The 144,179-nt window shown below is 36.5% G+C and overlaps 2 protein-coding genes and 1 pseudogene across 2 annotated transcripts; 1 reads left to right on the forward strand and 2 right to left on the reverse strand.

Moving 5' to 3' along the window:
• The first annotated feature begins 23,947 nt into the window (after window positions 1-23,947).
• LOC131073488 (uncharacterized) lies at window positions 23,948-85,539 on the forward strand (annotated as a pseudogene).
• On the reverse strand, window positions 60,833-63,492 carry LOC131073530 (wall-associated receptor kinase-like 8). The gene is made up of 3 exons (XM_058009979.2): window positions 62,506-63,492; window positions 62,367-62,420; window positions 60,833-62,266 (listed from the first exon to the last, which is right to left on the reverse strand). The coding sequence occupies exons 1-3, from the start codon at window positions 63,431-63,433 to the stop codon at window positions 61,044-61,046; spliced, it is 2,205 nt and encodes a 734-aa protein (XP_057865962.2). The 5' UTR covers window positions 63,434-63,492; the 3' UTR covers window positions 60,833-61,043.
• A 27,976-nt stretch (window positions 85,540-113,515) lies between the features above and the next one.
• LOC131073531 (putative wall-associated receptor kinase-like 16) lies at window positions 113,516-116,089 on the reverse strand. The gene is given in 4 exon segments (XM_058009980.2): window positions 113,516-114,253; window positions 114,256-114,917; window positions 115,018-115,071; window positions 115,157-116,089. Coding segments are annotated over 4 exon segments (1,851 nt in total). The 5' UTR covers window positions 115,734-116,089; the 3' UTR covers window positions 113,516-113,695.
• Window positions 116,090-144,179: the final 28,090 nt, after the last annotated feature.

Consider the following 144,179-nt stretch of genomic DNA (forward strand, 5'->3'; position numbering starts at 1 on the left):
CCTCCCCCAAATGGGTGGATCAAAATCAATGTTGATGAGGCGGCTAAAGGTAATCCTGGGCCGAGTGACTGTGGGGGAGTTACTCGCGACCACAATGGTAGACTTGTTTTGGTGGTGGTACTCCCACTAGGCACCCAAAAAAACCACTTCGTCGAGGCAAAAGATGCTCACATTGGGTTACACATGGCTATTAGAGAAGGGTTCCAAAAAGTGTGGCTTGAGAGTGATTCACTAAACATCATCAAATGTGTGAGTAAACATACTGAGTCGAGTTGGACTATAAAGAATTTCATTCAAGAGTGCCACATCATGATTAGAAAATTGGACGAATTTAAAATTTCCCATGTTTATCGGGAAGGTAACACGCCAGCAGATCACCTAACGAACATGGGTGTGGATTATGTGGATATACAGTGGTGGATGGGAAGGAAACTTTCTCGATATAATTGTGTGAACTAACAAGAAAGGACGTCGATTGTATTGGTCATTCATTTCACAATAATGATGACAAATTACAATATGAGTAATGATCTTTTGTGGGATTTGAGTTCAAATTTCAAAACCAGGGTTTCTAGAGCTTTCTTTTGTGTTTGGTTTTCCATCTCATGGTTCAGGTTTGGTGCTTACATCAAATTTTATAGAGGTAGACTGCTTGTGGTAGGTGATAAAAACATAATGGATCCTACTTCCTAGAGAAATGGGAAAAGAACAAGGAGTTATGGACGAAGATTCCTGATGGGGGTCTTGTGCTGTATCTCAAGAGGCTTCATGGCAATGACCCAAAAACGACAGAGGATTTTGTGAATAGTTGGAAGAAAGGTATCCTCACGACTTTTGGAGTAGAGTTTAGAATTGATGAAGCCTTTATTGCGGAGATAACTAGCTTGCAGATGGATGGAAAAAAGTTTTATAGAGAGAGGAGGGTGGCGGAAGAAGCCATCTCAGTCTTCTTTGACAAAAAAATGAGGGAGACAGGGTGTGAAAGATGGCTGATGACGGTTATAACAGGAAGGACCTACAATCACTTTGGGCAGATGTGGGTGAAGTGATTATGAGATACATTACACTTAACAACCGTCATACCAGTATCTTCTCTTACCACTTTATGATATTGAATCATTTTAGGCATAACGAAAGAATTTCTTTGTCTTTCTACCTGCTATCTTCTCTTGAACATGGCGTGGCAAATCATGCCAAAAATAGTGACAACCCTATCTTGCATGGAGGGTTAATCATGCTCATTATGGAATATGCCAAAGATCATGGGGTTAAATCCTCCCTTGTTGTTAAAACCCCCAATTCTTCGACCAACCCTGATGTACAAATTGTGTCTGACACGGAGATGGAGGAAGAGGGGTCTGGTATGGCTATGGACTAGCGGGATCTCAACGTGTCGGAAGATCTACACTACTGTCTCTCTTAGGAGGAGGGTCCCCCACAAAATATTACACTTGGCACTAGTAGAAGCAGAAGAAACAAACACTCCAGATGGGCTGCCAATTACTATAAAATCCCTAACCCCAATCTACAAGGTTCTGGCCTACAAAATACGAAAAAAGTCTAAATTAGGAAAAATAGGGGAAGCCAAGGGAAAGGAGGAGGAAATAAAGCTTGACATCCCCATTAACGTTGACCAGGGGGAACATGGGGATACTAAAAAAGACTCTGATTTTGATATTCTCCTTAAAAATTCTATTAAAAGCCATGAAAATTGCTTTCTTTGGGTTACCAAGGAGATCAACATGTTGAAGGAAGGAATTAAGGGCATCATTGGCACTTTTACTAAGACACCCATGCAAAGAAAAACTAATAATCTTATCTGAATGACACAATAACTTACAAAAGATGTTAAGATCATGAATCAAGGATTGATCCGCTGGAAATAAGCTTGGAAGAGTTTAAGGGCAACCTCAGGAATCTGGTTGATATTTACAGGGAAGCCATCAATAGCAACGCTGAGGGTTTTAAAAAGGTCAATGCGATGATTGTGGACCAAAGAGACCAACCCATCACCAATATCCCACCCTCAAACATCAAATAGAAGAAGAAAATCCAGGAGCCAAACGTGCAAAGTGCGAGATCACAAGTCACTATTGCCCCCTATATGAGGACGAGGAACAAGAACCAGGTGAAGAGTACCTCCATGTTCATCATGGAAGAGATTGAGGAAATCAACAAGAGTATGATCCAAAAGAATTCAGAGCTGATGCAATCTTTAGTTTAGTGGTTTTTAGTTTTTTCTATTAGTGGTTTTTGTGGTTTTGTTTTGTGGGCGTGGCCCTTATTTCTGTGACTGTTATGTCGTTGTTGTTAGCGACTGTTTAATTTTTTGTATCTCTCTCTGACTTTGGGTTTTGGGTCCCTGTAAAACCCATTTATCTTAATAAAAAACAAAAGCTGCCAATAAAATTTAATAAGATTTCAATTTTTTCTAATTGGGTGAAGCAAATTTTTAAAATAGTTTACAATAATTTACAAAACTACTAAATGCAATTTAACAAGATTTCAATTTGGGTAAGTGTTTTATGATTCGACGAGTCTAGAAATGATGTGAATTTTATTTAATATGAGATACAATTTTCTCCCTGTAAGAACGAAATCGTCTCAATCGTCTTGCATTCCGTTTAGAGTAAGTTCCACCATTGATGCAATAAATTAGCTTGTCCATTCTTAGATAGGAGACACCTTCAGCGTAATAAATAAATCTATTTCATAAATAAAGGTTATATTTTTTATTATTATTACACAGTGAAAAGCTTATCTAAGAAGTTTCCACGTAATTTTTTGTTTATTTAAACAATAATCACTAGATTATTGTTTATTCTTTACTTATCTTCAAAACCATAATCAATCACGAGCATTTATGAAGGGAAGAAATCGGATTTTTTTTCTTTTACAGTACAAACTTCACCTACCATATCTGGACAGGCGTCAGTTATGAAGGCATTCCGAGACAAATAAAAGAATACAGACACAGATAAATTCTTCAAAACTCATCCTCTGATATTCTTAGGATATTTTACAGCAAATTCTTACTACTTAATCCCTTCAAAATCACATAATAACAGATTACTGGGCTTTACTCTTTGTATTTAGGTGCCTTTTCAATGCCCGATGGGGTTTTCCCCTTTGTTGTGGACTCGGACTAGTTGTCTATATTTAATATTTTGTAGTTTTCAGCTGCTTAAACAAATCAAATGCCAGAGCAGACGGCTTACCAAATGGAGAAATGCCGTCTTTGCTGGCTTCCTCTGCATCATCTCCCATGGCTTTAATGCTCAAATTGCTGTGAAAAAGATATTTCTATGCGACGATATGCAACGGATATTAAACTAGCAATTGCACCTTGGTGTGCAATGGGTACGCCGAATAAGCATAAAAGGACAATTGGAGTAAATTTTGAATTTTTTTTGCCTACATTTGTGTAGTAGATAAGTGTTAGTTATAAATGAGCAAAGAAATTAATACAAAACAACAGAAAGCTAATAACATAAACACAAAACACAAGTTTAACGTGGTTCACCACTAAGTGGCTACGTCCACCAGAAACGCAGGGAGTTCTTCTATTAATGAATAATACAAATACAACTCTCTACAATACATGACTGTACACGTCTATATATACATTCACATTCAGGTTTGGAATGAAGAGTCTGGAGAAGACAAAAGGTCGTGACCATTGGGCTTCACATCCCAACAATCTCCCACTTGAAGCTCAATTGGCACAGCCATGCCTCAACATTCCCTGCATTTCCAATTCTTCACCTCGCAATCAGACGCATCAAAGACTTCAATTTCGCCAGATTTTGCTCACAGACTGTACGAATCAGTCTTCTCCAAACCAAATCGCAGTCAAAAACATCAATGCCTATTACTCTTACAGGCACAAAAGTGTGCATTAATTCATGATGAAGAGAAACATTTGTTGATCCTAAAACAAAAAACTCAACCCCTTCATATGGCCTTTGATCCCGCAAAAGCTTCTCGCCGTGAAAAACTATAGCAACTTCATGAGAGTTGGCCTTTGCAAACAAATTCCTACCCCACTCATATTTTGGATGCCTAATGTAGGAAGCATTGCAGGCATTTAATAACAGCTTCACTCACTCGAGCCAGGTGGCAAGAATGCCCAGAACACAATATCTGCTCCAGAATATTACCTAGCCACCACCGTCCTCGATACACGGCAGTTCATTTGCTCGATCCGGCTCATCATCCGTGCATGGCGCCATGAAGGATGAGCGTTCACCATCCTTGTTGGTTGGAAAGAATGCCTCATCATCCATGCAAAGAAATCCTGATGAAAAGGAATTATGCCACGACATGTGGTCGAAACCAGGGGTGTCGGTGCTCTGAAGCTCCTCTGCAGGAACGTTATGAAAGAAAAAAAAGTATTGTTCCTTACACTCTGCAATTTTGGCCCTCCACGCCCGTTATGACAGTAATTACCGCTGACAGACGAACTAGAGCCCCAAACGTCGTTCCAAATACCACCAATGCATATAGCGCCAACCATCCTATGCGCTTTGTTAGCATAGAGGATTGTCGATGTAGGATTGCACATAGTGGCTGCTGTAAAATTGTTTATAGCCTCTTCAAATTCACCATCTGACATTGTCTCCATTTCTTTACCCTTGGCTATTTGGCCAGCATCTCGTTTCTCTTCATGATGTCGAGCGAGCCCTGTAAAATGCCTTAGTCCACCCAAAAATGGCGTAGGAAGCTCAGGACCGTACTCATCTTCACTCTCATTTTTATTCATCTGCCAATCCATTCGATTAACAGATGATAAATTGAGCGATTCTTGGGCAATACGTGCCGCTTCATCTTCTCGGTCTGGCTTATCACCAAAACATTTTTCTTGGCGATTACTCAGGCTTTTTCTCTCTTCACGCATTTTCTCTTGTCCACTGGCAGTAGAGCTCACATCACGAGAAGTGTTTAGAGAACCAGAAACACAAACGTAAGAGGATCGATTCTCCCCCATATTCACAATCGTTTGTGATTCCTTCTCACCAAGACACTCGCCATCCACAGAAGCGTCTGGCATTGCAGCCTCATCAAAACTTAAATCTGTCTGTGATGGATTTATTTCTACTGGCACATCCACAGGACCTTTGTCTAAAGTGGTAAAAAAATGTTTTGAGGGCAGCCAATTCCTTTTTCAGCTCTTCATTTCTTTTTTCTACAGAAAACTCCCACTCTTTCATAAATTTCTTTTTCAATTCTGCCATTTCATCTTCCATACGACATATTCGCTCTGTGAGAATTAAATTTTCCTCCCGCAGTTTCTCAATTTGTTCATATAGGTAATCTTTCGAGCTGTACGCCTCACCTTTTTCAGGGTCATCTTCATTCGCCAGTTTCGAGACTGCATCCTCCTCTCCCTCGGAGGCATCTTCCTTATCTTGGAAGGCAAACAAACCAGTCTCTTCTTCTTCAAACAGCGAATACAACAAGCCCTCTTCTTCTTCAGACGAAGTGTCCTCCTTTTCCCAGCCATCCCACCAATGTCGTTTGGTTTCAACCTCCACTTGGACATCACTCTCTTCCGAGTCTAGACTGCCAAGAAATTTTTCGATGACTGATTCGACTTCATCATCTGAATCGGCTTCATCCTCTGAATCTTCAGCCTTTTTGTCGATAACATAAAAGCACCCAGCTTCGGGATCAAACACAAAGTAGGGGCACCCAGATCCGGGATCAACTATCCAATCGGATCCCATCTCTGCTCAACATTTCACCATAGCTCTGATACCAATTGTTAGTTATAAATGAGCAAAGAAATTAATACAAAACAACAGAAAGCTAATAACATAAACACAAAACACAAGTTTAACGTGGTTCACCACTAAGTGGCTACGTCCACCAGAAACGCAGGGAGTTCTTCTATTAATGAATAATACAAATACAACTCTCTACAATACATGACTGTACACGTCTATATATACATTCACATTCAGGTTTGGAATGAAGAGTCTGGAGAAGACAAAAGGTCGTGACCATTGGGCTTCACATCCCAACAATAAGGTCATTTGGTTGACCATTTAGCAAGTAATGTTGTTTGTCTAGCATAGGTATGAATGGAGAAGTGTTAGCTACAAATCAATTATGCATCCACTTACAAGGATCTAAACATGATTGAAATAATGTTTGAATTAGGAACATAATCAGGTTCAATTACCAACAAGGTCATGTTATGCTTGCAACAAGGAGAGAGGAGGAATGAGGGAGAGATAGAGGTGTAAAGAGGGATATAAAGAAAATGAGAGGGAGAGATAAAGAAAGAGATAAGACAAAGAGACATAGATCTAGAAGAGATAAGTATAATGAGAGGGAGAGAGAGGGAGAGATGGAAAGAGATGGATCATGATAGGAAGTTATATAAGGAGAGGAATAGAGAGAGGAATAATATATGGCTAGAGTGATATGGAGAGATAGAGATAGAGAGGCAAAAACATGTAGGTATAGAGGTCTAGGAAGAGGGAGAGAGGGAGACATATCTAGAAATAGAGGGGCGGAGAGAGAGATAGAGGGAGAGGTAAGGTAGATTGATGTAAGGAGATAAATAGGGAGAGATAGAGAGATAAAGAGATATAGAGGGAGAGGAAGAGGGAGAGATGGATATAGATATAGATATCTAAATGATGAGATAGAGTGATAGAGAGTAAAAGATATGAGGAAATACAATAAGATATAGAGAGAGGGGGGGGAGAGGGAAATAGAGACAGGGAGATAGATAGAGAGACATAGAAATAGAAAGTAGAGATATATAGATAGAGATGGAGAGACAGAGTATAGAGAAGGAGAGAGAAAGAGGTAGAGATGCATAAATATGGGAGGGAGAGAAGGGGTAGGGATGGAGGGAGAGAGAGATGAGAGGGGAGATAGAAGAGGCTCAGCGAGGGGGAGAGAAATAAGTAGAGGAAGGAGAGAGAATAGGGGTGAGAGAGGGGGAGAGATAGCTGGAGAGAGAGGAGAAGAAGAAGAGGAGGGTGGACATAGATAGATAGATAAATATACATGGATCTAGAGAGAGGGACCTCCATGAATAAAGAAGAAAAGAGGGGGTGATATATAAAGGGATATATAGAGAGATATAAAAGATCTCAATGGATAATTAATAGGGTTAAATCAAATATGCAACTATTTATAAGGATTTAAACAAGACTAAAATAAAATCTCTGAATGAAGGAGACAATCAGGGTCCATTACTAATAACCTGATGTTATGTTTGCAATAGGGGGAGAGAGAGGATGAGAGGGAGAGAGAGAGAGACAAGTAAGGAGACAGATATAGAGGAAGATATAAATAGAGAGGGAGAGGGAGAGGGAGAGGGAGAGGGAGAGGGATATGGAGAGGAGAGGGAGAGATCAAGAGAGATGGATAGATACAATTGGAAGAGATAAATATATAGAGAGGGAGAGATAGGGAGAGAATGTGAGAGTGAGGGATAGAAATATATATAGAGGTAGAGAGGGTGAGATATATAGAGGTAGAAAGATATGGAGAGATAATGAGGTAGAGATAGAGGGAGAGATGGAGGAAGCAATATGTTGAAATAGAGAGGTAAATAGATGTAGATATAGAGGTCTAGGAAGAGAGATGAATAGATGGGGAGATGGAGACATGTTTAGAGATAGAGGAGGAGACAAGAAAGAAGAGATATACATTATGAGTTCAATTCCTCTTAAGGCCCATACAACCTCGTACTCTTCTAATGAATTTTATGTGTTGATAATAACATTTTAAAATAAATTAACATTAGCTTTGATTTTCTATTCAATAATCATATTAAATTTAATTTAATCTAATTTATTTTATTATATCTCTATATTATACAAATTTAATTATTAACTAAGAAACTCTTATTTTTATATTTATAACATCATAATAAATTTATAAATAAATATAAATTAATATTAAATTAATTTACTATTTACTCTATAGTATTAAATTTAATAACAAATTTATTTCTATAATCGATTCAATAATCATATTAAATTTAATTTAATCTAATTTATTTTATTATATCTCTATAGTATACAAATTAAATTATTAATTGAAATAACTAATACTATTATATTTATAACATATAATTAAATTTATAAATAAATAATTACAAAATAATATTAAATTAATTTATTATTTGTTATATAATATTAAATTTAAGAACTTAAATTTATTTTTACAATTATAAAAAAAAATGTTAATAATCTATAAATTATAATATAATATTAGATAGAATGTAAATAATATTTATTATTAATTTGTATTTTAAATCTAATACTCTAATTTAATCATCACTAATTATTTAAATAAATATCTGTAAATAGGAAAGGTCAAAGTGATGTTTAGACATTTAAATGAGTGAAAGACGAAAAATAGACCTATAATTGTAGTAGTGAAAATGAAATCTAACTGAATTGATATTTATCTTGATCTCATTTAATTAATTTGTTTTAATTACGAATAATGTTGTAAAGTAGATTCTAAATTAAAAAATGAATAAAAAATCTTACCCTAATGAATAAAATAAAATGATATATTAAAAAATTCAAAACAAACATATATAGATCACTTACGGTAATATAACGGCTTTCCTTTTCAGACATTTTACTCATAAAAAGATAACCATTAATCATAAGTAAATATAAAAAAGGTACGTATTTCTTTGAGCTTTGCTCTGTATTTATCATACAGATCGTGGTAATAATTATGATATCTCAATCTCAAGCAAATCTAAAATAGTGGTCCCACAACTCTGCAATACGGATTTTAAAAAGGTTCAAGAACTACAAGGAGTACACACTAGACATTGTCCTTCATTCATTCACGCGGCATCGTACGCAGATGGCAAAATAGGGTGAAGAGTGATCAACAGCTGAAACATTTCCAATCGTCTTGCACACCTCTAGTGAAATGTACACCGCCGATTTAATTTTTGAGGTCGTCCATTTCATAGAAGGAGATGCCTTCGGCGTAACAATAGTAATAAGATATGTTCTGGGGAGTTTTCAATGCGTACACTATCTGCCATCACGTCATACCAAAAGGAGTTTTCTGTATGCAAAGAAAGAGACAACCAATCTATAAACAATTCAAATTAGTGTATCCTCTTTGGATGTACTAGTCATCTTCATATCATATCAATTGCACTTAGAGTAATTATTAGAGAAATCACACATTCATATTAGTGTATCACTCAGCTTGAATTGTTCTATACAAACACTTGTCTTCATTTAGAAAATGTGTAGAAAGTTAGTACCCAATGTGAGAGCGTAGAAAATTACTACCAAATGCGCTTATTTATTTGAGGAAATTTTTGAATGACAAGCCTAAATAATAAACATGGATTTTTGGATGACTTTGTTGGATTGATCTACTCAATCTAATTGTATTAATCACTATAACTAGTTGGTCTATTTAAGAATTAATAAGATAATTTCATTCGATTAATATACAAGTGTAGTTGGTCTTTGGACATGTAGTGTCGCTGTTAAAACACTTCATTGGTGAAGTGGCCACCAAGGTTCAATCCCCTGCTAGGCCATTGTGCTCGCAGGCCTTGTGTCTTTGCTGGGTCCTTGTGCTCACGGGTTTGAACAAGTGAAGTGTGGGGATGAGGTCCCCCAATTGTGGCCTCACCGGTTCATAGCTCTGGGTCAAAAGTGTTTCACGTGGAGCTGGAGGGCGTGTCATGCCAGCGTCGACGGTCATGTTAAAAAGTTTACCAGGCTGGGCCATTGTGCTCGTAGGCCTTGTGTCTTCACTGGGTCCTTGTGCTCATGTGTTTGAGCAAGTGAAGTGTGGGGATGAGGTCCCCCAATTGTGGCCTCACCGGTTCATAGCTCCAGGTCAAAAGCGTTTCATGTGGAGCCGGAGGGCGTGTCATGCCAGCGTCGACGGTCACATTAAAAAGTTTACTAGGCATTATTTAAAAATAAAATAAAAATATACGAGTGTAGTTGCAAATTACCTTTCTCAAAGTAGTGAACTAATTAAATCCTAAATCAAAACTCTAAGGTAGTGTTAGAAAGGACGAGTTCAATTTTTTTTTAAAGACAAATAAAATCTTCCTAACATCAATCTAGGTTAATCTCTAAAGAAATTTTAAAAATCTATTTCTTAAATCAACCCATATTAATAAACAACAATTGTAGGGAGTGGATAATTTTAAATTTAAGGACAAGCTACAAAATTAGATGTAATGAATAGCAAAAATTAGTTCTATAAATGATGTTGAATATGCTTCTAACGTAGATGTTAAAATTTGATATTTTGAAATAAAACAGGGAACATGGATCTTCTATTTATATTAGGTCTTGCATATGGAACTATATCCTTTTCTAGGTCAAATCTATGACTTTGGATTCCTTAGAATGACACAATTCCAATCTATGGTCTATAAATTTGATTATGTTGGTTAAGAAGTTTTGCTTCTTAATTTAATAGAATTCCTACTTCTTATTGATTGTCAAGGGCTAGTGGTATATCTCAAGGAGCTTTTTAAGTTGGTAGGGTACATGTTCTACTAGTTGGACCATCAAGAGAGACCAAAAATAAAATCATGCCAAAAGTTAGTTAGTCGCAATCAAGTGTGTAAATATCCCAAACAATTATTATGAAGTAACATTATTCCTTTTAACATATCAATTGAATTTTTCTTCCAATAAATTCTCCTTGAATGCTTTAGGATGTGAGTTAATGTCTCAATGAATGTCTTTAAATACTACTACATAGATTGGAATGATAATGTAGAAGATGAACAAATTCGACACATAGTAGGAATAGAATGGGTGAGAGTTATACAATTGAATTTGAATTTTAAAAATTTAAGAATAAAATGTACAAATATGATATCAATCTCATAATAGCAAGATTGAAGTAGGATAATAGAACAAGAAGATCAATGTAGAGGATGAATAGATAAATAATAACCTAAAAACTAAGTGTATAAGAGTGTGAGGAAAACCAAGTATAGCATAAAAACTAGTTCCTACACATGTGAAAAGTGTGAATGATAATAAGTAGTTATATAAATTAATATGTATTAATTACTATGATTATTTATTTATTCTAAAATTAGCAATAGAAAATTAAAAAAAATACAACAAATAACAATCCACATAACTCACTATGGTATGAAATAACTACACATAATAATAGAAAGTGAAAATTTTACTCGTGGACAAAATTTAATTCAATGGATTTTGCTCTACTTTTCTACTCATCTTTTATCACTCAAAGCAGATAATTGCTTTCGCCCGAATCCTCAAGCATGTCGAAATCTAACACTGCCTTACACCATGTGCTTTGCCTGGTTTTGAAATCACTTGCAAAGGAAAATCGAGTTCTACATCAGAAGCGGCAGATTTTGTGAGCGGATTGTCCGGCCACTGCAAATTTTGTGAGCGGATTGTCTATATAAGGAAGAAGCTTAAATTTTTTTGAAAGATCATAGTCTTTTATCTAAATTTCATAGATGATGATTTTGAAGTAATATTGTTTCAATTGAAACATTCTTCTAATAATGAATTATTCTAAGAGATCATTTATGTCTAAATAAATACTAAATAATTTGAAAAAATTATGTAGAATGTTTATAAGATTGTCTAGATCAATCTCATATCAAAAAGATTTAATTAAAACAAAAGAATAGTGAGTTCAAGATAAAGGATGAATGTCTAGAGAATGTGATAAATAATAATTATATAAATTTATGTGTAAAAATAAATGTTGCATAGCAATTAGTCCTTACATCTATAAAAATGTAGATGATAATAAGAAGTTAAATGAAATAAAAAAATGGTAATTACTTTTGCTACATATTTCTTTTGATACTTGCAATAAAAACTAAAAAATAATTTAACTTACAATAATCCACATAACTTAGTTGCAATAGAAACTCAAAAATAATTTAACTTATAATAATCCACATAGTTTATTATGACAAATGAATTGAAAGAATAAAAAGTTTGATATTAAACTAAAATAAATTGAAACAAGTAAATTGAATTAAAATAAACAAATAATCAAATCAAATTATAACATTGACCTAAAAAAACCAACTCACCTAATCAATTTGATAGTAAACTTAAATAATCAAATCAAATTATAACATTGACAAAAAAAAACTAACTCACCTAATCAATTTGACATTAAACTTAAATAAATTGAAAGAAATAAATTGAATTAAATAAAATTTTGACAGTAACCCAAAAAAATTCAAATAATTTAAGACTATCTTTCCAAATAATTTCAATATGTATATACCATCATATAATTCAAATTAAAACTTCTTACCAATACATACAAATATCTTACATGTTCTCATTAAAATCTTGGTCCCATGCATGAAAATAAATTTTTACGTGATTTGGTGGGACACATAATATATTAATATGGTGTTTGAAAGCAATATATCGAATAAAAAATGAAAAGAGGTCCTATTGTTGGAGAAAAATGAATTAATTTCAATTAATATATTCATTACCCGAGGATGCAACTTGCACGTAATGTCGAAGAACAAAACACACATATTACATTTTAGGTGTGTGCCTGATTCACTGAATCAAATCTTCATGTTGATCTTTATAACTAGCATATATACCTTAAATTTTAGTTTAATCTATATAAAGTATGCCGAGAGATGTCCTTCTAAAGGCACCTATTTTTATCAATAAAAATAGGCCCGTCGAGAAGGATATCTCTTGGCGCACTTTATATAGATTAAATTAAAATTTAAGGTATATATGCTAGTGGCAGTCGCGTGACACGACATGAAAAACATAAAATAAATGCAATATATAATTATATAGTCTTTTTATTAAAACAAATTAAATTATAATATTATTATATTATTACACAAAGATATATGGTTATGGTTAGCATTTGGGTTAAGGTTAGTTTTATGGTCAATGGTAAGGTTTACATCATGATTTGGGTTAGGGTTTATATCATGGTTATCATTATGGTTTAATATTAGAGTTAATTTATTGTTAGGGTTAGGGTTTAGTGTCAGGGTTAAAATTACGTTTAGGATTTACATCAAAGGTAGGGTTAGGGTAAGCATAATTACAGTTAGGGTTAGGGTTAGAATTATAACTGGGGGTATGGTTAGGATAAGGATTTGGTTTATGGTTATGTTTTGGATTAGAGTTAAGGTTAGCATTATGGTTAGGGTAATGGTTTACATCATGGTTAGGGTTATGATTGGGGTTAGGGTTTAAGGTTAGGGTTATGATAATGGTTAAGGTGTATATCATGGTTAGGGTTGGCATCAAGGTTAGGGTTATGGTTTACATCATGGTTGGAGTTGAAGTTAAGGTTAGGCTTAGGGTTACATTTATGGTTAGGATAATTGCTAGGGCTAAGGTTTACATCATCATTAGCGTAAAGGTTAAGGGTCAGTGTTAGGTTTAATGTTAGTGTTTATATCATGGTTATTGTTAGGGTTAGGATTTACATCATGGTTAGGGTTAGGTTTATTGCTTGGGTTAGGGTTTAGGGTTTGGGTTATAGTTAGGTTAAGGTTTATATCATGGTTAAGACTAGGGTTACAGTTATGGTTTAATATTAGGGTTAAATTTATGGTCAAGGTTAGGATTTAGTGTTGGGGTTACAAATATGTTTAGGGTTTACATCAAAGGTAGGGTTAGTGTAAGCATAATTATAGTTAGGGTTATGGTTAGAATTATAATTATAATTGGGGGTATGGTTAGGATTAGGATTTGGTTTATGGTTATGTTTTGGATCAAAGTTGATGTTAGCATTATAGTCAGGGTTAAGGTTTACATCATGGTTAGGGTTATGATTAGGGTTAGGGTTTAAGGTTAGGGTTATGATAATGGTTAGGGTGTATATCATGGTTAGGATTAACATCAAGGTTAGGGTTTGGCTTTGGTTTAGGATTATGGTTAGGGTTAGGGTTTACGATTATGGTTAGGATTAGGGTTAGGGTTAGGGTTTAGTGTTAAGGTTAATTTTATGGTTAGGGTATAATGCCAAGGTTACAATTATGTTTAGGGTTTACATCAAAGTTAGTGTTAGAATTAGGGTTATGCTTCAATTACATTAATATTATAGTTAAATTAGTATTAAGGTTCAATTCGGGTTATGGTTCAATTACGGTTAGGAATAAATTAGGATTAAGGTTCAATTCGAGTTAGGGTTAAGTTTAGGGTAGGATTATTGTTAGGGTTGGGGTTTAGGATTATGGTTAGGTTAGTGTTATGGTCAAGGTTAGGGTAAGGATTATGATTAGGGTTATGGTTTGGGGTTATGGTTAGGTTTATTGTTTACATCATGGTTGGGGTTAGTGTCATAGTTAGGATTATGGTTAGCGTCATAGTTAGGATTATGGATAGGATTTACTCTTAGGATTAGGGATCGGTTTTGCATTATGGTTATGGTTAGGATTAGGTTTAGGGTTAGGGCTAAGGATTATTTTTATGGTTAGGGTTTATGGTTATGGTTAAATTATGGTTAAGGTTTAGAGTTATGGTAAGGATTATGGTTAAGTTATGGTTTACATCATGGTTGGGGTTGGAGTTAGGGTTAGGTTAATGGTTAAGCTTAGGTTTATATTTATGGTTAGGATTATGGCTAGGCTTAACATTTACTTCATGGTTAGGGTTAGGCTTAAGGGTTGTTGTTAGGATTAATGTTATTGTTTATGGAAACAACTATACAACTCTTAGGATTCACTAAGATATTAATACCCTTCTATATTATCAATACATTCTAATAGATGATTGGTGCATCCTAAGAGTTGTAGAGCCATTCCCTATTTGTAGAGTTAGGGTTTAGGGTTGTGATTAGTTTAGGTTAGGGTTAGGGTTAGGGTAAGGGTTAGGGTTAGTGTTAGGGTTATGATTAAGATAATGGTTTAGAGTTGTGGTTAGGACTATGGTAAAGTTTATGGTTTACACAATGGCTTGGGTTAGGGATAGGGTTAATATTAGTATTATAGCTATATGGTTATGGTTTACATCATGATTATGGTTAGGGTGAACATTTAGTGTTAGGATTAGTGTTATTTTTTACATCATAGTTAGGGTTAAGATTAGGGTTAATGTACACCATGATTAGAGTTATTGTTAGGATTATGGATAGGGTTAGGGCCTAAGATTATGGTTAGGTTTAGGGTTTGAATCATGTTTAGGGTTAGGGTAACGGTTTGGGATAGGTTTTAGGATTAGGATTGGGATTAGGATGATAGTTAGGGTTTACATCATTATTAGGATTACCTAGGTTAGTTTAGGGTTAGGGTTCAATTGGGTCTAGATTAAGAATATTGTCAAGGTTCGAGTTTGATTATGATAAGTGGTTGATCATAGTTATGATTAGTATTATATTTGAATTAGGGTTATAATTATGATTATGATTCAATTACTTTATGCTTAGGGTTAAATTAGGGTAATATTAATTTTAGGGCTAAGATTAATCTACAATTAGGGTTAATATTGTAAGATTATGCATTCATAAAACTTATTATCTATTTTGTATGAAATACTTATAAAAATATTCATTATTATGTATAGCTTTTCAATACTTCTATAAAATGAATAACTTTGAACTTTTTTTTAATAAAATTAAGACATTTTAAAATAGCTTAAAGCTTTTTTTTTTAATTAAAATTATTTTCTTTTAACCTTTTAAATTTTTGATAATTGACATAAAAATTATTTTTGAGATTTCTAAATTAATCATCATATGTGATTTTTGAAATATTTTTATAACTCAAATAAAATAGAAAAATATCATCTATATGATAAATTGGAAACTTTAAATAATAAATATTTTTGTATCTAAAATATTATATAGTATTTCTAAAATATTTATGCACGTACATAAATTTGATTTTTTCAATTTAGAAAAAATATAATTTTATGCTTGAAATTTAGAAACATATAAATTCTTTTTGATCTTCTTAAATTGAAAATTAAGATTTTTTTCATTTTTTTTTGTAAAAATATTGCTTCTATTTTAGGTATTCTAATCTTTTTTAACCTTTCTAAATTGGATATTAGATTCTTTCCTTTCTTTTTATTCTTTCTATAACAACATTCTATGTAGGCATCATAAACTTAAGAAATTAAAATATAAATAGAATCTTTTCTTATTTTTCTGTAGATATATAAATAATATTTCTATTATATTTATGCTTTTTCCATGAAAATCATTTCATGTTGTCAAGTTAAACTAAATTCTTTTTTTTTTTTTAAATTTTTAAATGAATCACCAATCAATTCTAGAATAAATTAATTTTACAATTGATTTTTTTAAATTTAGAAATAATATTTAAAAAAATGAAAATAAATAAATGGATCAAAGGTTACATTCATTCATTTTTATGATTTGTAATCTATTTGATTTTACTGATTTTACCATCTTACTTTTTGGTTGAAATAATGGATCAATAGCCATTGTATTTCACTTCTATTTATTTGTTGAGTTATATTAGTATTGAAAAGAATGGATGTTGCCCTATGTCTGTCAAACATTTATATTCTCAAATAATACAGAATGCATAAAACATTTTTCTCATGTGAATAACATAACCTTATGAATCATAACTAACTTGAATAAAAAAATTTATACAAATTATTAGACTTGAAAAGAGGCACAACTAATCTTTATCTCCTCCAACATAACCCTGATTCTTGAGAAAATTGTGAGAATTTGAGCTTAAAGATTTAAAGCCACAATTAAATTCCATTTTCTTGGTATTTTGGGAAATATAACTTGGATCATACTAATGTAAATATTTAATCACTCACTAAAATTGTGAAGACATTAGCATGCACAATTTTTTAAGAAATACTATTGAAATGTACATCGAAAAACACAAGCCATGTACCAAATTTTGAACAAAGCACATAAACGCACATGAAGAGAATGGAAATACAATATTTTCAAAATTCCTGAGACATATAATGGAGGAAGGGGCTTTGAAATAACAAGGAGACGACGAAGATAAACTCATAAACTCATGAAAGATTAGGAATAATCTCATTTATCTCCAAAAAGTTCACAGTAGAACAAAGAAGTCTTTCACTTTCCCTAAATCGGTAAATAAGCTGTAGAAATAAAACTTCAAAACATCTGATTCAACAATTTACTCTTTCAATTTCCCCAATCTACAAGCAATCATGGAATTTGTAAAGAAAACATAATAGCAAACAAATAAATAGCTATGACATATACAAACATAATAACAAAACACATACATAGCTATGGCATATAAAAACATAATAGAAAAACACATACATAGCTATGACATATACAATGACTTTATTTAAAGGAACAGATAATGAAGATGAAACAATTGGTCTTTTACCACCGTTCAGTTATATATGAAACGACTGGCCTTTCAAATTCCATACTCTTAAAAATTTAATATGTCAATGCAATTGTAACTGCTAAATCTTTATTTTATTTTATCAATGTGTTGAGACTATATAGAAATGCCTCTCATCTTAATCATTAATCACAAAAGCGAATACTCCATGTTTCCAACACTATATGCTGTCAAAATAAAGGATGGAGATTTAATGTTTGCATATTCCAACAAATATACAAGAATAACGTTCATATGAAGTGAATCAAATCAAAACATGATTTTTATCTGCATAAAATCTAAAAAAGCTGTTGAAGGATTGTAAAAACTGCTACAAATAAGTTTTGCCAAAAAAACATCCCAACTTGTACATGGATGAAAAATGCATTTTTGAATAGAATAGGTACATTACCTACGTACCAAACAAACCCCAACACTAAGCTCTTCGATTGAAACTGCCACAGTTCCAAATGGATCATATAGATTGAAAAAACAACGATATAAATGATCTGAGCTCAAATAGAGGGATGCTTTTACCAATATAATTTTATTTCCTCACAAATGTCTGTTGATCCAAATCAGAATCCTCATGAAGAACATAGGCTAGCCTATGTAATTTACAGTAACGAATTGCAATATGGATACAAATATTAGCGCAAAGTCATTATTAGTATTATTGATCACTTGAATCCGACATGCGAATATTTCCTCCCACTGGATTTGGCAGAGATTGGTGAGGAGAGTAATGGAGCAGCTACAGTTTGTTAGCAGAGACAAAATTAATATTTTCAGTCATCTGAATAAACCATTGTTTTGAATAAATCCCCAACTTAAATAAATATGTCCAACCTCCATTGTAATGCTAGGGTGATCTACCTGCTTTTTGGTAGGTTTAGTGTGGCTCATTTTATCTGAAAACAAATAGAATTCTAAAAGTAAAAACATTGAGGCCAAAACGTAAAAACCCCAAAATACTTTAAAAAAACAAAACAGAGAAGAGGAATTGCTTGAAGACAATGCAACGAAAACCGCTCCAGAAATAAAAATGTAAAGGCATACTTTAACAGAGAAGGATAGTGACCCTTGGCCCAGTTATTTCCAGCTCTAGTCTAGCCTGGATTCGAGATCCATGAGCACTGCTCTAGGCACATATCAGCCTCCGCTTGCCTCATTGTAATACACATTGACTCTCTCTAGCTGCAGATCGAAGTCACCCTTGTACGACCCTGTCAGATCAATCCTGTGTTCATAGCATATCGCTTTCCAGAACTTTGCTCCATTTAGTTACCGCATTGCCTGCCCTGGATATGCAATATTTCTCTCATTTTCACCAAGATCGACTAACCCCTCAGAATATGGAAAGACTCTTTGAATTCTGCAAATATGGACGAAACCACTACCATTATCGACACAAAGCAATTCAATTATGGACTCTTCAAATTCCATATGCTGCGATTGTAACTGCCCTTTCTTTTTTGTTTCACGGATGTGTTGACATAGAATGCCTCTCGGCATAATTATATGTTTAATTCAATGGATTTTGCTCTTCTTTTCTGCTTATCTTTTTATTTCTTAAAGAAGATAATTGCTTTTTCTCAAATCCTCAAACATGTGGGAATCTAACGCTTCCTTATCCCTTCTGATTGGACCAAACCCTTGTGGTTTTCTTGGTTTTGAAACTACTTGCAAAGAAAAATCAAGTTCTAACCTTGGTATCCTCTATCTTGAAACTTGTAGGAATGAGGGGGAGAAGAAATATAGAAACTAAACATAGAAATTTATATTCATCAACAAAAACATTACAGGGTTTCATACATTTAGATAATTACATATTCATATTCTTAAATCATTACATACTAATATTTGTAGTTTTGAAAGCTAGACTCTGCTATGCTTAGAGAATGCATACAAAATACAAATTCAAACATTATATAGACCAATTATAGACTACAAAGGAGAGAGAGAGAGAGAGAGAGAGAGAGAGAGAGAGAGAGAGAGAGAGAGTACATAAAATAAATATTTTTGAACTTCCCATAAAACTACAAATGTGACAAATGGCAGATAGAGCAATCAGTTTCAATACATTCAAATTCTTATGAAGATCTATTTTTACTGTTTGTATTTAGTATTGAGATTGACTACAAATGAGGAGGATATGGAAGTGATAGGTTCAGTTTGAGTAGTTGGGATTATAATCTCCAAGACTCCCCTTTGATCACAATTACCAATTTCAACTTACTTTTTGATTTCTTTCATTGATTCTTCGGCATCTGACATCTAAATTCTTCAAATTTTAGAGATCAAACCTAGGAAATACCATGATGTTATTGGAATTCTCTAATCATGAGCACTAACCCATTTGCTAGCTAGTCCATCATCAGTTTGGATGTGAGATACTTGTTTTTTCAACACCTCCCATAGAGTCACACTACTAGTGCCCGGGGATCCTACTGAGCTCTATTGGCCTCAAATATTTCTTACATTTAAAAATAGAATGTTGTAGTATTAATAATATTACTCCTTAATCCATTGAAAACTTCATTTGTATTTTCACAACTTTAAACAACTTCTATCCTCATTCTATCCTCCTCTAATCTTGATCCCTTTTATCAACTCCTCTTTCTTTATTTTACAAACTTTAGATATAAAAAAACTTCTTTTCTGCACCATTTTTCATTCTCTCTTGACATATATAACCAATTACAAGACTGCCAAAAATAACAATCACAAAACATAGTTTGGTGCAGCCTTTGACTTTGTGGTGGCTTCAAGAGTGTGGGTGACTTATCTTTGTTAGTGCACATAAATTATAATTTCCTCCACATTTTATGTGATTATAATCGTGCATTTATGGTTTAATCCCATGACTTGGATAAAACTATTTTTTACTTAGTTGTTAAGCTAACTAAGGAATATACCTAGTTTTTTTTCCAATTTTATTCCTATTTTTCCTTCATTTTTTGCTTTGACAAAAGCTCTATATTTTATAATTCATTTGTAAATTAATCAATGAAATAGTTTTACTCTCATTCTTGCTCTCAAATTTTCTCTTTGTGTTGTTGTACTATCATAAAATTGTGACCCCTGCTATTTAAACCACATTTGGGGTCCTCACCTTGGCGATGACATCTCCTTTCCTAACCGATACCTATTTCTATATTTTCAACCCTTCTCTCTTCATCCTTCATGTCTCGTGTCTTCTTTAGACCCTATTCGGGCCCCAAAATAGGGTAGGACAGGGGCATGGCACCCCTGTCCCCACCCATTAGGGTGGTCCTATGTGTGGGTTGCTCGATCTCCTATGCACTTCTTGTCTTCAGGGTTTGTTATTCCTCTTTGTCAGCCTTCGGTGGTTGAAAGTTAATCCTTGAGGCATGTATAAAAGGGAACTCAATACCCTCATTCAGGGACGAATGACAAATGATAAGAGATAGAGAGCATAAGGAGAAGATACAAGATTTCAAGGTCATTATCAAGCATTCAAGAATTCGAGTCTTCTTCATTCATTTATTGGAGCAACATTACAATATTCATTTGCAAGCATGTGTGTGTGTTAGGGTTTTGTCAGTTTACATGCCATTTCATATAATATTTGTGGTTACATTCAAGAAGCAAAGAAATCATCATCAACAAGTTGCAGATCTACAAGGTATACATCTCCATTGTTTACATTCAAGCATTTGAAATTACTTTCTTTCTAGGTTGATTCCTCAACCGGGGTTTGACTAAGGCAAACCCCTATCCACAGCCCCCCTTTCTTCTCTTTTATGTGTGTAGGCTACAGGTGCACACCTATAATTGCAAGTTTGGGCTTCATTTGCAGAGACTGAAGAACCCTTTTCATTTCGCGGATTTTGTGGTGGACCATGTACATTCCCATCACGACGCCGATGACTTTTCTTCAAATTTGCAGGGCAAATCCACGTCAGTCTAATTAACAGATCTGAAATTACAACATGATCCCAAACTGGTAGCACCTCATTACACTCACTTTCTCTCTTTTTCACGTAGTCAACAAGTCAACTTTCTCATTTACAAAAGAGGGTAAATCACACTTCAACCACTTGCAATCCACTCAGAATTCACATCCTTGTGTCTCTTAGATTTGGATCTAGTGGATTCAACCCCTCTATTAAATGTAAAGTTTCTTCCCAAGTGAAAATCATCCTAGTGGCTTCTTTTCTCTCTCCTAGGTGGGGAGTCACTAGGATCCAATTTTCCACTTTACAGCTGCAAGTTTACTTCTTTTTTTCTAGCTAGATCCTACTGTGTTGTGTAGGTTTAGATAAAATTTTACATGGTATCAAAGTGTATGAGTGCTAGAAAGAAGAAGAATTAACAATCTTTTGTAGCTTCTGAAGATTAGAGCTATTTTAGAATGAAAATTTTCACTGTCTTGGGGGTTGCCTCTTAATTTCTTTTATTTATTCATGAACTGAAATAAAGTTCCAAAAGGGTGTAATCTAAGTCTTAAATGAGAATAAAACATCATATAGCTATCATCACTTTGGAAGAAGGAAACCATAAGTCCTGACATGATGGAATCCTAAAGCATTGTCAATGGATTCATCTATTGCCACATTTGTATGGGCTTATTCCTGAACCAAGTAATTGTTGGTATAAATTTGCACGGGAAATTAGAAATGATCATGTCTTAGGATTAATGGTTTAAGTGTTGGGGACTACACATCATGGGCTCTATCACACATTGAGTGCCCTTGCTCTCTTTGGCCCACTTTATAGGAAATGTATGGAGATCCCACTAAACCTCCATCCCAGATGATCCAACTATAGACATGCATATCTCCCTTGATAATGATGATAATCCTCTGTATGATGATGACACTAAAGAGGAAATTGCTTATTGGAAGAGCCTTGATTGTCTTGATTACATAGAGACATCTCCTCTTACTTCTCCTCTTTCTACACCTCTAGTATTGGTAGCTATTCAGTCACCTCCACCTATCAATTTGACAAAGATTTTGGTTTCTCTGAATGCTACCTTATATTCTCTTTAGTAGTTTCATTCTTGTCCTCTTGATGAGCGAGATATCATCCTATCAAACATTTATCATTTGTTTGTTCAATCTCTTCTTGATCATGATGACAATATTGAGGACACATGCCATATCTCCAATGTTAGCTCACATTGAGATGCATGTTCTTTTGGTTTGGATTGTCTTGTACTCTCTCAGCCAGTCCATGCTACTATCTTGACACATCCTGATTCACATTTGAAAAAATCTCACACTACAGCGGTCACTGTTCTTGAGTCTTGTATGGCAAAGTCACAGTTTAGCATTAGATTGGAGAAACGGCATTATTTTCGTGAACCTGTCATCTTGATTCCTTCATACATTTCACTTGAGTGGGAATTCATTAGTTTGATAGCTCGAGATTTCTATTTTTTGAAAGGAAGAGGCATCATTTGTTGCATAGGAACCTACTACAACATTCACCATGCTACATTCTATATTGACATTCTTTCTTTTCTTTGTTGAAGGCACAAAAGGGTCCTATCTTTTCATTTTTCACTTTCTATGAGGCCTTCTTCGGGTGAAGGATGTTACGGCATACAAGATGCCATGCAAAGTTAGTGTAAGTTTTGAGGGGGGGTTTTGTTTCCACTGGGTTTTCCCTCTTTCCTCTTTCCTTTTCTTAGGCTTTTGTCTCGTTAGTTAGACTTAAGGGGGGGGGGGGGGGGGCGGGGGGGTGTTAGTGCACGTAAATCAACTTTTCCTCTATGTTTTATGGGATTTTAATCGTGGATTTCTGTTTTAATCCCATGATTTGGATAAAACTATTTTTTACGTAGTTGTTAAGCTAACTAAGGAATATCTTTGCTTTTTCAGTTTAATTCCTACTTTCTTTAATTTTTTTCTTTGGGGAAGGCTCTATATTTTTTTAATTTACTTGTAAATTAATCAATGAAATAGTTTTACTCTCATTCTTGCTCTCAAATTTTCTCTCTGTGTTGCAAGTTTTCTTCTTTCTTTCTAGCTAGATCTTACTATGTTGTGCGGGTTTAGATAAAATTTTACACACTTTTCAAAAACATATAATGACATACTTTATAGATTTTCCACGTAGCTTACAGAAAACATTACTTTCCCTTTAACTATCATCGCTGACCTTTCATCCAAGTATTGTGGTAAATCTGAAATCCTTTTTGACGGATTCAATTTCCCTCTTAAAAACCTATCGAAATGTGTAGGTGTGACATAGAACAATCCACCTATAGCTAGGAACATCAATTGAGAACAACATTTTGATCATATCGTTCATTACTATTTTGATTCTAATTAGATGGTATATATATATATGAATACCATCTTAGAATATATAATATAAATTGACTTGTATCTTAGATTATAAGATATAAATACCGACCATCTTTTGGCATGAAAAGGTTAACTTCCTGTGGTTCACATGTAATAGATGGAAGTGAAAATTTTATCCGGGGAAGAAACTTACAAGTAATTTCAAAGAACGTGTATGGATGTAGTTTGATTAAGTGAGCTTGAATTTTTCAATGGAAACGCTTGTGTTTACTTTACTTATTCGAGGAAAGTTCTGAATGACAAGCCTAGATAATAAGTGTGGATGTTTGGATGGCTCTGTCGAATTGATCAGTTCAATTCATTTCAACTAGTCACTGTAATTAGCTGGTCAAGTCAAGAACTAACAAGAACAGTCCGTTCGAATGCAGTTGGAAATTACGATTCATCAATTGACATACATGTTGGAAGTTTGACGATATGGAGAGCCATTGACCAAGTTATATCAGGAGAAAGGTCGGCAGTAATAAGATCTGAAACATAAGTTACTGTTCAATATTTTACCTACCATTCCAAAGGATAATTGATAAGAAATATCTATTAACTGTACACGTAAATTTTATATTCTTAATGACTGTTAAATTATTTTCCAGGTTGTTTTAACTCAGCTGACAAGCTGTGCTGATACGATCAAATCCAAAACAAGGGAAAGAGGAATCCTGATATAACTAAAACACGTCTAGGGCGACTTTTCAAAAAGTATTGTGTCTTGAAACTGCCAACGATGCTTCCATCCACAATCTGAATATATGCAGAGCGGAGATCATAGCTTGATATATTACATTTTAGGCCTGCCTGATTCACTGAATTAGATCTCCATGTCTAAATTTACAATTATATGTTCAATTCAATGGATTTTGCTCTACTTTTCTGCTCAACTTTTATCACTCAAAGCAGATAATTGTTTTGGCTCAAATTCTCATACATGCGGAAATCTGGCAATTCCTTATCCCTTCCGATTGCTCGGAAGCACATGTGGTTTGCCTGGTTTTGAAATAGCTTGCAAAAATAAATCGAGTTCTCACCCTGGTACCCCTTATCTGCCAATCCTTTCGAGAGAACCTGTAAAAGTCCTAAATATGTCTTACGACCACATTCTGGTTGACGCCGCTGCCTCGTATTCTTTACCATGCAACAAACCGGCTAACGAGACAATCACCAGACCATTCAACCTTTCTGACGGAGGGCCTTTCAGGATTTCTGAGTTTAATAACTTCTTTGTTGTTGGTTGTAGCATATATGGCGAATATCGAATGTCTTTGGCCACTCGACCGGATGCATTCATGGGGTCTTGCTATTCTTCGTGTAATCAGACACGCTCTGTCAAACCATTGGCATGTAAAGATAATAATTGTTGTAAAATACCGGTTCCGGGAGGTTACACCAGGATGAGCGTCAGTGCAGAATTTCTCTCTTTTAATGAGACAAGAAATTGTAGCCATTCCGCCTCTGCTCTAGTTGACCGTGAGAGTTTCGGTTCGAATCCCGGATTAAAGTTCCAATTCGAAGATTGCCCTTATTCTATGCGGCTAGACTGGGCCATTCCTGGCGACACATGCCCCTCGGATAAAGCTAACAATTCATACCAGTGTTATCCAAACGCAGAGTGTGAAAATAAATCTTGGGGTTATGTATGCAAGTGTAAGACTGGCTATAGCGGGGATGGATACAAGAAAGGCATGGGATGCAGAGGTAAAAAATGTTCTTTTATGTTTCCATAACATTCGTTTGTTTTTCTTCTTTTCATTTGAGATTCTCCTCTAATGATTTTATCCTGCTCCAGAAATAGAAATATGCACAAGTTTCGGTTGCTTTCAAACTTCATCAGTAATCGCAGGTATCTATTCTGGGCATTCGACAGATGTATTTATTACCCTATCTGGTTTACATTTCCTGCGGTAACAGTTTTTCTGTTTGACGAATGTAGGGCTATTGGGGATACTAATAGCTGTACTACTCGGCGGTGGCACTCTCTTCTGGATTTTGAAGTTAAGACAATCCAAGCGCGTCAAAGAAAGGAACTTTCAGAAGAATGGAGGAGATCATTTGGAAAGATTGATTTCGTCTCGAGGAGTGGAGGGCATGAAGCTCTTCTCTTTGAACGAGATCGAGAAAGCCACCAATAAGTTCTCTCAAAATTTGATCCTGGGAACTGGTGGGTATGGCACCGTTTACAAAGGCACTCTCACCAATGGACTTGTTGTGGCTGTCAAGAAGTCTAGGGAAGTTGATTCAAAAGAAATCGACCAGTTTATTAATGAAGTTTCTATTTTGAGCCAAATTAATCACAGAAATGTGGTGAAAATACTCGGGTGCTGCCTGGAAACTGCGGTTCCTCTCTTGGTTTATGAATACATTTCAAATGGAACATTGTTCGACCATGTGCATGATAACAAGGAAGAGCATCAGCAAGTTCCATGGGAGCAGCGCCTGCGCATAGCCACTGAAACCGCAGAAGCTTTGTCATACTTGCACTCTGCAGCGTCAGTACCGATTGTCCACAGAGATGTCAAATCCTCCAACATTCTGCTGGACAATGATTATAATCCAAAAGTTGCAGACTTCGGAGTGTCTCGTTTGGTGCCAATGGGGCAAACGCACATCACTACAGTAGTGCAGGGAACAATGGGTTACTTGGATCCTGAATACTTCCAAACAGTTCAGCTTACAGATAAGTGACGTTTACAGCTTTGGGGTGGTTCTGGTCGAGCTTCTAACGGGGTTGAAGCCCGTTTCGTATGAAAGGATGAAGAACCAGAGCAACCTGGCCATATTTTTCCTCTCCACTGTGAATACAACAGGTTTCAGGGAAATCATAGATCCCCGTCTTGATGTGGATGAAGGTAAAAACATGGAGTCAATGAGAAGAGTGGCGGGGCTAGCGAAGGAATGCCTTAGCGTAGAAGGGGAGAAGAGACCTTCAATGAAAGAGGTGGTTCAGGAATTGCTTTGGAGTAAAGGAGGCGAAAGACCGCATGCGTGGGTGAATAATGATGTAGCAGACAACCCGGAAGAAATGGTTGGGCTGATAGTTGATGAGAAAGAAAAAAACGAGGGAATTAGGGCCGCTTATTCAATACCAGAGCAGTGCAGTTCCTCGTTTAGCATCGAAGGGCTCGGAGTGGACTTCAGAAGTGGCAGATGACTCCTCATGTCGATACTTTTAGTTCTTTCCAAGTCCCATTTCATGCTTAGTACGTATGTTTGTCCTTCTAGCCAATTAATATGTGTTTTAAATGGCTGAATAATCTTTTACTCTATACCCATACTATTTAGGGAATGAGTTTGTTTCTAGATATAATATGCATTCTAATTTGTAATGATGAAAATGTCATGTTCATGGCTTTTTATACCTGCATTGAAATATTATTGTAATGGGAACGGCAGATCTAGTAGTTAGTTTGTTGTGTTTTTTTTTTTTTTTTTTTCAATTATATATATATATATAAGTCCATGTTTATGTGAGACCAGAATTTGATTTTTATGTATGGATGTGTGGGTGTCTTTTTATCATCTTATGTTTCTTTGAATATTATACTATTTTTTTTTATTAAAGCAAAGTTTAATAAGATATATTGAAAATAATAATAATAAAATGTTGTCAAAGTATTATTTATTTTAGTTTGTTATTTTAAATTTAATGAGAATCAAAAAATTAATTTTGTTTTAATTGAACATCAACTTTATAAATAGTAATAAATTTTTTAATGGCCAATCTAACATGAAAACATTATGTAGAGTTTATTATGACAAATGGCTTACATAATGACATCTTAAGATCCACTTCCTAATTATATTGGACCACGCTCCACTTTTGAAATATTTTGAGATTTCAATTTTTAAATTTAAGAAGAAAAACAACAAAACTATAGATATGATATATTGACATTCATTTTCTTCAATTCATCCTAACTAAATCTCTCCATAATATAGTAATTTCATTTCATATTAAGATGCAATACAACATATTTGAAGGCCTAATTAATTATTGAAAAAATCTAGAAAATGTTCATCTTATGTAGGCTCACTTCATAACAATGTGCCTTTACTTACTTATTTTCTTTCATGCACTCTTATGATGGAAACCTTCATAGTTTCTTAGAAAATAGATTCAATAGTGTTCTAAAAATTTTCAACATGTTGTTTAACCTTTTGACAGTAGAAGCCACAATTCTCTTTATCACTAAGTAATTTAAAGGAACTCGGGTCTACATCAAATTTGACCTTCAGAGACTACCTTATTTGTCATTAGTAGGATTGTTGTGTTAGTGGGAGCACAAATTTAAGTTAATGCCAATAAAGAGTTTGTCGAGCTTATGATTTACAAATTTCTTTTGGTTGTCTTTTTAGTTCAAAAGTGGGTAAATATGATTATCACATCTTTACGCTGAGAAGGTTTATATAATTGTTCTTCCAATTTTTTGTATGGATTGATAATTTCCATTCATTATATTTATTGATGTTTAAATAAAACAACTCAATGTTCGTAATATATTAACATCCTAGTTCCTACAAAGATTGCATCTTATAAGCTTTTTTCTTTTCTTTTTTCGAAACAATATAGAAAAAAATATTAAAGAAAGAAAGAAAAAACCCATTTTGTAGCGCTTTCCTATTTTACCTTTATCCACTCTAAGCATCAGCCACAACAGTTTGAAGTCCATCATGTGGACAAAGAGGAAAATGTCGAATTCATTAAGAAATTTGAAGTCCACTAGCCACAAACATAATTGTCGCTTCAAAAAGGCCGACAACAAATTTTATGAGGGGATTGTTTTAGGAAAACGTTGCAAAATATTTTAGCATAGATCACAATTTTAGAGTCTGCCACCACCAACTGACATAAAGGATGATTGCAACATTTATCTGTCATCGCCGAAGAAAGAAGTTGCACTATTTTTGTTACCAAAAAGTAAGTTCAGGTAAGATATAGGTCAGAGGAAAAAGGTAAGTTGTAGCCTATCAAGTTTTGTCATAAGCCAAAAAAAATTCTCTAATTCAATAATAATATATGAGCTAATTTTTTAAAGGTTGCACCAGTAAATAGATTTAAGAGGCCATGGGATGTGTTTTGAAATAATCTATTAGGGAACAATAAGGTGAAAGTAGTTAAATTGGATTCACATAGGATAAATCTTGACAATTTGTAAAAATAATTTTTTTAATATAGTATGAATGTAGTTAATAAAATTAGATTGTATAGAAAATAAATAATTGATCAAAAGGTTGTAGAAAACATTCTTAGAAATTTAATTAGCACATATATCTTAAATATGTCTATCTAAAACATGTTGAAAGATATCAGTTTTGAGGTGCCAATATTGAAACTATTATTGAGAATCGATAAGCACCCTGACATTGATATCTCTAAACATTTTATAGATAGATGTATTTAAGATATCTATGCTAGTAGCATTGACAACATGGCATGCAAAGTATTAATTTATCTTTTTTTTTCTTTATTTGAATAAAGCATTATTATGCTTTCTCTCCCCATTCATGGTTCTATCCAATCACATCATCCATCTAAAAACAATGCTGGAAAAACCATATCAAGTAATCCTTTAGTGACCCGCTCATTCACAAGAGATGATCCAATTATTTGCCAATTAATTAGTGACCTAGGATCTACATTAGGGTTATTTGCCCTAATGTTGAGTTAGTTCTATCTCTCTTTGAGAATTTGATGATTTAGATATTATTGATGTAGTGCGATAAATAATGTTTCCTTCATCCATCTCTATTATTGGACTCACAAATACATATTCATTGCATCTAAATAAAACTCTATATGAACTTCATAATTGATAAATCTTTTATCTAATGTGGTCAAATTTTAGATATTATGCTTACTTCTCATGAAAAATTATGCTATGTCCTTTATGTTTATATTGACCTCCAGTTGCATGTGTAACTTGAAGAATTGGGTCGACATGCACAATCAACATTTCCTCTATAAATGTGTTAAATTTGTAAGTTCTAATGGATGTGGACCAAAATCCCTATTTAATACTAAAAATCAATGTCCATTCTTCTTTTGTTGACATCGATGGCAAATAGGGTCTTCATGTATCCTTACAACCTTCATTGCAGGATAACTTTCTTGACAAAAGTAGCACATTCTTGGTGAAGCAACTTTATCTAGTCTATCTCGAAATATAATTTGTAAAGTCTGAAAATCAATCTTAACATTTCTATTATTATCAACTATTCCTTGATCCCTTCTATTTTGTGTTCTTTGCAATTGCCTTCATCTTCTTACTCGAGATGTTTTCAATAGATAAAACTAGGAGATGCCCAAACTATTACAGAACCACCACGCAGGCACACAAAAGGGAGGAACTCACAAGTAGTGAGACCACAAAAACAACAAAACCAAAAAAGGACAAACCCTTTTTTGAAAAGACACTTTTGGTCGAAGAATCAAATTAGTCGGAAAAAGGATCTAGACACAAAAAATTACATAATCAAAACAGAGGGGTTCAGGAAGGAAACTTAAGCAATCTTCTTCATAAACCCCTAAGTAGCACTAGTCAACAAGCAACAAATTTTTAAAGGCTTTCCACAACCTTTTACTAGTAAGATTAACTTGAACTAAGGTCTCCTCAAGCGAGGAAGGAGACCACAAAAAGTGGAGGAACCCAAAAGCCTAGTGTACATAAAATCACCAATAAAGTAAAGTTAAGTAATTATAATAAAGTGTTAATTAAGGCTAAAGGTGTGATTAATATTTTTATAAAAAATGGTGAAAGAAAGAATATATGAAACATTTTCTTGTTTCATCAATTGAAACATAATCTCATTAGTGTTGGACAACTTATATAAAAGAGTTACAAATTATTATTTTAAGATAATATGTTCATATATACTAAGGATATTTCTAAGTGATAAGTAGATTGTAAAGGTTGAGATGAAAATCTAAACCAAATGTTCACACTCTAAATCAAAAGTAAAAAATCAAAATCTTAAGGAGAGCTCAAAGAAAATTTTAAAACATCTTATTTAGACTATACATGACTATGAAATGTAAGGTATGGATACCTTAATTTTTAAAGTTTCAAATTATTGCAAATGAAGCAAGTGGTTAAAATATTATGCCTAATTGAAGATCCAATCAATTCATATGAAAGTTATATTTTGTAGAAATAACACAAGTAATATTTTACAATGTGAATGCCTTTAGGAGAAAAGGAAACATTAAATCTTGTTCACAATGAATTATGTGAGCCAATGTAGACTCCATCATTAGGAGAAAGTATTTATTTTAAGATAATTTTATTGATGGTTTATGAAAAATAAATAAATTATGCTCTCAAAAATAAGTGTGAAGTCCTCAAAATGTTCAAATATTTCAAAGCAATAGTTGTAAATAAAGTGGTGAATGCATAAAGGTAATCAATTCTATTAGAGCTGGAGAAATGAGTTTTTATAATTTTTATAAATATCATGGAATCAAGAAGAAATGTGTTACAAGGTACACACTTTAGAAGAACGGTGTCACAATTTAGAATAATAGAACAATAATGAATATGAATAGGATATGTTGAAGGTAAAACACTTTTATAATGAATACTAAGTAGTAGTAGTGTGTGCAGTGTATTTTCTATATAGATGCCCTTCAAAGGGTATCAACAATATGTTTGTTGCAGTAAGTAATCAAAATCTTATAAGTTGTATAAATTACCCTATCAAAAAAAATCTAATATGAATGTACAAGACTACAAAATTCACAAGAGTGATTTTTTCTCAACAAAATTAATCCATAAACATCTTCAATAAGTCTTTTAAATATTCCTGTAGATATCTAAATTACAATGTAACAATATTCAAAACATCAAATATTATAAGTAATGAGAATATTATATTTTAATATAATAAAAATCAAATTTTAAGTCTAAAGATGTGCCTATGGAGGGGATAGGTCTTATCAGTTCCTCTACATTTAGAGGGATGTCTCCAAAACTTCTCCTTAAGATAGGAAAAATGATACTTAAAGGATTCCTTTAAGATCCATTTGTCTTGGGTTGCTAGGGTATAATTATGACCAATGTTTCTAGGGTATACTTATGAAATATGCTAATACATTCTCCTTAAGATAGGAAAAATGTATGATTGCCTAGATGATATTGTAGTGTTGTCAACTATCTTTATAAGGACATTGACACTTGACTCATAGGAACTCGAATATGGGAATGTTGAGGTAGCTTCATCCCTAGTAATTTTTATAGGAGAGATGCCTAGCACCAACTTAGTCATTGTGCCTCTTCAATATTGACCTCCTTCCACCAATGATCATATTAGGAGGAGACTGATGACTTGTTGGAGGTAATTTACTAGAGTAGTGCCTCTTCATGTCTTTAGATTACCGTTTGCCTATTTGTTGTGGTCTCTCATACTTTCTTGTATATGTTTGTTCTCTCTCTCGAAGGACCCATGATACCCTCATGGGTACTTGGATACATGGGAGAAAATTTGTTGTATACTTCCTCGAGACATTTGTATCATTATTATTCTTTTTATAATACTTTAATTTTTGAAATTTAGGGACAATAGAAAGTGTCAAGCCATTAGGCCTTTTCCATGTTGACTCAAATTTGTATTTTGTCTTCATATGATTCTTCTTCATGATTTGAAATATTTGGGGATATGATGATGATTGATATGCAGTCATATATTGATTCTACTAAAATGAATCCTACTGACCCTAAATACTAGGATCCCCTATCTCTTTTATGCACTTCCGTTTTGTGGATGTTATGGGTTTTACATGTTATCTATTACAAGGTAGCATTCCATCAGTACATCTTGTTAATTTTTAATGATACAACATCTCTTCTCCTTAGTATCAATCACTTGTGCTCCTTTACGTAGCATGAGTCATTTTCTAAGGGGGGCTAGAATACTTCTTAGCTCTCAATTCTATCATGCATTCTCAAAATATTTTTGCATTAAACTATCTTGTTGTTGTCTAGTGCGGGGACATCCCACTTGACTTTTCCTATATAAACATACATGTCTTTTTTTTAATGATTATCTTACAACACAATTTGTAGTAGTCATAGGTTTATTGGCTTGTCATATAGACCCTAACATAATATAGATTTCTAGCCAAATATATTGGTGTTGTCTTATTTCTAAGATTTTTGATATTTAAATTAACTTTTTCACCTAATGTGTTTTTCTACAACTAACACTTCTATGGTGATATAGTTTAATAGTTCTTATGCAAGGTTTGACCCAGGTCTCTTCCTTGGGGGTGTAGAGCCCACCAACAAACCCCAGGAAAACTTACTACAACTAGACCAAAAGAGGGATATTTTTTTTTGTTTACTAATAAGGTTTACATTTAACTTAACTAGGCATTATGATTAAGAATTGGTTCACTAGTTTTTATTTAATGTTAAGTGCATAACCATGGTTTCATACATCATGTTACTAACACAAGTGAAGTCATGTTTATAAGGTTTAATGGTTTACATGGTCTCATTGTTTTCCCTAGGGCATGGACGTACTACTTAGTCCTACGTCATTTATGTTTTATGATCAATACATTTAATTTACCATCATCATGATAATTCACATTTATGATCCTAATGATCTAACTTAATCATAGACACAACTACAAGTGCATGTATTCATATTAACCTATATCATGCACTTCACATGATATGCTACTATTGTTGTCCTCAAATAATCTTAATGCATGCTAACATCAACATTACCTGATTACCACTAATTAGGTACGATATACTTCCTTACAGCCACTAGCTCCACTTGGGAACCCAATTGGAACATTACCACAAACTTACATGACCATATGCATATTACAACCTACATATTAAGATCTTGCTAATGCACAATACCTATGAATACATATCCTTATCCTTAGCTTGAACACAATAAGAAGACACCATAACGACCAACCTTGCACTTAGCTTCATGCATTTACTTTTGTCCTTATACTTATACCTTAACATGACAACTACGATCTGCTGTGGCTAAATTGATTACTCCTATAATGTTGTCCACAACTTAATGCATCAACCAAAAGCATTCACATTAACCTGCTTATGCAACTACAAGCTCATGATACTATTTATGCAACAATAGTTTTATTGCAGCCTTAACACAATTATATGTAATCCTATTTAGTTCTTAATGGTATCTATTTATGGAGTTTCAATACAATTTTAAGCCTTGGTGTTATTCTAGGTTCCAAGAATCCATCCATGTCATCAATAATCTTGTGTTTCCATGGCTTAGAATAGATGGTCTAAGAGGTTTTTGTTTAATGTCATTGTTCCAATCATTTAATCTCATAACAAGATAGCATATTCTACTTAGTTACATCTTTTTTTACATGAAGGTATTGAATGTTCAAGTATTAGATCATTTTCATTGTCAAATATATAACATGAAGGAAGTAATAAATATCCATATTCTATTGCATTGAGATCACATCTGCACAATTACTATCCAACATATTAATACCACATAAATGATTGAATTGCGGATTTAACTAATAGTCTATAAGCACATTGCAATTGCAATTATCCAATCTACTTCACATATCATGTATGACAAATCCATTCATGTTCTATGTATCCAATTGAAGGGAATACATGGCTAACAAATGATAAGACAATACTAACAAGAGTATACCCTTTTCTTCTTTCTTTTTCCTTACATACTAGTAACTTGTAATATTTCCATTCGAAGGTTTAATATAAAGCTTAATCATGGATATAATGAAGGTTATTATTACATGATAGTAAAATTGTGAGAATTAACTCACTTCTTATACAACATTCCTAATCTAGTACATGATAAAAGTGTCTCAAGTCATGAAGTAATCAATACATAAATCTGTCCAAGGATACAAAATCAACATGAAAAAAACTTCAAGTCCACGCATGAAGAGAACATCCAAGAAGAGGGAAAACCCCCAATGGCAAAAAGCTCCAACCACCTAGCCAATGTGGAACCTACAAGGAACCACCCCTTGAGCTAGGAGATGTCACTAGGTCCCAACTGACACACTAAACCTAGGTTGACACTTTTACCAAAAGGACTAACACCAATCACAACCTCCATATACACAACCATACCTAGACAAACAAAAGGAACAAGAGATTCTAGAGGCCGATAAAACATCATAACATGAATGAAAAAGTAAGAAAAGGATTCACATGTATGAGGGAGTGTCATCATATGCCAAACCAAGAACAAGGCAATAGCCTATGGGCATGCGGAGCCATATCAACCTTGAAAGAGAGACCAAGGGAGATTAGCTTACCATCTCCACAGTCTTCTCATGCTCAGCCTAAAACATCCTCCCTAGGACTGAGTCATGAGGCACTAATAAGTTATTATCTCTTTAAACTGACTAACTACCCATACCCATTCATTAATTGGTTATCACTTGATTAAAATATGGTAAACTCCCTTACGCCCAAAAGGTCTAGACTTCACGCATCCTTACAAGGAACCTCATGAAAGTCCTTCTCTCATGACCCCCAAGTGTCGTAAAGGAGTCCACTCCCTTTACATGGATCCAAAATGAACAATGCAAGAGGCTCTTACACAAGGTAATAAATCTGACTCACACGTCAACAATGCCATACCACAAATATTCACATACCGAGAAGACCAAGAAAACACATATAAAAGGAAGAGCCCCTTGACCAAGGTAAAGCATAAGCTAAATCATAACACCGTTGCAAGCAAATCAATGAAATCCCTATGAGGTCTTCACACTTGCTGACATAAAATTAGAAGCATAATTAAATCATCCTCGTAGCCAAAATCATCAAGAGGGCATGTCTAATAAACAGAATACTCTTACAAATATCAATGGCATCCAATAAAATCTAAATTCAATTAAAAAACTCAACTTAAATGGACGACCTCTAGAACTAAAAAAAACATCAAAGACTTGACTCTTGACTATTACTAGGAAGAGCGATTAAACAAGTTGGGGAAGACTTGACTTATAAAACCAATCCATAATACAATTGTACACACACACACACACACACACATATATATATATCCAAAATCATTTAATATTACAAAATGACACAATAATAATAATATTAACAATATAATTGTATACAAAATCAAAATATATTATTAATATTATTATTGTTTTTAAATGTCATTTTGTTTATGGTTATTATATCATTTTTTTATTATTTTAAATATTTTTAATTTATTTAATATCCATTAAAACATATTATTGATTAATTATATATATATTATTATTAATATATATTTTTTAATTAAATATTTTATTATATATATATATAGTTTAAATAAAAAACATTTCTTTTTAACGATGTTGCATGCCCACCACGTATGTGGTGGTGGTGTCTTGGCACCCCATGGTTGGGTGGTGCGCACAACACACCCCACACCGTGGAGGGTGTTGTAGCACCCACCCCACACTGTGGGGAGTGCCACCCAGTACCACCATGGTATGGGTGGTGTCGTGGCACCACTCCATACTGTGGGTGGTGCTGACAGCACCACCCCCGTTTGGGGTTTAACCAATACACTGCCCCCTAGTTTTTTAATTTATTTAAAATACTTTTTTTTTAAAAGGAGAAAACAATAACACAACACCAGGGGGGAAAGAGTGGATATTTTAGCACGCAAATCAAAATTTAGAAATGCAACCCAATTCAAATTTTCTCAAGGGGCATAATGAAACAATCTGTCCCCAAATCACATTTTTTAACAAGAAATTGCTAGCAAGGTTTTAAACCAAAACAAGTTTTCTTGAAATCAGAATTTTATTTTGGTTTCTTTCCACACTCCAACCAAGGAAATCTATATCTCAGCTATGAAATTAAATAGAGGTTTTTCACCCAACAACTTGAAATAATAACATCTTTTTGGCAAATAAAAAACCTATTGAATGAAATTAGAATTTAAACTTATGAGAGGAAGAAAAACAAAGACTTTCTTTCCAATTTTCTTTTGGTTTTCAGATCATGAAAGAGAAAAAAAATAAAACAAGGAAAGGCAAAACCCTACCTCTTTCTGAAGGAAAATGGTGAAAGAAATTTGGGGCAACAATTAATCTTCTAGCAGCAAGTTCCCAAATCCAAATCTACAATCCTTCAAAAAATTCTCTAGCATCTTCCTCCCAAGAAAATCAAGAATGAAAAGCATCTGAAAAGCCCCAAAATGAAACCCTAGCTCTCTTTTAATAAAAAATGGGATAATAAAATTTCGAGATTTCCATATTCCCATTTTAAATTTTATGTAATTTAAAAATCTATTTTCTCATAAGACTTTAGAAACAATTTCAAAATAGAAATCGAATATTAAAATATAGTAAAATATAGTAAATGAAATATTATAACTTATTCTCTTTAAATCATTCAATTCACGCTTGTATATGTATGCATATACTTGATTTAACAATCCAATAGACCAATTCATTAAATAATCAAACTTCTCAATAATGACTAAATAGAAATTGAATTCGACATTAAATAAATAATATAATTAAAGCAATTAAGGTAAATAACTAATTAGAGATTAAAATCGTCAAATGAACAATAAAGTCAATAACACGAAATACAAGAATATTCAATGAGTTAAATTGGATTAAAACACAAATTACCAAATATGATCCCGAAATCTCAATATGAACACTAATCCAAGTTAAAACACGAAAATAGAAAATAATTAAAAATCGTCAAATCTTAAGAACTTTAAAATAACAATATCACTAATAGAGTCATAACTAGTATTAAGTAACTAATCAAACACAATCAATCAATTACCGCAATTTAAATAAATTAAATAATAAATCAATCACTTTACTCAAAGAACTTAAATAAAATAACTGAATAATCAAACTCACTATGCCACATACTCACAAGTCATGATGACGATGATGACATGGCGAACTTCGCCAAGATTGGTGATAAGGACTCGACATCAAACCTAGACCTAGAGTGCGGGTAGGGAACCAACGACATCTCTGAACCACATATTGTCATTGGGAAGAAGCACAATCGCACTTGTCAAGCTAGGGGAGCTCGCACTCGGTTGCCCGGGAGGAATGATTACGTTAGTATCTGTAATCCTACAACCACAAAACGATACATGTGCATATATATGTGCATACATAATAGACAAGTGGAGGAATGTCACAATGACACATCCTGCTCGCAATAAGTGATGTGACGTTGATTCACCTATGCATATAGTCAACAAAAGTCATACAATGAGCAATGCATCATACATAAATCAGAACTAGGGGTTAGTATATCCATTGCATAATAAAGCAAAAGTTAATGAAATTTATCCATCTATGCATCGACCATGACATAATACACATAGCAATGAAAACATCATCATGAAATCTAAATCACATAAGGTCGCAACGAAGCATGAGAAAAATCAATATTATCCAGAGTCACGAAGCATACAATATCTATCAATGATCATCAATGCAGCACATATAAAAGTCAAAATAAATCTACGCATCATGTGAATCCAAACAAGTCCATCATATCCATCGCACAAAAATGAATGTCTAATCGATTCTATCAAAATGTAATAAGATTTTTCTCATGTGTGGGCATTACAAGGGAAACTCTTCATTTATAAAAGACTCTACATCTCCTTCACATCCTAGGTAAAATGCTCTTGACTCTATTCACTTTACTATAGCATGCATCTTCTCTTGAACATATATGCTCACTAAAGTGGGGGAAAAATGTAATGTTGTAAATTTCTTGTAATACAATTTCACATCACTTACACCTTACCTTATTTATAATTAAGAAATTATATGTTCTTTATCCTTAATTTTAATCCAAAGCATTGCCTAATACGCCACATACCTAAATTCTAGATAGCTAGGTCTAGTTTTCACCCGAACGAATGCACATTGCATATACATCTATAGGTGGGTACCCTTTTGTCGTCTAGGTGCCACATGCCTCAGTAAGAGTTCAAGAACAATACCACCAAAAGCCACATTTTATGTATAATCTATCAATATAAATCTTGACTATTTATCATTGGGTCACAAATCTAATGGTGGATATTTTGTGTTCTATACTTGCTCTAGAAGGAAACCCTAGTTTATGAGGGTATTACATTATGGTTGTGTAAGTTGCGATGTATTTTGAGTGTATGCCAGCTATTGAGTTGCCTCTAGATCTTTGTTAGTGATACTCTTGTGAGAAGCTTACTATGTAAGTAAATTGCAATCTATTTTTTAATTTCTAAATAATATATTAGGTGACTTTTGTATTATGAGATTTTTCTCCCAAAGGTTTTCCCCCACATAAATCACTATATTGTGGTATACATGTTATTTGTGTTCATTTCTATTAAGTTTTTGCAACTATTGTAAACATCTATAAAGTTTTGCATAACCCTCCTCTCGAGATTAGTATAGGGAGTTGTTCCACAACCTTAACTTCCTTTCAGTTCCAACATGGAATACTTATTTGACAAGTTTACTTACTAATGTATGTCATTTCATGTTTCCTCTGTGTCTCTTTATTTTAGTAAATGATATAAACATGAATTTTGTGATAATTTACATGCTAGATAATTAATACAGGCTAATTTATCAGGTACAACTTCAGGAGATGTAATGGTCACCCTAATAGAAAACTATAAGCTATGTAAAATGTTAGACTATAAATTGAGGAATGGATTTTATGACATATTATTTTATTTATATAGAGTAGCATTTAAATTAATATTTATTAGATTTATAATCATGTTCTTGAATATATGCTTGTATTCATTTTTTATGAATAATTTGTAAAAGATTGAGATTAGTCTTTGATTCTCCCATATTATTAGTCCTTTTTGTGTATCTAATGATAGTTGTTCATCATGGATTTAGCACACAAAAACTTAGAAAAAATATAGATCAATTTTACCTCTTGAAAGGGATCTAATCTTAGAAAATGGAAAATGGCAATTTAAGGTCTTTATTGTCAAGTCTTGGCCTTATAAGATAACTTAGTTGTTCAATGTATTTGTTGTTTTAACAAAGGAATTTGATATTTTCAACCAAAAACCTAATGAGGGGTTTTCAAATTATTTATTTATAAAATAATGAAAACCCTAGACATTTCTTCGTATGGGTGAGTTCACAATAATGGTTTCCACTTTCACCAATGAAGGAAAAATGCGATGGTGGGAAAAAAAATCAGAGGGTGTTCGCTCAAACTAGGGGTGTTTGAATGAACTACCCTTTGGGGTTTGCTCGAACCCCCCACTTCGCTTGAAACCCCTCATTCGAGCAATCCCCCTTTAATGGTTCTTCTTTTCAATTTTTAATTATATTGGGGGGCTGATTCGAACTCCCCTTTGTTCAAAGGTGTTTATGGGGGTTCATTTGAACCCCCCTTCGTTCAAAGTCCCTTTTTTATACTTCTATGAAACTCTACAAATTTCTACAGATTTTTGGTTTTCAAACCATTGGTTGAAGGCTCAAATGGAACGATCTTGACAACCCAAAATGTAGTATGATAGTCCTCGAAGAAAGATGTCCAATGACTATTATTTTACTACATTGTGAGTTTATTATGATCTTGTTTTTTAAATTTTATGAAATATTGGTTTTTCAATGAGTATGAACTTCTATGTTTCAACGTATTGGGAAAATAGTAAACTAATTCAAATAATTTATGAAAAATATCTATGCCCTACATATTGATGTCTTCTTTCTAACAAAAAAATAAAAAAAATTAAATTTCGATATATATAGAACAAGTTATGTGCTCAAACATATGCCTATGTGCAAATTATAATTTGTCGGACTTCAAAACTTAATAAATGAAAAATATTAAATATATCACTATCAAACCAACTCCATACCCTGGATATTGATGTTACAAACCAAAATTCAAAAGAATTGAGTTTTTATCATTTTTAGAAAAAAAGTTATGTGTTTCGGGAGGCACATCACTCTTAAAAAATGTTGTTTGTTATAAACAACCACTTTTCGAGGGAGATGGAAAAATAAAAAACAATTTTTTTCAAAAGAATTTGAAAAAAATATATTTAGAATCTGCAGACAAGATGTTGCAAATCACCAATTTACATCATCTTCAAATTCTTAGTGGTTTAAAAGTTATAGGTGTCAGAAAGTGAAGATTATTTTAAAAATGTTCATCTCAGTGTCAAAGTTGGCAAAAAAGTGGGAACCATTATTGTGATTTCACCATATCTATGATCGAAAAAAGATATATCATTTGATTTAGTAGTAAAGTGGATTCTTTCCTAACTAATCATAATGTTTAAAAGAATGTATAAAAGATAGTGTGGATAAAGAAAGGGTTAAAAATTCCTAAGGCTAATCACAACGATGATTCAATGCTTCAAATAGATACATCCCACATGTAAACCAATTTTTAATTAATCAACAACGACATGAAAATGGTTCAATCTTCAAAGGAAATAAAGGTTTTAAAATCAGGAAAAGATTCACCAAGTACCTAGATCTGACAAAACTTAATTAAATCTTCACAGTTGAACTATATTCAAAATAAGCTCAACCTAACCATAAAGAAACTTACAATCAAAAAATAACAAGTGGTATGAAGTAGAGATCTGTGAAATATCCAAGGATTTTGTTATCGTTGTAATTTAATTGCATCTAATATTTTAGAAGGAACCATGCAATCTGTTTAAATAATCAACAGATAACATCAAAATCAATGCCTCTTCTTGTATTACTTTTAAAATAGTTGGGTTCAAGAATTCTTAATGTCTTCTAGACTCACTCAAGACTAAATTTATACTCTCTAGCTCCCTAAATTTACAAGAGAAAATGATTTCCTTTTATAGGGGCAAAAAGGAAACTTACTATACAATAGTCATGAGGATCATTCCAACACCAGTGGCTAAGATTTCATGATCATTTAATAATGGATGAAATAATTAATATATTGATCCCCTATCTCTAAATGACTTTAGTTGCACCATTTGTCCAAGAAAAGGAAAAACAAAACCTTTTAGGCTCCTTCAAAAGAGAACATTATATTAGTAGTTGGCACAACATATAGATCTAGCACAATTTTCAAATTATGGTACATCCATCACACAAGATTAAACATCCACTTGGTGCTAATCAATTGATCCAAATTAAAATAACAAATTTTCAAAAAAAAAAACTCCAAAAGTAAGCCCGCATTAGTTAATACGTCTTACAAACATTATAACCTGCATGCAAAAAACTTTAATAACTAATGCATAAAACACTTGTCATGTATAAAAATGACCTTGAACAAAATTAGCCCACAAAAATATCATTATTTAAAATTATTTTAAAAGATATTTATTTATTCCAATGTCACTTTTTTTATTAAGGAAAAAACAGGTTTTAGGGTGACCCAAAACCCCATACAATAGGTTTTGAAGGGACCCGAAACCCTCCAGATTTTACCAGGATCTGGAACCCAACAAACAATGCTATTTAAAGATACCAACCATGAGACACAACAACCAAAATTCAGTAAAACAAGCTAACACCAGGGTAAGTGTACAAAGATGGGGGGCCAAAAATATTGCAAAAACATTTTTGGCCCCCATCAAGCACATGCGCCATACAATGTTGTATATTGACAAGTGCATTTTCAGTTTGAAAAGCACAATTTGTCTTTCCCTTTCACTCTCTATCTCTGAATATATACTTAAATATAACATTTAAGTCTAAGTCATATTTCTATTTGTCTTTTTCCTTTGACAAATAGAAATGTGACTTATACTTTAGGTTATATTTTATGTATATATTGGCAGGATGTTTGAGAGTGGTTTTAGATCTCTAGGAGTTATGATGCAAATTCTAGTTTTTAGAGTATTCATACAAATTTCAGAATTAGTCAAATTTTAGTAATCAGCATGCTCGTATCAACATTCTCTCTCTGGTCTCTCCCTCTCCTTTCTTGTATTCCCCCTCTCTCTCTCTTCCTCAACCCCTACCTCTGTATCTCTCTCTTTCTCAAGTTTCTCCATCTCTTTCCCTCCCTCCCTCTCTTGCACTTGGCGTTTCTCTCCCTCTAGTTTCTCCCTCAACCCCCACCTTCCACCCTCTCTCTCTCTCTCTCTCTCTCTCTCTCTCTCTCTCTATGGTTGATGGAAGGAAAATAAAATAGCAGGGAGAGAGGTAGAAAGACTAGAGAGCAAGTGAGAGAGCTGGACGGAGGAAGGGAGTGGTTGATGGAAAGATAGGAAAATACCAAGGATAGAGAGATGTTAAGTGAGTGATAAATAGAGAGAGTTGAAGTGAAAGAGAGAGGGAGGGAGGAAGGAATGGGTTGAGGGAGAGACCAGAGAGAGAGAGAGATCAAGTGGGAGAGATGAAGGGAGGAAGGGAGAGGTTGATGGAAAGAGAGGGATATATCAAGGAGAGAGGGAGGAAGGGTTGGAAAGAGAGGGAGATATTAGAGAAAGAGAGATTAAGTGGGAGAGGGAGAGAGGTATGGGTTGATGAAAAGAGAGAGAGAGAGAGAGAGAGAGAGAGAGAGAGAGAGAGAGAGAGAGAGAGAGAGAGAGAGATGGAAGGAGGAAGGGGTTGATGGAAAGAGAGGAATATGTCAGGGAGAGAGGGATAGATCATAGGGGGAGAGAGAGAGAGAGAGAGAGAGAGAGAGAGAGAGAGAGAGAGAGAGAGAGAAGGGGGGCAGGGGTTAAGGCAAAGAGAGAGCCCAAGTGAAAGAGATGGATGGAGGGAGGTAGGGGCTGATGAAATGAGAGGGAGAGACCTAAGAGAGAGAAAGAGAGAGGAGAGGAAAGGGGGTCAAGATGAGAGAGAGAGCATGGGGGATTGGAAAGGAGAGAGAGATAGAGATGGAGGGAAAGAGGGTGAAGCGGATTGGGAAGGAGAGACGTAAAAGTGTTAGAGGAAAAGACAGAGAGACTTGAGAGAGAAAAAGAGTTAGAGGGAGAGAGAGAGAGACTTGAGAGTGTAAGATATTTAGAGGGAAAGATCTAGATAGACTTGAGAGAGAAAGAGAAAGGGAGGGGGAGGAAGAGAATAAACAAAATGGGACAAAGACACCTAAGAGAGAAGGGGAGAGAGAAAGAGAGAGAGAGAGAGAGAGAGAGAGAGAGAGAGAGAGAGATGGGGTGGGAGAGAATGAACAAAATGGGATAGACACACTTGAGAGATAGAGAGAGAGACTAGGAGGGAGAGAGGGAAAGAATGGGATAGAGACACTTGATGGGGAGAGTGAGAGAGGGGGAGTGGGGGAGACATAGAGACCCCTAAAAACACCATATGACCCCTTAGGACACCATATGACACCTAAGGACACCATATGACCCATTTTAACATCAAAGTACATGACATGACCCCCCATGATGCCATATGACCAATTAGGACAATATGATGTCCTAAGGGGTCATATGGTGTCCTAAGGGGTCATATGGTGTTCTAATACATGTGTGGGCCCTTAGGACCCCATATGACACATGACAACACCATATGACCCTTTAGAACAACATATGATCCCTTAGGACAATATGTTGTCCTTATGGTGTCCTTAGGGGTCATATGGTGTTCTAACACATGTGTGGCCCCCTAGGACCCCATATGACCCCTAACGACACCATGTGACCCCACGAGACACCATATGACCCCTTATGACACCATATGACCCCTTAGGACAATATGATGTCCTAGGGGGTCATATGGTTTCATAAGGGGTCATATGGTGTTTTAACACATGTGTGGGCCCTTATGACCCCATATGACCCCTTAGGACACCATATGACCCCTTAGGACCATATGATGTCCATATGGTGTCTTAAGGGGTCATATGGTGTTCTAACAAGCATGTGGCCCCTTAGAACCCCATATGACCAATAACGACACCATGTGACCCCTTAGGATACCATATGACACCACATGACCCCTTATGACACCAGATGACCCCTTAGGATAATATGATGTCCTAATAGGTCATATTGTGTCCTAAGGAGTTATATGGTGTTTGAACACGTGTGTGGGTTCTTACGACCCCATATGACCCCCAATAATACTATATGACCCCTTAGGACAACATATGACTTTTGAGGACACCATATGACCTCTTTTAACATCCTAGTACACGACATGGCCCCTTAGGACAATATAATGTCTTAATGGGTCATATGGTATCCTAAAGGGTCATATGGTGTCCTAAGGGGTCATACAGTGTTCTAACACATGTGTGGGCCCTTAGGACCCCATATGACCCTCTAATGACACCATATGACCCATTTGGACACCATATGATCCCTAAGAACACCATATGACCCTTTCTAACATCCTAGTATACGACATGACCCCTTATGACATCATATGACCCCTTAGGACAATATGATGTCCTAATGGGTCATGTGGTGTCCTAAGGGGTCATATGGTCTTCTAATACATGTTTGGCCCCTTAGGGCCCCATATGACCCCTTAGGATACCATATGACCCCTTTTAATATCCTAGTACATGACATGACCTCTTATGACACCAAATGACCCCTTTTAATATCCTAGTACACGACATGACCCCTTATGACACCATATGACCCCTTAGGACAATATGATGTCCTAATGGGTCATATGGTGTCCTAAGGTGTCATATGGTGTTCTAATACACGTGTGGGCCTTGAGGACCCCATATGACCTCTCAGGACACCATATGACCCCTTAGGACAACATATGAGCCCTTAGGACAATATGATGTCCTAATGGAGTCCTAAGGGGTCACATGGTGTTCTAACACATGCATGGACCCTCAGGACCCCTTATGACCCCTAACGACACCATGTGACCCTCATGACACCATATGACCTCTTAGGACAATATGATGTCCTAATGGGTCATATGGTGTCTTAAGGGGTCATATGGTGTCCTTAGGGGTCATATGGTCTTCTAACACATTGTTGGCCCCTTAGGACCCCATATGACCCCTCAGGACACCATATGACCCTTGAGGACACCATATGACCCCTTTTAACATCCTAGTACACAACATGACTTAGTATGACACCATATGATCCCTTAGGGAAATATGATGTCCCAATGGGTCATATGGTGTCCTAAGGTGTCATATGGCTCCCTTACATGTGTGGGTCCTTAGGACCCCATATGACCCCTGACGACACCATATGACCCCTTAGGAAACCATATGACACCTTAGGACACCATATGATGTCCATATGGTACCCTAAGGTGTCATATGGTGTTCTAACACATGTGTGGCCCCTTAGGTCGCCTTATGACCCCTATGAACACCATGTGACCCCTTATGACACCATGTGACCCCTCATGACACCATATGCCCCCTTAGGACAATATGATGTCCTAATGGGTCATATGGTGTCTTAAGGGGTTATATGGTGTCCTAAGGGGTCATATGGTGTTTTAACACATACTTGGCCCCTTAGGACCCCATATGACCCCTAACAACACCATATGACTCCTCAATATACCATATGACCCGTTAGGACAATATATGACCCCTTAGGACAATCTGATGTTGTAATGGGTTGTATGGTGGCCTAAGGGGTCATATGGTGTTCTAACACATGCATAGACCCTTAGGACACCATATTACCCTAGAGAGGGAGGGAGGGGGAAGAGAGAGGGAGAGATAATGAGAAAGTTTGAGAGGGAGGGGGAGGAGAGAGGGAGAGATTGGGAGAGACACACCTGAGAGAGGAGGAGAGTGATATAGAGAGATAGTGGTTGAGAGGGGTGTAAAGTGGAAAAATCGAACCCTAGTTGTTCTCCCCTCCCCAACTCCAAAGAGAGAGAAGGGAGGTCACTAGGGTTGATGGTTTTCACTTAGGAGAGACTTCACATTCAAAAGAGGGGTTGAAACCCACAAGATCCAATCCCACACAATGCAAGATTGGATTCTAAAAGAGTTTCAAGGGTTAAGACATCAAGGATACCCTCTTTTGTAAAGAATGTAGATAGAAAGATTGAACTAGGAATGCATGTAAAGTAGAAAAGATTCACTTATAAATAGAGATAGGGATACGGGATGAAGCTGCGGACCTGGAATTAGTAGTAAAATGTCGAGACGGTGTTGTTCTACAAATTTAAGCGAAAGTTGACGGGACGATGGCGCCCGGAGTGCACACGGTCCTCCGAAAAATCCGCGAAACGAAGGGGGATCTGTTCGTCTCTGCACAAGGATTACAGATCTTCAATTATAGCTGCATACCTGCAACCTACACACAGAAAAGAGAGGATGATTGGGGGGTTAGGGATTAGGGGTTTGCCTTTAGGTCAAACCCCGGTTTTGGAATTAACCAAGAAATGAGAATGCTGTAAATGTAAATGTTTGTAATGTAAACAAGTACTACTACCTTGTTGTAAGAATGTTTGTATTCTTACATGCGAAGGTGTAATGTATGTAGTATGTTGTATGTTCTATGTGATCTCCTCTTCAATGGTTGAATCCTTGTCTTGAATGCAACACTTAGCCTTGAATGGAGACTTAGAATGCTCAATTGCTTGAAGGAATGCTTGAATGCTTGAATGTTTGAATGTTTGAATATCGCTTCTGCATCTTGCTCTTGCTTTTTTTTTTCGTCCTCCCTTTCTAGGAGAGGAAAAGTAGTTTATATACTTGTCAATTAGGGTTGAGAGACTGATTTTTCCGACCTTAGGCCGACCTAGAAGCATTATTTTCCAATTTGCAAACTTCAAGACCCGATGCCCAAAAGGAGACCGGGCCCAAAATAGGGCCAGGGACCAGGGCGCTGGGTGCCATGGTCCTGGGCGACCAGGGCGCTGGGCGCCTTAGTCCTGAAGGACCAGGGCACTGGGCGCCATGGTCCCACCTCCCGGGACAGCAGGGTGCAAGGAGGGATCAGGCCAAGGTGCAGAAAATGCAGTTTTTGGTGTCGTAAACAGGTTTCAGGGTCTCCATTCAGGTTCAACGTTGCACCGCCATCATGAAGACCCAAATGCAGTCAAAATTCCAAGTGTCACAATTTTAGGATGCTACATTTAGCCCCCACTTTAGCGGGAGTATAAGCGTACGCTCATACTTCCGGTAAAGTACAAGGAAACAACATTGAAAGACTTTCACCACATCAAGGAGGCAAGATACACCAAGCCCCCAGTGTACTAAGGATCTTACGACTTCGATTGAAAAAGTAAAAGGGAAGATCATGAGGGAGAACCATGACTATCAGTAGTAAGGTTCCCTCACTATGAGTTATGCAAGAAAGATATCAAAAATTTTCAAGGCAAAGCTAAATTTGTCAAGAAATTTTCAAGTATCTTGAAAAGATATGAACAGGATGTATGTTTAGCCCCCACTTTAGCGGGAGTATAAGCGTACGCTCATACTTCCGGTAAAGTACAAGGAAACAACATTGAAAGACTTTCACCACGTTAAGGAGGCAAGATACACCAAGCCCCCAGTGGACTAAGGATCTTATGACTTCAATTGACAAAGTAAAAGGGAAGATCACGAGGGAGAACCATGACTGTCAGTAGTAAGGTTCCCTCACTATGAGTCATGCAAGAAAGATATCAAAAATTTTCAAGGCAAAGCTAAATTTGTCAAGAAATTTTCAAGTATCTTGAAAAGATATGAATGGGATGTATGCCCCCCTACGTTAAAGCGATCGCACACGCCTCACCAGGGGTGATTGCTTTAAGGTAGTGATACATATAAGAAATGAGAAGGGAAAGGAGCACGTTATCACAAGGATTTAGCCCCCAAGTGTGAGATAAGCCCAAGGATAATAGACACAAAACACAAAGCACAAGGTGACTTCACTTTCCTTGAGGTCAGTATGTTGTATGATAATTCATGTATATCATATGTATGTATGCATAATTGTTCTTCATTCCCCAATCAAGGAAGGTCACCTAGAAGAAGGGAGCACATGTGTCTTTTGAGTCAACATGAGAGAGACCAAAAGAGATCTCAATGTTTTGCATCGTCCTCAAGTAGACAACACTAAGGACAACAAATAGAAGAATGAGAATAACACATAGAAGAAGTAACAAAAGATATCAAGAGAGGAGGAGAGAGTCTGCTATGCTAATGTTACTAGTCTAGCACGTCATCCACCCCCCGATCTTGCTGATCAGTATTTCGGGAAGGCAGGAAACACGCTAGAGGAGGAATATCCAACACAGCAGATGGAGCTATCACAAGATCCAAACAAGGGCTATGCTCATGTTCCAAGCCACGTAATTCTTGTCTAGGAGCTAGGATAAGTGCTTTAGAAAATTCATTAGATAAATGGTTATCAACATCAACATATTCATATTCACTATCAGAATGAACAGAAGTAACATTTTCATCATGAATAACATTTTCATCTATATCATCATCAAGATTTATAAAAATAGGATCTTTAACTCGCACAGGATCAAGACCATCATGCATCTTATGTTTAGGAGATTTTGGCTCAATTTTCGGCTGAGGAGAAAATGGAATAATACTAGTTGAAGGTGTTTTTGGGGATTGCAAAGTTTGAGAAGCAGCTGCCTGAGCTCTAAGACGACGCTTCGTTGGCGTTCACGTGCAGAATGATTTTGTCTAGTCTTAGTAGGAAGTTGAGAAGATTGAGGAGGAGGAATGTTCTCATCCTTATCACTTGGGTGTTTAGGTTGTGGTCTCTTAGGTTGAATAATAGGAGAAGAGGAAGGTCTCTTCTCTCTATAAGAGGAAGGAGGAGGAACTGCTCCATATAAAGGAGGAATATCTGGTTTAGGAAGGAGACCAAGTCCATCATGACGAGGAGGTATAGGTCTACTTTTAGGAAGTTTATTGGTCATAGGCATAGTCACATTCATAGGGATGGATTGGGAATCTTCTTGAGGAAAGACATTAGTTTTATCTTTCAAAGGAAGAACTTCCTTCTCAAGAATGATAGGAATATCAAGTTTGGGTGTTCTAGGTTCACTTAGAGATAGGATCATATCTTTTTTCCACTTTTGATAAGATTTGAAAAGATGATCACTCCGCGGTGGAAGAGATTGGAATTGTTTAGGCCAAAAATAATCAATAGGAATGCTAGAAGTTCTTTCAGCTGGTTTAAAGAGACTATGATTGACAGTAACAACTTCACCATTATGGGGAAATTTCAAACACTTATGAATAGGAGAAGCAATAGCTTTCATGGAAGATAACCAAGGATAGCCTAGCTTCACACGAAATTGTTCAGACGATGGAATAATAGCAAAGTCCACATCAAGGGATTTGTTATGGACCTCAATAGGTAATGTAATAGAACCAATTGCAGGAGAAGAAAATGCATCAAATAGTTTCACAACCACATTTGTTTCATCATAGATCACTTGATTCAATTGCAAAGTAAAAATAAATTCTTCAGTAATGATATTAACCATACAAGAAGGATCAATAAGCACTCCACGGCAAGGTGTATTCTTGACTTTTGCAACTATATATAAAGGACCATCGGGTGCCCTGATAGTTTCACTAGAATCAAATGTGATGGAAGGTTCTTTAGGGATTTTCTGCTGTTCCACAAAGTTAATCACATTCGGAGTCATAGACACAAGATCATCAGGTGAGATAGAGGAATCATTAGTATCAATCACATTAGAGGTATGAGAAGGTAATGGATCAGTAAAAATCTGAAGATTTTGGTTAGGAGGAGCTACAGATGTGTTGCCTTTATCATTCACACCAAAAACAGAGATAGTATTATTATCAATCAAATCTTGAATTTTACCCTTTAAAGCAAAACATTTTTCAGTATCATGCCTAGGATGACGATGAAATTGACAAAAAGATTTGTTATCAAAATAGGGTGAGTTAATCTTTGCAGGATCTATTTGCTTTATAGGAGGAAGAGTAAGCACATTTTGTTCCAATAACTTATTCATAATACTATGCAATGATTCATTCAAAGGAGTAAACTTTCTTTCTTTCTTGAAAAACTTAGAAATAGGAGGCACACCTGATGCTGCATTCACATTGTTGTTGATGATGTTTTCATTGAACTTAATTGACTCTCTGTTCGGTTTAAACTTCCCAAGTGGTTGTTGACTACTATCACCCTTATCACTCGGAGCCATAGGATTTGCTTGTTCCATTTGACTCATAGTCAGTTGATAATTGTGAAGAGTTGTGCACAACTGTTGGAAATAAGTAAACTCAGAAAACCGAAGTTTTTCTCTAATATCTTTTTGTAAATTAGAAATAAAGATTCTTTTAATATCATTGTCAGGTACTGGAAAAGAAATTTGAGCATACAAATGCTTATATCTACCAATGAAATCAGTCACTTTTTCTTTAACACCTTGTTTACAATGCATTAAATCAATCAAAGTAACTTTAGGACTTATATTGTTTTGAAATTGTTGAAAAAAAGCATTTGCAAGTTGTTCGAAAGAAGAAATGGAATAAGAAGGCAACGAGCAATACCATTGTAGGGCTTTATCTCTTAATGTTCTAGTAAACAGTTTTGCAAGCAACCTTTGGTCATAAGCAAAATCGGTACATATTGTTTGAAAGGTCTTAACATGTGTTAGAGGATCACCCTTACCATTATAAAGCTCCAAATGCGGAATTTCAACATGTTTAGGGGGGATAGCTCGAACAATGTCAAGAGAAAGTGGGCTCGCAACATCAAATGTGGGCACACTAAACTTAGATTGATTCATAGAGGCAATTTGTTGCTGTAAAGAAGAGACAGTTTGTGCAAGATTGTTGATGGTCGCTTCAGTCGAAGAGTTCATATTAGACGTGTTAGATTGTGATGGAGGTATTATGTTATTGAAAGAAGGTATTGATTGAGAGTAAGGTGGCCGGACACTATGATAGTTAGTCATAGGGGATGATTGGAAAGGAGGAACACTACAAGGAGGAATGGAATGGTTAAATGAATTGCCCCCTTGCGTCATGTTTATTTGCGGAAATGTAATAGGGACACTCATTGAAGGAATGAATGAAGAAGTCGGATTGAATGAAGGAAGAGGGTTGATTGAAGAAGAGGGATTGCCCCCATGACTGGTGATCATAGGTGGAATGTCTTGTATTGAAGTAGTCATTATGTTTGATGTAAAAGTAGGTATACTAGCAATAGGAGTTGTCAAAGGAATAGAATGATTAACTTGAGTAGGAGGTTGTGTATAACCTAAAGTTTCGGCACAACTCTTCATAGGCATCACATTCAAATCCACAATGTGTGCAATACCACGCAAAATATCAATTCCATTCTTATCACTTTGAACCATATGTTTTAGACCCTCAATTAAGGAAAGAGCTTGACTATCGGGGTATTCTTGAGACATCCATTGTCGAAAATCATCAAATTGGTTATCCAATTTTGAAAGTTGTTCTACAGAAACCTCATGGAGAGCTTCTTCATCATTAAGAGGATTAGAGGAATTACCCATGTCCTTGTTAAAAAGGCCATTCAAATTAGGTTCCATCTCCTCAGTAATTAAACCTTGGAAAGACTTAATTCTAAGGCTTCGTCTAACGGGAATAGCGTAAGTAGGGCTTATTGTTGTAAAACTCATGCACTAAAGAGAGAGAGAAGATTTTGAATTTTAGAGGTAGCAAATTTCAATAAAATCAGCCAATCTCCTAGATTTAAGCTGTTAAATACAATCAAGACAATCTCCCGAAATTTCGAAAAAAATGTCAGGGACCGTGGTGAACGGAGTGCACACGGTCCTCGCAACTTTTTTCAAATTTTTCAGGGATGAAAGTTATGATGATTTTAAAGCTAATCTAAAAAAATTGAGTGATTTTACGATCTGTAGATAGGCCAAATTGAAGTTGCAATCTCAAAATTGAACCCTACCAAGATTGTTGCAAAATTTGAATTTTGAAAAAGAGAGGGAAACTGAAATTTTGAATTTTATGATTTTGGATGGAATACTGAAAGCAATGCAGAATTTGAAATTTAAAAGTTGACTCGATTTCATGCAAAATTCAAATTTGAAAGTGGAAATCAAAGTTGCCGCAATTAGACACTTAATTTCAAAAGTCACAAATTGTAAAAATTTGAATAAAGCACTGAAATTTCGAATGAATGCTAACACACTTTTCAGATTTTGGACAGTAAGGAACACAATTTTGATATGAATTTTAATTTCAACAATTTTTTGAATGATTATAAGCCTTTATCTGAGCAATCACTAGACCAACTTTGACTTTAATTTTGAAAGTGTTAGAACTGATAAAATCAGCCAAAATTCTGGATTTTAGCAGAAAAATAAGATCTAGCTCCCGAAATTTCGGAAAAAATGTCGGGGACGATGGCGCTCGGGGTGCACACAATCCTCGCAACTTTTTTCCAAATTTTTAGGGATGAAAGATATTGTGATTTTGTTGCGGAATCCAAAGTTACAGCCGATTTGGAGGTGTTTTGATCAGTGAAATTATCAGTCAAAGGTTGAATCAAGAAGGTTTTAAAAATGAGGGTTTTGACACTTAACCACTTAATTTTCAAAATTAAAGCACAAATATGAATTGACAATTTACAATAGAAGGGTAGATCTGAAACAAGCATTAAACATTTCACAAGCTCAATTACTAAAAAGAAAATTTTAGGGTTTTTATGCAATCAACCTCTAAAATTTGCAAAAGATCAAACATGGAAATGTAATTAAGGAAGCAAATTTTTCAGATCTAACCATGAATAATCAGAATTAGGATGTTCACGTCGGGTTCACCAAAATGTAAAGCGGAAAAATTGAACCCTAGTTGTTCTCCCCTCCCCAACTCCAAAGAGAGAGAAGGGAGGTCACTAGGGTTGATGGTTTTCACTTAGGAGAGACTTCACATTCAAAAGAGGGGTTGAAACCCACAAGATCCAATCCCACACAATGCAGGATTGGATTCTAAAAGAGTTTCAAGGGTTAAGACATCAAGGATACCCTCTTTTGTAAAGAATGTAGATAGAAAGATTGAACTAGGAATGCATGTAAAGTAGGAAAGATTCACTTATAAACAGAGATAGGGATACGGGATGAAGCTGTGGACCTGGAATTAGCAGTAAAATGTCGAGGCGGTGCTGTTTTGCAAATTTGAGCGAAAGTTGACGGGATGATGGCGCCCGGAGTGCACACGGTCCTCCGAAAAATCCGCGAAACGAAGGGGGATCTGTTCGTCTCTGCACAACAATTCCAGATCTTCAATTATAGCCGTGTACCTGCAACCTACACACAAAAAAGAGAGGATGATTGGGGGGTTAGGGATTAGGGGTTTGCCTTTAGGTCAAACCCCGGTTTTGGAATTAACCAAGAAATGAGAATGCTGTAAATGTAAATGTTTGTAATGTAAATAAGTACTGATACCTTGTTGTAAGAATGTTTGTATTCTTACATGTGAAGGTGTAATGTATGTAGTATGTTGTATGTTGTATGTGATCTCCTCTTCAATGGTTGAATCCTTGTCTTGAATGCAACACTTAGCCTTGAATGGAGACTTAGAATGCTCAATTGCTTGAAGGAATGCTTGAATGCTTGAATGTTTGAATATCGCTTCCGCGTCTTGCTCTTGCTTATTTTTTTTCTTCCTCCCTTTCTAGGAGAGGAAAAGTAGTTTATATACTTGTCAATTAGGGTTGAGAGACTGATTTTTCCGACCTTAGGCCGACCTAGAAGCATTATTTTCCAATTTGCAAACTTCAAGACCCGATGCCCGAAAGGAGACCGGGCCCAAAATAGGGCCAAGGACCAGGGCGCTGGGCGCCATGGTCCCACCTCTCGGGACAGCAGGGTGCAAGGAGGGATCAGGCCAAGGTGCAAAAAATGCAGTTTTTGGTGTCGTAAATAGGTTTCGGGGTCTCCATTCAGGTTCAACGTTGCGCCGCCATCGTGAAGACCCAAATGCAGTCGAAATTGCAAGTGTCGCAATTTTAGGACGCTACAAGGGGGAGACTTAAGAATTAAAGAATGTCAGAGAGAGAGAGAGAGAGAGAGAGAGAGAGAGAGAGAGAGAGAGAGAGAGAGAGAGAGAGAGAGTTATGTGAGTAAGAGAAAGGGAGGGGAGGGAGACAATGTGAGAGAGATACAGTTGAGAAAGGAGAGTGAGATAGAGAGATAGAGGTAGAGAGGGAGAGAGACATAAATGAGAAAGAATCAGAGAGAGAGAGAGAGAATGAGAGTTAGAGAGAGAGACAGAGAGAGGGAGAGAGGGAATGAGATGAAGAGAGGGAAAAGAGTTAGAGGGAATTGTGAAAGAGAGACCTAAGAGGTGGAGGGAGGGAATGTGAAAGAGATACCTAAGAGGTGGAGGAAGGTATGGTGACAGAGAGAGAAAGAGAGAGTGAGATATAGCGAGAGCTTGAGTGAGAGGAAGGGATGGAAGGAGAGTATAAGAGACTAGAGAGAGAGAGATGTGAAGAGAGGGAGAGAGTGAGAAAGAGTTATAATGAGAAAGGGAGAGAGGGAGGGGGAGGAGAGAGGGAGAGAAAGGGAGAGAGGTACACCTAGGAGAGGAGGAGAGAGATAGGATGGGGGAGGGAGAGAGAGCAAGAGAGGGTGTGAGAGAGAGAGAGAGGGAGAGGGAAGAGATAGGATGGGGAGGGAGAAAGAGAGCGAGAGAGGGTGTGAGATAGAGGGAGAGGGAAGAGATAGGATGGGAGAGGGAGAGAGAGAAAGAGAGGGTGAGAGAGACAGGGAGAGAGAAGACATAGGATGGGGGAGGGAGAAAGAGAGGGTGAGAGAGATAGGGAGAGAGAAGACATAGGATGGGGGAGGGAGAAAGAGAGAGGGTGGAGGGAAACAATGGGAGGGAGAGAGGGAGAGGGAAGAGATAGGATGGGGGAGGGAGAGAGAGTAAGAGAAGGTGAGAGATAGAGGGAGAGGGAAGAGATAGGATGGGGGAGGGAGAAAGAGAGAGGGGGAGGGAAACAATGGGAGGGAGAGAGGGAGAGGGAAGGGATAGGATGGGGGAGGGAGAGAGAGTGAGAGAGGGTGAGAGATAGAGGGTGAGGGAAGAGATAGGATGGGGGATGGAGAGAGAGTGAGAGAGGGTGAGAGAGATAGGGAGAGGGAGGAGATAGGATGGGGGAGGGATAGAGAGCGAGAGAGTGTGAGAGAGAGAGAGGGAGAGGGAAGATATAGGATGAGGGAGGGAGAGAGAGCGAGAGAGGGTGAGAGAGAGAGGGAGAGGGAAGAGATAGGATGGGGGAGGGAGAAAGCGAGTGAGAGAGGGTGAGAGAGAGAGGGAGAGGGAAGAGATAGGATGGGGGAGGGAGAAAGCGAGTGAGAGAGGGTGAGAGAGAGAGGGAGAGGGAAGAGATAGGATGGGGGAGGGAGAGAGAGAAAGAGAGGGTGAGAGACAGAGGGAGAGGGAAGAGATAGGACGGGGGAGGGAGAGGGAAGAGATAGGATGGGGGAAGGAGAAAGACAGAGGGGGGAGGGAAACAATGGGAGGGAGAGAGGGAGACAGAATGGATAGGATGGGGTAGGAAGAGAGAGCGAGAGAGGGTGAAAGGGAGGGAGAGAGAGTGAGAGAGGATGGGGGAGGGAGAGATAGTGAGAGAGGGTGAGAAAGAGAGGGAGAGGGAAGAGATAGGATGGGGGAGGGAGAAAGAGAGAGGGGGGAGGGAAACAAGAGAGGGAGAGGGAAGAGATAGGATGGGGGAGGGAGAGAGAGCGAGAGCGGATGGGAGAGAGTGAGAGGGAGGAGATAGGATGGGGGAGGGAGAGAGAGCAAGAGAAGGTGAGAGAGCGAGGGAGAGGGAAGAGATAGGATGGGGGAGGAAGAAAGAGAGAGAGGGGAGGTAAACAATGGGAGGGAGAGAAGGAGAGGGAAGGGATAGGAAGGAGGAGGGAGAGAGAGAAAGAGAGAGTGAGAGAGAGAGCGAGAGGGAAGAGATAGGATGGGAGAGAGAGAGAGAGAGAGAGAGAGAGAGAGAGAGAGAGGTAGAGGTAAGAGACATGATGAGGGAGGAAGGGAGAGAAAGAGAGGGTGAGAGAGAGGGAGAGAGAAGAGATGGGATGGAGGAGGGAGAGAGAGCAAGAGAGGTTGAGAGAGAGAGGGAGAGGGAAGAGATAGGATGGGGGAGGGAGAAATAGAGAGGGGGAGGGAGAAAGAGAGAGGGTGAGAGAGAGAGAGAGATGCACTTGAGAGAGGAGGAGAGTGAGATAGAGAGATAGAGGTAGAGAGGGAGAGAGACTTAAGAGAGAAAGAATGGGAGAGAAATAGAGGGAAAGAGAATTAGAGATCTAGAGATAAAGAGAGAGAGGGAAAGAGGGACTAAGGCAGAGAGACTTAAGAGAGAAAGAATGGGAGAGAAATAGAGGGAAAGAGAATTAGAGATCTAGAGATAAAGAGAGAGAGGGAAAGAGGGAATAAGGCGAAGAGGGAAAAAGAGTTAGAGGGAAAGAGTGAGAAAGAATGGGAGAGAGAGACACCTGAGAGAGGAGGAGAGAGATATAGATAGATAAAGGTTGAGAGTGAGAGACTTGATAGAGAGGAGAGAGACTTGAGAGAAAGAGAAAGGGAGCAAGAGGGAGAGAAAGAGAAAGAGAGATAGAGGAAAAGAAAGACTTGAGAGAGGAAGAGAAAGGGAGGCAGATGAAGAGGAAGAGAAAGGGAGGGGGAGGAAGAGGGAGAGAATGGGAGAGAGTGAGAGATAGAGACAGAGATACTTGAGAGGGAGAGAAAGAGAAAGAGAGAGCCCAAGTGAAAGAGGGAAAGAGAGGGATATACGAAAGAGAGAGAGAGAGAGAGAGAGGGCGATGGAGATGGGAAAGAGAGGGAGAGATACCTAAGAGAGGGAAGGAAGTAGAGAGGGAGAGACCTAAGAGAGAGAGAGAGAGGGGTTAAAGAAGAGAGGGGGAATGCAGGGAAGAGACCAGAGAGATAATGTTGATTACTGAAATTTGACTAAGTCTGAAATTTATATGAATACTCAAAAAACTAGAATCTACATTATAACTCCTAGAGATCTAGAACCACTCTCAAACATCCTGACAATATATACATAAAATATAAGTTAAATATAAGAAATAAAAAAGACAAATATAAATGTGAGTTATACTTAAATGATATATTTTATGTATATATTTCAAGAGAGAGAACACTTTGTGCTTCCTAGAATGAAAAATTGCTATGAAATTCATTTGTCATTCGCCAAATATGGTGCACGCCAAATTTGGTGTGCGCCAAATGTGGTGCCTTGGTAAACACCAAGCCAAAGGCTTGGATTTTCCTTGGGCATCCAACCCTTCTTAGTCTTGAGACGTGTTTTCCAGCAAGTATTAAAAATTTTCTCTTTTTTGTTTGTACTCTCCGTCAAGTTTGCACGTGTTTCAATGAAAAAAAAAAAACACCACACAATTGTCAACTCTCTTTTAGCTACCCAACCATACTTTTCAAATTTTGATAATGTTAAGGTCTTCATCCATAATTTCTTTTGTTAGTGTGTCTGTTTTTTGTCAAAAACCAACATGTCGTATTTCGCCCATAGACTTTTACTTGTTTATCCAATTTTGAAAAAAATTATATTTTTCATAAACTAGACTCCATTCTACACAATTAAAAAAAAATTGAGTTTTAATTAGTTTTCATAAATTTTTAGGGGGAGCATGCTAGATTTTCATTAAAAAATTAGTCCACTTCGAAACCTCCTCGGCCCTATCCACCTGAAGCAACGCTCCTTCCACAGGGGTACCATCAGCACTTAGCTCAGAGATCGCGTCGTCCATAGCCCCCTCCTAGCACCACACCACAAAAAAGAAAGAGGACACAAGGACAAACGAAGCAAACCCCAACCACAAAGCGGCCAAAGAGAGCCAAGCAAAGCCACCTCCGCCGAAAGCAGACACCACCACATCTCCGCACAAACCACCGTTCCTGCAAACACCATCCAGGATTGAAACTGCCAAACCATTCCCGCAGTAGGAAGGAGAAACGACAGGCCAAACAAGGAACTGCCTTCAGAATGTTCCTCTCCATCGGGCTCAAAGTCATACTCCTCGCCTACACTAATGCCCAAAACTCTAGCCTTCCCACCACACAGCAGAACTATCTCAGCCAAAAACACTTCAGATGCCATGACCACACCCCATCTTAGCTTTGTACCAACGTCCCCAGTATATGCACCGAACAAATATCCACAAACAACAATACAGGCAGACGAAACAGGGGGATACAGATAAGGGAACCGGAACAAGAATAGAGAAAAGTCCTCCTCACCATCCCCATCGCCTTCCCTTGATTCACCAGCCTCCTCGGAAGAAACCCTAGCCACACACCTTCAGACGCTCACGCTCCTGCTCTCCATAGACTTAAGACTTATAATTATAACTTAGTTTATTTCAATGTAACGTTAATCCAGTGAATTTATCCATATCTATTTATTAACACCATAAAATACTAAAAAAAAAACAATTGAGAACAATGATTTGAAAAAACCAATTAACTCAATAATTTACTCAATTTATTGTAAGTGTGGGTTTTTGAATGTAATAGGATTCAAATTTTTTGTAGAGTTCAAACGATTCTATAATTTTAGATTTTTGACACAATACAAATCTTAAGGGGCGTAAAATTTTGACAATTTTATAAAAAACAAGCATCAACTAGAAGGCGTTTTCAAAGTGAAATTGTATTATCAAACTATTTTAAATGTGAAAGTCCAAATTTATGGAACCTTCCAATAGAAAAATCTGAAACATTCTAAAAGAAAAAAACACTAATGGTTAAGCACAAGAGCAAGAAACACAACTAGGCAAACTTAAAAGGACAAAAGGTTAAAAAAGGGTGCCCATGTTTAGAACTAGGCATGCATGCAAGACACAACATTAATAAATTTTTACTTGAGTCTATTAAAGGTTTTTATTTGAATTTATTTTTAATCCTAAAATTTAATTGGAATGAAATTCAACATATATCATTAAATGGGTAAATATCATTAAATATAAAAAGTAAAAATTCTAACCTTTTTTAATAAATTAAATTAGTTAAATTAGGATGTTGAGTAGACCCTTTATTATAAATAACCTAAATAATAGTGAAGGTCAAATGAGTTAAAAGAAATATAAGATCTAATGTAAAATTAGAAAAGTCAACAAAGTATTAGATGTAAAAGTAAATCAACAATTAAAGCTTTAAGGTCCGAATAAGGATGTTGGACTGGAATGAAAAAAAATCAAATGATGAAAACTAAAATTATAAGGAAGGTACAAGTAAGAAGCATAAGAAAATGGAATCCAAACCCTTATGAGATCTAAAAAAATAAAACTTCAATAAAAACACTTAATAAATAAAAGAAAGAAAGAAATTCTAAGGACAAAACCTTAGGTCATATATATGAATCTTAAGTTCAACAAATGGAAAAATAATCTCACATATAAATCTCCTAAGAAAGTCAGTTAAACAATAATAAATTGAGCTAAAAATCTATGGAGTTAAGAATATACTAATAAATGTAAAATTAAATTAATAGAAATTAAATGTGGAACTTGGATCAAATATTGTATGGTGGAATATGTTATAAATGACGTTAAGAATTAATTTCTAATGGACCATAACTTCAAGGCTTGATTAAAAAAATTCTTTAATCTATAAATTGACTATGTTTTATCTTAATTGAAATTTATGCCTACACAACCAATCTATATGAGTGTGGGAATTGAATATGGACTCGCAAAAGTGAAATGACTAAAATTTGATAGTTGTATTTATCTTGTCTTACATTATACTACTAGTGTTTCAAGTGGGCATTGGTGTCCACACATAAAATTTGAGAGCTTGGAAGCAAAATTCATGTTCTCCACAACTAAGATCTTAGGCAAATTGATTTAGTGAAGAATGAACTAAGCAATTATGCAAAATATCCAAAATCATGAGTAATTTGCATGTTCTATGTTGCTTTAATACAAGTGTTATTAAGCACTTTTCCTCTACATGATGTTTTTAAAATGAATGGTGAACGCCAATCATACAATAACATATTTTAAACAAATTTACTTAAATGAATGCCAAATCAACTCATAAAAACAGATAAAAAGATAAACAAGATTTAATTTTGAATTTTAAACCTACAATTACAAAAATAACCACTTTAATTAAATTCTATAAACACTAAACTTATAAATAGGGAATAAAAGATCTCATAACCAAAGTGAATTTTTAAAAACAAAAAACAAATTAAAATAATAATTGCATTTATTATCTACGGGAGACACTAAACAAAGTAGACCAAATTATAATGAAAACATTATCCTTTTGGCCATCACAAGCAAAAGCATTTTTTACATTGCAGTTATAATAAACGTTGAAGGTAAATAGTCAAAACATGTGTTTAATCATTCAACATACAGATTGATTGGTTAGATAAGAGGGTACACGATACCTAGTATTGAATGAGACACGTGTCTTTATATCAGACATGAAGATAATGGCCAGCGACACACCTTATCGACCCCATCGAATTCCAACTCCGACCCCTTCGATGCTAAACGAGGAACTACACTGCCCTGGGATTGAATAAGCGGCCCTAATTCCCTTGCTTCTTTCTTCCTCACCAACAATCAGCCCCACCATTTCTTCCGGGTTGTCTGCTACACTATTATTTAGCCAGTCATGCTGTCTTTCGCCTCCTTTACTCCAAAGCAGTTCCTGAACCACCTCTTTCATCGAAGGTCTCTTCTCCCCTTCAACGCTAAGGCATTCTTTCGCTAGCGCCGCCACTCTTCTCATCGACTCCCTGTTTTTACCTTCTTTCACATCAAGACGAGGATCTATGATTTCCCCGACGCCCGTCGTATTTATAGTGGAGAGGAAATATATGGCCAGGTTGCTGTGGTTGTCCATCCTGTCATAAGAAACAGGTCTTAGCCCCGTCAAAAGCTCTGCCAAAACAACCCCAAAGCTGTAGACATCACTTTTCTCTGTAAGCTGAACTGTCTGAACGTATTCAGGATCCAAATAACCCAGAGTTCCATGCACAACTGTAGTAATGTGCGTTTGCCCCATCGGCACCAGACGAGACACTCCGAAGTCTGCAACTTTTGGAATATAATCATTATCCAGAAGAATGTTTGAAGATTTAACATCTCTGTGAACAATCGGTATCGACGCTGCAGAGTGCAAGTATGACAAAGCTTCTGCTGTCTCAGTGGCTATGCACAGGCGTTTCTCCCATGGAATTTGCTGCCAATTTTGCTTGTTGCCGTGCAGATGATCGAACAATGTTCCATTTGAAATGTATTCATAAACCAACAGAGGAACCGAAGTTTCCAGGCAGCAGCCTAGTAACTTAACCACATTTCTGTGATTAATTTGGCTCAAAATACAAACTTCATTGATAAACTGGTCGATTTGTCTGGAATCGACTTGCTTTGACCTCTTGACAGCCACCACAAGTCCATTACTGAGAGTGCCTTTGTAAACGGTTCCGTAGCCACCAGATCCCAGGATCAAATTTTGAGAGAACTTATTGGTGGCTTTCTCGATCTCGTTCAAAGAGAAAAGCTTCACGCCTTCTACTCCTCCTCGTGATGAAATTATTTTTTGCAAATGATCACCTCCGTTCTTTTTGAAGTTCCTTTCCTTGTCACGCTTTGATTTTCTTAGCTTCAAAATCCAGAAGAGAGTGCCACCGCAGAGTAGCGCAACAATGAATGTCCCAAATACCCCTGCATTCCTCAACCAAAATACTGAACATTACTACAGGAAATCAAAATCAGATAGGTCAATAACATAACATACACCTGTTGGAGGCCAAGAAACAGATACCTGAGATTATTGATAAAGTTACAAAGCAACTGAAACCTGTGCATTTTTTAGTTTCTGGATCAGGGGACAAAAAGCATTAGACTGGAATCTCAAATTACAAGAAAAATATATGCTGAAAACATGTACAAATCATTTATACCTTTGCATCCCGTGCCGCTGCTGTATCCATCTCCGTCATAGCCAGCCTTACACTTGCAAACATAACCCCAAATCCTATTTTCACACTCCGCGTTTGGAGAACACTGGCGTGAACTCTTTCTTTGAGCCGAGACGCACGTGTCATTCAGAATAGCCCAGGACACCCTCAATGAAAAATCCTCCGTAGCTTTGAACGATGTTGAATTAGAAATCGAATCCCAGCTATCTTTATCGACTATAGCGGAAGCTGAATTGCTACAATTGTTCGATCCATAGAAAGAGTGGAATCGTGCGGCGAGGCTAATTCTTGTGTAACCACCAGGAACCGCCATTTGACAACACCCATTCTCTTTGCATGAGGGCAGTTGCCTGCCATAGAGTGTTGAAGAATAGCCGCACTTAGATGTGCAGGAGCCCCAATAATGCGTTTCTTGGGACGTACTGCCCATATGCATCTGAAATTGGGCAGAGGTGTTACAACCAACAGCAAATAACTTATTAAGCCCAGAAATCCAGAAAGGCCCTTTGTCATAAAGGTTGAACGTTGTAGCATTTGTAACGTTAACCTCTTTCCTGCATGGAGAAGCATACAAGCTAGTGGCCTCAACCAGCAGGTGCTCGTAAGTGATATGTTTGATTTTTACTTCTCCCGAAAGGGTTGGAAGGTAAGGGATTCCAGGGTCAGAACTCGATTTTCTTTTGCAAACGATTTCAAAACCAGGCAAACCACAGGTGTCTTTGCCCAATCGGAAGGGGTAGGGGAATGTGAGACCTCCGCATGTTTGAGGCCATACGCATTTATCTGCTTTCAGCGATAAAAGCTGAGAAGAAGAGTAGAGCAAAATCCATGGAACTATACATATGATTGTAGAGGTCGACATGTAATTCAGTGTGTCACGCCTAAAATGTAAATATGCGAAGATCTGCATATATTTCTATTGTGAATTGAAGCATTGTGAACGCCGGAATACTTAAAATGAAAAGCCGCCCATTCGCCCGTCAACGAAAGCTGGGCTTATGCACCACATGACTTTAAGAGCTGATTTTCTAGATCGGTCAAAGTCTTATTTTCTTTCCCCGTTTTGTGCCGTCAGTCATGTTATCATGTCACGGTTAAAACTTTTTCCTTTTCAAAAGTCGTCCTTCCGCCCAACTAACAGTCACCGCTTACTTTCAAGTGCCCAATCCAGTAAAGACATGAAGGCGGCACCCGTGAGAGCAGAAAGCAAAGGTCACACAGTTGATATTTCATTGACGAGAAAAAGGGGTTGTTGGTTTGAATATATGTAATATTATTTTATAATTAGTATGTGTATTTCAATCAGGTGTAATGGTTATGTTGATAGTAAGATATGTTTTGGGTAAAGATATGAAGATGTCACCTGTGAGTGCAAAGAGCAAAGGCCACGCAGTTGATGTGCACTTGACAAGAGATAAAGGGATTGCTGGTTTGAATATATGTAATATTATTTTATAATTAGTACTTGTATTTCAATCAAGTGTAATGGTTATGCTGATAGTAAGATATGTTTTGGGTAAAGATACGAAGATGTCACCTGTGAGTGCAAAGTGCAAAGGCCATGCAGTTGATGTGCACTTGACAAGAGATAAAGGGATTGCTGGTTTGAATATATGTAATATTATTTTATAACTAACACTTGCCTCTCAATGAAATGCAATAGTTATGTCCATAGCAAGATATGTTTTGGGTAATATATTGGAGGACACACAAAAATTGGAAAAAATGAACATTGTCTTTATTAGGAATAATTATTTAGAATACAATCGAGTTGATATTGAAATGTGCAAAAGAAAAAAACCATTAAAATTTCATTTGGTGAGGTTTAAATCATATATTCACATAATTTTTTAAATAAAAAATATATCTACAACTTTAACATAGCATATAGAGTTTAGACCTTGACTATATATTAACATATTTGTAGAAAGCATTTGAGAGTCAAGTGTAGTAGACCCAATACAATTTTCCAAAAGATGAAACTTCATTTTTGAAATTTGAATATGTGAGAATCAAGTTTCACCCATCCATATGCACAACAATCTCTTATTTATCAAATAGTTGTTGGTGTAACATCAATTACATATCACACATGTCTCACATTATATTATAAATTGTGATGAATGTGTAGGGTATCTAGTAACTATAAAAATGTGGAAGCTTCTTATACAAGTCTACCTTAGTATATAATCTAACAAGGCAAACCTTACATTAAGAATAATTTGAGCAAATAATTTCTCTTTTCATATAATCTATAACATGCTCAATTTTAACTTTTTGGTTGAATGCTTCCACATGTCATCATCACAAGCCACTATATTTAAACCTTTTACATCTAGTTATAAATAAATATCAAAATATCTTGACAAAACATTATAGATAAAAAAAATTTCAAACTTTTTTTTTCTATTTCCTCTAACAACAAATTTAATCAGAATGAAATATATCAAAATGATCATAATACAAGTAAACAACCAATAATTGCAAATTCAATTTGAAGACTTGAAATAAATCAATTATGTGCATATCGTGCGATTAGGGCATTCCATGAGACCACATTTCTGTTAGGCATTTTGTCAAATAGTTGTTTTTTTTTCCTTGTCGATGTTTCCCCATTTTGCATACATGTCTACCAGAGCATTTCTAACTATAAAATCTGACAACATACCTCCTTCCATTTTTCTTTGATAGATGTCCATACTCCATTCCAAAGCTCCCATTTTGGTACAAACAGGGAGTATGGTGGCGAAACTTGTGGAATTTGTCTTTACCCTGCCAATTGCATTTCCTTCAAAGTCTCTAATGCCTTTCAAACAAATCCATTTTGTGCATAACCTCTAATTATTGTAGTGCATACGAAGACATTTCTTCGAGGCATTCTATGAAACAAGACTGTTGTAACTACGAAGATGTTACAACAAGTTTTCAGATTAGGCCAAACACATATGGATTAAGAAGTGAGGCACTTCACCCATGGCTGGTCTAGGAAGGGAAGTGTTGGCTCTTCTCGACTATTATTGTAGAGTAATGTGACTTTCATATATGGGCATGAATAATCTATTACCACGCAAGGTGTGAGACATATATGAAATAATACATTACCACTATTACGTGTGAGATGAGGACTGCTTCAACTTTTCAGAATTTGTTTTGACAATTTCATTACATGAGAAAATGAAATCCCCTGGGCAATGCCTACTATAAATAGCCTATCAGTTAATTAGTAATAAAGATATTTATAAATATTTATTTTTTAATTGTTTTTTTCTTATTAGCCGTTAGGTTTTTATTGTGGACTTACCAGTTCAGAGTTGACCAGAAAACCTGTCTCATGCTTTAAACTATTTTTTTACACCGTCAAACTATTTTTAGATTGCCAGTCATAGGAAATAATGGTGGATAACTATTTTTAGATTGCCCACTTGTGGATAACGATGAATGGTGGACACAATAGCACCGTATACACTTTTTTTGGTGTCCTTTCTTATGCAGGTTCACATAAACGCTTTCATACATCTCACCTTCCCTTCTGTGGCATAGGCAAGGAGGATGCTGGCAAACATTGTGGCATTTGGCTTTAATGAATTCATTTGTAAAGATGTAATTCATTCTAAATTCAATTATAAAACAAAATATTCTTTATTCTTAAACAAACTCATAATTTCTTTAATAAATCAATTTTCTTACACTTTTCCATCCTAAGCTCTAATTGATGATCTCAATGATATCATAATAAACATGAGATTTCTATAAATAGATAAAGACTTTTCATTCAATAGGAAATTGTAGTAGTATCTTAATCCTATCTGTCGTGGTCTGTGAAGTGTACTTGTACCTGCAAACACAAAACATTCAATAGATCATTACAAGCATGGTTAATGAATTTAAATCAAAGAAAGCTAAAACCATAACTAAGTGATCTATCGCCTCCTAGTAAATGCGAGTACGAGTTTTGCTCTCAGATCTTGTTATGCAAATTCCAGTGACTTGAATACACTTAGATGGAGGATTTGAATGATGAAGATGCATGATCTAGCAATGATAGCATGATTAAGCTACATGATTTCATGATTATTCTAGAAAATAAGCTAGAATAAAGATGCAGTTAAGCTAAGATTGAACATGATAACATTGCTTAAAATGATAAACTAGAAGCTAGATGCTTATAGTAACAGTGCATGAATGCAAAATGAGATGGGATCAATTAGGGACAAATGAGATGAATTGGGACCCTTTGTGCTCCAAACTAAGGTCTATTTATAGGATTCCCAAGGCTAGGGGTGAGGTGGCAAGAATCAATGGTCAAGATTGATATGAAGATATCAATGGTTAAATTGGAGGAGGTTGGCAAAGGGGTTGGAATGAAGGGAACATCTATCATCTCTATGGTGACAAGTGTCAAGAGGCTTCTAGAAGAGGTTGGATGAAAGGGAACACTTAGTGACAAGTGTCACAAAGCTTCTAGAAGATGTTGGATGAAAGGGAACATGGGGGTAGGTAGAATGGGTTAGGTTTAGGAATGGTTAGGTTAGGTGGTTAAAAGTTAGGAGAATTTGAATTTAGAAATTCAATTAATAGGAAAAGGCTAATTAATTTCAACAACTCGTAAATTTGATTTGTTTTAATTAATTAGGAGATTGGAAGAAATGATTTTGATGGGGAAGAATTAATTAATCAAAGAGGATTATTGAGATGAACCTATTTAATAAATCCTTAGATTTATTAATAAGTAGATGAAAGGGAGGGTATTTAATCAAATTGTTGATGAATTCAATTAAATTGTGGAGAGAGATTAATTAAATAATTGCTTATTCAATTAATTATCTTCAAACCATTTTTAGGTGTATACATTTTGCCCCTCTTTGAAGCGAGGTGTGATGACGAGTTGATTCAAAGAATAATCTCATTTTGATGATGATATCAGTTTGATAGGATGCCCTAGCTCTTGATTGCTAAATCCCGATATGATGATGCCCCCTCGGGAGATCAATTGAGATAATTGATCTTTGGAGTGTTACAAGATTGATATCCCGACAGATTTGATTTGATTTCTGCAACTGTGGTTGATGAAAATGTGAGTTCTTCGATTAGCTTGATTTCTTAGATCGATAAGATTGAAAAATCTTGATTGATTAGATTCAGTCTACTTTCAGGAAGGATTCATCCTGTATAAGACAAAGATGATCAAAGCGTCTGGTTTTAGAAAGGATTCATCCTGTATAAGACATGATCAGAGCATCTGGTTTCAGGAAGGATACATCCTATATAAGACATGAATTAGAATCAAATCGTCTAGTTTTAGGAATGACACCTCTTGTATTAGACATGAATGATCACATCGTCTAGTTTCAAGAAGGATACATCATGTATAAGACATGATATAATTTATTAGGTTTGATTGATTGATTTGATTTGATAATGTTGATTAGATAAAGAACTGTCAGTTTGTTGATATCAAGTTGCAAAAAGATTCGGATATGCTGATGTTGATTATGTTGAGAGAGATAGCATAAAATTTTCACTGGGTCGGCAATATCTGAAGAGATATGGTTCATTCGTCTGATTACATATATGCTTGTGATGATACTTTGATGATTCCTATGATAGATTTAACCCTTGATGAAAGGAGCCTGCGAGATCCCATATGAGAATAAAATGCAAGCTAAAATGCAATGGAATGCAATGCTATGACCCGACCAGTCACTAAATTATTGCGTTTTGTCATCATTGAGCTTTTGAAATGTGGGAAGTGAGTGCAAACATCGATGGTATAATTAAACCATGATGACCTGAGCACTATTTTCCTGGATTTTGATATAGCAAGTTAGCACAAGCATCAAGGTATAATTGAACCTTGATGACCTGAGTGTTGCTTGCGTAAAACACACAGTATTAATCAATTCAATACGCAAATCGAAAATGTCTTTAATGACACTCTGAAGATCATGTCCCGAGACAAATTTGCACATATTAATGATTAACTTTCAGACAACAGACAATAAAATATCAAGTTCCTTCCTTGTTCCTCTAGTCAAAGACATCCCGGAGTCACTCAGAAATCATGATAGCGACAATCAATATAGAAATGTTAAACAATCATGTTACAATCATTATCCAAAAAGATATTATCCACTAAAAAGTGTGTGATGTGCTTAGATTGACTTTGTGATAGCTTGATAGTTGATAGTTTGATCTCGTGTTCAACGTTGGATGTGTCTCAGTTTTCACTTGATAAAAGTTGTCCAACTGTTGTTCTTTTTGTTTGATCAAGATTTTTGCCCCTAGCTAGGTGTAGGATTTTGCCCCAAGCCGAGAAACAAAGTTGTTATGATATATCCAATGATCCAAACTATGGCAAGTAGCCACTTGGGATGCTTGCATATGTACAAAGGCTTTATTATGATCAGCGCTGATGGAAAATGAATGAATGCAAGCGGAAAAATGCATGAACTAATAGATGGAAGATGTAGCGGACAGATAGCGCTTGTTTGCCAGGTTTTCACCATCTATTTTTATTGCACTTTTTCTCATATTTGATTTTTTTTTTTTGTTGATTTTTTTTTTCACTGTTTTTGTATTTTTTTGATTTTTCACTGTATTTTTATTTTTTTTGCTTTTTTAGACATAATTTTTTTTCAGATGTATGCTATTGATAGGTTCTTTAGGTTGATCTCCATCCTGTGTTGATAGTTGATATACTCCTGACCCAAATACTATTGTGACCACAAATGGACCTAACCAGTTTGGTTCAAACTTTCCTTTCTTTTCTCGATCTGCCTCTTTGCATGGATTTTCCTTTAGCACTAGTTCTCCAACTTGAAATGCTTTTGGTTTGACCTTGTTATTATAGCTATGACACATTCTTTGTTGATATACCTTTAAATAATCAAAGGCATTTTGACTTCATTCATGAATCAATTCTAACTCTTGCAATCTAGATACTCGTTGTTCTTCATCTGGGATGAGACCTTTTAGTGATACACGTAGAGAGGGTATCTCTACTTCGATTGACAATATTGTTTTTGATCCGTATACAAGAGAGAAAGGTGTGGTACCTATTGGTGTGCGGATACTAGTACGGTAGGCCCCGAGAGCAGGGTTCAATTGAATATGTCAATCTTTGCTAGCATCATTCACTGTCTTTTTGAGAATTTTCAGAATAGTTTTGTTAGATGCTTCTGCCTACCCATTCCCTTGTGGATAATAGGGTGTGGAGAATCTGTGCTAGATTTTGAACTTCTCACATAGCTCTTGTACATCCTGATTTTTGAATGGTTGCCCATTATCAGTGATAATGGTCATTGGTATTCCATAGCGACAGATGATGTAGTTCAAGATAAATGCAGCAATTTGTTTTCCTGTGATGTTTGTGAGAGGTACTACCTCAATCCATTTTGTAAAATATTCTGTAGCTACAAGGATGAATTTGTGTCCATTAGATGAAGAAGGGTTTATCTTTCCTACTAGATCCAGATCCCATTGACAAAAAGACCATGATGTTGCTAAAGCATGAAGTTCTTGTGCTAGTGCATGAATCAAATTCCCATGGATCTGACATTGTTTGCATGTTCTAGCTATCTGAAAAGAATCTCGTTCCATAGTCGACCAATAATAGCCCAAGCGTATGAGTTTTTTCGAAAGGGTAAGACCACTTGAATGAGTGCCAAAAATGTTGTTATGGACTTCATGTAAGGACTTCTCAGATTCTTCTTGTTCAAGACATCTTACAAGAGTACCGTCTAGACCTTATTTAAATAGGGTATCCGTGATGAGAGGAAAATGGGAAGATTGGTGAATGAAGTTTCTCTTTTGGTTCTTCGATAAGTCAGTCATACCCTCATTAGATAATTTGCTAAATGAAATAACTAATGATGGTAATTTGGCTAATGTGAGAAAATTGTATAACACATTCAAAGATTCAGAAAAGGAAAGCATTGAAAACAGTATAATTTTACATCTAGATATATACAAGAAAGTTTTAATTGAAGTTGTGGATGACTTGCCCAATGAACTATATAGAAGATTAGATGTAAAGAGGATTGCCGTGATGGAATTGGACAAGAAACTAAAAGTTGAAAAAATTCTAGGTGTACATCCGGTTAACTCAAAAGAGGAGATTGACGACCTAATTTGTGAGGCTAACAAATCCGTTTTTGCTAGTGGTCATCGACAAGTGAGTTTGATGGCAAGTAGAGTAAATGAGATTGCAGAGGAGACTGCTGATAAATGGGATCTTTTTTGTGGAAAAAGAAAAACAAGAGGAACTGAACCGACCAAAGAAAACATTCAAAGTTTATCAGAAGGATAAAGACAAAGGGAAAGGTAAAGTTGGTGGAATACCGAACATCAAGATAATTGACAATTTTCCACCACCTTTGGATACTACACCGGTTACTGAAAGTGAAGGTATCACACATGACAACACTAATCCTGAATCTGAAATACTATTCACCATGAATGTAGACACTTAGGAAGTAAATATTGTTGTGGATAAGGACGGTACAGAGGCTAAGGATACCTAAACATTGGTAATCACTGAGATACCTAAACAATAAGACAAACCTTTACTGGTTGAAATGCAAACTCAGACTAATCCACTGGAGGATAACACAAGCAAAATGGTTACAAATGCTAGAAGCATAGAGGTAATTAAGGTAGCTGGTTAGACATCTGGTACTTCATCAAGTGAATTCAGACCTACTAATGTGATAGAGGTACTCCTGGACTTTATCAAGAAGATAACTGACTGTAATGCATTGGCTTACAAAGCAATTGATGACACAATACCAATTCTTAAATTGATTGCATCGAAATGTAATATAGATAATGTAAAGGATTCTTTAGGTAAATTGGACACATTGTCCAAATTCATTACTGACAATGTAATAATAGTTGATGAGGTGAATGAGGACACCTTCAAAGAGAAAGTTGAAAAGGAAAAGGATAAATTATTTTAGGACAAAATAAAGAAGTGCACAAAACATATAAACACACTTTTACCGGCACTGAATACTACAATTTTGGAATACAAAGAGCTGTACAGAGAAACATATAAGCCACATCTATTGACACAGGACATAGAAAAGGAGATAAGCAGAGTACAGAAGGAAATAGATGACATAACTGATAACATAATTGGTTCATCCGAACCTATATCAGTTATTGAGCAAGAAATAGCAGGTTTTGAGGAGAAATTGGAGAAATTTGAGAAAGAGAAGGCAAGGATTAAGGCTAATGCCAGAGAACTTAAGTATAAACTTGGTCCTAAGTTGGACAACCTTATCTCTCTGAGAAATGAGATCTCTAAGGCATTACTTCAAGGAGAAAGATCACTGGAAGAGAACATGCATCATCTCACTGACACAATCCAACAGACTGAGGCAATCTTAGACGACAGCAACAGATTCATGCAGAGTGTAAATTTGGTTTTGGTAGACATATTCCAGATTGTAACCAACTGGTTACAAACTTTGAGGTGAAATTTTTGCACTCATTTGACAATTTTTGACAACGTTTGTCAGTTATGTCAAAGGGGGAGTAGTGGACAGAGAAAAATGATTAATCAGAGGAGATCATCTACTCAGGGGGATCATATCTTTTTGGTAACTTTTTGGACTTCGCTTTTTGGAAACAGTTTTTTGATTTTTCTCATGAGTGTTGCCATCAATGCCAAAGGGGGAGATTGTTGGCATTCTACACTCTTATGAGAATAGTTGGTCTTGTCATTGATAACAACCATCTGGCAACCTTATGGAACTAATCTGGTAAAGCCACCAGCACAGACATAGACATCTACATACACCGCCAGACACTTCACCGACAGCAGCAACAATGCATACTGACACCCCAGCCGACAGAGAATAAACTTTTGTTTATTGTATTTAATTGTAATTGTCTTTTGTAAAGAAGACATGGCATATTGTAAAAGACTCATATATATGTATGAGATCTTATAGGTCATTATGAGTAGAAGGCATATGCATGGAGAGAATATATAAATGATATTTTGTAAAAGGAGATATAGTTGACAACAAAAGTTTTGGTTATAGAATGAGCTTAAACCAGTACTAAACTTGGCTTAGTTGATGTTGATTTGAAGGAGTACATTGTATTGGATTTCATAATCCACTTTTGTAGTCAGTGTGACTTTTATTGAGCAGTGAGCTCTAGGCAGTTGACCTTCCTGCATGTGCAGGCCCCTCATTGTAAGTAATATTTATTCATTGGCCAGTGAGTGAATATTGTGGGTCACAAATCCCACTGAGGTTTTTCTCACACCGGGTTTCCTCATTAAACATCTTGTGTTATGGTATGCTTTCTATGTTGTCTTTAATGTTCTTGTTTACTGCATTAATTCTTATTTACCGGTACACTGCTTTGGAATGCAAAGTTCTTAATAAGGTTAAATATTCTGTAAACCAGTTAGATACTGATTCACCCCCCCTCTCAATATCTTTGGGACTATCATTAATCCTAACAATATAGTGTCCTAAGGGGTTGTAGGACACAATATGACCGTTTAGGATACCATAGGACCCATAATGACCCAATATGGTGTCATATGTTGTCTTTAGGGGTCATATGGTGTCCCATGACCCCTTAAGACACCATATGACCCCTAACGACACCATATGGTGTCATAAGGGGTCATATGACCCATAAAAACACATTATAGAGTCGTAAAGGGTCATATTGTGTCCTAAGAGGTCATATGGTGTCTTAAAGGGGTCATATGACACAATATGGCCCCTTATGACACATTATGGTGTCGTTAGGGGTCATGTGGTGTCCTAAGGGGTCGTAGGAAACAATATGACCCCTTAGGACACCATAGGACCCATAACAACCCAATATGGTGTCATAAAGGGTCATATGTTGTCCTTAGGGGTCATATGGTGTCTCATGACCCCTTAGGACACCATATGACCCCTAACGACACTGTATAGATTTGTAAAGGGTCATATTGTGTCGTAAGGGGTCATATGATGTCTTAAAGAGGTCATATGACATAATATGACCTCTTAGGACACAATATGACCCATAATGACACAATTTGGTGTCTTAAGGGGTCATATGGTGTCATAAGGGGTCGTAGGACACAATATGATCCCTTAGGACACAATATGATCCCTTAGGACACCATAAGACTTATAATGATCCAATATGGTGTCATAAGGGGTCATATGTTGTCCTTAAGGGTCATATGGTGTCCCATGACCCCATAGGACATAATATGACCCATAACAACATAATTTGGTGTCTTGAGGGGTCATATGGTGTCCTAAAGGGGGGTAGGGCACAATATGACCCTTTAGGACACCATAGGACCCATAACGACCCAATATGGTGTCGTAAGGGTTCATATGTTGTCCTTAGGGGTCATAGGGTGTCCCATGACCCCTTAGGACACAATATGACCAATAATGACACAATTTGGTGTCTTAAGGGGTTAGATGGTGTCCTAAGGGGTCGTAGGACACAATATGACCCCTTAGGACACCATAAGAACCACAACAACCCAATGTGGTGTCATAAGGGGTCATATGTTGTCCTTAGGGGTCATATGGTGTCCCATGACCCCTTAGGACACCATATGACCTCTACCGACACCATATGGTGTCATAAGGGGTCATATGACCCATGACGACATTGTATAGAGTCGTAAAGGGTCATATTGTGTCCTAAGGTGTCATGTGGTGTCTTAAAGTGGTCACATATGACCCCTTAGGACACAATATGACCTATAAAGACACAATGTGGTATCTTAAGGGGTCATATGGTGTCCTAAGGGGTTGTAGGACACAATATGACTCCTTAGGACACAATAGGACCCATAACGACCCAATATGGTCTCATAAGGGGTCATATGTTTTCCTTAGGGGTCATATGGTATCCCATGACCCCTTAGGACACCATATGACCCCTAATGACACCATATGGTGTCATAAGGGGTCATATGAGCCATAACGTCACCGTATAGAGTCGTAAAGGGTCATATTATGTCCTAAGGGGTCATATGGTGTCTTAAAGGGGTCATATAACACAATAAGACCCCTTAGGACACAATATGACCCATAATGACACAATTTGGTGTTTTAAGGGGTTATATTTTGTCCTAAGGGGTTGTAGGATACAATATGAACCCTTAGGACACCATAGGACCCATAACGATCCAATATGGTGCTGTATGGGGTCATATGTTGTCTTTAGGGGTCATATGGTGTCCCATGACCCCTTAGAATACCATATGACCCATAACGACACAATTTGGTCCCTTAAGGGGTCATATGGTGTCCTAAGGGGTCGTAGGACATAATATGACCCCTTAGGAAACCATACGACCCATAACAACCCAATATGGTGTCATATGTTGTCCTTAGGGGTCATATGGTGTCCCATGACTCCTTAGGACACCATATCACACCTAACGATACCATATGGTGTCATAAGGGGTCATATGATCCATAACAATATTGTATAGAGTTGTAAAGGGTCATATTGTGTCCTGAGGGGTCATATGATGTCTTTAAAGCATCATATGACACAATATGACCCATAACGATACAATTTGGTGTCTTAAGGTGTCATATGGTGTCATAAGGGGTCGTAGTACATAATATGACCCCTTAGAATACCATAGGACTCGTAACGACCCAATATGGTGTCATAAGGGGCCGTATGTTGTCTTTATGGGTCATATGGTGTCCCATGACCCCTTAGGACACAATATGACCCATAACAACATAATTTGGTGTCTTAAGGGGTCATATAGTGTCCTAAGGGGTCGTAGGACACAATATGACCCCTTACGACACCTTAGGGCCCATTACGACCCAATATGGTGTCATAAGGGGTCGTATGTTGTCCTTAGGGGTCATATGGTGTCCCATGACCCTTTAGGACACTATATGACCCCTAACGTCACCAAAACAACACCATATGGTGTCATAAGGGGTCTAATGTTGTCCTTAGGGGTCATATGGTGTCCCATGACCCCTTAGGACACCATATGACCCCTAACAACACCATATGGTGTCATCAGGGGTCATATGATCCATAAAGACATCATATAGAGTCGTAAAGGGTCATATTATGTCCTAAGGGGTCATATGGTGTCTTAAAGGGGTCATATGAAACAATATGACCCCTTAGGACACAATATGACCCAGAATGATATAATTTGGTGTCTTAAGGGGTCATGTGGTGTCCTAAGGGGTCGTAGGACACAATATGGCCCCTTAGGACACCATAGGACCCATAACAACCCAATATGGTATCATAAGGGGCCATATGTTGTCCTTAGGGATCATATGGTGTCCCATAACCCCTTAGGACACCATATGACCCCTAACAACACCATATATTGTTATAAGGGATCATATGACCTATAACGACATCGTATAGAGTCATAAAGGGTGATATTGTTTCCTAAAGGGTCATATGGTCTCTTAAAGGGGTCGCATGACACAATATGACCCCTTAAGATACAATGTGACCTATAACGATAGAATTTGGTGTCTTAAGGGGTTATATGGTTTCCTAAGGGGTCGTAGGACACAATATGACCCCTTAGGACACCATAGGACCCATAATCTCTCTCTCCCTCTCCCCTAATCTATCTATCTCTTTCTATCTCTCTATATCCACCCTCTCTCTCTCCCCCCTCCCCTAATTTCTCTCTCTCTCTCTCTCTCTCTCTCTCTCTCTCTCTCTCTCTCTCTCTCTCTCTCTTTCCCCCCTCTCTCTCTCTCTCCCTCCCCCTCCCCTCCCTCTCTCTCTCTCTCTCTCTCTCTCTCTCTCTCTCTCCCTCTCTCTCCCTTCCCTCCCCCCTCTCCCCTCTCTCTCCCCCCCCCTCTCTCTCTCTCTCCCCCCACTCCCCCCTCTCCCTCTCCCTAATATCATATACTAATTTATTTATAAATTAATATATTAAAATATTATATATTAATAAACAATAGATTAATTATGTGCAAATTTAGTTAGTGAATTTACTTATTAAAATCGGATACCCAATATAATCGGGATATCCGATTTTTGTTCTACAAATTTCAAATTTGAAATTTTGGCTTGGGAATGCTTTCGGATTTGGCTTGGAAGTGACAAGCCTGGAAAGTCAACTGAAAAAATTTGTTTTTTAGTATTCCTTGATTTTCCAGACTTTACACTGGTGGCTGACGACTCTTTTTATACCCAAAATTGATTAAATAAAAGGGTTTTTTAAGGACGTTCTTAGCTTTCCAATAATATAAGGCTTGTCTTATTTCAACTTTAATAATTAAATATTATTTATTTTCTAATTGAATTCTTACAAAAGTCCTGATTGATATACTGATTGAAAAACACTCATAACCTTCAAACGGTATAACATTTTTTGAATCCAAAACATGTATCACACCCTATGCTTTGTCTACTATAGGGAAAAACAAAAATAAAAAAAAATTTCATAAGGTTTTGACCAAGTTAAGGTGGTTAGACATTAGAGTTTCTGAATTTCTGAAAAGCTGTAGTAAAAAAATCATAAATAATTATTTACGTTTTAAAAAATTACAAAAAAACATGTGTCACATCCAGACATGAGTCTAATACTTATATTATAAATATTATAACAAAATATTATGGTTTGATTGTGATTAGGGTGGTCAGACATATGTCTACTTCTTATCTTTTTCTTGAAAGTTTAGTACCACTGCATTGAAATTTGAAATTTTCATCAAATAGAGATTTTTTTTTCAAAAAACAACTAGTAGCTTAGAAACTACATTCAATTTTCTATAGATTCTCTTCTTACATATTTTAAAAATAATATTCACAACTTATTCAAATTTTCATGTCAAGTTGCATAACTCTGATTTTCTGAAATTTCATTGCCACTTAAGGGCCTGTTTTGGCACACCATGATCCTACACTTGCCCTTAAAGATCTTAGACTTCTCAAATGCTTCAGATTTTTATTTTAGAAAAGTAACCCACATCATTCTAGAGTAATCATCAATGATTACCATAAAATATCTATCACCGTGAAAACTTTTTACTCTAGCAGGGCCACACAAATCAGTATGAATAAGATCAAGAACATCATTTTATTTATCTTGTATACCTCTAAAAGTGGTCCTGACCTATTTACCCATTTGACATTCTTTACATATTGAATTATAGGGCTTCATAATCTTAGGTATATCCCTAACTACCTTAGTTGAACTGATCTTCATAATGCAATCAAAATTCACATGACACAACCTTTTATGCCATAGCCAACTCTCATCAATCTGTGTAATCAAAAATGTCTTCTCACTAGACTTCAAATGAAATATATTACCTTTTGTTTGTGTATCGATTGCAATCTCCAAACCAGATCTGTTAATGATTTTGCATTTTCCATCCTTGAACTGTAATTGAAATCCCTTATCTACCAATTGTCCTACACTCAAAATATTATACCTCAAACCTTCAATAGAATAAACATTGTCAGTATTGTTCTTACCATCCAATGATATAGTTCCTTTTCCTTTGATCATACATGCTTTGTCATCTCTAAATCTAACTAGACTCCCATCAAATTCTTACAAAGATAGAAAATTTCCTTTATCTCTAGTCATATGGTGTGAACAACTGCTGTCAATTACCCATTCATGTTTGTCTTTAATTTTAGCAGCAAGTGCCTTCTCTTCAGGTACATTTTCTTCTAGCTCCGAATCATCCTCTTTGATAGCCAAGAACACCCATTCCTTCCCATTTTCGGATCCACTAGCAGAGTCTTATGCCGGTTCATCATTTGAATTAGTAATGCCTTCCTCATCCGCTATGTAGCATGATTTGTCTCTATTTTTCTTGTATTTATACTTGTTATGATATCTAAGGTTAGCCTTAAATGATCTTATAACTCTTTCTTCAAATCTTGAATTCCTTTCAGGATATATAGATGCAAAATGACCAATCTTATTACATGCAAAACATTTGAAAGGTGTTTTTCCTTTATACTTACTTCCTACTAGTCCTTTAGGTACTCTTCTAGCAAATAGTGCTTCAAGTTTCTCAAACTCATCATCTTCTCTCTTCATATCTTCTAATTCCTTTGCATTCAATTCTTTCCAATCTTTCTTACCGGTTGTAGATGTAGATACATGAAAAGAAGGTTCAGTGTTCACAACTCCAAAAGGTCCAAATTCCTCAAGCTCAAAAGCAGATAGTTTCCTAGCCAAAGTATCTCTGTTGACAGATGTATTAGCCATTGTTCTCAACTCATTGATAGGAGTAGCCTTCATTTTTTAAGTCGGTAACCATCAAGTTTAGCAATCTTCATTGTAGGGTCACCTTCATTAAGAGTCTCCAACTTATCCCATATAGCCTTTCTAGATGATTTGTCGGTTAATCTCATTATTTGCTAATCAAAAAGTGCACACAAGAGGGCTTTTCTTTCTCTACAATCATTCTCAAGCTCCTTGTCCAGGTTTTCCGGAGGAGGATTGCCAGATCCCAGATTATAGGGTGTGACACCATTCTGTGTGATCTCCCAAATCTCCTTGCCAAGACATCTCAAATGAGTCTCCATTTGAATCTTCCATACTGTATAATTTGTTCCATCAAGCCTCAGAACATCCCTCTGAAAGATAGCTCCAGAAGAACTGGATGAACTTGAACTGTTAGTCGCCATAGGATCTTCCTCAAGCGGTTAAGCTTTCTATAGAGAGAACCAAAGCTCTGATACCAATTGTTAGACAGTTCAAATAACTGGAAGACAACTGAGAGCGGGGGGGGGGGGGGGGTGAATCAGTTGTCATAGATTACTAGAACCATTAGAAGTTTAAACTTGAATACTGGAACCCAAAATATTAATACTAGAATAGCAGTTAATCCAATTAAGCATAAATAATAATCATAGAATAAAAGTCATCCACATAACACCAAGATTTATATGTGGAAAACCCGGTAAAGGGAAAAACCATGGTGGGAAGCCTACCCACAATCAGATAATACTTCTACTGTAAGTAGGTGAATTACAATTGAGGTCCCTGCACTTACAGGAAGGCCAACATCCTAGAGTGCACTGCTCATCACAAAAGGAGCCTCACTGACTACATATAAATCTAGACTACAATCCGGAGAAGTGTTGAACTGTAAAAGATAACATCTCCTATGCTTGTGTATAGTTCCAATTAATCTCAATACTGGAGGACTAAATCCTCTTACATAAACCTAATTTGATCTCCAATGATCGACCAACTCCTCTGCCTGAATGATATTACATTATTCGCACATTACATTCCTTCACCATGACCTCTAATAATAACCATGATGATCTACAATGAGATCTTACATCTATATATACAAACTCTCAACCATAAACAATCAGATTGGCCACCAGACAATAAACCAATTACATAATTACAAACCATGTCGGCCTTAGACCAAACAAATAATATCTAACACATAAGACATCCCAGAAATACATCAATAGGTCTAATCTACACGTTACATTAAATCTAGTCCATAACCTAGATCAACCATGACCCAATATAGGTTCACACGTTTTAGCAATGATCTCCATCCGCCAAGTCTCGAACATGATCACCACCAACATCCTGAAACTCCACCAGAAGTTGCATGAACACCACGTATGCAATTCATAGAAGATCTTCAGCAAAAACTTTGTCGGTGAAACCCTCGCCGGAACTAGAAACCAAGCTTCTAAGCAAGCATGATAGCATCCATTCATCAGACAAAACCCAAATGACCAAATATGAGCATGAGTATCATGAACAATCCAATTCCATCACCAAACTATACCGAAGCCTACCGGATCATGCCGCATCCAAGTTAACCAAAAACCACTCAATCTACCGTGACAAAAGGGTGCTAGTAAAGCATCCAAACAACTAGTGTCGGCATCAATGACAAAACATCAATGCAACACATAATCAATTCCACCAAATGGCCAACATAATCTAAGTCTTAAATGGGAATAAAACATCATCTAGCTATCATCACTTTGGAAGAAGGAAACTACAAGTCATGACATGATGGAATCCTAAACCATTGTCAATGGATTCATCTATTGCCACATTTGTATGGGCTTATTCCTGAACCAAGTACTTGCTGGTATAAATTTGCATCAAAAAGTAGAAATGATCATGTCTTAGGATTAATGGTTTAAGTGTTGGGGACCACACATCATGGGCTCTATCACACATTGAGTGCCCTTGCTCTCTTTGGCTCACTTTATGGGAAATGTATGGAGATCCCACTGAACCTCCATTCCTAGATGATCCAACTATAGACATGCGTATCTCCCTTGATAATGATGATAATCCTATGTATGATGACGACACTAAAGAGGAAATTGCTTATTGGAAGAGCCTTGATTGTCTTGATTACATAGAGACATCTCCTCTTGCTTCTCCTCTTTCTACACCTCTAGTATTGGTAGCTATTCAGTCACCTCCACCTACCAATTGGACAGAGATTTTGGTTTCTTTGAATGCTACCTTAGATTCTCTTTAGCAGTTTCATTATTTTCCTCTTGATGAGCGAGATATCATCCTATCAAACATTTATCATTTGTTTGTTCAATCTCTTCTTGATCATGATGACAATATTGAGGACACATGCCATATCTCCAATGTTAGCTCACATTGAGATGCATGTTCTTTTGGTTTGGATTGTCTTGTACTCTCTCAGCCAGTCCATGCTACTATCTTGACACATCCTGATTCACATTTGAAAAAATCTCACACTACAACGGTCACTGTTCTTGAGTCTTGTATGGAAAAGTCATATTTTAGCATTAGATTGGAGAAACAAGATTATTTTCGTGAGCCTGTCATCTTGATTCCTTCATACATTTCAATTGAGTGAGAATTCATTAGTTTGACAACTCAAGGTTTTTATCTTTTGAAAGGAAAAGGCATCATTTGTTGCATAGGAACCTACTACAACATTCACCATGCTACATTCTGTATTGACATTCTTTCTCTTCTTTGTTGGAGGTAGAAAAGGGTCCTATCTTTTCATTTTCACTTTCTACGAGGCCTTCTTGGGGTGAAGGACGTTGCGGCATACAAGATGCCATGCAGAGTTAGTGTAAGTTTTGAGGGGGGATTTTGTTCCCACTAGGTTTTTCCTCTTTCCTCTTTCCTTTTCTTAGGCTTTTGTCTCCTTAGTTAGACTTAAGGGGGGGTGATAGTGCACGTAAATCAACTTTTCCTCTATGTTATATGGGATTTTAATCATGGATTTCTGTTTTAATCCCATGATTTGGATAAAACTATTTTTAACTTAGTTGTTAAGCTAAGGAATATCTCTGCTTTTTCAGTTTAATTCCTATTTTTCCTTCATTTTTTGCTTTGGCGAAGCCTCTATATTTTGTAATTTATTTGTAAATTAATCAATGAAATAGTTTTACTCTCATTCTTTCTCTCATTTTTTCTCTCTGTGCTACAAGTTTTCTTCTTTCTTTCTAGCTAGATCTTACTATGTTGTGCAAGTTTAGATAAAATTTTACAAACTTTTCAAAAACATATAATGACATACTTTATAGATTTTCTATGTAGTTTACATAAAACATTACTTTCCCTTTAACTATCATTGCTGACCTTTAATCCAGGTATTGTGGTAAATCTGAAATCCTTTTTGACGGATTCAATTTCCCTCTTAAAAACCTATCAAAATATGTAGGTGTGACATAGAACAATCCACCTATAGCTAGGAACAACAATTGAGAACAACATTTTGATCATATCGTTCATACTATTTTGATTCTAGTTAGATGGTATGGATATATATGAATACCATCTTAGAATATATAATATAAATTGACTTGTATCTTAGATTATAAGATATAAATACCGACCATCTTTTGGCATGAAAAGGTTAACTTCCTGTGGTTCACATGTAATAGATGGAAGTGAAAATTTTATCCGGGGAAGAAACTTACAAGTAATTTCAAAGAACGTGTATGGATGTAGTTTGATTAAGTGAGCTTGAATTTTTCAATGGAAACGCTTGTGTTTACTTTACTTATTCGAGGAAAGTTCTGAATGACAAGCCTAGATAATAAGCGTGGATGTTTGGATGGCTCTGTTGAATTGATCAATTCAATTCATTTCAATTAGTCACTGTAATTAGCTGGTCAAGTCAAGAACTAACAAGAACAGTCCGTTCGAATGCAGTTGGAAATTACGTTTCATCAATTGACATACATGTTAGAAGTTTGACGATATGGAGAGCCATTGACCAAGTTATATCAGGAGAAAGGTCGGCAGTAATAAGATTTGAAACATAAGTTACTGTTCAATATTTTACCTACCATTCCAAAGGACAATTGATAAGAAATATCTATTAACTGTACACGTAAATTTTATATTCTTATTGACTGTTAAATTATTTTACAGGCTGTTTTAACTCAGCTGACAAGCCGTGCTGATACGATCAAATCCAAAACAAAGGAAAGAGGAATCCTGATATAACTAAAACACGTCTAGGGCGACTTTTCAAAAAGTATTGTGTCTTGAAACTGCCAACGATGCTTCCATCCACAATCTGAATATATGCAGAGCGGAGATCATAGCTTGATATATTACATTTTAGGCCTGCCTGATTCACTGAATTAGATCTCCATGTCGAAATTTACAATTATATGTTCAATTCAATGGATTTTGCTCTACTTTTCTGCTCAACTTTTATCACTCAAAGCAGATAATTGTTTTGGCTCAAATTCTCAAACATGCGGAAATCTGGCAATTCCTTATCCCTTCCGATTGCTCGGAAGCACATGTGGTTTGCCTGGTTTTGAAATAGCTTGCGAAAATAAATCGAGTTCTCACCCTGGTACCCCCTATCTCCCAATCCTTCCGAGAGAACTTGTAAAAGTCCTAAATATGTCTTACGACCACATTCTGGTTGACGCCGCTGCCTCGTATGCTTTACCATGCAACAAACCGGCTAACAAGACAATCACCAGAACATTCAACCTTTCCGACGGAGGGCCTTTCAGGATTTCTGAGTTTAATAACTTCTTTGTTGTTGGCTGTAGCATATATGGCAAATATCGAATGTCTTTGGCCACTGGACCGGATGCATTCATGGGGTCTTGCTATTCTTCGTGTAATCAGACACGCTCTGTCAAACCATTGGCATGTAAAGATAATAGTTGTTGTAAAATACCGGTTCCGGGAGGTTACACCAGGATGAGCGTCAGTGCAGAATTTCTCTCTTTTAATGAAACAAGAAATTGTAGCCATTCCGCCTCTGCTCTAGTTGACCGTGAGAGTTTCGGTTCGAATCCCGGATTAAAGTTCCAATTCGAAGATTGCCCTTATTCTATGCGTCTAGACTGGGCAATTCCTGGCGACACATGCCCCTCGGATAAAGCTAACAATTCATACCAGTGTTCTCCAAACGCAGAGTGTGAAAATAAATCTTGGGGTTATGTATGCAAGTGTAAGATTGGCTATAGCGGGGATGGATACAAGAAAGGCATGGGATGCAGAGGTACAAATTGTTCTTTTATGTTTCCATAACATTCGTTTGTTTTTCTTCTTTTCATTTGAGATTCTCCTCTAATGATTTTATCCTGCTCCAGAAATAGAAATATGCACAAGTTTCGGTTGCTTTCAAACTTCATCAATAATCGCAGGTATCTATTCTGGGCATTCAACAGATGTATTTATTACCCTATCTGGTTTACATTTCCTGCGGTAACAGTTTTTCCGTTTGACGAATGTAGGGCTATTGGGGATACTAATAGCTGTACTACTAGGCGGTGGCACTCTCTTCTGGATTTTGAAGTTAAGACAATCCAAGCGCGTCAAAGAAAGGAACTTTCAGAAGAATGGAGGAGATCATTTGGAAAGATTGATTTCATCTCGAGGAGTGGAGGGCATGAAGCTCTTCTCTTTGAACGAGATCGAGAAAGCCACCAATAAGTTCTCTCAAAATTTGATCCTGGGAACTGGTGGGTATGGCACCGTTTACAAAGGCACTCTCACCAATGGACTTGTTGTGGCTGTCAAGAAGTCTAGGGAAGTTGATTCCAAAGAAATCGACCAGTTTATTAATGAAGTTTCTATTTTGAGCCAAATTAATACAGAAATGTGGTGAAATTACTCGGGTGCTGCCTGGAAACTGCGGTTCCTCTCTTGGTTTATGAATACATTTCAAATGGAACATTGTTCGACCATCTGCATGATAACAAGGAAGAGCATCAGCAAGTTCCATGGGAGCAGCGCCTGCGCATAGCCACTGAAACCGCAGAAGCTTTGTCATACTTGCACTCTGCAGCGTCAGTACCGATTGTCCACAGAGATGTCAAATCCTCCAACATTCTGCTGGACAATGATTATAATCCAAAAGTTGCAGACTTCGGAGTGTCTCGTTTGGTGCCAATGGGGCAAACGCACATCACTACAGTAGTGCAGGGAACAATGGGTTACTTGGATCCCGAATACTTCCAAACAGTTCAGCTTACAGAGAAAAGTGACGTTTACAGCTTTGGGGTGGTTCTGGTCGAGCTTCTAACGGGGTTGAAGCCCGTTTCGTATGAAAGGATGAAGAACCAGAGCAACCTGGCCATATTTTTCCTCTCCACTGTGAATACAACAGGTTTCAGGGAAATCATAGATCCCCGTCTTGATGTGGATGAAGGTAAAAACATGGAGTCAATGAGAAGAGTGGCGGCGCTAGCGAAGGAATGCCTTAGCGTAGAAGGGGAGAAGAGACCTTCTATGAAAGAGGTGGTTCAGGAATTGCTTTGGAGTAAAGGAGGCGAAAGACCGCATGCGTGGGTGAATAATGATGTAGCAGACAACCCGGAAGAAATGGTTGGGCTGATAGTAGTTGATGAGAAAGAAAAAAGCGAGGGAATTAGGGCCGCTTATTCAATACCAGAGCAGTGCAGTTCCTCGTTTAGCATCGAAGGGCTCAGAGCGGACTTCAGAAGTGGCAGATGACTCCTCATGTCCTTCTAGCCACTTAGTACGTATGTTTGTCCTTCTAGCCACTTAGTACGTATGTTTGTCCTTCTAGCCAATTAATATGTATTTCAAATGGCTGAATAATCTTTTAGTCTATACCCATACTCTTTAGGGAACAAGTTTGTTTCTAGATATAATATGCATTCTAATTTGTAATGATGAAAATGTCATGTTCATGGCTTTTTATACGTGCATTGAAATATTATTGTAATGGGAACTGCAGATCTAGTAGTTAATTTTATATTTTTTTTCAATGAAATATATATATGTAGGATTGTTGTGTTAGTGGGAGCACAAATTTAAGTTAATGTCAATAAAGAGTTTGTCTAGCTTATGATTTAGAAATTTCTTTTGGTTGTCTTTTTAGTTCAAAAGTGGGTAAATATGATTATCACATCATTACGTTGAGACGGTTTATATAATTGTTCTTCCAATTTTTTGTATGGATTGATAATTTCCATTCATTATATTTATTGATGTTTAAATAAAACAACTCAATGTTCATAATATATTAACATCCTAGTTCCTACAAAGATTGCATCTTATAAGCTTTTTTTCTTTTCTTTTTTCGACACAATATAGAAAAAAATATTAAAGAAATTCAACCACAATAGTTTGAAGTCCATCATGTGGACAAAGAGGAGAATGCCAAATTCATTAAGAAATTTGAAGTCCACCAGCCACAAACATAATTGTCGCTTCAAAAAGGCCGACAACAAATTTTATGAGGGGATTGTTTTAGAAAAAAGTTGCAAAATATTTTAGTATAGATCACAATTTTAGAGTCTGCCACCACCAACTGACATAAAGGATGATTGCAACATTTATCTGTCATCACTAAAGAAAGAAGTTGCACTAATTTTGTTACCAAAAAGTAAGCTCAGGTAAGATATAGGTCAGAGGAAAAAGGTAAGTTGTAGCCTATCAAGTTTTGTCATAAGCCAAAAAAAATTCTCTAATTCAATAATAATATATGAGCTAATTTTTTAAAGGTTGCACCAGTAAATAGATTTAAGAGGCCATGGGATGTGTTTTGAAATAATCTATTAGGGAACAATAAGGTGAAAGTAGTTAAATTGGATTCTCATAGGATAAATCTTGACAATTTGTAAAAATAATTTTTTTAATATAGTATGAATGTAGTTAATAAAATTAGATTGTATAGAAAATAAATAATTGATCAAAAGTTTGTAGAAAACATTCTTAGAAATTTAACTCACACATATATCTTAAATATGTCTATCTAAAACATGTTGAAAGATATTAGTTTTGAGGTGCCAATATTGAAACTATTATTGAGAATCGATAAGCACCCTGACATTGATATCTCTGAACATTTTATAGATAGATGTATTTAAGATATCTATGCTAGTAGCATTGACAACATGGCATGCAAAGTATTAATTTATCTTTTTTCTTTCTTTATTTGAATAAAGCATTATTATGCTTTCTCTCCCCATTCATGGTTCTATCCAATCACATCATCCATCTAAAAACAATGCTAGAAAAACCATATCAAGTAATCCTTTAGTGACCTGCTTATTCACAAGAGATGATCCATTTATTTGCCAATTAATTAGTGACTTAGGATCTACATTAGGGTTATTTGCCCTAATGTTGAGTTAGTTCTATCTCTCTTTGAGAATTTGATGATTTAGATATTATTGATGTAATGAGATAAATAATGTTTCCTTCATCCATCTCTATTATTGGACTCACAAATACATATTCATTGCATCTAAATCAAACTCTATATGAACTTCATAATTGATAAATCTTTTATCTAACATGGTCAAATTTTAGATATTATGCTTACTTCTCATTAAAAATTATGCTATGTCCTTTATGTTTATATTGACCTCCAGTTGCATGTGTAACTTGAAGAATTGGGTCGACATGCACAATCAACATTTCCTCTATAAATGTGTTAAATTTGTAAGTTCTAATGGATGTGGACCAAAATCCCTATTTAATACTAAAAATCAATGAACATTCTTCTTTTGTTGACATCGATGGCAAATAGGGTCTTCACGTATCCTTACAACCTTCATTGCAAGATAACTTTCTTGACAAATGTAGCACATTCTTGGTGTAGCAACTTTATCTAGTCTATCTCGAAATATAATTCGTAAAGTCTGAAAATCAATCTTAACATTTCTATTATTATTAACTATTCCTTGATCCCTTCTATTTTGTGTTCTTTGCAATTGCCTTCATCTTCTTACTTGAGATGTTTTCAATAGATAAAACTAGGAGATGCCCAAACTATTACAGAACCACCATGCAAGCACACAAAAGGGAGGAACTCACAAGTAGTGAGACCACAAAAACAACAAAACCAATAAAGGGCAAACCCTTTTTTGAAAAGACACTTTTGGTCAAAGAATCAAACCGGTGGGAACAAGGATCTAGACACAACAAAATTACATAATCAAAACAGAGGGGTTCAGGAAGGAAACTTAAGCAATCTTCTTGAGAAACCCCTAAGTAGCACTAGTCAACAAGCAACAAATTTTGAAAGGCTTTCCACAACCTTTTACTAGTAAGATTAACTTGAACTAAGGTCTCCTCAAGCGAGGAAGGAGACCACAAAAAGTGGAGGAACCCAAAAGCCTAGTGTACATAAAATCACCAATAAAGTAAAGTTAAGTAATTATAATAAAGTGTTAATTAAGGCTAAAGGTGTGATTAATATTTTTATAAAAAATGGTGAAAGAAAGAATATATGAAACATTTTCTTGTTTCATCAATTGAAACATAATCTCATTAGTGTTGGACAACTTATATAAAAGAGTTACAAATTATTATTTTAAGATAATATGTTCATATATACTAACGATATTTCTAAGTGATAAGTAGATTGTAAAGGTTGAGATGAAAATCTAAACCAAATGTTCACACTGTAAATCAAAAGTAAAAAATCAAAATCTTAAGGAGAGCTCAAAGAAATTTTTTAAACATCTTATTTTTAAAGTTTCAAATTATTGCAAATGAAGCAAGTGGTTAAAATATTATGCCTAATTGAAGATCCAATCAATTCATATGAAAGTTATATTTTGTAGAAATAACACAAGTAATATTTTACAACGTGAATGCCTTTATGAGAAAAGGAAACATTAAATCTTGTTCACAATGAATTATGTGAGGCAATGTAGACTCCGTCATTAGGAGAAAGTATTTATTTTAAGATAATTTTATTGATGGTTTATGAAAAATAAATAAATTATGCTCTCAAAAATAAGTGTGAAGTCCTCAAAATGTTCAAATATTTCAAAGCAATAGTTGTAAATAAAGTGGTGAATGCATAAAGGTAATCAATTCTATTAGAGCTAGAGAAATGAGTTTTTATAATTTTTATAAATATCATGGAATCAAGAAGAAATTTGTTACAAGGTACACACTGTAGAAGAACGGTGTCACAATTTAGAATAATAGAACAATAATGAATATGAATAGGATATGTTGAAGGTAAAACACTTTTATAATGAATACTAAGTAGTAGGAGTGTGTGCAGTGTATTTTCTATATAGATTCCCTTCAAAGGGTATCAACAATATGTTTGTTGCAGTAAGTAATCAAAATCTTATAAGTTGTATAAATTACCCTATCAAAAAAAATCTAATATGAATGTACAAGACTACAAAATTCACAAGAGTGATTTTTTCTCAACAAAATTAATCCATAAACATCTTCAATAAGTCTTTTAAATATTCCTCTAGATATCTAAATTACAATGTAACAATATTCAAAAAATCAAATATTATAAGTAATGAGAATATTATATTTTAATATAATAAAAATCAAATTTTAAGTCTAAAGAAGTGCCTATGTAGGGGATAGGTCTTATCAGTTCCTCTACATTTATAGGGATGTCTCCAAAACTTCTCCTTAAGATAGGAAAAATGATACTTAAAGGATTCCTATAAGATCCATTTGTCTTGGGTTGCTAGGGTATAATTATGACCAATGTTTCTAGGGTATACTTATGAAATATGCTACTACATTCTCCTTAAGATAGGAAAAATGTATGATTGCCTAGATGATATTGTAGTGTTGTCAACTATCTTTACAAGGACATTGATACTCGACTCATAGGAACTTGAATATGGGAATGTTGAGGTAGCTTCATCCCTAGTAATTTTTATAGGAGAGATGCCTAGCACTGACTTAGTCATTATGCCTCTTCAATATTGACCTCCTTCCACCAATGATCATATTAGGAGGAGATTGATGACTTGTTGGAGGTAATTTACTAGAGTAGTGCCTCTTCATGTCTTTAGGTTTCCGTTTTCCTATTTGTTGTGTTCTCTCATACTTTCTTGTATATGTTTGTTCTCTCTCTCGAAGGACCCATGATACCCTCATGGGTACTTGGATACATGGGAGAAAATTTGTTGTATACTTCCTCGAGACATTTGTATCATTATTATTCTTTTTATAATACTTTAATTTTTGAAATTTAGGGACAATACAAAGTGTCAAGCCATTAGGCCTTTTCCATGTTGACTCAAATTTGTATTTTGTCTTCATATGATTCTTCTTCATGATTTGAAATATTTGGGGATATGATGATGATTGATATGCAGTCATATATTGATTCTACTAAAATGAATCCTACTGACCCTAAATACTAGGATCCCCTATCTCTTTTATACACTTCCCTTTTGTTGATGTTATGGGTTTTACATGTTATCTATTACAAGCTAGCATTCCATCAGTACATCTTGTTAAGTTTTAATGATACAACATCTCTTCTCCTTAGAATCAATCACTTGTGCTCCTTTACGTAGCATGAGTCATTTTCTAAGGGGGGCTAAAGTACTTCTTAGTTCTCAATTCTATCATGCATTCTCAAAATATTTTTGCATTAAACTATCTTGTTGTTGTCTAGTGCGGGGGCATCCCACTTGACTTTGCCTATATACACATACATGTCTTTTTTTCAATGATTATCTTACAACACAATTTGCAGTAGTCATAGGATTATTGGCTTGTCATATAGACCCTAACATAATATAGATTTCTAGCCAAATATATTGGTGTTGTCTTATTTCTAAGATTTTTGATATTTAAATTAACTTTTTCACCTAATGTGTTTTTCTACAACTAACACTTCTATGGTGATATAGTTTAATAGTTCTTATGCAAGCTTTGACCCAGGTCTCTTCCTTGGGGGTGTAGCGCCCACCAACAAACCCCGGGAAAACTTACTACAACTAAACCAACAGAGGGATAATTTTTTTTGTTTACTAATAATGTTTACATTTAACTTAACTAGGCATTATGATTAAGAATTGGTTCACTAGTTTTTATTTAACGTTAAGTGCATAACCGTTGTTTCATACATCATGTTACTAACACAAGTGAAGTCATGTTTATAAGGTTTAATGGTTTACATGGTCTCATTGTTTTCCCTAGGGCATTGATGTCACTACTTAGTCCTACGTCATTTATGTTTTATGATCAATACATTTAATTTACCATCATCATGATAATTCACATTTATGATCCTAATGATCTAACTTAATCATAGACACAACTACAAGTGCATGTATTCATATTAACCTATATCATGCACTTCACATGATATGCTACTATTGTTGTCCTCAAATAATCTTAATGCATGCTAACATCAACATTACCTAATTACCACTAATTAGGTACGATATACTTCCTTACAGCCACTAGCTCCACTTGGGAACCCAATGCGAACATTACCACAAACTTACATGACCATATGCATATCACAACCTACATATTAAGATCTTGCTAATGCACAATACCTATGAATACATATCCTTATCCTTAGCTTGAACACAATAAGAAGATACCATAATGACCAACCTTGCACTTAGCTTCATGCATTTACTTTTATCCTTATACTTATACCTTAACATGACAACTACGATCTGTCGTGGCTAAATTGATTACTCCTATAATGTTGTCCACAACTTAATGCATCAACCAAAAGCATGCACATTAACCTGCTTATGCAACTACAAGCTCATGATACTATTTATGCAACAATAGTTTTATTGCAGCCTTAATACAATTTTATGTAATCCTATTTAGTTCTTAATGATATCTATTTACGGAGTTTCAATACAATTTTCAGCCTTGGTGTTATTCTAGGTTCCAAGATTCCAACCATGTCATCAATAATCTTGTGTTTCCATGCCTTAGAATAGATGGTCTAAGAGGTTTTTGTTTAATGTCATTGTTCCAATCATTTAATCTCATAACAAGATAGTATCTTCTACTTAATTACATCTATTTTTACATGAAGGTATTGAATGTTCAAGTATTAGATCATTTTCATTGTCAAATATATAACATGAAGGAAGTAATAAATATCCATATTCTATTGCATTGAGATCACATCTACACAATTACTATCCAACATATTAATACTACATAAATGATTGAATTGCTGATTTAACTAATTGTCTATAAGCACATTGCAATTACAATTATCCAATCTACTTCACATATCATGTATGACAAATCCATTCATGTTCTATGTATCCAATTGAAGGGAATACATGGCTGACAAATGATAAGACAATACTAACAAGAGTATGCCCTTTTCTTCTTTCTTTTTTCTTACATACTAGTAACTTATAATATTTCCATTCGAAGGTCTAATATAAAGCTTAATCATGGATATAATGAAGGTTATTATTACATGGTAGTAAAATTGTGAGAATTAACTCACTTCTTATACAACATTCCTGATCTAGTACATGATAAAAGTGTCTCAAGTCATGAAGTAATCAATACATAAATCTGCTCAAAGGATACAAAATCAACATGAAAAAAACTTCAAGTCCACGCATGAAGAGAACATCCAAGAAGAGGGAAAACCCCCAATGGCAAAAAGCTCCAACCACCCAGCCAATGTGGAACCTACAAGGAACCACCCCTTGAGCTAGGAGATGTCTCTAGGTCCCAACTCACACACTAAACCTAGGTTGACACTTTTACCAAAAGGACTAATACCAATCACAACCTCCATACACATAACCATACCTAGACAAACAAAAGGAACAAGAGATTCTAGAGGCCGATAAAACATCATAACATGAATGAAAAAGTAACTAAAGGATTCACATGTATGAGGGAGTGTCATCACATGCCAAACCAAGAACAAGGCAATAGCCTATGGGCATGCGGAGCCATATCAACTTTGAAAGAGAGACCAAGGGAGATTAGTTTATCGTCTCCACAGTCTTCTCATGCTCAGCCTAAAACATCCTCCCTAGGACTGAGTCATGAGGCACTAATAAGTTATTATCTCTTTAAATTGTCTAACTACCCATACACATTCATTAATTGGTTATCACTTGATTAAAATATGGTAAACTCCCTTATGCCCAAAAGGTCCAAACTTCACGCATCCTTACAAGGAACCTCGTGAAAGTCCATCTCTCATGACCCCCGGGTGTCGTAAAGGAGTCCACTCCCTTTACATGGATCCAAAATGAACAATGCAGGAGGCTCTTACACAAGGTAATAAATTTGACTCACACGTCAACAATGCCATACCACAAATATTCACATACCCAGAAGACCAAGAAAACACATATAAAAGGAAGAGCCCCTTGACCAAGGTAAAGCATAAGCTAAATCATAACACTACTGCAAGCAAATCAATGAAATCCCTATGAGGTCTTCACACTCGTTGACATAAAATTAGAAGCATAATTAAATCATCCTCGTAGCCAAAATCATCAAGAGGGCATGTCTAATTAACAGAATAAACTTACAAATATCAATGGCATCCAATAAAATCTAAATTCAATTAAAAAATTCAACTTAAATAGACGGCCTCCAGAACTAAAACAAACATCAAAGACTTGACTCTTGACTACCACTAGGAAGAGTGATTAAACAAGTTCGGGAAGACTTGACTTATAAAACCAATCCATAATACAATTGTACACACACACAGATATATATATATATATATATATATATAATATATATATATATATATATATATCCAAAATCATTTAATATTACAAAATGACACAATAATAATAATATTAACAATACAATTGTATACAAAATCAAAATATATTATTAATATTATTATTGTTTTTAAATGTCATTGTGTTTATGGTTATTATATCACTATTTTATTATTTTAAATATTTTTAATTTATTTAATATCCATTAAAACATATTATTGATTAATTATATATATATTATTATTAATATATATTTTTTAATTAAATATTTTATTATATATATATATTTATATTGTTTAAATAAAAAACATTTCTTTTTAACGATGTTGCACCCCCACCACGTATGTGGTGGTGGTGTCTTGGCACCCCATGGTTGGGTGGTGCGTACAACACACCCCACACCGTGGAGGGTGTTGTGCAACACCTCCACGATGTGGAGGGTGTTGTAGCACCCACCCCACACTGTGGGGAGTGCCACCCAGTACCACCATGGTATGAGCGGTGTCGTGGCACCACTCCATACCATGGGTGGTGCTGATAGCACCACCCCCGTATGGGGTTTAACCAATACACTGCCCCCTAGTTTTTTAATTTAAAATACTTTTTTTTTAAAAGGAGAAAACAATAACACAACACCAGGGGGGAAAGAGTGGAGTTTTTAGCACGCAAATCAAAATTTAGAAATGCAACCCAATTCAATTTTTTTGAAGGGGTATAATGAAACAATCTGTCCCCAAATCAAAATTTTTAACAAGAAATTGCTAGCAAGGTGGCACCACTCCATACCATGGGTGGTGCTGACAGCACCACCCCCGTATGGGGTTTAACCAATACACTGCCCCCTAGTTTTTTAATTTAAAATACTTTTTTTTAAAAGGAGAAAACAATAACACAACACCAGGGGGGAAAGAGTGGAGTTTTTAGCATGCAAATCAAAATTTAGAAATGCAACCCAATTCAAATTTTCTGAAGGGGTATAATGAAACAATCTGTCCCCAAATCAAATTTTTTAACAAGAAATTGCTAGCAAGGTTTTAAATCAAAACAAGTTTTCTTGAAATCAGAATTTTATTTTGGTTTCTTTCCACACTCCAACCAAGGAAATCTATATCTTAGCTATGAAATTAAATAGAGGTTTTTCACCCAGCAACTTGAAATAATAACATCTTTTTGGCAAATAAAAAACCTATTGAATGAAATTAGAATTTAAACTTATGAGAGGAAGAAAAACAAAGACTTTCTTTCCAATTTTCTTTTGGTTTTCAGATCATGAAAGAGAAAAACAATAAAACAAGGAAAGGCAAAACCCTACCTCTTTCTGAAGGAAAATGGTGAAAGAAATTTGGGGCAACAATCAATCTTCGAGCAGCAAGTTCCCAAATCCAAATCTACAATCCTTCAAAAAATTCTCTAGCATCTTCCTCCCAAGAAAATCAAGAATGAAAAGCATCTAAAAAGCCCCAAAATGAAACCCTAGCTCTCTTTTAATAAAAAATGGGATAATAAAATTTTGAGATTTCCATATTCCCATTTTAAATTTTATGTAATTTAAAAATCTATTTTCTCGTAAGACTTTAGAAACAATTTCAAAATAGAAATCAAATATTAAAATATAGTAAAATATAGTAAAATATAATAAAATATAGTGAATGAAATATTATAATTTATTCTCTTTAAATCATTCAATTCACGCTTGTATATGTATGTATATACTTGATTTAACAATCCAATAGACCAATTCATTAAATAATCAAACTTCTCAATAATGACTAAATAGAAATTGAATTCGACATTAAATAAATAATATAATTAAAGCAGTCAAGGTAAATAACTAATTAGAGATTAAAATCGTCAAATGAACAATAAAGTCAATAACATGAAATACAAGAACATTCAATGAGTTAAATTGGATTAAAACACAAATTACCAAATATGATCCCAAAATCTCAATATGAACACTAATCCAAGTTAAAACACGAAAATAGAAACGAATTAAAAATCATCAAATCTTAAGAACTTTAAAATAACAATATCACTAATAGAGTCATAACTAGTATTAAGTAACCAATCAAACACAGTCAATCAAACACAGATAAGGACTCGACATCAAATCTAGACCTAGAGTGTGGGTAGGGAACCAACGACATCTCTGAACCACATATTGTCATTGGGAAGAAGCACACTCACACTTGTCAAGCCAGGGGAGCTCGCACCTAGTTGCCCGGGAGGAATGAATGCCTTAATATCTGTAATCCTGCAACCACAAAATGATACATGTGCATATATATGGGCATACATAATAGACAAGTGGAGGAATGTCACAATGACACATCCTGCTCGCAATGAGTGATGTGACGTTGATTCCCCTATGCATACAGTCAACAAAAGTCATACAATGAGCAATGCATCATACATAAATCAGAACTAGGGGTTAGTATATCCATTGCATAATAAAGCAAAAGTTAATGAAATTTATCCATCTATGCATCGGCCATGACATAATACACATAGCAATGAAAACATCATCATGAAATCTAAATCACATAAGGTCGCAACGTAGCATGAGAAAAATCAATATTATCCAAAGTCACGAAGCATACAATATCTATCAATGATCATCAATGAAGTACATATAAAAGTCAAAATAAATCTACGCATCATGTGAATCCAAACAAGTCCATCATATCCATCGCACAAAAATGAATGTCTAATCGAGTCTATCAAAATGTAATAAGATTTTTCTCATGTGTGGGCATTACAAGGGGAAACTCTTCATTTATAAAAGACTCTACATCTCCTTCACATCCTAGGTAAAATACTCTTGACTCTATTCACTTTACTATAGCATGCATCTTCTCTTGAACATATATGCTCACTAAAGTGGGGGAAAAATGTAATGTTGTAAATTTCTTCTAATACAATTTCACATCACTTACACCTTACCTTATTTATAATTAAGAAATTATATGTTCTTTATCCTTAATTTTAGTCTAAAGCATCCCCTAATACCCCACATACCTAAATTCTGGATAGCTAGGTCTAGTTTTCACCCGAACGAATGCACATTGCATATACATCTATAGGTGGGTACCCTTCTGTCATCTAGGTGCCTCATGCCTCAGTAAGAGTTCAAGAACAATACCACCAAATGCCACATTTTATGTATAATTTATCAATATAAATCTTGACTATTTATCATTGGGTCACAAATCTAATGGTGGAAATTTTGTGTTCTATACTTGCTCTAGAAGGCAACCCTAGTTTATGAGGGTATTACATTATGGTTGTGTAAGTTGCGATGTATTTTGAGTGTATGCCAGCTATTGAGTTGCCTCTAGATCTTTGTTAGTGATGCTCTTGTGAGAAGCTTACTATGTAAGTAAATTGCAATCTATTTTTTAATTTCTAAATAATATATTAGGTGACTTTTGTAGTATGAGATTTTTCTCCCAAAGGTTTTCCCCCACATGAATCACTATATTGTGGTATGCATGTTATTTGTGTTCATTTCTATTAAGTTTTTGTAGCTATTGTAAACATCTATAAAGTTTTACATAACCCTCCTCTCAAGATTAGTATAGGGAGTTGTTCCACAACCTTAACTTCCTTTCAGTTCCAACATGGAATACATATTTGACAAGTTTACTTACTAATGTATGTCATTTCATGTTTCCTCTGTGTCTCTTTATTTTAGTAAATAATATAAACATGAATTTTGTGATAATTTACATGCTAGATAATTAATATAGGCTAATTTATCAGGTACAACTTCAGGAGATGTAATGGTCACCCTAATAGAAAACTATAAGCTATGTAAAATGTTAGACTATAAATTGAGGAATGGATTATATGACATATTATTTTATTTATATAGAGTAGCATTTAAAAGTATATTTATTAGATTTATAATCATGTTCTTGAATATATGCTTGTATTCATTTTTTATGAATAATTTGTAAAAGATTGAGATTAGTCTTTGATTCTCCCATATTATTAGTCCTTTTTGTGTATCTAATGATAGTTGTTGATCATGGATTTAGCACACAAAAACTTAGAAAAAATATAGATCATTTTTACCTCTTGAAAGGGATCTAATCCTAGAAAATGGAAAATGGCAATTTAAGGTCTTTATTGTCAAGTCTTGGCCTTATAAGATAACTTAGTTGTTCAATGTATTTGTTGTTTTAACAAAGGAATTTCATATTTTCAACCAAAAACCTAATGAGGGGTTTTCAAATTATTTATTTATAAAATAATGAAAACCATAGACATTTCTTTGTATGGGTGAGTTCACAATAATGGTTTCCACTTTCACCAACGAAGGAAAAATGCGATGGTGGGAAAAAAAATCAGAGGGTGTTCGCTCGAACTAGGGGTGTTTGAATGAACTACCCTTTGGGGTTCGCTCGAACCCCCCACTTCGCTTGAAACCCCTCGTTCGAGCGAACCTCCTTTAATGGTTCTTCTTTTCAATTTTTAATTATATTGGGGGGCTCATTCGAACTCCCCTTTGTTCAAAGGTATTTATGGGGGTTCATTTGAACCCCCCTTCGTTCAAACTCCCTTTTTTATACTTCTATGAAACTCTACAAATTTCTATAGATTTTTGGCCTTAAAACCATTGGTTGAAGGCTCAAATGGAACGATCTTGACAACCCAAAATGTAGTATGGTAGTCCTTGAAGAAAGATTTCCAATGACTATAATTTTACTACATTGTGAGTTTATTATGATCTTGTTTTTTAAATTTTATGAAATATTGGTTTTTCAATGAGTATGAACTTCTATGTTTCACCGTATTGGGAAAATAGTAAACTAATTCAAATAATTTATGAAAAATATCTATGCCCTACATATTGATGTCTTCTTTCTAACAAAAAAATTAAAATTTTTTTTTTTTGATATATATAGAACAAGTTATGTGTTCAAACATACGCCTATGTGTAAATTATAATTTGTCGGACTTCAAAACTTAATAAATGAAAAATATTAAATATATCACTATCAAACCAACTCCATACCCTGGATATTGATGTTACAAACCAAAATTCGAAAGAATTGAGTTTTTATCATTTTTAGAAAAAAAGTTATGTGTTTTGGGAGGCACATCACTCTTAAAAAATGTTGTTTGTTATAAACAACCACTTTTCGAGGGAGATGGAAAAATAAAAAACAATTTTGTTCAAAAGAATTTGAAAAAAATATATTTAGAATCTGCAGACAAGATGTTGCAAATCACTAGTTTACATCATCTTCAAATTCTTAGTGGTTTAAAAGTTATAGGTGTTAGAAAGTGAAGATTATTTTAATAATGTTCATCTCAATGTCAAAGTTGGCAAAAAAGTGGGAACCATTATTGTAATTTCACCATATCTACGATCGAAAAAAGGTATATCATTTGATTTAGCAGTAAAGTGGATTCTTTCCTAACTAATCATAATGTTTAAAAGAAAGTTTAAAAGAAAGTTTAAAAGATAGTGTGGATAAAGAAAGGGTTATAAATTCCTAAGGCTAATCACAATGATGATTCAATGCTTCAAATAGATACATCCCATATGTAAACCAATTTTTAATTAATCAACAATGACATGAAAATGGTTCAATCTTCAAAGGAAATAAAGGTTTTAAAATCAAGAAAAGATTGACCAAGTACCTAGATCTGACAAAACTTAATTAAATCTTCACAGTTGAACTATATTCAAAATAAGCTCAACCTAACCATAAAGAAACTTACAATAAAAAAAAAACTAGTGGTACGAAGTAGAGAGCTGTGAAATATCCAAGGATTTTGTTATCGTTGTAATTTAATTGCATCTAATATTTTAGAAGGAACCATGCAATCTGTTTAAATAATCAACAGATAACACCAAAATGAATGCCTCTTCTTGTATTACTTTTAAAATAGTTGGGTTCAAGAATTCTAAATGTCTTCTAGACTCACTCAAGACTAAATTTATACTCTCTAGCTCCCTAAATTTACAAGAGAAAATGATTTCCTTTTATAGGGGAAAAAAGGAAACTTACTATACAATAGTCACGAGGATCATTCCAACACTAGTGGCTAAGATTTCATGATCATTTAATAATGGATGAAATAATTAATATATTGATCCCCTATCTCTAAATGACTTTAGTTGCACCATTTGTCCAAGAAAAGGAAAAACAAAACCTTTTAGGCTCCTTCAAAAGATAACATTATATTAGTAGTTGGCACAACATATAGATCTAGCACAATTTTCAAATTATGGTACATCCATCACACAAGATTAAACATCCACTTGGTGCTAATCAATTGATCCAAATTAAAATAACAAATTTTCAAAAAAAAAAACTCCAAAAGTAAGCCCGCATTAGTTAATACGTCTTACAAACATTATAACCTGCATGCAAAAAACTTTAATAACTAATGCATAAAACACTTGCCATGTATAAAAATGACCTTGAACAAAATTAGCCCACAAAAATATCATTATTTAAAATTATTTTAAAAGATATTTATTTATTCCAATGTCACTTTTTTTATTAAGGAAAAAACAGGTTTTAGGGTGACCCAGAGCCCCATACAATAGGTTTTGAAGGGACCCGAAACCCTCCAGATTTTACCAGGATCTGGAACCCAACAAACAATGCTATTTAAAGATACCAACCATGAGACACAACAACCAAAATTCAGTAAAACAAGCTAACACCAGGGTAAGTGCACAAAGATGGGGGACCAAAAATAATGCAAAAACATTTTTGGCCCCCATCAAGCACATGCACCATACGATGTTGTATATTGACAAGTGCATTTTCATTTTGAAAAGCACAATTTGTCTTTCCCTTTCACTCTCTATCTCTGAATATATACTTAAATATAACATTTAAGTCTAAGTCATATTTCTATTTGTCTTTTTCCTTTGACAAATAGAAATGTGACTTATACTTTAGGTTATATTTTATGTATATATTGGCAGGATGTTTGAGAGTGGTTTTAGATCTCTAGGAGTTATGATGCAAATTCTAGTTTTTAGAGTATTCATACAAATTTCAGAATTAGTCAAATTTTAGTAATCAGCATGCTCGTATCAACATTCTCTCTCTGGTCTCTCCCTCTCCTTTCTTGCATTCCTCCTCTCTCTCTCTTCCTCAACCCCTACCTTTGTATCTCTCTCTTTCTCAAGTTTCTCCATCTCTTTCCCTCCCTCCCTCTCTTGCACTTGGACTTTCTCTCCCTCTAGTTTCTCCCTCAACCCCCACCTCCACCCTCTCTCTCTCTCTCTCTCTCTCTCTCTCTCTCTCTCTCTCTCTCCTCTCTCTCTCTCTCTCTCTCTCTCTCTCTCTCTCTCTCTCTCTCTCTCTCTCTCTTCACCTCTCTCTCTCCCTCTCTATGGTTGATGGAAGGAAAAGAAAATAGTAGGGAGAGAGGTAGAAAGACTAGAGAGCAAGTGAGAGAGATGGAGGGAGGAAGGGAGTGGTTGATGGAAAGATAGGAAAATACCAAGGATAGAGAGATCTTAAGTAAGCGATAAATGGAGAGAGTTGAAGTGAAAGAGAGAGGGAGGGAGGAAGGAATGGGTTGAGGGAGAGACCAGAGAGAGAGAGATCAAGTGGGAGAGATGGAGGGAGGAAGGGAGAGGTTGATGGAAAGAGAGGGATATATCAGGGAGAGAGGGAGGAAGGGTTGGAAAGAGAGGGAGATATTAGAGAAAGAGAGATTAAGTGGGAGAGTGAGGGAGGGGTTGAGGAAAAGAGAAAGCTCAAATGTGTGTGTGTGTGTGTGTGTGTGTGTGTGTGTGAGAGAGAGAGAGAGAGAGAGAGAGAGAGAGAGAGAGAGAGAGAGAGAGAGAGAGAGAGAGAGAGAGAGAGAGAGAGCCCAAGTAAGAGAGAGGGAGGGAGGGGTGTGGAGAGAGAGAGAGAGAGAGCAAAGAGAGAGCCCAAGTAAGAGAGAGGGAGGGAGGGGTGTGGAGAGAGAGAGAGAGAGAGAGAGAGAGAGAGATGGAAGGAGGAAGGGGTTGATGGAAAGAGAGGAATATATCAGGGAGAGAGGGAAAGATCATAGGGAGAGAGAGAGAGAGAGAGAGAGAGAGAGAGAGAGAGAGAGAGAGAGAGGGGGGGCAAGGGTTGAGGCAAAGAGAGAGCCCAAGTGAAAGAGATGGATGGAGGGAGGTAGGGGTTGATGAAATGAGAGGGAGAGACCTAAGAGAGAGAAAGAGAGAGAGGAGAGGAAAGGGGGTCAAGATGAGAGAGAGAGCATGGGGGATTGGAAAGGAGAGAGAGAGATAGAGATGGAGGGAAAGAGGGAGAAGGGGATTGGGAAGGAGAGACGTAAAAGTGTTAGAGGAAAAGACAGAGAGACTTGAGAGAGAAAAAGAGTTAGAGGGAAAGAGAGAGAGACTTGAGAGTGTAAGATATTTAGAGGGAAAGATCTAGATAGACTTGAGAGAGAAAGAGAAAGGGAGGGGGAGGAAGAGAATAAACAAAATGGGACAAAGACACCTAAGAGAGAAGGGGAGAGAGAAAGAGAGAGAGAGAGAGAGAGAGAGAGAGAGAGAGAGAGAGAGAGAGAGAGAGAGAGAGAGATGGGCTGGGAGAGAATGAACAAAATGGGATAGACACACATGAGAGACAGAGAGAGAGACTAGGAGGGAGAGAAGGAAAGAATGGGATAGAGACACTTGATGGGGAGAGTGAGAGAGGGGGAGTGGGGGAGACATAGAGACCCCTAAAAAAACCATATGACCCCTTAGGGCACCATATGACACCTAAGGACACCATATGACCCCTTTTAGCATCAAAGTACATGACATGACCCCTCATGATGCCATATGACCAATTAGGACAATATGATGTCCTAAGGGGTCATATGGTGTTCTAATACATGTGTGGGCCCTTAGGACCCCATATGACACATGACAATACGATATGACCCTTTAGGACAACATATGATCCCTTAGGACAATATGTTGTCCTTATGGTGTCCTTGGGGGTCATATGGTGTTTTAACACATGTGTGGCCCCTTAGGACCCCATATGACCCCTAATGACACCATGTGACCCCACGAGACACCATATGACCCCTTAGGACAATATGATGTCCTAGGGGGTCATATGGTTTTGTAAGGGGTCATATGGTGTTTTAACACATGTGTGAGCCCTTATGACCCCATATGACCCCTTAGGACACCATATGACCCCTTAGGACCATATGATGTCCATATGGTGTCCTAAGGGGTCATATGTGTTCTAACAAGCGTGTGGCCCCTTAGAACCCCATATGACCAATAACGACACCATGTGACCCCTTAGGATACCATATGACACCACATGACCCCTTATGACACCAGATGACCCCTTAGGATAATATGATGTCCTAATAGGTCATATGGTGTCCTAAGGAGTTATATGGTGTTCAAACATGTGTGTGGGTTCTTACGACCCCATATGACCCCCAATAATACCATATGACCCCTTAGGACAACATATGACTTTTGAGGACACCATATGACCCCTTTTAACATCCTAGTACATGACATGGCCCCTTAGGACAATATAATGTCCTAATGGGTCATATGGTATCCTAAAGGGTCATATGGTGTCTTAAGGGGTCATACGGTGTTCTAACAGATGTGTGGGCCCTTAGGACCCCATATGACCCCCTAATGACACCATATGACCCATTTGGACACCATATGATCCCTGAGAACACCATATGACCCTTTCTAACATCCTTGTATATGACATGACCCCTTATGACATCATATGACCCCTTAGGACAATATGATGTCCTAATGGGTCATATGGTGTCCTAAGGGGTCATATGGTCTTCTAATACATGTTTGGCCCCTTAGGGCCCCATATGACCCCTTAGGACACCATATGACCCCTTTTAATATCCTAGTACATGACATGACCTCTTATGACACCATATGACCCCTTTTAATATCCTAGTACACGACATGACCCCTTATGACACCATATGACCCCTTAGGACAATATGATGTCCTAATGGGTCATATGGTGTCCTGAGGGGTCATATGGGGTACCATATGACCCCTCAGGACACCATATGACCCCTTAGGACAACATATGAGCCCTTAGGACAATATGATGTCCTAATGGTGTCCTAAGGGGTCACATGGTGTTCTAACACATGCATGGACCCTCAAGACCCCTTATGACCCCTAACGACACCATGTGACCCTCATGACACCATATGTCCTCTTAGGACAATATGATGTCCTAATGGGTCATATGGTGTCTTAAGGGGTCATATGGTGTCCTTAGGGGTCATATGGTCTTCTAACACATTGTTGGCCCCTTAGGACCCCATATGACCCCTCAGGACACCATATGACCCTTGAGGACACCATATGACCCCTTTTAACATCCTAGTACACAACATGACTTAGTATGACACCATATGATCCCTTAGGGAAATATGATGTCCCAATGGGTCATATGGTGTCCTAAGGTGTCATATGGCTCCCTAACATGTGTGGGCCCTTAGGACCCCATATGACCCCTAACGACACCATATGACCCCTTAGGAAACCATATGACACCTTAGGACACCATATGATGTCCATATGGTGCCCTAAGGTGTCATATGGTGTTCTAACACATGTGTGGCCCCTTAGGTCGCCTTATGACCCCTAACAACACCATGTGACTCCTTATGACACCATGTGACCCCTCATGACACCATATGCCCCCTTAGGACAATATGATGTCCTAATGGGTCATATGGTGTCTTAAGGGGTTATATGGTGTCCTAAGGGGTCATATGGTGTTTTAACACATACTTGGCCCCTTAGAACCCCATATGACCCCTAAGAACACCATATGACTCCTCTGGATACCATGTGAGATTTTGCCAAGATCAAGGGCACAATGAAAAGTATAAAAATAGAGACAAAAGAATGACAAGAACAAACTGTATTCTCATCAATATGAAAATGATCAACTGGATTCACCAATACAATGAATATAGGCCTTCTTATATAGGCAAGGCCATATGGATGTACGAGCACACAATCATGACATGTGGCTCAATGAGAAACAAGGGTAGGTAAGAAATACTAGGGTTAGGTAGGAGAAATAATATAATATTCCACAAGAGGTGGATGACCCACCGAATGTGGAGTGTAACAACAAAACAAGACCACAAAAGGTGGAATTTCTCCTACAAGCTCTATCCCTATGTGCACACTTCCCTAAGTGTCTCAAATCCAAACTACAAAGAAATGCATTATCCTAAGTTAACTTAAGTAAAGTGTAATAATATCCATAATGAATATTTATTTACACCAACACCCCCCCTTAAGTGCAACTTAGGGGAATGAAGACTCAAGTCAACAATGCAAGATGGGTCCCGGCTAGTAGGCCATGATAGGTACCCATGTACAATATGCAAATGCAAGAAAAACTATGCAATGCAATCTCTCACAAATGGAGAAAGGGAGAAAAACCAGTGGGAAAAAACTCCCCCCCAAAAGACAGATGAAAGTACAAAAGACTCTCAAAGAAGATGGACAAAACCTCAAAGAGGAAAAAGTCCCCCCCATAAGAGAGGAAGGAGAAGTCAGCTGACCCCCCCTAATGACACATCCTGCACCCCCAAAAGAGCTCGCAACTGCTGGAACTTACTCTCAGTGAAAGGTTTGGTGAATATGTCAGCAACCTGCTCCGCTGTAGGACAATACTGCAAATCAATGACCTGCTCCTGAATGAGCTCTCAGATATAGTGCATATGAATCTCGATGTGTTTGGTCTGCTGGTGTTGGACAGGGTTCTTCGAGATAGCAATAGCACTCTGATTGTCACAATGTAGAACTGTCGACTGTGGAGTGGTGAACCCAAACTCTGTGAGAATCTGTTGAAGCCAAATGGTCTCAGTCACTGCGTTAACAGTGCCTCGATACTCAGCCTCAGTCGAAGAGAGAGCAATAGCATGTTGCTTCTTGCTCTACCAACAAATGGGGCCGGAACCAAGGTGAAAACTGTAATCGGAAGTAGACTTACGATCATCAAGATCGCCAGCCCAATCGGAGTCTGTGTAACCAACCAAGCGAAGTCCTGTGCCTGCTGCATAGTGAATCCCATAGTGATGTGTACCCTGGATGTAGTGAAGGATGCGTTTGGCGGCTTTCCAATGAAGCTCATGTGGTTCCTGCATGAAGCGGGAAACCATGCCAACTGCAAATGAAATATCAAGATGTGTATGGGTCAAGTAGATGAGACTACCCACAAGCTGACAATACAAAGTGGCATCAACTGGTGGAGAAGAACACTGAGCCTCAAGCTTGACTCCTGAAAGAAAGGGAGTCGGTGCAGGCTTACAATCAGCCATATGAAAGCGTGCAAGTAGATCAAGAGCATACTTGGGCTGTGATAGTGTAATCCCGGAAGGTGACTGTGAAATCTCTATCCCGAGAAAGTAGTGCAAAAGACCCAAGTCAGTCATAGCAAATCTGTCATGCAAAGTAGATTTGACCCTACTAATGATGGATGTGGTACTCCCTGTAATGATCAAATCATCAACATAGAGCACAAGTATCAAGTGAGAGTCATCCTGTCGCAAAATATAGACATTCGGATCAGAATGACACCTGGTGAACCCTGCGGAGAGAAGAAAGGAATCCATCTTGGCGTACCAAGCCCTAGGGGCCTACTTAAGGCCATAGAGAGATTTCCTTAGTCTGCAAACCAAGGAAGTATCCTGGATGAAACCCTATGGCTTCTCCATATAAATCTCCTCATCAAGATCACCATGAAGAAAAGCACTCTTCACATCCATCTGATGTACATCCCAACCATGAGCTGCAACAATAGCAAGTGTCAAGCGAATGGAATTCATTTTGGCTATGGGTGCAAAGGTCTCAATATAGTCAACACCTGCTACCTGGGAGAAACCTTTCGCAACAAGTCAAGTCTTGTACTTATCCACACTACCATTCGCAGCATACATGGTCCGATAGATCCACTTACATTGAACCATCTTTCTCCCCTTAGGGAGATGGACTAAATCCCATGTGTTGTTCCTCATCAAAAAACTATACTCTTCCTCCATAGCTTGGTCCCACTCAGGAACCCCTGATGCTTCCCAAAATGTTTGTGGATCGGAAGCAGTAGCAATGAATGCATGTGGAAGATCCTGATGTTGTGATCGAGTTCTCCGTGTATCTAAAGGATCCCCAAAAAGAGAACTTGCTGACTCAAGTGTCTATCGAGCCCAACAAGGTCTAGGTGGAGGTGGAGAATGAGGCTCCTCAACTGCAAGTGGACCCTGCAGAGGTGTAACCCTGTGAGTCGAAGTTGAAGGAGTCTCATCATCTGAATCACTAACATCACTATCCATAATGGATTAAGGTGGAGGAGGTAGAAAGGCTAAACTAGGAGAGCTTTCCTCAAAGTGAACACTCCTCTCAATGAATACCTCATAGGTCCCAGGATCGCTGTTGATTGGGCAGAAGGTATGGATCCCAAAAATAATTTTCAAATTTTTTTTTCAAACTGGAAAAAAAATTTCAGAAAAAAAATAATTTTTTTTTTTTTGAAAAAAATCCGAAAATTCCGTATCGTACCGCCCAAATTGGGTAGAAAATTTCTTCCACACCCAAAAATCGATTTTCACCAAAATAGGTCAAATTTATACTTGTTTTTTATGGAAATGGCCTCCCGGATGCAATGGTGAGGTTGAAAACGCTCCAAGATGTCTCCAAAAAGCACAGTTTCTCAGATCAAAAAATAGAAGCCTTCCACGATGTCTCCAAAAACCAATCAATGAAGCCCCAATGGCTTTGATACCATGTGAGATTTTGCCAAGATCAAGGGCACAATGAAAAGTATAAAAATAGAGACAAAAGAATGACAAGAACAAACTGTACTCTCATCAATATGAAAATGATCAACTGGATTCACCAATACAATGAATATAGGCCTTCTTATATAGGCAAGGCCATATGGATGTACGAGCACACAATCATGACATGTGGCTCAATGAGAAACAAGGGTAGGTAAGAAATACTAGGGGTAGGTAGGAGAAATAATATAATATTCCACAAGAGGTGGATGACCCACCGAATGTGGAGTGTAACAACAAAACAAGACCACAAAAGGTGGAAATTCTCCTACAAGCTCTATCCCTATTTGCACACTTCCCTAAGTGTCTCAAATCCAAACTACGAAGAAATACATTATCCTAAGTTAACTTAAGTAAAGTGTAATAATATCCATAATGAATATTTATTTACACCAACATACCATATGACCTGTTAGGACAATATATGACCCCTTAGGACAATCTGATGTTGTAATGGGTCGTATGGTGTCCTAAGGGGTCATATGGTGTTCTAACACATGCATAGACCCTTAGGACACTATATTACCCTAGAGAGGGAGGGAGGGGAAGAGAGAGGGAGAGATAATGAGAAATTTTGAGAGGGAGGGGGAGGAGAGAGGGAGAGATTGGGAGAGACACACCTGAGAGAAGAGGAGATTGAGATAGAGAGATAGAGGTTGAGAGGGGAAGACTTAAGAATTAAAGAATGTCAGAGAGAGAGTTATGTGAATAAGAGAAAGGGAGGGGGAGGGAGACAATGTGAGAGAGATACAGTTGAGAGAGGAGAGTGAGATAGAGAGATAGAGGTAGAGAGGGAGAGAGACATAAATGAGAATGAATCAGAGAGAGAGAGAGAGAGAATGAGAGTTAGAGAGAGAGACAAAGAGAGGGAGACAGGGAGAGAGGGAATGAGATGAAGAGAGGGAAAAGAGTTAGAGGGAATTGTGAGAGAAAGACCTAAGAGGTGGAGGGAGGGAATGTGACAGAGATACCTAAGAGGTGGAGGAAGGTATTGTGAGAGAGAGAGAAAGAGAGAGTGAGAGATAGCGAGAGCTTGAGTGAGAGGAAGGGATGGAAGGAGAGTATAAGAGACTAGAGAGAGAGAGATGTGAAGAGAGGGAGAGAGGGAGGGGGAGGAGAGAGGGAGAGAAAGGGAGAGAGATACACCTAGGAGAGGAGGAGAGAGATAGGATGGTGGAGGGAGAGAGAGCGAGAGAGGGTGAGAGAGAGAGAGGGAGTGGGAAGAGATAGGATGGGGGAGGGAGAAAGAGAGTGAGAGAGGGTGTGAGAGAGAGGGAGAGGGAAGAGATAGGATGGGAGAGGGAGAGAGAGAAAGAGAGGGTGAGAGAGATAGGGAGAGAGAAGACATAGGATGGGGGAGGGAGAAAGAGAGAGGGTGGAGGGAAACAATGGGAGGGAGAGAGGGAGAGGGAAGAGATAGGATGGGGGAGGGAGAGAGAGTAAGAGAAGGTGAGAGATAGAGGGAGAGGGAAGAGATAGGATGGGGGAAGGAGAAAGAGAGAGGGGGAGGGAAACAATGGGAGGGAGAGAGGGAGAGGGAAGGGATAGGATGGGGGAGGGAGAGAGAGTGAGAGAGGGTGAGAGATAGAGGGTGAGGGAAGAGATAGGATGGGGGATGGAGAGAGAGTGAGAGAGGGTGAGAGAGATAGGGAGAGGGAAGAGATAGGATGGGGGAGGGATAAAGAGCGAGAGAGTGTGAGAGAGAGAGGGAGAGAGAGCGAGAGAGGGTGAGAGAGAGAGGGAGAGGGAAGAGATAGGATGGGGGAGGGAGAAAGCGAGTGAGAGAGGGTGAGAGAGAGAGGGAGAGGGAAGAGATAGGATGGGGGAGGGAGAGAGAGCAAGAGAGGGTGAGAGATAGAGGGAGAGGGAAGAGATAAGATGGGGGAGGGAGAGGGAAGAGATAGGATGGGGGGAGGAGAAAGAGAGAGGGGGGAGGGAAACAATGGGAGGGAGAGAGGGAGACAGAATGGATAGGATGGGGTAGGAAGAGAGAGCGAGAGAGGGTGAAAGGGAGGGAGAGAGAGCGAGAGAGGATGGGGGAGGGAGAGACAGTGAGAGAGGGTGAGAGAGAGAGGGAGAGGGAAGAGATAGGATGGGGAGGGAGAAAGAGAGAGGGGGGAGGGAAATAAGAGAGGGAGAGGGAAGAGATAGGATGGGAGAGGGAGAGAGAGCGAGAGCGAATGGGAGAGAGTGAGAGGGAGGAGATAGGATGGGGGAGGGAGAGAGAGCAGGAGAAGGTGAGAGAGCGAGGGAGAGGGAAGAGATAGGATGGGGGAGGAAGAAAGAGAGAGAGGGGAGGTAAACAATGGGAGGGAGAGAAGGAGAGGGAAGGGATAGGAAGGGGGAGGGAGAGAGAGAAAGAGAGGGTGAGAGAGAGAGGGAGAGGGAAGAGATAGGATGGGAGAGAGAGAGAGAGAGGGAGAGAGGGAAGAGACAGGATGGGGGGAGAAAGAGAGAGGGTGAGAGAGAGAGGTAGAGGTAAGAGACATGATGAGGGAGGGAGGGAGAGAAAGAGAGGGTGAGAGAGAGGGAGAGAGAAGAGATGGGATGGGGGAGGGAGAGAGAGCAAGAGAGGCTGAGAGAGAGAGAGGGAGAGGGAAGAGATAGGATGGGGGAGGGAGAAACAAAGAGGGGGAGGGAGAAAGAGAGAGGGTGAGAGAGAGAGAGAAAGATGCACTTGAGAGAGGAGGAGAGTGAGATAGAGAGATAGAGGTAGAGAGGGAGAGAGACTTAAGAGAGAAAGAATGGGAGAGAAATAGAGGGAAAGAGAATTAGAGATCTAGAGATAAAGAGAGAGAGGGGAAGAGGGAATAAGGCGAAGAGGGAAAAAGAGTTAGAGGGAAAGAGTGAGAAAGAATGGGAGAGAGAGACACTTGAGAGAGGAGAGAGATATAGATAGATAAAGGTTGAGAGCGAGAGACTTGATAGAGAGGAGAGAGACTTGAGAGAAAGAGAAAGGGAGCAAGAGGGAGAGAAAGAGAAAGAGAGATAGAGGAAAAGAAAGACTTGAGAGAGGAAGAGAAAGGGAGGCGGATGAAGAGGAAGAGAAAGGGAGGGGGAGGAAGAGGGAGAGAATGGGAGAGAGTGAGAGATAGAGATAGAGATACTTGAGAGGGAGAGACAGAGAAAGAGAGAGCCCAAGTGAAAGAGGGAAAGAGAGGGATATACAAAAGAGAGAGAGAAAGGGAGAGAGGGCGATGGAGATGGGAAAGAGAGAGAGAGATACCTGAGAGAGGGAAGGAAGTAGAGAGGGAGAGACCTAAGAGAGAGAGAGAGAGGTTAAAGAAGAGAGGGGGAATGCAGGGAAGAGACCAGAGAGATAATGTTGATTACTGAAATTTGACTAAGTTTGAAATTTATATGAATACTCAAAAACCTAGAATCTACATTATAACTCCTAGAGATCTAGAACCACTCTCAAACATCTTGACAATATATACATAAAATATAAGTTAAAGTATAAGAAATAAAAAAGACAAATATAAATGTGAGTTATACTTAAATGTTATATTTTATGTATATATTTCAAGAGAGAGAACACTTTGTGCTTCCTAGAATGAAAAATTGCTATGAAATTCATTTGTCATTCGCCAAATATGGTGCACGCCAAATTTGGTGTGCGCCAAATGTGGTGCCTTGTTAAACACCAAGCCAAAGGCTTGGATTTTCCTTGGGCATCCAACCCTTCTTAGTCTTGAGACGTGTTTTCCAGCAAGTATTAAAATTTTTCTCTTTTTTATTCGTGCTCTCCATCAGGTTTGCACGTGTTTCAATGACAAAAAAAAAAAACCACACAATTGTCAACTCTCTCTTAGCTATCCAACCATAATTTTCAAATTTTGATAATGTTAAGGTCTTCATCCATAATTTCTTTTGTTAGTGTGTTTGTTTTTTGTCAAAAACCAACATGTCGTATTTCGCCCATAGATTTTTATTTGTTTATCCAATTTTGAAAAAAATTATATTTTTCATAAACTAGACTCCATTCTACACAATTAAAAAAAAATTGAGTTTTGATTAGTTTTCATAAATTTTTAGGGGGAGCATGCTCGATTTTCATTAAAAAATTAGTCCACTTCGAAACCTCCTCGGCCCTATCCACCTGAAGCAACGCTCCTTCCACAGGGGTACCATTTTCATTAAAAAATTAGTCCACTTCGAAACCTCCTCGGCCCTATCCACCTGAAGCAACGCTCCTTCCACAGGGGTACCATCAGCACTTAGCTCAGAGATCGCGTCATCCACAGCCCCCTCCTAGCACCACACCACAAAAAAAGAAAGAGGACGCAAGGACAAACGAAGCAAACCCCAACCACAAAGCGGCCAAAGAGAGCCAAGCAAAGCCACCTCCGCCGAAAGCAGACACCACCACATCTCCGCACAAACCACCGTTCCTGCAAACACTATCCAGGATCGAAACCGCCAAACCATTCCCGCAGTAGGAAAGAGAAACGACAGGCCAAACAAGGAACTGCCTTCAGAACGTTCCTCTCCATCGGGCTCAAAGTTGTACTCCTCGCCTACACCAATGCCCAAAACTCTAGCCTTCCCAGCACACAGCAGAACTATCTCAGCCAAAAACACTTCAGATGCCATGACCACACCCCATCTTAGCTTTGTACCAACGTCCCCAGTATATGCACCGAACCAATACCCACAAACAACGATACACGCAGACGAAACAGGGGGATACCGGAACAAGAATAGAGAAAAGTCCTCCTCACCATCCCCATCGCCTTCCCTTGATTCATCAGCCTCCTCGGAAGAAACCCTAGCCACACACCTTCAGACGCTCACGCTCCTGCTCTCCATAGACTTGAGACTTATAATTATAACTTAGTTTATTTCAATGTAACGTTAATCCAGTGAATTTATCCATATCTATTTATTAACACCATAAAATACTAAAAAAAAAACAAGTGAGAACCATAAATTAGTTAAATTAGGATGTTGAGTAGACCCTTTATTACAAATTACCTAAATAATAGTGAAGGTCAAATGAGTTAAAAGAAATATAAGATCTAATGTAAAATTAGAAAAGTCAACAAAGTATTAGATGTAAAAGTAAATCAACAATTAAAACTTTAAGGTCCGAATAAGGATGTTGGGCTGGAATGAAAAAAAATCACATGATGAAAACTAAAATTATAAGGAAGTTACAAGTAAGAAGCATAAGAAAATGAAATCCAAACCCTTATGAGATCTAAAAAAATAAAACTTCAATAAAAACACTTAGTAAATAAAAGAAAGAAATAAATTCTAAGGACAAAACCTTAGGTCATATATATGAATCTTAAGTTCAACAAATGGAAAAATAATCTCACATATAAATCTCCTAAGAAAGTCAGTTAAACAATAATAAATTGAGCTAAAAATCTATGGAGTTAGGAATATAATAATAAATGTAGAATTAAATAAATAGAAATTAAATGTGGAACTTGGATCAAATATTGTATGGTGGAATATGTTATAAATGACGTTAAGAATTAATTTTCTAATGGACCATAACTTCAAGGCTTGATTAAAAAAATTCTTTAATCTATAAATTGACTATGTTTTATCCTAATTGAAATTTATGCCTACACAACCAATCTATATGAGTGTGGGAATTGAATATGGACTCGCAAAAGTGAAATGACTAAAATTTGATAGCTGTATTTATCCTGTCTTACATTATACTACTTGTGTTTCAAGTGGGCATTGGTGTCCACACATAAAATTTGAGAGCTTGGAAGCAAAATTCATGTTCTCCACAATTAAGATCTTAGGCAAATTGATTTAGTGAAGAATGAACTAAGCAATTATGCAAAATATCCAAAATGATGAGTAATTTGCATGTTCTATGTTGCTTTAATACAAGTGTTATTAAGCACTTTTCCTCTACATGATGTTTTTAAAATGAATGGTGAACGCCAATCATACAATAACATATTTTAAACAAATTTACTTAAATGAATGCCAAATCAACTCATAAAAACAGATAAAAAGATAAACAAGATTTAATTTTGAATTTTAAACCTACAATTACAAAAATAACCACTTTAATTAAATTCTATAAACACTAAACTTATAAATAGGGAATAAAAGATCTCATAACCAAAATGAATTTTTAAAAACAAAAAACAAATTAAAATAATAATTGCATTTATTATATACGGGAGACACTAAACAAAGTAGACCAAATTATAATGAAAACATTATCCTTTTGGCCATCACAAGCAAAAGCATTTTTTACATTGCAGTTCTAATAAAGGTTGAAGGTAAATAGTCAAAACATGTGTTTAATCATTCAACATACACATTGATTGGTTAGATAAGAGGGTACAGGATACCTAGTATTGAATGAGACACGTGTCTTTATGTCAGACATGAAGATAATGGCCAGCGACACACCTTATCGACCCCATCGAATTCCAACTCCGACCCCTTCGATGCTAAACGAGGAACTACACTGCCCTGGGATTGAATAAGCGGCCCTAATTCCCTTGCTTCTTTCTTCCTCACCAACAATCAGCCCCACCATTTCTTCCGGGTTGTCTGCTGCACCATTATTTAGCCAGTCATGCTGTCTTTCGCCTCCTTTACTCCAAAGCAGTTCCTGAACCACCTCTTTCATCGAAGGTCTCTTCTCCCCTTCAACGCTAAGGCATTCTTTCGCTAGCGCCGCCACTCTTCTCATCGACTCCCTGTCTTTACCTTCTTTCACATCAAGAAGAGGATCTATGATTTCCCAGACGCCCGTCGTATTTACAGTGGAGAGGAAATATATGGCCAGGTTGCTGTGGTTGTCCATCCTGTCATAAGAAACAGGTCTTAGCCCCGTCAAAAGCTCTGCCAAAACAACCCCAAAGCTGTAGACATCACTTTTCTCTGTAAGCTGAACTGTCTGAACGTATTCAGGATCCAAATAACCCAGAGTTCCATGCACAACTGTAGTAATGTGCGTTTGCCCCCCATCGGCACCAGACGAGACACTCCGAAGTCTGCAACTTTTGGATTATAATCATTATCCAGAAGAATGTTTGAAGATTTAACATCTCTGTGAACAATCGGTATCGACGCTGCAGAGTGCAAGTATGACAAAGCTTCTGCTGTCTCAGTGGCTATGCACAGGCGTTTCTCCCATGGAATTTGCTGCCAATTTTGCTTGTTGCCGTGCAGATGATCGAACAATGTTCCATTTGAAATGTATTCACAAACCAACAGAGGAACCGAAGTTTCCAGGCGGCAGCCTAGTAACTTAACCACATTTCTATGATTAATTTGGCTCAAAATACAAACTTCATTGATAAACTGATCGATTTGTTTGGAATCGACTTGCTTTGACCTCTTGACAGCCACCACAAGTCCATTACTGAGAGTGCCTTTGTAAACGGTGCCGTAACCACCAGATCCCAGTATCAAATTTTGAAAGAACTTATTGGTGGCTTTCTCGATCTCGTTCAAAGAGAAAAGCTTCACGCCTTCTACTCCTCGTGATGAAATTATTTTTTGCAAATGATCGCCTCCGTTCCTTTTGAAGTTCCTTTCCTTGTCACGCTTTGATTTTCTTAGCTTCAAAATCCAGAAGAGAGTGCCACCGCCGAGTAGCACAACTATGAATGTCCCAAATACCCCTGCATTCCTCAGCCAAAATACTGAACATTACTATAGGAAATCAAAATCAGATAGGGCAATAACATAACATACACCTGTTGGAGGCCAAGAAAGAGATACCTGAGATTATTGATAAAGTTACAAAGCAACTCAAACCTGTGCATGTTTTAGTTTCTGGATCAGGGGACAAAAAAAATTAGACTGGAATCTCAAATTACAAGAAAAATATATGCTGAAAACATATATGAATCATTTATACCTTTGCATCCCGTGCCGCTGCTGTATCCATCTCCGTCATAGCCAGTCTTACACTTGCAAACATAACCCCAAATTCTATTTTCACACTCTGCGTTTGGAGAACACTGGCGTGAACTCTTTCTTTGAGCCGAGACGCACGTGTCATTCAGAATAGCCCAGGCCACCCTCAATGAAAAATCCTCCGTAGCTTTGAACGATGTTGAATTAGAAATCGAATCCCAGCTATCTTTATCGACTATAGCGGAAGCTGAATTGCTACAATTGTTCGATCCATAGAAAAAGTGGAATCGTGCGGCGAGGCTAATTCTTGTGTAACCACCAGGAACCGCCGTTTGACAACACCCATTCTCTTTGCATGAGGGCAGTTGCCTGCCATAGAGTGTTGAAGAATAGCCGCACTTAAATGTGCAGGAGCCCGAATGACGCGTTTCTTGGGACGTACCGCCCATATGCATCTGAAATTGGGCAGAGGTGTTACACCCAGCAGCAAGTAACTTATTTAACTCAAATCCTGAAAGGCCCTTCGTCATGAAGGTTGAACGATATAGCGTTAACCTCTTTCCTGCATGGAGAAGCATACAAGCTTGTGGCCTCAACCAGCATGTGGTCGTAAGAGAGATTTTTTATTTTTACTTCTCCCGAAAGGGTTGGCAGGTAAGGGATTCCAGGGTCAGAACTCGATTTTTTTTCCCAAACGATTTCAAAACCAGGCAAACCACAGGTGTCTTTGCCCAATCGGAAGGGATAGGGGAATGTGAGACCTCCGCATGTTTGAGGCCGTACGCATTTATCTGCTTTGAGCGATAAAAGCTGAGAAGAAGAGTAGAGCAAAATCCATGGAACTATACATATGATTGTAGAGGTCGACATGTAATTCAGTGTGTCACGCCTAAAATGTAAATATGCGAAGATCTGCATATATTTCTATTGTGAATTGAAGCATTGTTGGCATTGTGAACGCCAGAATACTTAAAATGAAAAGCCGCCCATTCGCCCGTCAACGAAAGCTGGGCTTATGCACCACATGACTTTAAGAGCTGATTTTCTAGATCGGTCAAAGTCTTATTTTCTTTCCCCGTTTTGTGCCATCAGTCATGTTATCATGTCACGGTTAAAACTTTTTCCTTTTCAAAAGTCGTCCTTCCGCCCAACTAACAGTCACCGCTTACTTTCAAGTGCCCAATCCAGTAAAGACATGAAGGCGGCACCCATGAGAGCAGAAAGCAAAGGTCACACAGTTGATATTTCAGGTTGTTGGTTTGAATATATGTAATATTATTTTATAATTAGTACTTGTATTTCAACCAGGTGTAATGGTTATGCTGATAGTAAGATATGTTTTGGGTAAAGATATGAAGATGTCACCTGTGAGTGCAAAGAGCAAAGGCCACGCAGTTGATGTGCACTTGACAAGAGATAAAGGGATTGCTGGTTTGAATATATGTAATATTATTTTATAACTAACACTTGCCTCTCAATGAGATGCAATAGCTATGTCGATAGCAAGATATGTTTTGGGTAATATATTGGAGGACACACAAAAGTTGGAAAAAATGAACATTGTCTTTATTAGGAGTAATTATTTAGATTACAATAGAGTTCATATTGAAATGTGCAAAAGAAAAAAACCATTAAAATTTCATTTGGTGAGGTTTAAACCATATATTCACATAATTTTTTAAATACAAAATATATCTACAACTTTAACATAGCATATAGAGTTTAGACCTTGACTATATATTAACATATTTGTAGAAAGCATTTGAGAGTCTAGTGTAGTAGACCCAATACAATTTTCCAAAAGATGAAACTTCATTTTTGAAATTTGAATATTTGAGAATCAAGTTTCACCCATCCATATGCACAACAATCTCTGATTTATCAAATAGTTGTTGGTGTAGTATCAATTACATATCACACATGTCTCACACTATATTATAAATTATGATGAATGTGTAGGATATCTAGTAACTATAAAAATGTGGAAGCTTCTTATACAAGTCTACCTTAGTATATAGTCTAACAAGGCAAACCTTACATTAAGAATAATTTGAGCAAATAGTTTCTCTTTTAAAACCTATAACGTGCTCAATTTTAGCTTTTCGGTTGCATGTGGAAGCATGTCATCATCACATGATGAGCAAATATCGAGTCTGTATGTGGCTACAACCATGGTGTCTCTCTATCTTTTGTTCTTGATGGAAACATGTCAAGGCTCTTTTGGTGCGTATTCTATGAAGATGTTACACAAGTTTTCAGATTAGGCCAAAGACATATGGATTAAGAAGCGAGGCACTTCACCCATGGCTTGGTCTAGGAAGGGAAGTGTTAGCTCTTCTCGGCTATTATGCGGCTCTTAGCCAACATGAATAATCTAAGACAATAGTTGAGCCAACAACAAGAGCTTATTGTAGAGTAATGTGCCTTTCATAAATGAGCATGAATAATCTATTACCATGTAAGGTGTGAGACATATATGAAATAATGCATTACCACTATTACGCGTGAGATGAGGACTGCTTCAACTTTTCAAATTTTTTTTTGACAGTTTCATGACATGAGAAAATGAAATCATGTGGGCAATGCCTACAATAAATAGCCTATAAGTTAATTAGTAATAAAGATATTTATTCATTTAAAAAATGTTTATTTTAATTGCTTTTTTCTTATTAGCCATTAGGTTTTTATTGTGGACTTACCAGTCCAGAGTTGACCAGAAAACCTATCTCATGCTTTAAACTATTTTTTCACGCCCTCAAACTATTTTTAGATTGTCGGTCATAGTAAATAATGGTGACGTAAGTATTTGTTGCCCACTTGTGGATAACGATGAATGGTGGACACAATAGCACCGTATACACTTTTTTTTGGTGTCCTTTCTTATGCAAGTTCACATAAACACTTTCATACATCTCACCTTCCCCTCTCTGGCACAGGCAAAGAGGATGGTGGCAAACATTGTGGAATTTGGCTTTACACCTATGCATTTTCTTGAAAGTTTCTAAAGCCTTTTCAATGAATCCATTATGTGCATATCGTGTGATCATGGCACTTCATGAGACCACATTTCTATCAAGCATTTTGTTAAACAATTCACATGCCTTGTCAATGCTTCACCATTTTGCATACATGTCTATCAGAGCATTTCTAGCTATAATATCTAAAAAAAGCCCTCCTTCCATTTTGCTTTGACGGATGTCCATACCCTATTTCAAATCTCCCATTTTGGTACAGACAAGGAGCATGTTGGTGAAACTCGTAGAAGTTGGCTTTACCGTGCCAATTGCATTTCCTTGAAAGTCTCTAATGCATTTCTAACAAATCCATTTTGTGCATAACCTTTGATCATTGCAGTCCATGAGAAGACATTTCTTCGTGGCATTTTATCAAACATGAAATGTGCCTTTTGTATGCTTCCACATTTTGCATACATGTCTACCACAACTGTTGTAACTATGACATCTAACAAAATCCTTTTACTTTATGATAAATAGCTTCACAGTATCATGCTCTGCCTCTTCAAATATTAGTCTTGAGGTCATGAGAATGAATCATGTTATCTCCATGATGAAGGAACAAATATGGAGTTTGTGTGTGTGGCTATAGCCATGGTGTCTCTCTATCTTTTGTTCTTGATGGAAACGTGTCAAGGCTCTTTTGGTGTGTATTCTATGAAGATGTTACACAAGTTTTTAGATTAGGTCAAAGACATATGGACTTAGAAGTGAGGCACCTCACCCATGTCTTGGCATAGGAAGGGAAGTATTGGCTCTTCTAGGCTACTATTCGGCTCTCAACCAACATGATGCACAATAGTTGAGCCAGCAGTGAGAGCTTCTTGTAGAGTAACGTGCCTTGCATATATGGGTATGAATAATCCATTACCAGTGTAAGGGGTGAGACATATATGAAATAATCCATTATCACTGTAAGGTGCGAGATAAAGACTCTTTCAATTGTTTGGAAAAATTTTCATCAATTTAACAGCATGAGAAATTGAAATTCGATGGGCAATGCGAGTCCACTATTGACTAGAAAACCTATTTCATGCTCCTAAACTATTTTATTGTGGACTTGCGAGTCCACTGTTGACTAGAAAACCTATTTCACGCTCCTAAACTATTTTTTCACATTGTCAAACTATTTTCAGATTACCGGTCATAGGAAATAATGGTGGTGTAAGTATTTTTTACCCACTTGAGGATAACGACGAATGGTGGACATGATGGAAATATGCACGCTTTTTTGGTGTCCTTTTTTTGCACAGGTTCATGTAAATTCTTTCATACGAACAACCTTAAACCACACACTAAGCAACATGTTAAGCCTAGAGAATGTTGTCAACTCTAAGTGTAAAACACTTTTAAGCTTAGAAGTGTATTCTTAGTGTGACCACACACCTTAAGCAACATGTTAAACTTAGAAAATGTTAATCAACTTGAATGTTTAACACTTTTAAACCTAGAAATATATGCTTACCATACCTATATCCTCTTCTCTTATTTATCTAGAGTAGTTTATACTCTTGCATCATCTCTTCTCTTATTTAGCCACTCTTCCTTGGTCACCACGCACTTCATCTTATGTCTTTATTGGAATATCTGATGTTTCACTCATGAAACTTTTCCATCTCATGTAGGCTTCTCAATTTCTTCTCACACCTCTTATTTCTGCGCTACACCCAAACCACTAAGTCTTTGTTGTTGCTTTCTTCTCTCAGGTTTCATCACACCTGCCCCTCTATTTGTTCATTGTGCAGCCACTATACAACCCATAAACATATTATTACCACCGATGCCCCTTAATCCTTATTGGGACCTCTAATCTTTCAACCTGCAATGCCTCTATTTAATTATAACAGTTTAGAAATCTAAGGCCTCTTCACATTCCGTTAATTATGGGTAGCTTGGAGAGCTGTTCGTCCTTACCAAAAAATAACAGCATTAGTTATGGGTAGTTTTGGACAGCTGTTTGTCCTGACCTAGAATTAGAAAATGGTTGTTTTTGTCAAACAAGTGTTGTTAGGATAATAACAATTGTTATTTAATAGTGGCTCTTTTTAGGTGACACCTCATAGCCAAAATTAGTTATTGGTTAATTGAGTTGTCTTAATCTCAGCCGTTGGTTTGAATTAATCTCGGTCGTTGGTTTTCCAATAGAGTTGTATAAAAAGGGGTCATGGGTCATTTGGAAAATAAGAAGTCTTGAGAAGAATTTGCAATGATAGCAAATAGTCTTGCAGTGTTAGCAAGAGGCGCAGTGATAGCGTTGATATAGCAGTGGAGGATATTAGGAGTTTGTCGGAGTTCTACCAGTAAGAGGCAAGGAATTCTTTTGTAATTCTTATATTGCTGAAGATTAATATATTTTCCATCTGTAGAACTGGTTTTCCCTTAGGGGTTTTTTCAGGGACGATTGTCCAAAAATATTGTGTCCTTGTGTTGCTTATTTCTTTCCGTATTTTTAGTGAAGTTGCAGTTGTGTTATTTTTCGATATTCAGCTGTAAATTTATTTTCAGCAGTTAAATAATTTTTATGAGATAGGAGATTAATAATCAGTGACTGCAATAGAATTTCTACATGGTATCAGAGCTTTGTTGAGGGTAGAAAAGGTTTACCCTAAGCAAAGGAAAGAAATTTGAGTTTGACCTCTTTCGAGTTGTTGTTTTCTTTTATTTCTTTGAGATGGCCTCAGCAGGTTTGAGAGATCAGGACAGACTGGATGGTGTCTCAAGTTTTGGTGTCTGGAAAGCCAGAATTTCTTTATTGCTGGAAGAGAATGGTATCAAGGAATATGTTACCAGTACTATAGCTGTACCTACAGATCCAGTATAACTTGCAGCATACAAGAAGGATGATGCCAAGGCGAGGAGGAAAATCCTTGATGGTGTCAAGGACCATGTTGTTCCACATATCGCAGAGTTAGATACAGCGAAGAAGATGTGGGATGCCATTCTGAATCTGTACCAGAATGCTACCACTAACCGGAAGCTGATTCTTAGAGAAAAATTGAGGAATACCCGGATGAACAAGGGAGAAGATGTTACAAGTTACCTCACCAGGCTTAGACTTGTCAAGGACGAGTTAGCAGCTGTTGGAGATAAGCCAAATGAAGATGAGCTAGTAAGAATAGCCCTAAATGGGTTTTCTAAGCAGTGGGATGTCTTTGTTCAAGTTATTAATGGACGAGACACCTTACCAAGTTGGGATCGACTTTGGAGTGATTTCACTCAAGAGGAGCTTAGACTAAGCCTTGTCAATGGAGCCAACAATAAGAGTCAGAAAAGTGAGGTAGAACAAGAAAATGTTGCCCTAGCGGGAAAGGGGAAAACAAAGAAGGGATCTAGCAAAGGAGAAAATTCACAAATTGAAAAGAAGAAGAAGGACCTATCTAAGGTCAAGTGCTTTGGTTGTCACGAGTTTGGCCACTATGTCAGCGATTGCCCACAAAGGAAGAAAGATAAGAAGGGAAAGAATCAAGTGGCAGCTTCAGCAAGTGCAGAGGAGCTCTCTAGTAGATTGGAGGATGAGTTTGCACTCATAGCTTGTATGATTAGCTCAACCTCACAGAGTGTCTGGTATATAGACAGTGGGGCATCATTTCATATGACAGGAGTTCGAGAGTACTTATCCAGCTACAAGGAGGAGAACACCAGAATCCAGATCTCTATGGGGAACTTGTCCAAGCTCAACTCAATTGGGAAAGGGACTGTTCAGCTTCAGAGGGAGAATGGAAAGGTAATTCCTCTTCATGATGTGTTGCATGTGCCAGGCTTAGGTATGAATTTGGTTTCTGTATCTATCCTTCAAGATAAAGGGTATAATGTTCTCTTTAGAGGGATGCATGTTTTGATTAAGCATAAAGATTGGAAATCACCTGTATCTATTGGAGTTAGGAGTGGTTGCCTTTATAGGTTGCAGTTTGATACTCCTAAGGCACTCATGAGCAGTAGTAATCCTAGAGATCTTGGAGAGCTATGGCATAGGAGGATGGGCCATATTCATCATGGAGCACTTAGATTGCTTCATGAGACGGTGACAGGTGTTCCAGAGGTGAGCACAGAGCATGATGATGTATGTAAGGGATGTGTGTTGGGAAAGTTTGCAAAAGCATCTTTTCCAAGGAGTGACACCAGATCTATGGGTGTTCTTGATCTAGTACATTCAGATGTATGTGGACCAATGTCGACAAAGTCTCTCAGAGGATATGAGTATTATGTTACCTTTATTGATGATTTCTCTAGGAAGACCTGGATATACTTCTTGAAGACCAAGGATGAGGTTTTCAGTCGCTTCCAGGAGTTCAAGGCTCTTGTGGAGAACTCAACAGGAAGGAAGATAAAGGTTCTTCGGTCAGACAATGGAGGCGAGTATAAAGGAAATGACTTCCAGGATTTCTGTACCAGAGAAGGAATCAAGAGAGAGTGGATTGTTCCTTACAATCCACAGCAAAATGGAGTTGCTGAGAGGAAGAACCATTCTATTTCGGAGGTAGCAAGGGCTATGCTACATGACCAAGACATGCCCCGCTACTTATGGGCAGAAGCATGTAGTACAACAGTCTACATTCAGAATAGGGTTCCACACAAGGTACTAGGGAAAATGACACCAGAGGAGGCTTTCACGGGGAAGAAGCCAGATGTTGGTCACTTCAGGATATTTGGGAGTTTGGCATATTGCCTTATTCCTGGAGACACATGTACCAAGTTAGATCAGACTACAGAGAAGGGGTACTTTGTTGGGTATAGTGAAACTTCAAAGGCATATAGGATGTTCATTCCAGGGACCAGAAGAATTATTGTCAGACGTGATGTCAAGTTCATGGAGGACAAGGCGTTTAGAAGATCCAGAGATTTGCCAGCAGATGATCGGAGTGAGCAGCCAACGAAAGCTCCAAGTCCAAGTCAAGGACAGCAAAGCTCAAGTACAGTTACTAGTACAAGCATAGACTCCGGTAGTGAAGATTCACAGAGTATGGAGCAACTGGTGCAGCAAGATATGCATCTAGATGATATAGAGGTTGATATTTCATCCTCTACAGTTGGCAGTAGGAACCATGAGGTTCAAGACATACAAAGGGATACTCAGGAGTCTGTGGAAGCTCCTAGGAAGAGTACAAGACAGAGGAGACAACCAGCCAAGTTCAATGACTATGTGGCATTAGTCAGCCAGTTGGTAGATAGTGAACCTTCCAGATATCAGGAAGCTGCAAAGCATCAGGTATGGCGAGATGCTATGGTTGAGGAATATAACTCAATAATGCAGAATGATGTATGGGAGGTAGTGCCTAGACCAACTGATAGAGCAGTAGTTGGATCGCGCTGGATCTTCAAGATAAAGCATGGTGCAGATGGTAGCATCGAGAAATATAAGGCGAGGTTTGTGGCCAAAGGGTTCTCTCAGAAGGAGGGAATAGACTATGAGGAGACATTTTCTCCTGTGGCCAGGTATACTTCTATACGAGCTGTAATCTCATTTGCAGCACAGATGGGATGGCAAATCCATCAAATGGATGTCAAGACAGCATTCCTTAATGGAGAATTGAAGGAGGAGGTATACATAGAACAACCAGAAGGCTTTGTAGCACACAACAAAGAGACCCACGTGTGCATATTAAAGAGAGCCTTATACGGACTCAAGCAGGCTCCCAGAGCGTGGTATGAGCGCATTGATACATACTTGCAAGAAATGGGCTTTGTGAAGAGTGAGGCTGATGCGAACCTCTACTACTTGGTGGTTGGGGGTGAGGTTCTCATTCTTGTTCTATATGTGGATGACTTGTTTCTTACTGGTGCGCTAGGGCTCATAGAGGATTGCAAGAGGGACCTTGCAGAAGAGTTTGAGATGAAGAATTTGGGACTTATGCACTACTTTCTAGGCATGGAGGTGTGGTAGACTGATGGAGAGATTTTCCTTGGTCAAGGGAAATATTGCATTGAAATCTTGAAGAGATTCGAGATGGAAGATTGCAAAGCCATGTCTACACCCATGATCACTAATTGGAGGAAGGTAGATGCATCCAAGGAAAAGGATGTTGATCCCACCCTATACAGGCAGTTGATTGGTTCGCTCATGTATTTGGTCAACACCAGGCCAGATATAGCCTTTGCAGTAAACTCTCTTAGTCAGTTCATGGTAGAGCCAAAGAGAGTGCATTGGACGGCGGCTAAGCATGTGTTGCGTTATCTTCATGGTACAGTTGAGTACAGGATCAGATATGTTCGAGGTGAAGGTATCAAGTTGATAGGCTATACTGACGCAGATTGGGCAGGCAGTACAATAGACAAAAGGAGTACTTCAGGATGTTGTTTCAGCTTGGGATCAGGAGTTGTTTCTTGGTTCAGCAGGAAGCAAAAATTTGTGGCCTTGAGTTCATCAGAAGCAGAATACATAGCAGCCAGCATGGCAACGTGTGAAGCTATATGGCTTCGGAAGTTGCTAGTAGCCTTGTTTGGTCAGAAAGTTGAGACTACGGTGATACACTGTGACAATCAAAGTTGCATCAAGTTGACTGAGAATCCAGTGTTTCACGATAGATCGAAACATATAGACATCAGGTATCACTTCATCAGGGATTGTGTACAGAGGGGGATTGTTCAGTTACAGTACATACCTACAGAGGAGCAGGTAGCAGACATTCTAACAAAGGCATTGGGGAAGGCAAAATTCATCTTCTTTAGAGATAAGATGGGTGTCGTGTAGAACAGCTTCCTTGCTAAGAGGGAGTGTTAATTATGGGTAGCTTGGACAACTGTTCGTCCTTACCAAAAAATAATAGCATTAGTTATGGGTAGTTTTGGACAGCTGTTTGTCCTGACCTAGAATTAGAAAATGGTTGTTTTTGTCAAACAAGTGTTGTTAGGATAATAACAATTGTTATTTAATAGTGGCTCTTTTTAGGTGACACCTCATAGCCAAAATTAGTTATTGGTTAATTGAGTTGTCTTAATCTCAGCCATTGGTTTGAATTAGTCTCGGCCGTTGGTTTTCCAATAGAGTAGTATAAAAAGGGGTCATGGGTCATTTGGAAAATAAGAAGTCTTGAGAAGAATTTGCAGTGATAGCAGATAGTCTTGCAGTGTTAGCAAGAGGCGCAGTGATAGCGTTGATATAGCAGTGGAGGATATCAGCAGGAGATATTAGGAGTTTGTCGGAGTTCTGCCAGTAAGAGGCAAGGAATTCTTTTGTAATTCTTATATTGCTGAAGATTAATATATTTTCCATCTGTAGAACTGGTTTTCCCTTAGGGGTTTTTCCAGGGACGATTGTCCAAAAATATTGTGTCCTTGTGTTTCTTATTTCTTTCCGTATTTTTAGTGAAGTTGCAGTTGTGTTATTTTTCGATATTCAGCTGTAAATTTATTTTCAGCAGTTAAATAATTTTTATGAGATAGGAGATTAATAATCAGTGACTGCAATAGAATTTCTACACATTCCTCTTCCCAATTCTTGCTGCGATTCCATTTGGATTGGAATCAACTTTATTTAACCGTGAGGATGCTGTCAAAGGTTGCGAAATTTGGCTTTATTCCTACCAGTCTAATTTACCTGAAAGTGACAAATCCAATTTGTGCATATTTGCAATTCTTGCAGCGTGATACAACATTCCTTCGAGGCATTCTATCAAACAATTCATCGCAACCTGTTTATGCTTCCACATTTAACATTCACAGCTGCCAGGGTAGTCACAGCTACATATAACAATTTTTTTTGTGTTGATTCAAATATCATCGAGCACCATTCTGATATGATGACAAGGCTGGCCATAAGTAATATTATGCCACATGTCAAGCTAAATCTTGAGTGTCTTGTCAGAGCTTGTTGCAGATCGGTAAAGCTTTTCACTCGCACAAGGATCTGTTACTCAGTCATCTTTTCCATGCAATACCAAGAATGGAAAAGTCACATTATTTAGGACTTTGTATATTAGAACTTATTTGGAGAAGCTGATAACCAGTCCATAGTAGAGGCTTGTCTTGATAAATGTACTGATATGCTCTGGTTTGCTGCCTGACTAAAGGATCCTTGAATGCATTGGCAATAATGTCTTTGACTGTAATTTTCCATGTGAGGTTTGGGCATTGCAAAGCTGAATAGAGAGGACAAAATAAACTAAAACAAAAGTGAGAATATTTTGGGCGGTGCTGAGTGCTCCTGTATCAATTGAAGGTGTTTTTCTACTTTTTAGTACTTGCCGTTAAGCAATACTCTTGTAATGAAATTTTTTTTGTTATGCTTAAATAGTTATTAAAATTTTTTATTTTGACCAATCATAAACAAATATTTTTCTTTCTTTTAAATTTTTTAATTTATTTTAAAGTATACATGCATATTTGTTAACTTTATAATTAAAAAAAAACATTTCTCTTGTAAACGATTGGCTAATACTTTTTTCCCTGTTATACACGGGTTTCTCGGATGTAGCATAATAGATTTCTCCGAAGCAGCATAATATTTCTCGTAATTATGTTTTAGAATTCACAATTTTTATCCTTAAAATATGCTGCAAACTCACAATTAAATATTTTAAATTTAGTAATTTTTACTTGACAAATAACTTTTTCAAAATTAAGTTTTTCTATGAATGATGTGCTTGAAAAAAAATTACATTTTCTTTTTCTTTTTAAAATTTGCATGAAATATATTTTAAACCAACATTATAAAACATTATAAATCGTATTTTATGTGCATAAAGAACTTTTTTTTATGCCTACATAAATAGATCTATAATCAAATTATTGTTATTTATTATTAATTATAATTTTTCTTAATATTTAATTTTTTATATAGTTTTGTTTACACATTTTTGTTTATTATATTTTAGTTTTTAAAGTAGATTTAAATCTTAAACTATTTCAATTATTTAACTTTATTTTGTGAAATTAAAATTTATTAGGATTTCTTTAATTTATATTATTTTTTCTAGTAAAATTTTAATTATTATGAACTAATTATGTTTAATTTTTTTAACTTAATTAATATAATTTTTAAAATATAATCATTATTAAAATTAAATCATAATTATTATTAAAGCTATACTAATAACAAGGCAAGTACTAGCCACTATGTGGCACTTGTTATTAATTATGCTGAAGGCGTACTCTATATGAAGTTTTCCATTCACTTTGTGAAATCAACGCTTCAACTTTGAGGAGAAGGATGTAAGACTATAGAATTAATCACAACCACATACTTAAATTTATATTAATTTAAAAAAAAAAAATTTATGACAAAAATTTAAAAAATACATATTTAAATATTATTAATTAGAAAAAAAATGTTAGTAAAGGAAAAAAATCTAATAAGAATATTTTTTCAATATTATTTATTTTATAAAGATATTCTATCTTGTTTTCTAAGTTTCTAAAAAACAAAAAGAAAAAAAGAAGAAAATAAATATATTATTAAGTTTCTAGAAAGAAAAAAATAATATTAAAAAAAGTTAACTTTATTCTAATTCATATTTTCCTTTTTCTTCTAATGATTATTATGTGTAAAATTTATTTTAGTTATTTATGTCTTTTTATGAAATTAGAGATAATGATTAAATATTATTAAAATTAATTTAATTTATAATTATTTGTCTTATCAAAATGTTTTATTTTTTGGGGGGCAAAAGGTCGTGGCCTATAATATATTAATTATAAGAAAGGAGAGATTACAAAAAGATGGCAGGGCTCAAAACGACTACCCCCATAGTTACAATAAAAAAATTCCATGATAAGGGGTTGAGAATAAGCCATACATGACAAAAAGAGGACTAATAGTTACACAAAGATATTATATGAAAAACAGCTCTAATACATGAGGAAATAGCATGGCATCTTGAGCTGCAAAGGTTGAACTAAGAGGAGGTATTGGGACAACCTCTGGCATCTACCATGATCGGGAGAGAAACTATATGCACATTGGCCACTTGGCAAAAAGAAGAGCTTGTGGGAATTCCAAAATTATGACTAGCAAAATCACTGACTTAGAGCGCCCACTGTGAAGATATATCATCGAATCCACCCCACTACGACCTAGCTCGTTAGGTCACATCCCTTGTGCAAAATTACCTACAGGAAAACATAATCTTGAATCCGCCCACACCACCAAAAAACAGTCGAGGCGCCTCCACTGTAAGAACAAACCCCACAAAATTTAAGCACAAGACAATTTACTATGAAATTCTGGATTCAAGAGAGGTAGCTGCTTCGCTTGGCCAAGGGAAGGAATTACCATTCCCAAAAAAGTCTATCTCCGCAAATTCCCTCAAAAACCAGACTGTTGTAAATTTTGCAATTAGGATCGATCGCAGTGGTTCCCCAATTAGCCAAGTGAATTGCTGAACCCAGGATAGGAAGGGGTGAGGAGAACTATAGACCACGAATGAAGGATATGAACACTAATCTAGGGGTGGAGTCAACCCAAAAAAAATCCTTATTCAGGAAGCCACCCCACCACAAATCTTTGCTAGACAGAGCATAATTATCCAATTGAATATTCACTTCCTCCCAAGTAAATGTTCAAAGGAATGGACAAATGCTCCAATTACCAGTTTTGTGAGGTCCCTCGAGTGACATAAATCCATGAAATTGGAAGCAAATCTGGACACGACGAAGCTAGGAGGAGCCACTAGGTTTGCAACAATCCAATGTTCCCCAATAATTGTTCTCACTGCCCATTCTAAGAAATCATTGGGGATTGCAAACGTATCTGACATGTTGATTGGATGGACGTGTGCAAAACGCAATGGATTCCCTTGAAGATGGATTATATGTGCCATAAATTGACAGAGCGGTTAGCACCCCCAGTCAAATGCAATTCACCACGATGAAGAGACTAGACACCCAGAGAAATTGCATGCCACCCTTGATCAAGAATCCCAACGAGAAGAGGAATAAATTTGAAATGAGACAGAGGGCTATCCACAAGACCAGTTCCAAAGAGTCTGAGAAAACAGGTGTAGAGTTTCTCTGGGTCCTTGTATTTCAATAGAGTTCCCATGTACGAAACTCTGCAAACTACCTAAAATGCGCGAGGAGCTTGAGGCTAAAGCTTGGAATGACCTGCACTTGACGGGGATGTACAACTCATTTACTACCGCCCTCAAATCATCAACACTCAATAACGAGTCTGTGATGATTAGAAGCCCTTTAAGCCACCATTCCTTTCTTAAAAAGAGTGAAAACCCCGTTAAAATGACTGACATAACTTCAACTCATGTAGATTTACGCCGATTTGAAACTGGGCTCATCCATCCAACTTGACATTGTACCAAGTATGGGTTAAGATGGTGCCACATAATCCCCTATCATGCCAAGTGAATTACACTAAAATAAATATACCAACGAGTTGAGATCTCTGGATAGTGTACTTCATCTGTGTAAAGGACTCCTATGAGATTTACCCACATGACACCAAACCAACACTCATGCCTAATTTGATAGCAACTGAACAATCGACCTGGCAATAAAATCTGCGGAAGGCGAGGGATAAGTTGAAGCTCGATCCAATCCACACATACTTGTGCCTGAGTAGTAGAATGGTTTACAATGTGAAGGAGCAATTGAGATCCATCCTATTTGAAAAAAGTTTGAGTATGACTTATTGATATGAAATCTCGCTCTACCTTATCTGCAATCAAATAAGCAATGGATTAATAATGGGATGATCAATTTATGACAAGTCCCAATCTGCTTGATCCTTGACCGCTTTGATTGCTTGGAATTCCTGATGCGACAACACCACTTTCTTTAGGCCCTGATCACAACCCAAGTTTGCCAAGATATATGCCACTTTGTTAGCTTCTCTATAACAGTGAACTATTTGATAAGGAACTAATGAAGGAATTAATTCTCTGGCCTCCTGAATAATGTAATCTACCTGCCAATTGGGAGTTCATTTCTTTAGGAGAGCGGATAAAATATTCTGGGAATCTCCTTCAATAATTAGATTGCAGGCTTTGAATTTGATTGCTAACTTGATACCTAGGAGGAGAGCCTTTGCTTCTTCAATATTATTAGAGCCATTTGGGATCCTTCCATAGCCTGCTACCAGTATATTACCCTCTTGGTTTCTGATGACACAACCGATACCTAAAGTTCTTGGATTCCCACGAGCTACACCATTAAAATTTAATTTGTAAAAATTGTCTGTGGGGGGTTTCCATTGGATTTCCTTTCTGTCAATTTTGGTTGTTTGATTGCACATTAGGCTCCCCTTAAATGGAAGCTTAATGGATTTCCATATTTTTAGTATTTAATCATCCCACGAGGAGAAAAGTGAACTTAATTTTTTCTTTCTGGATGTGCGTGCGTTCACCGCTTCTGAGATTGAAGACTCAATTTTGAGCTTCATATCAGCCAACTTATTTACTTCTTTTCTAAAACTCTTTTGTTTCTTTCCCACCAAATATTCCATATCAAGACTATTGGGGCAATTTCCAAAATGAATGCAAAGAAGGACTCCTTATAAAGTGAAGGCCAAGCTTCAAAAACCTCTGAGATAGACTGTTGCATGGGGGAAGACCAATCTAGTTTGTGGAGTATCCACTTCCAACATTCTTGTGCTACTTCGCATTGTAAGAGGAGATGATCTAAAGTTTCAATGCATGAGTTTCATAGAATGCAATTGAAAGGTGTGGTGATTTTCAACAGTGCCAATCTGTCACTTGTTAGGATGCGATCTTTCAATGAAAGCCACACAAAAGCTCCCGCCTTTTTTAGGCCACAATCATTCCAATAGAAGGAAAACTTTTGCGGTTGAGGAATAAGGTCCTGATTTGAGAGGACTTTTAGACCATCTTTGACTATGTAAGCTCATGATTTTGATGGAGTCCAAACCATTTTTTCATCCTTATCTTTGAAGAAGATCTGTCTCATTTCTAAAGCTGCATGTAGTTTCTGAATTTGGAGCAGTGGAATAGGAAAATGTGAAAAAGATTTCCATTTTATTTTGGGCTTGCCTTTGACCGAAGTGATATAAAAATAGTCCTTAACCAAACAACCCCATTGGTTTTGAAAACATTGCTTAATTTCCTCTAAATCCTCGATGTTGATTAATGTCAAAGAATTGTTCCAAGGATCTTCCCAAAATCTTGCTAACCTACCATTATGAACTACCCAAGCTAGATTTGGTAGCATAAACTTTCTGCATCCCACAATGAAGTTCCACATTGTTGATCCTTTGGGAGGATTGGCAAGAGTAAAGATCCTTTCAGGTTCGTTGGAGTCCAGGTACTTGCTTCTAATAATAGATGCCCATATAGATGAGGGATTGTCATAGATTTTCCATACTACTTTTGCACCAAGTGCAAAATTTCTGTCTTCAAAATTTGGAATTCCCGCTCCACCAATTCTTTTTGGAACACATACCTTTTCCTAGGCTAAAAGGTGAATTTTATTTTTGGCCTCTCTGTTTCCTTGCCATAAGAATTTCTTGAGGTGAGATTCAATAATATTTCTTGTTTTAGATGGCATTGGTAGCACTGACATGATGTAATTGGGGATGGTAGACAGTATTGACTTGATCAACAATATTCTCCCAGCAAGTGATAACTAATTATTCTTCCAAGAATCCATTTTGTTTTTAATAGTTGAAATGATAGAATCCCAGTACTGATTTTTGTTTACTCCTAAAAACAAAGGGATACCCAAATACTTACAGGGAAGTTTGGCCTTCTTGAATCCTAAGGTACTAATCAAATTTTTTGACAAGATGGGAGAGCAGTGAAATAAAAAAACTTCTGATTTTGCCTCACTGACTTTTTGACCAAATACTTCACAATATGATGAAATGATATCCTTGATGATCTTGGCCACTTTAACCAAAGCAACTACAAACATAATTGTATCATCAACAAAGAGGTAGTGAGGGAGGACAAGTTGGGATTGGGAAATGTTAATCCCCTTCCATAATGAGGACTCCTGACTGGCCGAAATCCTTCTGCTTAAAGCTTCTTCCATAATGATGAGGAGAGATGGAGACAAAGGATCTCCTTGTCTCACTCCTTGTGAGGATGAGAAAAAAACCATTGAGGATCCATTCAACAAAACTGATAAATTTGCACCCGAGATGCAGGAAAGAATCCATTGCTCCAACCTATGGAAAACCCAAATTTAATAAGGACTAGATACAAGAAATTCTAGTTTACTTGGTCATAAGCCTTTAGCATATCTAATTTGATAATCATTGCTTCCATTTTATGTTCCATGATTGTGTGAACTATTTCATGAACCACCATCGCCCCTTCTGAGGTTTCTCTACGCTGAACAAATATTCCTTGTTGTTTCGAGATGATCCTAGGAATAAGGTGAGCTAGCCTTAAGGAAATGGATTTTGTGATGATTTTATATATCGTATTACATAGGGATATAGGTCTGAAATATGCAAAGGATAAAGGATTTTGCATCTTAGGGATGAGAACTATGAGAGTAGTGTTGAATTGAGTCAGCATTTTGCCATGTTTTCTTGATTCCTCTACTACCTTCTAGATGTCTGAGCCCATAAAACTCCAGCATTGTTGAAACAAGAGGGTGGGGAAACCATCAGGCCCTGGGGATTTATCCAGATGCATAGAGAAGACTGTATGTCTTATTTCATCTAGAGTAAATGGTTTCAAGAGAAACTGATTATCTTGATCATTGATTGACTGAGGTATATGTTGTAGAATAGACTCTAATTTCTGCCTAATCTCTATCCCATCAGGAACCCCATTTGTGAATAGGGTTGAGAAGAAGGATACTTCTTCTTTCTGAATCTTGTATGTATCCACTATGATATTACCCTCTCCATTCTGTATTTGCCGAATTAAGTTGTGAGCTCTCCTCATTTTGACCGAGGCATGGAAATATTTTGTGTTTCTATCCCCTTCCTGGAGCCATGTTTCTCTGGACTTTTGTTTCTAGAATAATTCCTCTCTAGTCAGTATTTCTTGGAGATGGGCATTTAGTTCCTTTTGTAGCTTATAAGTGTTCTAGTCTATTCCATTTTGGATTATGAGAACATTAAAGTCTTTGAGCTTATTTTCAATTTGACTTTTGTCTTGGAAGATGTTTTGGAAAGAGGATGTATCCCACTCTTTAATTTTTAATTTCAACCATTGGAGCTTTTTACAAAACTGAAACATCCGACTACCTTGTATAAAAGGTGCCTCAACCCACCATTTCTGTAGGAGCGGTAGGATGGAGAAATATCTGAACCACATCTTCTGGAATTTAAAATATGGCTTGCCCTTCCTCACAAACAGGATGAGTGGGACTTCAATCTGAAGAGCAAAGTGGTCAGACCCTGAAAGAGGTAAAATTGTGGAATTTGGGATTCAAAAAGCTGATATCCATTGGGGTTAACAAAATTTTTGTCAAGGCGCTCTGCTATATGCGTAAAACCATTTCTTCTATTTGTCCAAGTAAAGGAGCCATTGATGGGGATGCAATCTTTTAGTGCAAAGTTAGAGACAAAATTATTAAAATCTTGCATACTTTTTGGAGGAGGGATGATGCCCCCAGTCTTATCTTGAGAAGAAAGAATAGCATTAAAGTCCCCCCCTCTAACAAAGAGTTCTAGGGGAAAGCTAAAGAGAATTTGTGCTTGATGTTGTCCCAAACTTCCTTCCTTCATGTTGTTGAAGTTGGACCATATACTACTATAAGTTGAAAAAAAACCCTGGGAGTCTAAACTAAACTGTGAATGAAATTTACCTTTGTTGCTCTAATTGAAACATTACCCACATTTGAATTTCATAATATGGCTAATCCCCCAAAGGCCCCAATGGCTTGCAAAGAAGAATAGTTTCAATTCTGCCATTTTTTGAATACCTGATCATCTTTACTGTCTGATAATTTTGTTTCTTGGATACGAACAATATCTGCCCCACAATTCTTAATTTGAGATTTGATGTGGCATCTTTTGTCAGGGGCATTAATACCCCTGACATTCCATGTTATTATCATCATTGAGAACCTGGAGAGTGACTCACTCTCCTCAAATCTAGTTTGTCCTCTAGAGTGGATTGTAGACCTGCTTTAATTTCCTCATTCATCTTTCTTGTGAGTCTCTTCTTTGTTGGTGGCCTACCTACCTTTCCTTTAGGGTTTGGACTTTGTTTTGGAATTTTGGATCTTGTTTGATATATTGAGGGTTTTGAGGTTGGGATGACTTGTTGATCTTGAGAGGTTATCGAGAGGTGATTTGGTGAAAGTTGCTCCTAATCCTGCTCCACAAATCCAATGTCTTGTAGCATTGGAAAGGAGCTATTGGAATCCACCTTAAGCTTGTTCTTTGATGTGATATTATCATAGATTGGGCGAAGGGCCTCTATCCCTAGATTATAAGATTCTTGTGCCAGTTGTTCATCAACAAACATTGAAACAACCTTGTGAATCTAATCTTCAATGATTTTACATTGTGAATCCCACAACATTGGAGCTTTAAAGTGCAAAAGAAATTCCTTGTTACTATCTAGAGGAGAAAGCCTGATCTATTTAGGGGACATGAGGGGAGATCTTGGAGGATCTGAAACTATTATTAATGATTGAATTTTAGGCTTGCCAAACCCATTTGTGAACTTGATGGGCCCTTCTGTAGTAGACTCTTGGATGACTACTTGAGCTTGCATATGAGCCTTTTCTTTATTGTATTTCCTCAAACCGGGCTGCTTAACATACATAGCTTGAATACTTGGTCTATTTACCATCTGAAGCTTATCTTTTGGAAGGGAAAGTAAACCTACAAAACCCCTATTGGGCTTATTTCTGTTGCTATCTCTTGCCCTCAAAAGCTCTAAAATTGTGTCCAAGCTTATATCATAAGGAAAGGCCATATCCAGGGATTTGGGGATAAAAAATTTAACCCTTATGATTCTTTGATAATTATCCCACTACTGTCTCACTTTAGAGCAACTGAACTCTACTTTTTGCAATGAAAGAAGTGGATCCTTGCGATCGCTTAAGTTGGAGGTTACTACTGGGGACTCCTCTACCCAACATAACATTTCCTGTGGAAATATTCCCTTATTGACCAAAGCTCCAAGTCCAATCTCCCCCTCTTGGGGATGATTCGTTGATTGGAGAGGGATGGGCTGAGATTTACACTGAAATGGGGAAACTTTATTTTGATGAATTTTACATTAGCGAGATTCAGAGGATTGGTCCTCATAGACCATATTGATTTTGCAATCCTCCCCCATACATTCCCCCATCAAATGACCTAGGCATTCCAAATGCACATTAACTATTTCTGGGTCATCCAAGAGAATGATTTGTGAGCATCTTCCGAAGAAAGAAGTGAGAAGCATTGATTTGGCCAATGACTTTGATAAGTCACAGAGGAGGCAAACCCTATTGGGGAGCTGAGGATTCTCAAATGGGATAAGATCATGTCTTATGAAGATATCCAATTTATTTTCCAGAATCTCTAACAGGTCTAGCTACCTATATTCAAGAGGGAGGTCCGGCAAGGAAATCCAGATTGGGACAAATTTTATATCGGCACTTTTGGGGTCAAAGTTCGGGTGCCACAACATGGTGAAAAGCCCAAACCCTTTGAAGAACCATCCTTTATGTTTGTGAACTAAATCTCTGGCAAAATTTGAATGAAAAGTAGCAATAAAAATACCAAAGGCTTGATTGCAATAGAAGATTTGATCTAAACCCAGCCATAGTTTCTGGCCCCATAAATTTAAAAGATCAGAACTGGGGGAGAAGGAACTGAACTTACCAATCAATGCATACTTTCTCAGTGTCTTGATTTGGAGCTCTAGCATGGAATTTGGAAATGATATCTTGGGACATTTCCCCATCTCATTCTCATCTAATAGAGAGCACTCAGATTTGGCTAAATCCACATCCCTTGATGGTTGTTTGGGCTTCTAATGATACTTTGAAGGGTGAAGAGGATAGTTGTTCTCATTACCTCTTCTTCGCAACCTTTGCCAACTGCGAGAAGATTTATGCCCTGACTGTTGTTGATCCCAGCTTTTAGAGTGATGCGGACCCAAAGGGATGTTGTTGGAAGATGAGAGAGCTTTACCTAGGAAAGAGGTTCTGTAAGCTAAGCTACCATTTCAAAAGCTACGCGATCCAATCAAGATGTTATTCAGAAATGTTAGACACTACTCCTGTGAACCAATCTGGATGGTATTCAGAAAGGTTAAGCAATTCTCCTTAGAAAGCCTCTAGTCTTCCTTAACCTCCCCTTGATGCTTCTCAAGCCTACTAAGGGAGTTTCGCGAATCAAGAGAACGACCACTACCCGATTTGTTTGGCATACAGATGTCGAAAATAAGTTGTTTAGCTTTTGGCTTTCGTGGGAGGGAGAGTGAGGACCAAATCTATTTATCTTGTCGAATCCTGGGCTGACCAAATTTGTGATGCCTTCCTCTGCTCCTCCTACTAGACTCGAAAAACCCTCTTCGTTGTCTTGATCTAAGAAACAGTTGATGAAGGAAACTTCTGTGGAAACCTTCACTGTAGAATGATCAATGCTCTGCATCTACTACTGCCCTCCTGCATTTTTATTTTGAAAATTAACTTCCCTCCCAATGTCCTCCTCCCCCACCCATCCTAGTTTAGTTTAAAAATAAATCAAACAATGTTGTCTTATCAAAATGTTAATTATTGTAGAATAATCATATTTAAAATTAAAATATTTTTAATGTTACCTTCTTTTATGGGATATTCTATTTTTTAATTTATTTTAATTATTTATGTCTTTTTGTGGAATTACAAATAATAATTAAATGATATTAGAATTAATATAACTTGTATTTTTATCTTATTAAAATTTAGTTTATTGTAGTGTAATTAAATATTTGAAATTTCTTTAATTTATATAATAAAATAAATTCCAACTTAAAATCTAAATTAAATGTTTAGAACAAGAGAGCAAGAGAGGGCAACTAACTATTGATTAGTCATTTCATACTAATAATTTATAGATAGAACTATGTCTTTGAAGAGTTATACTAAGGGTAGCATGTTATTTGATTATTATCTCCATCTATATCTCTCTTTGGGCTATCTATATCTCCTTACCTCTCCTTGTATCTCTCTCTTTTCCCCCCTCTCATTCCCACTATATCTATCTCTGTATCTCTCCCTTTTGCTCCCTCTTTTTATATATCTCTACTTCTATGTCCTCTTTCTCCCTCTCTCCCTCAATATATATATTTATATATTTTCCTCCCTCTATATATATCTCTATATCTCTTTGACTCATGAACATTCCATATTTCTCCTTCCCTATCTCTATATTTATATCTCTCTCACTCACACAAACACATACTCCCTATTTCTCCCTATCCCTTGCTATCTCTATCTCTATCTCTATCTCTATCTCTATCTTTATTTCTATATCTCTAGATCTTATACACTCCTCTTCCTTCATCTCTCCTACTCTCTATCTATATCTCTCTACCTCTTCACATATCACTTCCTATATCTTTATATTTCTATCCCCCTCTCTCATTGTTTCCCTCTTTCTATCTCTATGTCTCCCTCTCCCCCTTTCTATCACCTTCCACCTCTTCCTCTTTGTCACCACCTTTATATTTTACAAGTTATATATCTGCTCTCTCTCTCTCTCTCTCTCTCTCTCTCTCTCTCTCTCTCTCTCTCTCTCTCTCTCTCTCTCTCTCTCTCTCTCTCTCTCTCTCTCTCTCTCTCTCTCTCTCACTCTCTCTCTCTCTCTCTCTCTCTCTCACACACACACACACACACACACTCCCTCTTTCTATCTTATCTCTCTCCCTCTCTTCCTCTCTCCCCATCACCCCCTCTTTTTATATCTCTCTACTTCTACTCTTTCTAATGTGTATACACATACACTCCTTATTTCTCCCTTCCCATCTCTATCACTTTTATCTCTCTATTTTCCCCACTCCCTATCACTCTCCCTCTTTCTAAGGTCTAAACATTTTTGTTTGTTACTTGTCTTTGTCGCCTTCTTTCTCTCTCACTCTCGCTCCCTCTATCTCTATATCCATACATTTATATCCCCCTTTGAATTTATATATCACTCACTCTCTCTCTCTCTCTCTCTCTCTCTCTCTCTCTCTCTCTCTCTCTCTCTCTCTCTCTCTCTCTCTCCCTCCTCTCTATTTCTCCCCATCACTCCCTCCCTCATTCACTCCCTATCCCCCTGTCTATCTCTTTATCTCCATTTGTCTCTCTCTTTCTCTTTTGATATATGTGAATATCTCCCCCTATTTCTCTCACCCTCTTTCTATCTCTATTTGTCTATCCCTAGATCTCTTTATTTTTAAATCTCTTTATCTCTCTCCCTCTCCCCCTCTCTCTATACGTCCTTAGATATCTATCTCTCACTCTATCTCACCATCTATTTATATGTATCTCTCCCTCTTCCTTTATAGACCTCTCTCTATCTCTTCCTCTATATCCCCTTATCTTTCTATCTTACTATCTCTCCTTACCTTTCTCTATCTCTCTATCTATTTTCCCTCTTCCTCTCTCACTCTATCTTCATCTCTACCCATGTCTTCGCCACTCTCTCCTATATCTCTAGACATGCCTCCTTTAATCCATCCATATCTCTCCTTCTCTCTCTCTCCTCCCTCTTTTTAGACCTCTCTATATCTATATCTCTTTTCCTCTCTATATCTATCTCTCCCTATCACTTCTTTCATCTATCCCTCTATCTCTATCTAGTTATCTTTATCTCTCTCTACCACTATATCTCTCACTCTCTTTATATATCACTTACTATCTCTATCTTTTTATCTCTCCCTTTCTCTCTTTTTATTTTTCTTTTCCATCATAATCTGTTCCTCTCCCTTCTCTCTTTTATTTATCCATATCTCTATCCTCTTCTCCATATTCATCTCCTTATTCTCCATCTCTGTCTCTAACTCTACTTATATCTCTATCTTCTTCTCTATCTCAATCTTTATCGCTTTACCCATCTCTCTCTCGCTCTTCCCCCCTGTATCTTTCCCTTCTTCTAGAACTATCTCAACCTCTCTCACTCTCACCATATTTTGTTAATAATGAAACTTGATTTTCTTCTCAATTTGAAGGTTTTGTTTCAATCATGATTGGATTGTTGTAAGTGGATGCATAGTTAATCTGAAGCTATCACTTCTCTAATGACAACTTTTTGCACAAACAACATTATGATTTTCCAAGTGACCTCATGTATTACCCAATTATATGCAAAAAAATAGACCAATGCTTTTCCTAATTCAGCTTACACACCTTTTTCAGCATACCCATTGCACACCAAGGTGCAATTGCTAGTATAGCTTAAATTCTTATTTTGTTGTAGTTTGAGTGAATTGAGCTATAGGTTTGATGATTTCAACAAGCGAAGGAAAAAATCCAAAATAATATTAAAAAATAAATAAAATTTTTAAATCTTAAAAATATTTGCTCATTTTATCGTTTCATAGCATCTATACTATCATTAAATATAGGTCCAATTGCCATTCTTTTTAACTTTCCTTCTTGATAAATTTTACTGGTGATCAAAGTTCTTTTAATATATATATTTTTAATAAATTTAATTCCTAGTTTCTCATTCTTTCCTTCTCTCCAATGTTGGCTAATGAAAATTCAATATTTATTTGGAATTGCATTTTTTTGTATTGAAAAAATGCAAGTAGAAAATATAAAGGAGGGTTGTTAATAAATAGTGAAGAACCATAACCAACAACTGTCCAAACAATGATAATTACTAATACTAGAAAAGACTATTCTTGATAAATAACCAAGAAGAATAACCATAGCTAATAAAGTTATCCAAACAACCAAAACTACAAATACATCTAGCAAAAGGCCTATAATAAGGGTTGTTCAACACCAAACATCAAACCACATTATTCACTATTTATTTGAAATTACATCTATGAAATTGTATTTTCTCATCTTGTAAATAAAACATATCTTAAAATTAAAAAAATTATGGATGATATAACAATTAAATTTAGGAGAAAATGTAGTTATTATAAAATCTATGAAAAATAATTAATTGTTATTTTTTAAGAGAATATTAATATTTTAATTTTAGGAGAAAATAAAATAAAATTAGGTGACTAATCAAATGATTTCAATCATTTGTTTTTTATTAGGATAAACAGGTTTTGAAGGGGCCCCAAAACCCTTTACATCAAAGAGCTGCCAACGAAAAAATAGACTAGAGAATTTGGCAGCAACCCACAGGTTTTTAGAAAGGACCTGATACCTTCTAGACTTATGAGCATCCAGATCCCAAGATAAAAGCTACAAAAGAAACAAACAGAGACACACAACAACTACCACACAACCAAACACTAGCCATATATCAGGAATACATCATTACAACCAGGCTGGCATAATTAACAACAATAAACAACAACCTAAGAAAGAATAGGTCGAGGGTATATCAGGTACCCTCGACCAAATAATAGGGTTTTCCCAAGATCCTATAATCTGTACTAGCTTCTCTAGACCACCACAAAAGCCTGGTCCTAACCAAAAATAAGAACTAGCAAAATGGGCCCTTGAAAACTTTCAACATCCAGTCTGTCCTGAGCAAGAACAAGAGACATGGGGTTTTTCCAGGCTCCCCCAACTGTGATAGTGGGTTTTATAGGGCTCCCACAACTAGAAGTAGGGTTTTTATAGGCTACCTCAACCATGATCATGGGTTTTGGAAGGCTCCCACAACCTACTAGAAACAAAGGGTTTTGGAAGGCTCCCTAAACCTTAACCAAAGGGAGAAACCCCACACAAAACCAATCAAAGGCCAAGTTGGGCCCTTGAACATCAAAATCAACCAACAAGCCCCACAAACAACAGAAACCAAGAGGGTTTTGACAGGCCCCCTCAACCTGCAAAACAATCCAGGAAAGAAACCCGACCCGTCTAAGAAGATCCTCAAGAGAGTTTGAAAAGGTAGCCTCAACCAAAAACACAAATGATAGTAGCCAAGTAGCTCCCTCACCCCATCTCTCCACCTCAATAGGACAAAGAGGAAGGCAAATCGACAACCCAGAAAGTCCGCGTGCAGCAAGAAAAAGCTGAACCACTCCCCCACACCTATTCTGCACCTCAATAAGAGACAAGGCCACCTCAATAAGACAAAGAGGAGAGTAGAACAATAACCCAACAAAACCTCTAAAAACCCTACACAAAAGCAACTTCTCCACCTATATAGGAGAGTAATGTTCTATAGAAAAGGAGCCCAAGAAATAGGGAGGAGGAGCATAAGAAACCCCCTACCAGGAAGAATCAAGAGACAACATACACCCAGATCCAGAGGACTCGACCAAATCAAAAGAGCTACCACAAGAGAGGAGGGAACTAGCAAAACAAAAACCCCAATGAGGTCTAAAAGAAACTAGATCCACACCAACTGCTGCAAAGATCTCCTCCTTAGCACCAACAATTCCTTCAACCTCAAGATCTACCAGCACAACGAACCTCCCCTCCCCTCCGCACCCATCCCCTGAGACATCCTTCGCCGAAACCCAAGCAAAGCAGGACGACAACAAAACAACCTACATATGATGCCATGGCCTCTAGGCATCAGCATCTTGCCAAGCAAGACAAACAAAAAAGATGGAACCCACACTGACTATAATGTCTTTACTATGACAAGTAAAATTATAACCATTTCAAGAAAAAAAGAATAAAATTATAATCACATTTAATAATTGTTTAAATAAACACAATATAGAATAAAAATTGGGACCACTTAAACCAATAACTCCAATTAACTTATGAGTCAATTGGATTGAAATCTTTTTTGAAGTATTAGTTTGGAGACAAGAATTTTAACTATTTATTTTCATTTTTCCTATTATTTACATAATGTATGTTTTAAAAATTTGAGTAACATTTAAATAAGAATGGTGGTGATATTTGTAATGAGTTGAGAGATTTAATATTGGACATAGTAGTGAATGCTATGCACATTCTCTCAATATCACCAATATATTGTGGCTCTTTCTAATTTCAACTTTTGTGATTTGTGTATGGATAGATCCCATGCCATTTTAATTAGAATTTATGTACAATTTCTAATTTTCTCTTCTAATATGTGGAATAGAGACAAACTTTACATTTTTGATGTACATGAAACATCTACATAATGACAAGTCAACCAATATAGTGCATTTAAAATGGATTATATTCTTTATAGTATAAAGTTTTAATCAACTCAAATTTTTAATTAACTAAGCCCACATCTACACATATTTACACATCAACATTATGCGTTAAGAAACACACAGTACTACCTAATCATCTAGATGATTGTCACTATCCTCATGTGATTTTGTATGTGTAGTATATGTATGTCTACACTATGTGTAATTAGTGTAGTTAATTACCATATTACTTGTTGCATATAAGTGCACCAAAGCATCAAACACTTCACATTTATCAACACTAATAGAGATGATTGATCATTTCATGAGAACTTGTGAATTTTCATGTCATTGATGAATTTTGAATTTCAGTTAACATATGTCTAAGTTTGACTTGTTTTCATTCATGTCCCTATGGAAGACAAAGAAACGCTTTCAATTGGACAAATAAGAACTAAGAACCATTTGAAGGTTAAATGGTTTCTTTCCTTATAGAAATTGGATTATGACTTCATTTTTAATGTTTATTATTTAATAATTAAGTTAACAATAAGTACAAATAGATAAACTTAGCATACAAAAAAAGGTAAGAATAGATAAAATTTGTATAAATTAAAAAATATGGTTAGATGAATTTATGATTCTTGGCATTTGTCTTTTTAAATACATATGATTGAATTATTTCCAAACGTGGGAGATGCACATGAATTCATTATAGTCTTCTTAAGATAGGATTACCTAATTTATCTAATAATTATATTATATATTATTTAGATAATATTTTTTTTGTAGTAAGAATTATTGAATTGGTTTCATCTTAAATAGACTCCAAATTTTCACCTATATTGTTTTAACTAATTTTCATGTTATTCTTTTTAGGAAGGCTTTCATGATATTAACCCTTTTCTTTATGTAATAAGTGATTTTGTGTGATAAATTTTTTTATTAAAAATATTATATGTTAATTAATATTACTTCAAGTGGAATGATTAAATTCAACAAAATTTGATTTTTTCTTAATACTATCTATATCTCAGGATTTGATACAATGATTATTTGTACAAATTAAAATTTGATGGCATTGTTGATAATGCAACACAATTTTGAGGTAATTCATTTCTTGTGGCTTCAATGGGTTTTACTTTTTGAATATATACTTGGTCATATCATTTCTTGTTATGTTTTTCTCTCTTTCCAACATCATGCTTCTCACAAACGGTAATAGAAAATAACATTAGATATTTTGAGTAATGTCGTACTTTCTAGATTCTACTCTTATAAGTCTTTTGTCTATCATGATTTAATTCTCGTTTCTTGCAATCTAAGTGGCATCAAATCATTCAAATCTATAGTACCAAATGACAAAACAAAAAGACATATATTTTAGTAATGCATAATTCCAATAAAAATAATCTCAAGCTTTCATCTAAAACTCTAATTAACAAGAAACCTAGACAAAAGTTAATTGTCAAAACATTTATAAATTTATAAATTATTATATAATTGCTTATATAATATTAAAATATATTTGAATTTTACGTTTAATTTCCTATTAGCTATCCCTTGAACCTCCTATAGGTACAAGTGGTAGTTTTTATGGTTTATTTGAGTTTGGTGTGGGGTTAATAGATATATTTAGCAAGACTTATTTATTGTGATTTTTCAATTTTCTTAAATAAGTATTATTTTATAAATAATTAATTTATTATTATTATTAATTTTTAGTTGTATTTTTTAAGAGAATTCATGGAATTGGACAATGAATATTCGTGGGTTTGAACAAAGATTGTTTAGATAGCAATAATAAAATGAAAGATATAAAATAAAAGCATACATAAAATAATTTTTAGAGAAAAAATTTTAATTTGAAAAGTTATATATTAAGTCATGTGTAGGAAAATGAAGTACTTTCAAGTGTAATTTAATATTTATCTAATAATATAATTATAGAAAAGAA

Source organism: Cryptomeria japonica, chromosome 1, assembly GCF_030272615.1.
Source record: "Cryptomeria japonica chromosome 1, Sugi_1.0, whole genome shotgun sequence".
Taxonomy (NCBI): Eukaryota; Viridiplantae; Streptophyta; class Pinopsida; order Cupressales; family Cupressaceae; genus Cryptomeria; species Cryptomeria japonica.

What these genes read in the sequence shown, in the direction of transcription:
- LOC131073530 (XM_058009979.2), bottom strand. Translation starts at nt 63,433, where the DNA reads ATGCAGATCTTCGCATATTTACATTTTAGGCGTGACACACTGAATTAC. An exon ending in CAGCGGCACGGGATGCAAAG is followed by an intron (nt 62,421 to 62,505) that starts GTATAAATGATT and finishes CCCCTGATCCAG; the next exon opens with AAACTAAAAAATGCACAGGT. An exon ending in AACTTTATCAATAATCTCAG is followed by an intron (nt 62,267 to 62,366) that starts GTATCTGTTTCT and finishes TGAGGAATGCAG; the next exon opens with GGGTATTTGGGACATTCATT.